The sequence below is a fragment of the Notolepis coatsorum genome (genome assembly GCF_963971535.1).
Source record: "Notolepis coatsorum genome assembly, chromosome: 11".
Classification (NCBI taxonomy): Eukaryota; Metazoa; Chordata; class Actinopteri; order Aulopiformes; family Paralepididae; genus Notolepis; species Notolepis coatsorum.
The window spans coordinates 128,776,598-128,920,776 of record NC_140175.1 but is presented as its reverse complement, the minus strand read 5'-3'; the positions used below and the strand labels follow the sequence as shown (position 1 = coordinate 128,920,776).

General features: G+C 44.3%; 1 protein-coding gene and 1 long non-coding RNA gene across 2 annotated transcripts; one reads left to right on the top strand and one right to left on the bottom strand.

Moving 5' to 3' along the window:
* Positions 1-33,950: 33,950 nt before the first annotated feature.
* LOC311236689 lies at positions 33,951-107,997 on the bottom strand. Its single transcript, XR_014620235.1, has 3 exons — positions 107,886-107,997; positions 76,633-76,743; positions 33,951-34,376 (listed from the first exon to the last, which is right to left on the bottom strand). It is a non-coding gene; the product is annotated as an uncharacterized lncRNA (long non-coding RNA).
* A 27,782-nt stretch (positions 107,998-135,779) lies between these two features.
* On the top strand, positions 135,780-138,922 carry LOC311237267 (mitochondrial import inner membrane translocase subunit Tim10 B-like; the record flags this gene model as incomplete). The annotated part of the gene is made up of 4 exons (XM_084325073.1): positions 135,780-136,030; positions 136,440-136,535; positions 138,119-138,269; positions 138,738-138,922. The coding sequence occupies exons 1-4, from the start codon at positions 136,004-136,006 to the stop codon at positions 138,920-138,922; spliced, it is 459 nt and encodes a 152-aa protein (XP_084181199.1). The 5' UTR covers positions 135,780-136,003.
* Positions 138,923-144,179: the final 5,257 nt, after the last annotated feature.

The window sequence follows — 144,179 nt, the reverse complement described above, 5'->3', positions numbered from 1 at the left end:
ACATAATTCTAACGTTAGCGGGGTAACGTTAGCCAGAGCCATATAGCCAGTAGTACTATGACCCGGACGGGCATAAGGCATAAGTTGCCTGAAGTGACGTCACGGCCCTGCTAGCATCTGATAAGCTATTTCATTTGCTCCATGCATGTTATTAGTGCGTGGACCTTTTTAACCCTTTCTGAGTGGCATTTCCGGCGTCAAAAGAAAAATAATGAAATTAGATACCAATGATGTAAACTACCCATAATTGAAGAGTAGGGTTTAACCTGCAAGTTGGCCTTTAACAAATAATGTTAGTGATAGAAGGGAACTCATTTTGTGCAAAAATGGAAAGCTTTCCAAATGTTCATGAGGTAGAATTGTTACAATAGCCGATCATTTTCCCAAAGATAAATCCCTATACGGGTGGACCTCGCAGGTGGTCCAAAGTGACGTCAGACTACACCTCCGTATTTAGGAGCTAATTGTTTGCATTATTAAAAACGATGGTTCGAACATCCGTTTGAAAAACCCTGGCGAATGTTCGAATCCCAAAAACAGGCTTGGGGACAGCTCTAACTGGAGCTGAGCTGAATGTGTTAAAATAGACATAAAAATGTGAAGGATTGGACTTTGCGAGCTAACTGTAATACAATGTTATTTTTTACAATAATTTACACAACATCTTAAGAAATTACTAATGTGTATGGAAACTGACAAAAAAGGTAATGGTAAAGGTAACGCTTAAAATGTATTATTGCAGCGGCAAAAGGCACAGTGGACATTTTTGGGTGCACCTAAATTATGAGCTGGTGCACCTAAATGAAAAAGTTAGGCGCACTGGTGCAACCAATGTAAAAAGTTAGTCTGGAGCCCTGATTATTCAACAAATGCTTTGTGTGTTTACAGTGTGAAGTCTCTGTGACGGAACACTACTGGACCAAGGCTTTCTACTCAAAACATCTGGATCAAAACCTTCTTCTTGTGTAAACAGACAGCAGAATGGACACCACAACATCTGTAAGTACAATTATGTTTACTTTGTTTTTCTCTTATTGCTCCTCCTTGCAGCAGCGGCACTCGAAAGGAGCCTTGAAGTTGTACAATCCCACCTTAATTGTAAAAAATGCCAAATGTTTTACATTTATAGTACTTTACCATCTCCATGGTCAACTGCAGCGATGTAATTTTCTTCACAATAAAAGATTACATTTCTCCAGATACATTTACATTTAGTCATTTAGCTGACGCTTTTATCCAAAGCGACTTACAAGTTCTGTACGACAAGTCATCAGGAAGGGCACAACTCTATCAGCTGAGCAACAATGTTCATCAAAGTGTTGCGTGTTACAGTGTAGGTTAGTTTATTAGGACAAGTGCATGACAGTATGGTTAGTTAGGGTTAGATATTTTTATTTTATTTTTATTTTTATTTCAATTTACTTTTATTTCAGATAATGGTTGAAGAAGTGCGTCTTTAGTCGACGGCGCAAAAAGATTGGACGGGTTTCGGCTGTCCTAACTGGGGTGGGTAGTTCATTCCACCATTGTGGGGCAAGGACTGAGAATAGGCAACTTCTCTTTGATGACCCTCCCGGAGCTCGGATAGGAGTAGGTCTGAGGCGGCCAGAAGATGCAGAGTGTAGGGGTCTTGAGGGTGTGTAGTTAGAGACCATTGACCGGAGGTAGGCGGGAGCGGTTCCCTTTGCCGCACGGTATGCTAGGTCGAGGGCCTTAAAGCGGATACGTGCAGCAATGGGGAGCCAGTGCAGGTCCCTAAGAAGTGGGGTGACATGGGCCGACTTCGGTAGGTTTGAGATCAGGCGGGCCGCTGCGTTCTGAATGAGTTGAAGAGGCTTGGTGGCAGTGGTCGGGATGCCAGTGGCAGTGAGCAGTGCGTTGCAGTAGTCGAGGCGGGAGATGACTGTTGATTGGATGAGGAGTTGGGTGGCTTCTTTTGTCAGGAAGGGGCGTTGCTCAGGAGGAATCTGCAGGTTCTGGTTGTCGCTGCGATGTGAGCAGAGAAGTTCAACTGGTCGTCGAGGACAACACCAAGGTTCTTGGCGGTCGGGGACGCGGTCACAGCTGCATTCTCGACTGTGATGGAAAGGTCGGTCAGGGGGGAGGATTTGGCCGGCAGGTGGAGCAATTCTGTTTCGCTTAGGTTCAGTTTGAGGTGGTTGGTCGTCATCCAGGCGGAGATGTCGGACAGACAGGCCGAGATCCGCTCAGAGACGTGGATATCTGAGGGAGGGAAGGAGAGGAAGAGTTGAGTATCATCGGCATAACAATGATACGAGGTACCCGACGCTACCTCTGATAGCTTTATGTAGCTGTAAAGACATTCATTGTCCATAGACCACAGCAACACTTCTGTATTCTGAAATCATGGGAGAGAGGAGAAAATGAATGAATGTGGATGAGAGCCTTGACGTAAGTGGTTGTAGCTATGGCTGTGGGGGTGCTGGAGACATGATCCAATAGACTTTTATACACCGGAGTCTCCTGGGCCCAGGAGTTCAAAACTTTTAATCACTATCTGAATGGATCAGATTTGTATTTTGGGTAGTTGAAAACCAAAAAACAGGATGAGGATCACTTTGATATCAGATCAGATCAGAAAATCAAATCCAAGATCAAGATCCAAGATCTGGATCAAATCTTCAAAATGGGTAGTTCAAACCGACAACACAGGAGTGGGATCAGTTTGATCCCAAAAAAGATGGATCTTGATCCCACCAGAGGGGTGGATTTCCAGTAGATTACCAGAGCAAAATGTACTATACAATCTATAAAAAAACATGTTTCAATATAAATAAGATGGCAAAGTTTGTTAACCTCTTAACTGGCGCCCCCAAAAGTGGCAATTTTTTTTTACTTGAACTTGAGGACTGCATACTACTTTTGCAAACTAAAATACTATACTTTAAAAAGAGACCAGGCTCATCCATGTGCTATAAGTATAAAGATGACAAGATACAAGAGATACAAGAGTTTTATTTGTCACGGCATACAGGTATACAGTGAAATGCAGGGGGTCTTGCCTGCAACGATGTGCATAATACAATAGTAATATATAATAAGAATCCAACCAATAGAACAACATTGTGCAATAAACAAGTAAACAAAGTAGGGCAGATCGGTATCTGTATATGATTTATTTACAGAGCATGGTAGGACATGCTAGGTCCTGTGATAGTGCAATACACTGTTAGCTACGGATGAGGCACTGGGTCTTTATGTACACTGCTATACAATGCTATATTATACATTCTTAAGCTCTACTATACTACTCTTGACCTTTCCTTCTGTAAAGTGACCATAAGTGTGAGTGTGTGCAGCATGAGATAGATAGATAGATAGATAGATAGATAGATAGATAGATAGATAGATAGATAGATAGATAGATAGATAGATACTTTATTAATCCCCTTGGGGAAATTCAGGGTATCTCGCAGCTCACACAGTATACAGAGTGTGTGTGCTCATGTTAAAGTGGCTGCTAATGTGTGAGCGTGTACAGTGTGTGTGTTGTGTGTGTGCTCATGTGTGCTTGTGCGTGGAGAGTTTAGTGTTCAAGGCTCTGATGGCCTGGGGGAAGAAGCTGAGCCGAAGTCTCTCTGTCCTAGTTACTGGTGTTCGCAGGCGGTTGCCTGACCGCAGCAGCATGAACAGGCTGTTGTTGGGGTGGTGAGGGTCTTTCATTATCCTGCAGGCTCTGGATTTGCACCTCTTGTTGTATAGGACCTGCAGGGTTGGTACTAGGGCTGACCTTCGAAGCTTTTTTTGGCAATCGAAGCTTCGGGGCCGAGCTTCGATTTTAATTCGAAGCTTGGAGAGGATTTTTTTTTTATTTTTTTTATTTTTTTTTGTATCTTATGTCGTGGGACTTGTACAGCACTTTGGTAAACGTTGTTGTTTTTAAATGCGCTCTATAAATAAAGTGGATTGGATTAATTAATTAAGTAGCCCCTTTCGTGACTGACGCAGCCAACAAGGTTTCACTCGGCTGTGTGATTTAATTCAAGGTGGATCGCTGTTGTCGTTTGAACAACTTCAGATTTCATGGGAACTACCAATCCCCCAAATCAAGAATGTTTAAGATGAATGAAATAAGATTTTGATTATTTGAAATATGGCCTGTGTAACTGAGGGGTACAATTCCCTGACTGTATTACTAGATATGATACTTACTACCACTACCTTTGTACTTAATATTCGGCCACCCAGTACACGGCATAAATATATTATGATGAACACTGTCACGTAGATGAAACGGATCCAACACAAATGTACGAATTAGAAATAGGTATTTATTTCTACACAGCGATGGTGTGTAGAGCAAGCACTTAATCAAATCAATCACATTTATGAATGGAATTAGTATGCACTTTTATGGCAAGAGTATTCGTCGGTATATCAATAGAGAATGTCCAATCTCTGAAGGCGCAGGCGGTACATATACGACCTGGAATAGTTTAAGGAATAACAGCAATGATACTTTAATGATTATATACTGGATACACTAGAGGGGGTTAATCCGGTCGCTTGTAAGCCGACAGGAGTAGGAAGGGGGGGGGGGTAGAATCCGGCTGCCTCATCCGGCCAAGGGTATCCCAGGTGAACCCACTGTAGTGCCGTTCAATGCGCCGGCGATCCTTGGACCACAGATGAAAGCAGGTGGACTCTTTGTGGGCCGGCGTCATCCGGTCCACGGAGGAGAGACGTGAAGCGACCTCGTCTTGCAGAGCGTCTCCTCACCTTGCGTCCTCTCCAGGGGGGGGGGTTCCAACACACGGCAGTGTCGGGGGTCTTTATCCATGGAATAATCAATGTATACAAAGCATAATCCGTGCCTGGGAAGGCGGGCTGTCGTCGGTAGAATAATCCGGTATACAGGTCCACTCGCTCGTCGGCTCTGGGGCTCCTCGGGTGCAGCTTCACGTGGGGTCAACCACCCTGGGTAAGCAGCCAGTTCTCTGCCCGAAACGATGGGGTGCTGACTACGGTAGTATTCTCACCGCACGAAGCACTATATATTAACAGACTATTATTAGCTTAATAGACTACGTCCAACTCGACGATATAGTGCCAAATATGACTATTCAAATATTAATATACACGATGTCTCAATACCGATGGTAGGCGAACTTGGCCTTACTCCCACACGTGGCGTCGCGGGGAGGCTTTACGTCTGTGACTCTATTGGAGGGTAAGAAACTGGACTGAAAAGAAAGTCCTACTTTAGTAGCGCAGTATATATACGCACTATGAACAAATAGTCCCATTAGTGGTGCGGTAGCCAGATTCCTACGCGGAACTAGGACTTGTTCGTACATGTGGAGCGGTACGTTTGAACTGGGTCTGAGGGGTATGGCAGCCTGGCACCAAGGTCTCGACCAATAGTAGAATGGAGACTATTATGGGATGTTCAGTAGGCTAGAATGGATATTCAATGCATATTGTACAAGGAATATACAAGGGATATCAGGGAATATTAGAGAATATGCAAATACAATTAAATATATATATATAAATAAATATATATATTCGGTTTAATCTGGCCCTTCACAACAGCCACCCCCTGATTGGTCCCAGACCTAATCAGTTAAACAGAGACAGATTAATCGCGTTGTCTATTTACACATAAGGGTTTGCTGTAGGGGTCAGTCAACTTCACAAAGTCATAGGGTTGTAGGGTCATGGTCATCATCGATTGTGTCTGGGAGTCGAGGCAGTTCTATGAGCCTCGCCACGGGACGGGTGTAAGTGCGACCCTGGACGAGCACTTCAGCTGCTCGGACCTTGCCGTCGGCACCGGTGATCACTTTGCTTACGCGGCCGGCCGGCCACATAGCTCTGGGCAGTGATTGATCAATAATCATGACGACTGTTCCTTCTGTCAAATTGTCTCTCTCCTTTACCCACTTCTGGCGGGTCTGTAGAGACGGTAGGTAGTGCAGTAGGAAACTGTTCCAAAACTTGTCGGCTAATACTTGGCTGTACCTCCACATTCGTCGGCCGTTCGCTTCTTCAGGCCGGTACATTGTCTGGGGTAATGCAGGATCTAGCCGCCCCATCAGGAGTGTGTTGGGGGTAACTGGGTCGATATCCGCCACATCACTGGAGACATATCCGAGGGGCTTCGAGTTAAGTACTCCCTCAATCTCCGTGAGGACTGTCATTAGGACTTCTTCCGCCACAGTCTGGGCCCCAAGTACTGCGTACAGGGCTGTCTTTATGGAGCGCACTTCTCGTTCCCAAGTGCCACCGAAGTGGGGTGCGTTTGGGGGGTTGAATTGGAAATCAACCTGTGCTGGAGCGAGGTGGGTCTTAAGTTCTGGGCCCATAGCTTGGAAGCTCTCTCTCAGCTCTCTTTCGCCGCCTTTGAAGTTTGTCCCATGATCGGACAATAGGGTAGACGGTCTTCCTTTTCGTGATGTGAATCTACGGAAGGCCATAAGGAATGAGTCTGTGCTCATGGTCGGGAGAAGCTCGATGTGTATCGCTCTGGTGGTCATGCATTTGAATACAATACCCCACCGCTTCTCGGTTCCTCTTCCTTTCTTTATGTGCAGCGGGCCAAAGCAGTCCATACCCGTTGAGTGGAATGGCTTGTCACCGATTCGGAGGCGACATGGAGGAAGGTCAGCCATCCTTGGTATGCTGGGCTGCGCGCGCCACTTGCGGCAGTCTAGACATGTTCGCTGGAAGCGTCGTACCGCCTCTCTTCCTTGTAGGATCCAGTAACGACGTCTGATTTCCGCGAAGTCTCTTTCTGCTCCTGCGTGATGTACATCCTCATCGTATTTCTTTATAATCAGCTCTGTGACCTTGTGTCGGCTGTTCAATACGATCGGGTATTTAATGTCATCCGGTAGATTGGGGGCTCTGCGTAGGCGACCACCCACTCTGATGAGGGTATGAGCGTCGCTCTCGGGGGCCAGATGAATTAATCTGCTGTCGGATGGGACGGGCTTTCCTCCCTGTAGACAGGCCAATTCATCGGGGAACGAGTCTCTCTGGGCTCGCTGCAGTAGAAGCAATTCTGCTTCCTCGTAGTTAGCTGCTGACATATCAGCGGGGGACTTGCACTCCGGGTGGTACCGCAGGAATGTTCTTTGTTGTGCACTCTCTATGGACGTGCAATCGTCTATGTTAGGGTCGGTGGAGGCTACGGTGCTCAATCCACAGAACACAGACTTCTTATTTTCCACCTCCTCTGGACTTGCTTCCCTCGGGATAGGCATGGGCCACTGTCCTTCCGGGAGTCTTAGGAATGCGGGGCCGTCACTGTAGACATTGCGACGGGTGAGGTCATCCAGGGGCATCCCCCGGGTGATGACGTCAGCTGGGTTCTGTTTTGTATCAACGTAGCGCCACTCTGTTTCTCCGGTTAACTCTTCGGTTAAGTCTTGAATCTCGGTGACTCTGACTCCCACGAAGACTTTGTACTTGCATGAGTCCGATTTGATCCAGGCGAGTACCGTCGTGGAATCGGACCACAGGATTGTTCTAGACACCGGTATGGTGAGCTCACGTTGGATGAGCGTGGCTAGGTGCGCTCCGGCTAGGGCTGCGCAGAGCTCTAGACGTGGGATAGATTGTTGCTTGCGTGGGGCTATTCTCGAGCGGGCGAGGACAAATGCTGTGTAGATCTCTCCCCCCTGGTCTTGGGCCCGCAAGTAGGCTACTGATCCGTATGCGACCTCTGAGGCGTCACTGAAGACGTGTAAGTCCATTTTACATGTCTCTGGCCTCACCGTGGGTGGGAAGTAGCTTCGGCGCATATTAACGCCTGGGAGTGAGTGGAGCTCCATCTCCCACTCTCTCCAGGTGGATGCAAGGTGTGCGGGAATGGGGTCGTCCCAGCCCTGGTCCTTGTCCCACAATGCTCGTACAATCATTTTTGCCCTGGTGGTGTACAGTAGAATACATCCTAGCGGGTCATATTGTCGGGCGAGTGTTGTGTACACACTCCGTCTGGTGGTCGGCGCCGCCGCCGGCCTTCCCTGCTCCGTAGTCAGGGGCTTGTGTCTGTAGTGAAGCGAATCTGTTTTGAATCGCCACACCAATCCCAGGGTCATCTCCTGGGCTTCTCCCGGGATTGTAGCTATCCAGGTCTCGCTGCTGGCTGCCTTGTCCTCGGAGGAGAGGCTGCGCAGTACTTGCGGATCGCTGCTGGCCCACTGCCTGAGATCAAAGCCGCCTTTGATCAATGAGGCGCGGAGTTTAATCAGGAGAGCCTCGGCTTCTTCTTGGGTTGAAAGGCTTTGTAGACAGTTGTCTACGTAGAAGCTGTTCTTTACGCTGTGTCGGACCTCTTCGTCCGCTGCTGGGTCCTCTGCTACATGTTTCTGTAGTGCAAATGTAGCACAGCAGGGGCTGCACATCGTTCCGAAGGGGAGGACTTCCCATTGGTAGATGGCTGGGTGCTCATCTCCTGGCTTCTCTCTCCATAGGAACCGTAACAGGGGCTTGTCCGCCTCTACTAATCTCACCTGCAGGAACATTCCTTTAATGTCCCCGCTGATGGCCACCTTTTCCTGGCGGAAGCGGAGTAGAACGCCGAGTAGGGAGGGGCCGAGTGTGGGACCGGGCAGTAACTATTTATTCAGATTTTGGGATCCGATCTGGTAGCTGCAGTTAAATAATATGCGGTCTTTACCGTTGTGATGGACCTTGTGGTGGGGCACGTACCACGATTCAGTGGTCTGGTCAGCCTCTTTAATGTCCATCTTTGTGACGTGTCCCGCTGTGATGAGCTTCTCAATCTCAGCGCGGTATACACTCTCTTGGGCGGGGTTCTTGGCTAAGCGCCGCTCCGTGTTCAGCAGGTACCGTTCTGTGGCGTCTGTCTTGGCGTGGAAAGTAGGCATTCCTTCTCGCCGCAGGAGTGGCGTGGCGTATCTCAACACGCCGTTGACCGGGACTCTCTTGGTCCCTGTCTCGAGGAGGTGAATGGCGTAAATGTCATCTTTAGAGCGAATGTCTTTCTTTCCGTTCTTAAAGGGCATTTGTTCCAGGGTCCATAGCCGCTCTACGTGTTGCAGGAGTGCGGTTTCTCCCTCTGTGACTCGGGAGTGGAGACATCTAGTGGCTGTACTTCGGTTGAGAGATTTGGCGAGCGGGCCTTGGAGAGTCCATCCCAAACGGGTCTCGACTGCTGCAGGACAGCCTCGGGGTCCGGTATGAACCCGGTCTGTCGGGACAATGAGGTCTGCATGGTCGGAGCCTATCAACAGGGTCGGCATAGCATTGTCTATGAGCGGGATCGGTAACTTGCGCAGATGTACATATTTCTCCATCAGCTTGGCGACGGGGTATGTGTACCGCGACAGTCCTATTTCTTGGCTGGTGAAAGCGTCTGTAATCTGGTACCGTCGCTCAGGCTGGCCGCTTGCTGCGATAGAGAATGAGACATTCTCGCCCTTTATCGTCTTCAAATCTCGTCTTATTGTCCGAATTGTCATTTGGGTTTCGCTTCCCCGCAGCCCTAGCTGGGCCGCAGCGGAGGCGAGCAGCAGGGTCTTCTCTGACCCGTCATCGAGGACGGCGTAAGTGTCCAGGACTTTATTCTGGTAGCTTAGTGTCACACGCACTACTTTTAGGAGTACTCGGGCTCCACTGCTGCTGGCGGGATCGATGTACATGACGCTCGCTTTGCGGCTGGATGGTGCGGGTGAAGGGCGCCGTCTGTTACTGTCGTGAAGTATGTCCAGATGGGCTCCATCGCACTTGGTGCACCTTTTCTTTAAGCGGCATTCGGCTGCCATGTGTGGGCGCGCACAGCGAAAGCAGCGCTTGTTGGACTTTATCCATTGACTTGCTTCCTCCGCGTTCAGCTTGGGGAAGGAGTCACATTGCGCTAGCCAGTGTTCTTTCTCACAGTAGGGGCACACTATCTTCCACTTCTCCGTTCTGGAGGGGGTACTGTGGCTCCTGCTGCTCGGTACTGACTCCGATTGGTGCATCACGGTCACCGATCTTCTTCCATCATTTAGTCGTCTGGTTCCTTCTCTGGAGCCAGGGGTGCTCCGTCCGAATGTATCTAGCCGTAGGCTGCTGACTTCTCTCGCCAGGAAGTCTGCTAGATCGAGGAGGTTCGGTTCGGGGCCATTCGGGTCTCTGTGGTCCCTCTGCCGCCTAAAGCGCTCCTGACGAGCGGGCGGCAGCTTCTCCAGAATCCTTTCCACATTTGAGTTGGCGTAAAGTTCATGCCTCCCCTTCTCTCTTTGCGCTCCCAACATCCCTACCAGGGACTGCACTCTGATGGACAGGTCGTCCAGTGCTCGATTGTCTATTGCTGGGGGTAAGCGGTCGATGTGTCGGATCTCCTGGATCACGTAATCCCATATGCGCCCATACCTCTGGTCCAATGCTACCAGCGCTGCTGTGTATGGGGTGGTGGAAGTCGCGTAGGCGAGCGCTATATTATGTGCGCGGGGCACCTTTAAGTGCTTCAGTAGGATGGCGTATTTGTGGCGTTCATCCAATACATCCACCAACATGGTCTCCAGACACATGCGGAGTTCTGTATACTGGGCCCGGTTCTCTTGGGTGAAGTCGGGTACCATAGGCGTGCCAATGTATGACGCTGACTGTGGATACATCGGCGAGCGTTGGGGGAGAGGCCTCCTAGGCGAGTCTCCTCCCGCTCCTTGGTATGGGCTGGTACCGGCAGTGTACCATGGCCCGCTTGTCCAGGTGCTGTTCCTCGGTGCGGGTCGTGCGTCGTGCTCACCCGTGTATAGAGTCGGGGGTCTGTAGCGCAGCTCCGCGGGAGTATAGCCTGGGCTGTACCGGACCTCCTGGTCCGGTAGAGTACTGTGCTGTCGTCGGGCGTGGTTCTCCTCCTCTTCCTCTTCGTCTTCAGTTAGGTCATCCAGTGCTTGTAGTCTCTGGTTTAGCCTCTCCACAGGATATGCTGCTCCTTCCCGGTTGCTAGGTCTCGCTTGGACCGGTGGGGGGAGGTGGTCTGTGGGGGGTATAGACCTCGTCTGTTGGTCAAGTTCAGGGTTGTTTACTCGGCTAGGGGATGCCGCCCTGGAGGTGTGTCTAGACGAGTTCCTGGAGCCTCTGGCGGAGGGAGAGGGTGTTGTCCGTCTGATCAGCTGTTCTATTAGTTGCGACTGCTGTCTGTCGCGCGCTGCGTCCCGTTGAGCACCGGCTCGTTCTCGGGCCACATTCTCTTCCATCTGAATGCGTCTTATTTCTAGACGTATCTGCTCGTGTTCGCTTCGCTGCTGGATCTGCAGTCGGTCGCGTTCAGCAGCGGCGTTCAGGCTGATGAGGAAGGCCTGCTGTAGGGTCCTCTCTGCCTCGCTGGGAGAAGGCGGTTGTATAGGGGAGCCTTCCCTCTGGGTACTCCTTGCGGAGCCTTGGAGCTCTATCTCCACGGTGCTCTCCCCGTCTTCTTCCGTGCCGAGTTCTCTCTCGGTAGCGTTGTATTCCTCCCGGGACTCATCGGGGACTACTTCTTCAGTACTGGCGGGGTGTGAAGTCATGTCTGGTTCCCACTGGTCCCCACCGTGAACTTGGTCAGTTACATTAGAGCCCGTAGGGGCCTCTATGGTCGGGGTAGTCTGGGCGTTGGGGTTAGACATACTTTTACTTTCTAGTTTTACCGCGTTTACTGTTAGTAGAAGACTAGGTTGTTGACTGACAGCGTAAGCCTCTAAGTACTGAGGGAGCCGTCGTTCGCGCTGCGGGCGTTGGTTAGGAGGATCGTTTCGTGGAGTGTTCATCATAGGCCATTTCAATATTAATAACACTATATTAATATTACACTAATTACCATCCGGCTCGAAGGACCAATTGTAACTGAGGGGTACAATTCCCTGACTGTATTATTAGATATGATACTTACTACCACTACCTTTGTACTTAATATTCGGCCACCCAGTACACGGCATAAATATATTATGATGAACACTGTCACGTAGATGAAACGGATCCAACACAAATGTACGAATTAGAAATAGGTCTTTATTTCTACACAGCGATGGTGTGTAGAGCAAGCACTTAATCAAATCAATCACATTTATGAATGGAATTAGTATGCACTTTTATGGCAAGAGTATTCGTCGGTATATCAATAGAGAATGTCCAATCTCTGAAGGCGCAGGCGGTACATATACGACCTGGAATAGTTTAAGGAATAACAGCAATGATACTTTAATGATTATATACTGGATACACTAGAGGGGGTTAATCCGGTCGCTTGTAAGCCGACAGGAGTAGGAAGGGGGGGGGGTAGAATCCGGCTGCCTCATCCGGCCAAGGGTATCCCAGGTGAACCCACTGTAGTGCCGTTCAATGCGCCGGCGATCCTTGGACCACAGATGAAAGCAGGTGGACTCTTTGTGGGCCGGCGTCATCCGGTCCACGGAGGAGAGACGTGAAGCGACCTCATCTTGCAGAGCGTCTCCTCACCTTGCGTCCTCTCCAGGGGGGGGGGGGTTCCAACACACGGCAGTGTCGGGGGTCTTTATCCATGGAATAATCAATGTATACAAAGCATAATCCGTGCCTGGGAAGGCGGGCTGTCGTCGGTAGAATAATCCGGTATACAGGTCCACTCGCTCGTCGGCTCTGGGGCTCCTCGGGTGCAGCTTCACGTGGGGTCAACCACCCTGGGTAAGCAGCCAGTTCTCTGCCCGAAACGATGGGGTGCTGACTACGGTAGTATTCTCACCGCACGAAGCGCTATATATTAACAGACTATTATTAGCTTAATAGACTACGTCCAACTCGACGATATAGTGCCAAATATGACTATTCAAATATTAATATACACGATGTCTCAATACCGATGGTAGGCGAACTTGGCCTTACTCCCACACGTGGCGTCGCGGGGAGGCTTTACGTCTGTGACTCTATTGGAGGGTAAGAAACTGGACTGAAAAGAAAGTCCTACTTTAGTAGCGCAGTATATATACGCACTATGAACAAATAGTCCCATTAGTGGTGCGGTAGCCAGATTCCTACGCGGAACTAGGACTTGTTCGTACATGTGGAGCGGTACGTTTGAACTGGGTCTGAGGGGTATGGCAGCCTGGCACCAAGGTCTCGACCAATAGTAGAATGGAGACTATTATGGGATGTTCAGTAGGCTAGAATGGATATTCAATGCATATTGTACAAGGAATATACAAGGGATATCAGTGAATATTAGAGAATATACAAATACAATTAAATATATATAAATAAATATATATATTCGGTTTAATCTGGCCCTTCACAACAGCCTGTGTAGACTAAACTATGCACAGAATTATGTCAGTCTATAACAGGGGTGTCAAACTCATTTTCACAGAGGGCCACATCAGCATTATGGTTGCCCTCAAAGGGCCAAAGACCGTATAAATGTTAATGTGATGTAAAATAAATGTAGCTACTCATTTACATATTGTTAAACATGTTGTTTCTGTATTTATTACTTATTCAAGTTATACATATTGCATATGCATTTGCATAGATGTAAAAATATATGTTAGCTTATGTTATTTTAACAAATAATTTTAGTTTATCAGAACCCCATATTACTCCATTAATCAATGATCAAACCATTCAAGTAAATAACAAAGAAGAAGATCATCAAATACAAGCTATGACATTACGTTTGTTCAAAACCTTTTTGTCAGTCAAGAGGGGCAGAACTAACAACTGAGCTGCAAAGAACACGTGGGACAGATGTAGCAGATGTTACAAAAACAAATGGCTGCACAGTGCACACAACCTTGCAGAGGCCATACATCCAACTAATGGAAGATAGTTTAATTAACTTTAATTAACAGATTGCAGAATGGGTACAGTACAGCTCAATACACACAATTGTTAAGGGGATGCAGACCAGAGAAAGACTTTCGACCTGTTTACATCAGGGTCCACCATTTTCAATTCGTAATGAAATTGCTATTATGTGTCTGCATGAACACGCAACTGTAACTGTACTCAAAAATAACAATAAGGGTTGTCTCAGTTCACAACTATATTGGTCAAGTTTTGGGTGGGACTTGTTTGCGTCCCTACAGCTTCTTATTCAATTGAGCTAGATGCTCGGTTATGTCACACAGCCATTTTGCATCTGACAGTTCAGACAATATTTCTTCAACCCTTTGTTACCTATTCCGCCTGGATCTTTTTTGTATTTTGGGCTGTAAAATTGTCAAAGAATGTCTGAGGAGTACCGGTAAGTGCTTTTGGCTTTTTTTTCATTAATACCTCAGATGTTCAACATACATGTATGTGTAAGAATGTGTAATAACTAAGGCTGTCAAAGTTAAAGCTTTATTAACGCATTAACCCACAATTATTTTAATGCCGCTATTTTTTTAACCCAAGATTAATGTTTAAAAAAAAAAAAAAAAAATGTTTTACCAGAGCTCTTGGGGGGCCACATCAAATGACGTGGCGGGCCATGAGTTTGACACCTATGGTCTACAAGGTCCGGAATATACATGGTCCGGCAATGTAGACCTTGTAGACTCCACTACAGACCAATTATCAGTGAATGTTCATGCATTTTTAAGAAGGGCTACTTCCACAAAAAAACAAAGAACTCACCAAAACATCTCAGTAGCACCTTATCTAAATGTTCTATTCCATATATGGAGATTCATATTTATTGCATATTGCATGCATTTCTACATTTTATTGCCTATTTTGTTTATTCATCCCAGTATCTTTTTTTCTTATGTGTGGAATTCTACAAGGCATGTAGGTGTGTATGTGTTTGAGTATGATATCCTTCAAACAGGCAATAGTGATGATATAATATGGGTAGTGCTGAGCTGGGTTACTTTCCTCCAGTGTATTTGTCCCCCGGCCCCACCCAATGGCCCCATGCACACACGCACACACACACACACACACACACACACACACACACACACACACACACACACACACACACACACACACACACACACACACACACACACAATCGAAGTAAAAAGAAAATGATTTTTTTAATATAAACTTCGATTTTTTTTTATGCTCGAAGCTTATGCCATCGAACGAAGCTTCGAAGTATTTAAGACAGCCCTAGTTGGTAGTGCAATACCCGTGGTACGCTCGGCTGAGCGCACCACTCTCTGTGGGGCCTTCTTGTCCTGTGCCGTGCTGTTGCCATACCAGGCAGTGATGTTTCCAGTCAAGATGCTCTCTACAGCTCCGGAGTAGAAGGACTGGAGTATCTTCCCAGATACTCTGAACTTCCTTAACTGTCTCAGGTGGTAGATGCTAGAGCCATATGAAATCCGCGTTCACGGAATCGCGGACGGAATCGCGGAATTGACCAATAAAAATGGAATCAACTGCAAAACGTGGAATATTGCAGAATTTGGCTTAATCTGGACTGAAATTCCGTTTTTGGGTGGAACGCTTGGTGCACACGCGACCGGGGAGGCGGACGCTAGAGCGGGTTACACACAACACAGGCAGTCTCCCAAGCGTCTCGCTGCTTCGGTGTTTACATCGTCAAGAAGCTAATAAATTCCCCAATAAGCCCTCAATTCAGAGCAGAGCAGTATCCTAATGACTTTTATGCCTCCGGTGATAAGGTGTTTTGCTAATTCTGTCAACGTTCCGTGGACTGGAGCCACAAAAACACTTGCGACACATGATCGCTTCTTGCTAAATCTAGTGCACCCATCCATTTGTTTAATGCAAACGAGTCATTATACACTGCCCTTTATAATCGAAATAAACTTAAATAGCTATGAAACGTTTTACAGTACATAGGACTATAGATGGAAATGATAGCTTCTTGCTAAATCTGGTGCAATCCATTTGTTTAATGCAAACGATTGTCATTATACACTGTCCTTTATAAACGAAATAAACTAAACTAAAGGTGCCTAAATTATGCATTACTATATTTCATCACAATAAAATAGATATAGCTAGGCTACTGACATTGTGATAATGTCAGTAGTAGCTAGCTGTATCTATTGTTTACACTTGAAATGTGTATTTTTATTTTGTTTGATTGATTGATTGATTGATTGAAAACTTTATTAACAGATTGCAGAATGGGTACAATACAGTACAGCTCAATACACACAATTGTTAAGGGGATGCAGACCAGAGAAAGACTTTCGTCTTGTTTACATCAGGGTCCCCCATTTTCAATTCATATTGTCACAATATTATTTGAAAAGTATTGTGTAAAATGTAACTGTATTTCTGAGTTGCAGCACTTAAAAACATTAAATGGACTGTTATGTCATATTCAATTGTAGACATTTATTCATTCCCACTTATTAGACACTATTTCTGATGGTAAAATGAGCATAAAAAGCAAAATACAGAATTCTGAAATATTAAAACGGAAAAAACGGAATTTGGGAAAAAATAAAATGGAATTTGGAAAATAATAAAACGGATTTCATATGGCTCTAGTAGAGGCGCTGCTTCGCCTTTTTTACGACTGAGTATGTGTGTTGTCCATGTCAGATCCTCTGAGATGTGGACCCCCAGGTACTTGAAGCTGCTCACCCTGTCCACGGTAGCCCTGTTTATCCTCAGTGGTGTGTGTGTCCCCTGCTGTCTCCTCCTATAATCCACGATCAAAAAATACTTCAATAGAAGCTTCGAATGTTAAAAAATGCCATTCGGTACAGCCCTACATGAAATCATTATTTCTAGGGATGCCCCGATCGATCGGCCAGCGATCGGTATCGGCCGATATTCAGTATAAATATGAGATCGGTGAATTCCGATAATGCTTTATTTTCGCCGATCGTGAAAACCGATCGATGACACGCACGAAAAACATGATCCAATTCTCAGCGGAGTTCTCACTCGCTTTCCTCTCACAGCCACACAGCTGCTGCTGCACGTCTTGCCACTCCTCCTCCCCCTCACAGACCCGTCATGTCAACATACCCTTATGGCAAGAGTCGAGTGCATGAGCAGCTCAGAGCTCCTCTTTCAACATAACAAGCATTAAACTAAATGGCCCAGTCTGAGTCGACTATTCACTTTAGTTTAATACATGAGGCGTTGTCTAATGTTATCTAGCTACTGATAGCTCCTGATATCAACGTCTGATATCATCAGTTTGGCATTCGTTTTCGCAGGTGCTGGCTAGCATTGGCTAACTAGCTATCGCTCCGTGAGCTAACGTTAGCTACCTAGCTAACGTTACTGTTTAAACAAAATGACCCAGTCAACTATTCACTTTAGTTTAATACATGAGGCGTTGTCTGTTATCTAGCTACTGATAGCTCCTGATATCAACGTCTGATATCATCAGTTTGGCATTCGTTTTCGCAGGTGCTGGCTAGCGTTGGCTAACTAGCTATCGCTCCGTGAGCTAACGTTAGCTACCTAGCTAACGTTACTGTTTAAACATTATGACCCAGTCAACTATTCACTTTAGTTTAATACATGAGGCGTTGTCTAACGTTATCTAGCCAGCTAGCAGTAGCTACAGATAGCTCCTGATATCAATGTCTTATAACATCTGACATCATTAGTTTTTGCAGCTGTTGGCTAATTAGCTATCATGCTCCATAGCTGTAACTGAACACTGAGAACATCTTATAAGTTTCAGTTCATAGGAAAATACTTTGACTATAATGGTCAGAAGTAAATTAACTTGGATACTGTTATGCTTAACACCCAGTACTATTCACTTTACTTAATTTCTAAGATTAGATAATTTAGACCGGACTTTGAGTGCCTGTGTTAGACCTACAGTATAATACTGCCAGCTGCTATAAGAACCAAAAACGATCGGTATCGGCAGTGTATCGGCCGATATGACTTATAGACGATCGGTGATCGGTATCTGTGGCAAAAAATTTGATCGGGGCATCCCTAATTATTTCTGTCGAGTTTAAAGGCTATTTTTGCTACTGAATGAAAGCTGAAGAAACCAGAAGGTTAATTGTGGTTCGGAATATTCTTTATTGTCAGAACATGACAAACTAGGCCTACTTGCCAAACCACAAATCTGAGGTAGAACTTGAACACGAACTGTATAACACTTTTATAACTGGCATTAACAATGAAAATAAATAAATAAAATCTCAAGTCTGATAAGCAAACAAAATAAATGGACAAGAGAAAAAGAAATCTCAATTTGGTCAAGCAAAGCCATTACTTTAAGTTGCGGGCAAGAAAGACAAGTCTGTCCACTCTGGTTTTGCCCACAATACAAATTTATTTAATTTAAAAATATATATTTTTATTATTGACCACGTTTCATATTTATATCGAGGGAAAATATATCGCGATAACTATCGTTATCGTTTTATCGCCCAGACCTAGACTGGGAAGTTTGTTCAGAGAGAGAGAGAGAGAGAGAGGTTACCATAGGTATTCACGGTAACTTATATGTATTCCGGTAATTAATTAAATTTAGGCAATCATATTATCAGGGGTAGGCTAGCATATAGAATGTATTTTGTCATTGCACGTCATATACAACTAAATTACAAAGGAGCTCAACACATGACCGTAGTATAACACGACACTGTAACACGTAACAGGACTGATAAAGTGCATGATGAGTGGTGGCATATTGATCACAGTTCATAGTGCATATGAGGTCGACATAAATAGACATATAATCACATTCCAGATGAAGTGAAGTACATGGTGTATATGAGGGGGACAGTTCAATGATCAGTCATTCAGCAGTCTGACTTCTGTCTTATGATGTACGTCATAGAGAAGTAGACTAACGTAGAAACAACTTTTCAAAGCATATTATATTATAAAGCAAAACACATACACAAATCAAATCAAATTTATTTATAAGGCCCAACAACACACGTTAATGTCCCCATGGGCCGTACAGGTCTTCTTTAAACAAGTCAAGAAGAAAACAACAATAAGTCAAGAACAGAACAAGGACACCATAAGGTCCAACAAATTTAAAATAAATGCAAATAAATGAAAGAATGCAAGCACTCCCAGACATACCCCACGCGAAGGTAAGGAAAAACTCACTAAAACCTAACAATAGGTAAAAATGCTCCACAGGCAGTGTGGAGGAGAGAAACCTTAGAAGGGCCATTCAAGTACAAACGTTGCATTCTCATCCTATTGGATTCTTATTATTGCATTCTTGACTTGACTTGAATTGTATTGTTGTGTGTAGAGAGCATTCCGTAGAGAGCATTCCGTATACACGCAAAAAGAGCAGAGACACACGCACAAACACACCATAGGTCACTTTGAAAAAGACACTTTAAGAAAATAACTTGTTGTGATTGTTGCATAGTGCAATATTGATGGCATTCCCCCAGGCCATCAGAGTCTTGAACACTGAACGCTCCACACACAAGCACACACGCACACACACTACTAGTATAGCATAGGGACATAGAAGAATTGTATTGTTGTGTACCGGTACATGTACATTATATTTTTATTACTATTGTTTTATTGCACAATCGTAGCGGGCATGGCCAACCGCATTTCACTGTATGCCCTGGTATGTATGCGATGAATAAACCTCTTGAATTGATTTGATATCTCTTGTCTGCTGATTTGTCATGCAATGATAATATTTCTATTACATACTATTATCATATAGTACTACAATACAAAATGTTTGATTTTGTATCTGATCTGTCATGACAGCATGGCTGTCATAGCACCTAATTATGTTAATACTATTCAGGGGAGAGGTGTGGCTGGGAGGTATGTTCATTAGATGGTGAAATCCTCTTTCAGTGCCTTCAGTGTTTTCTTAGGCAGTGAGCCTCGCTGGTATGCGTGCCATTAATGTTTCATTACTTGACAAATACAAACTAAACTAATTGGTGTACTTCTCTCTTCTCCAGGTACAATCGCTGCATTGCTCCCCAACAACAAGCAGAGATATGAACGAGTCAAGGCCTCACTGCTGTGACCAGTGTGGAAAGAGCTTCATCAAAAGGGCAGCTTTTCTAAAACACCAGCGCATTCATACAGGAGAGAAGCCCTACCACTGTGACCAGTGTGGAATGCGATTCAGTAGCTCTGGAGACTTAAAGATTCACCAGCGCCACTGCTGTGACCAGTGTGGAAAGAGCTTCAAGACCTCTGGAGGATCAAAGATTCACCAGCGCATTCACACAGGAGAGAAGCCCTACCACTGTGACCAGTGTGAGAAGAGCTTCAGTCATTCTCACCACTCACAGACACACCAGCGCATTCATACAGGAGAGAAGCCTTACCACTGTGAGCAGTGTGGGAAGAGCGTCAAGACCTCTGGAGAATTAAAGAGGCACCAGCGCATTCATACAGGAGAGAAGCTTTACCACTGTGACCAGTGTGAGAAGAGCTTCAGTCAGGCTGGAGATTTAAAGATTCACCAGCGCATTCATACAGGAGAGAAGCCTTACCACTGTGACCAGTGTGGGAAGAGCGTCAAGACCTCTGGAGAATTAAAGACACACCAGCGCATTCATACTGGAGAGAAGCCTTACCACTGTGAGCAGTGTGAGAAGAGCTTCAGCACCTCTGGAGGAGTAAAGATTCACCAGCGCTTTCATACAGGAGAGAAGCCTTACCACTGTGACCAGTGTGGCTCACGTTTCAGTACCTCTGGAAAATTAAAGCAACACCAGCGCATTCATACAGGAGAGAAGCCTTACCACTGTGACCAGTGTGAGAAGAGCTTCAGTCAGGCTGGACACTTGAAGTTACACCAGCACATTCATACAGGAGAGAAGCCCTACCACTGTGACCAGTGTGAGAAGAGCTTCAAGTCCTCTGGAGAATTAAAGACACACCAGCGCATTCATACTGGAGAGAAGCCTTACCACTGTGAGCAGTGTGAGAAGAGCTTCAGCACCTCTGGAAACTTAAAGAGTCACCAGCGCATTCATACAGGAGAGAAGCCTTACCACTGTGACCAGTGTGAGAAGAGCTTCAGTCAGTCTGGAGAATTAAAGATTCACCAGCACATTCATACAGGAGAGAAGCCTTACCACTGTGACCAGTGTGAGAAGAGCTTCAGTCAGTCTGGAGAATTAAAGATTCACCAGCGCATTCATACAGGAGAGAAGCCTTACCACTGTGACCAGTGTGAGAAGAGCTTCAGTCATTCTCACAACTTAAAGACACACCAGCGCATTCATACAGGAGAGAAGCCCTACCACTGTGACCAGTGTGAGAAGAACTTCAGTCAGTCTAGAACCTTGAAGTTACACCAGCGCAGTCATACAGGAGAGAAGCCTTACCACTGTGACCAGTGTGAGAAGAGCTTCAGTCAGTCTGGAGAATTAAAGATTCACCAGCACATTCATACAGGAGAGAAGCCTTACCACTGTGACCAGTGTGAGAAGAGCTTCAGTCAGTCTGGAGAATTAAAGATTCACCAGCGCATTCATACAGGAGAGAAGCCTTACCACTGTGACCAGTGTGAGAAGAGCTTCAGTCATTCTCACAACTTAAAGACACACCAGCGCATTCATACAGGAGGGAAGCCCTACCACTGTGACCAGTGTGAGAAGAACTTCAGTCAGTCTAGAACCTTGAAGTTACACCAGCGCATTCACACAGGAGAGAAGCCTTACCACTGTGACCAGTGTGAGAAGAGCTTCAGTCAGTCTAGAACCTTAAAGATTCACCAGCGCATTCATACACGAGAGAAGCCCTACCACTGTGACCAGTGTGAGAAGAGCTTCAGTCAGACTGGAAACTTGATGTTACACCAGCGAATTCATACAGGAGAGAAGCCTTAACCTCTTGCCCGATGGGTCCAGTACCGGTCCCAAGAGGACATCTCGTCATAAATCAATCAAACATTTTAACACTTTGAGTGCCACGCCGGGTTTTCCTTTTTACCCCCTTGATGCCACGGTCCACTTCAATGTTAACGTTAATATCGCCTAATCTATGTTTTAAATTATGGCTATGTGTCTAATCTGCCCGTCGCTTATCAAAGACTGCTTTTACAGTCAGTGCTGTCAAGGCAGATTGGTTTTTTATCACTTCATTTCCGTTTCAGAGCATTTAGAAAAGCACCCGTTTTGAGATAAAAAACAGTTCATTCTGGATTCTATGATAATCGTCTTTTACTGGAATATTCCAGAACGTTGTTATTTGTCGGCCTATTTATGAATCGTTTTCAAATAAACGCTAGATGATCAATATTATACGTGCACGCAAGCACATTCGGGCCGCGCACGGATAATCGCAGTGTTCATTTCCTCTTCGACTTTTACATTGAAACCGAAAGAGCCCATTTCACAAAACAGCCTATATCTTCATCAAAATTAGTCTGATTATCCTAACACTGATAACATAGATGGTATCCAACTGGTATATTCCAATTCCTGATCACGATTCGAAAAAATCGATAAGTGTATTGATCCAACGTGTGTACAGTGCAGTACATGAATCCGCGGGGCTCAGAGCCCCCTGAATGAACCCTGGTACTCCGGCTGCATCAGTGGACTGGAAAATGTGGAGTACCGGATTTTTTTCCCCATCCATTTTCTTTTTTTTTGAACTTTCTTTTATTTTGTGTCATAATGAACATCACATTGCAATAATCATACAGTATAATATACTTGATTCACATATTCAATGACATTTGTTACTCAGGCTCTTCCCTCTTATTCAAATTGTTTTCAAAGTATTCAGCATAATCAAAATAAGCTGTATAATCCGAGTACGCCTCTTAAACAACCCAGTGGGGAGGTATTTTTACAATTTTTTTTTGATTTTTTGTAGGATAAGAAACGAAAAAATAAGTAGAAAAATAAATTTAGCAAAAGAAAAAAAAAAGAAAAAAGAACAACAAAAAGAGAGAGAGGGCGTCAGACTCATGCTAGTGTATCTCCAGGTACAAGGTTACATGTGACCATCTCTGCATAAACATATCTTTTTTCAGTTGCAATTGTGCAGTCATTTCTTCCATTGTATACATCTGTCTCAGTCTCTTGGTCCATTGTTTGATTGACGGTGGTTGTTTTTGTAGCCATGCCATAGTTATCATTTTCCTTGCTATTAACAGTATCACTCTCAAGATGTATAACGTATCTCCATAGTATGTGCCTTTCGGTATACATCCCAAGATATAGTACGATGGATTCAGAGGTAAGTCAAGATCTAGAATGGTTTTAATCTCATTTTTGATATTCACCCAAAATGTCTGCACCCTTGGACAGTCCCAGAAAATATGTGTATGATCTCCGATCAATCCACATCCTCTCCAACATAGTGGTGAGGACCCACCAGCAAATCCGGAGAGAACTTGAGGAGTCCTAAAGTACCTGACCTTGACCTTCCAGTCAAACTCCTTCCACATTGGACTATTTGTGATTTTATGATTGCTTGAATGGCTGTCCTCCCATTCTTCATTTTCTATGATCACATTAGCTTCCAACTCCCATTTTTCTTTAATATAGGTGGTGTCTCCTGGATCGTCTAGTTGTAACATGTTGTAAATATTGGATATCTGCTTTCTTTCCATCAAGTTTTTTTCTATTGTGTTAATAAAGTACCGCTCCACATTTGTTGGTGGTCTCTTAATTGCTTCCCACTCACTGTGAGTCATTACATAGTGTCTTATTTGAAAGTATCTAAACATGTCTTTCGAAGGTAGATCAAAACATTGCTGTAGCTGTGCAAACGATTTAAAACAGTCTCCTTCCATTAATTGATTGATAGTAACCAGGCCCAAATCCGCCCATTTTTTAAAACCCCCATCCTCCATAGCTGGTCGGTATTCTGTATTGTCTGCTATTGGCATGGCCCTAGATATTGATCGTGGACCTCCCCCCTTTTTCCTTACACTTTCCCATACCTTTAATGTATTTGTAATCCATTTGTTACCAATCTTAATTTTTTTCCAGTATGCTTTCCCCAGGAATATTATGGATCTGAGAGGGGTCTTTGGAATTGAGTTTTGCTCAATCTGTACCCATCCTGAATCTAGGTCCTTTTGTATCCAATGCACAAGTATGCGTAATTGAGCTGCCCAGTAGTAGTTTCTTAGGTTTGGTAGACCAAGACCACCCTTGTTCTTTGGCAAACATAGTGTTTTAAGCCTTACTCTAGGTTTTTTCCTCTGCCAGATAAATTTGGATAGGAGTTTATCTAACATTTTAAAGGTAGTGGCAGGTATTGGTATAGGTAGAGACTGGAAGAGAAAAATAAGTCTAGGTAGCACATTCATTCGAATTGATTCTATTCTTCCCACTAGGGAGAGAGGTAAAATGTCCCATCTGGCCATGTCTGATTTGATTTGTACAATCAACTTTTCGTAGTTTGCTTGATATAACTGATTGCTGCTGGGAGTCAAAATGATTCCTAAATACCTGAATCCGTCTCTAGCCCAATGGAAGGGTGCTATACTATTCAGATGTGTTGGCCATGTTCCCACTATCATCATGGCTTCTGATTTGGTCTCATTTATCTTATAACCCGACAGTTCGCCGTAATTTCTTAAATCCATCATTATGTTTGGAATTGATTCTAACGGGTTTTTGATATAAAGTAAAATGTCATCAGCAAATAGCGAGATCTTGTGTGTAATGCCTTTTTGGTCATCTATTCCCTGTATCTGAGGGTTTGATCTAATCATCTCCGCTAGTGGCTCTATGCCAATCGCGAATAGTAACGGAGACAAAACGTCTCCTTGGCGTGTCCCTCTCTGTATCTCAAAGAAGTGAGAGCAGTGACCATTCACCCTTACTCTAGACTTAGGATTTTTATATAAACATTTTATCCAATCTATAAATGTGTTATTGAATCCCATACCTTTCAATGTTAGTTCAAGGTACAGCCAATCAACTCTATCAAATGCCTTCTCGGCATCTAAGCCGAGAAGCATTGATGGTTCTTTTCGAGATCCAGCCACTGTTTGCAGATTTAAAGTTCTTCTGATGTTGTTAGCACCCTGTCGACCAGTGATAAAGCCAGTCTGGTCTGGGTGTATCAGTTTTATTATATGTTTCTGTATTCTTTTTTTAAGTATAGATGTCAATATCTTGAAATCGTTGCAAAGGAGACTTATGGGCCTATAGGAACTACATCTTGTGGGGTCTTTACCTTCTTTATGTATTACCGAGACAATAGCTTCTGACCAGCTTCCTGGTGGGTCTCTCTCAGATAGGGCATAGTTATAAACTACACTTAATACTGGTGTTAATTGTTCAGTGAAATGTTTATAAAATTCATTTGAAAACCCATCTGTACCTGGTGATTTATTGTTCTTAAGCATCTGAATAGTTTCCCCTATCTCCTCCGTAATAGGGGAGGTTAGCTCATCCGCCTCATCTGGGGATAGTTTAGAAAGTTTAAGGTTATCTAAGAAGTTGTTGATTTTTTTTTTTTCTTTCTTGTTTTCCAATTGCTGTGCTTTGTAGAGGTCGGTATAGTAATCTGCAAATGCATTAGCAATTTCTTGCGTTTGCATTACTTCCATGTGTGTGCTGGGGTGTTTAATCTTTGGAACTATCCGACTTGACTGTATTTTGTGGAGCTGGAATGACAGTAGCTTGCTTGCCCTATTTCCCATCTCATAGTAATTCCTACCAGCAAATCTAAGGGCTCCTTCCGCTTTGTATGTCAACAGGTCATCTAGTTTTTGTTTGCAGGTTAGTAGAGCTTTTAAATCTTCCTCATCTCTGTTCAGTTTATGTTTCCTTTCTAGTATTTTTAACTCATTTTCTAGGTTCTGTTGTTTTTCATTTCGCTGTTTCTTTAGTGCACTTGAAATTGAGATAATTTTACCTCTCATTACAGCCTTTGCCGCGTCCCATAAAATTGATGGTGAGACATCCCCCTTATTGTTGAGATCAAAATAACTCTTCAGTTCTTCACTTATCCTCTCCCGTGTGTGAGAGTCAGACAGCATGGATACATTGAGCCTCCAATATTTAAAGATTTTATTGGTACTGAGGTTAAGTTGAAGAGTTAGAGGTCCATGATCTGAGATGGTCGCTGGTTCAATGATACATGATTCAACTTTGTCAATATCTTGCTTGGAAATACAGAAGTAATCTATCCGAGAGTAGCTACCATGGACCCCAGACCTAAAGGTAAAGTCTTTCTGCCTAGGATGGTGGAAACGCCCCCATCCATTTTCATTGAGTCCATTCCAAAATCCCTTATGTCATCTGGGAGACGATAGGGGGCGCTTTTTTCCACATATGATCGCCGGCGCCGCTCGGGTATACTCTGGTAGGCTCGCGTGATGCGATATGATTTCAGATCGCTAAAAAAAAAAATCCGGGAAATCTCGTGAGTGGCAGTGAAAGTGTTAAGATACACTGGAAGCCAATTAGCACAACATTTTCAGTAATGGTTAAAGATTATGAAAACAGAACGGCACAGTGAGTGTTGTGTCAAGGCAAGAATGACTTGGAACCCACATGTCAAAAATAACTTTGTTGATATCCAGGGGGATAGAGAGCAAAGGGATTTAGTCATAATGTTCTCAACAACAACAACAACAACAGTTCTAACATTTTGGGTAATTCTATGTTAACATACATTCTGTTAATAAAAGATTAAAAAAGTAAAGTGTGGCACAGTAATTGATCAACGTTTCACACATACCATACTTGTATTGATAAATGAGGCTCTCAGATTTGATGTCTCTCTTATCAATAAATTATCATTAAATAAAATCCAGACCCATGTTTATTTTGTTGTAAGTATGTTGTTGTTTATTTAAACCCATGATCATTACAGTATTAAATATAGTATACCATAAATAGATGGTATATTGCACTATATTTACCTTGATCTCGATCCTATATATTAGTTATATTTGGGGTTTTAATGTGACATGTATAATATAGAATGAATAAATGTTTAATGTGCAGATGTTTCTGTCTTCAGGTGTGAAATAAAGCTTATTATTATTATTATTATTATTATTATTAGTAGTAGTAGTAGTAGTAGTAGTAGTAGTAGTAGTATAATGCTGAGTCTGTGGCCCCGGGATGCTTGAGGAGGTTCCAGGGGGTCCACAAAAAATGGGGAATATTTTAACTTCACTATTTCATTCACTAGAAGTTAGTCTAATAATAATAATAATAACTTTATTTATATAGCACTTTTCATACAAGATGCAGCCCAAAGTGCTTCACATTACATGATAAAAGAAAGATAAAACAATGAATAATAACAGATTTAAAAAGAAGAAAAAAAGAACATGGAGTAAACCACACAGTCAAAATCACAAGTAAAGATAATGGATAAAATCGAGTATATAAAGAAAATTAATAAAAAGAGTTGCTAATTAAAAGCAATATTAAAAAGGTATGTTTTCAACTGTCGTTTAAAAATGTCCACTGAGCCAGCCTCTCTAATATCTTTTGGGATTGTGTTCTACAGCTGTGGTGCATAGAATTTAAAAGCAGATGCCCCAATTTTCCTTTGGGGCACCCCAGGAACAATTAAAAGACCAGCTGTGGAGGACCTTAGGGCTCGTGAGGGGACATAAAAGGACAGGAGATCGGAAATGTACGAAGGTGCTAAATTGTTAAGAGCTTTAAAAACAAGTAGAAGGACTTTAAAATCAATTCTAAAAGATACAGGGAGCCAATGCAATGCTGCTAAAACTGGAGTAATATGCTCTCTCTTCCTTGTTTTCGTTAGAAGTCTAGCAGCAGAGTTCTGAATTAGCTGTAGCTTGTCTATTGGTTTTTTTGGAAGACCAGAAAAAAGAGCATTGCAATAGTCCAGTCTGCTTGAAATAAAAGCATGAATCAATGAGAGAATATATTGTATAAGAGTGACTAAAGCTAAGAAAGGGATTAAAAGGAGATGTATTTCTATGGTTGGGGTTAACTTGTGGAACAATGATGATATACATTTAAGAATAAGTCATTTGCTTTTGGTTTTCAAGAAAATGGTTTGTGTAGGTTTTTTTGAGGGTTACAAATGTGAATAATCCTTATTTTGTTGTATTTAGTTAATTTCATAAGAATATAGGACAGGCATATCTAAGCATTATGCTTCAGCCTGTACCTTTTTAGTCACTGCCCAAATCAGACTGTTGACATTCTGGAATGATTGTGCATACTATTATTGTTTTGTGTGTGATGGCCGAATAAAAAAATCGACTACTACTATTCTGATAGATTTCAATCTCCCCACTTACAGTGTGTTGTTTAGATGCTATATTACTCTCTAGATTTACCTTGATTCATGAGTAACGGTAAAAGATTATGAAAAAAGAAGGGCACTTTGATTGTTGTATTAAGAGAGAAGACGAAAGATGTGTTTACATGTGTTTTTGAATTGAAGATAGATTGGAGACTCCATACATGGGTCATTGTGATCATCATTTAGGATGTGTCTACTTTCATTTTGAAATCATACTTTATTTACATGTCTGGTGAATAGGATACATTGTCAATCAAACCGCTCCTACCCAATTTCCATCAACAAATGCTGCTCACTTGGTCCCTCATTTATAAACATGATTTCTCGCCTCACAAATGTTTTATTGGGAATAATATAAACATATATTGGTTTAGTTTAGTTTATTTGACAATTATTAAAATACATTACATGTTACAACAAGTCATGCATCCTAAAATTATCAAGGATAGGACAAAAAAGTCATACATAAACATGTATTACACATTATCGTCAGCCTACAGTATATTGCTAAAAATATAATTAAAAAGTTAAATACAACATTATTAATAAAATATGTACAAAATGTACAGACACACTAAAACTACACTACATTAAAAACTAGAACCTTCCTTAGTTACTCTGGGACATTTTCTAGGAGCCATTTCCTAACGTTCACCTTGAAAACTATACAGGTTCAAGATCTGTTTGGTGGTCAAAGGCAACTCATCCCACTCCTGTGCTCCTTTGTGAGCAAATGAGCTCTGTCCCATCTGTGTTCTACACCTTGGAGGATGAGCAGTGTCCCATCTTTGTTCTACACCTTGGAGGATGAGCTCTGTCCCATCTTTGTTCTCCACCTTGGAGGATGAGCTCTGTCCCATCTTTGTTCTACACCTTGGAGGATGAGCTCTGTCCCATCTGTGTTCTACACCTTGGAGGATGAGCACTGTCCCATCTTTGTTCTACACCTTGGAGGATGAGCACTGTCCCATCTTTGTTCTACACCTTGGAGGATGAGCACTGTCCCATCTTTGTTCTACACCTTGGAGGATGAGCACTGTCCCATCTTTGTTCTCCACCTTGGAGGATGAGCTCTGTCCCATCTTTGTTCTACACCTTGGAGGATGAGCTCTGTCCCATCTGTGTTCTACACCTTGGAGGATGAGCTCTGTCCCATCTGTGTTCTACACCTTGGAGGATGAGCACTGTCCCATCTTTGTTCTCCACCTTGGAGGATGAGCACTGTCCCATCTTTGTTCTACACCTTGGAGGATGAGCACTGTCCCATCTTTGTTCTACACCTTGGAGGATGAGCTCTGTCCCATCTTTGTTCTACACCTTGGAGGATGAGCTCTGTCCCATCTTTGTTCTACACCTTGGAGTGTTGTGAAGGGCCAGATTAAACTGAATATATGTATCGTTTGATATACCTTGTATATTATTTATATATATACACGGAATATCCCTTTACCTGCGTACAGACCAGAGTAATATTCACTCTCCTATTGGACAGCGCCCCAGGCGCCAACGCGCAAGCCCCCAACGGCAAGTTCAAAGACAACTCCGGGCATGTCAGAACATGCCCAGAGTCTGCGTAGTAATACGAGACAAGGACTGAGGTTGGGACTAGATATTCACTTAAGTATAAATACGGCGCAGGTGTAAACAGCAGTAACTAGTTCAAACCCTTCACCACGAGTCAACGTGCAGTGAAGTGAGCAACCTTGCATCTAAATAGAGCATTGAGAACCGCGTGCGAATAGAATGTTAAAGTGTCAGAGTTTAATGAAGTAACGTTGAGTTCGACTTAATCTAATGTGAAGTAATAGTCGATCATTTATTGTATATTGTGCGGCCACAGTTCTTCCGTGTGTAGCATTACCCATCGGTTCGTCGTGTCTTTAGCTAGTGCACTTATCCAGGCTGTGTGGCCTAAATACGCGCCCACACCCGAGGAGTCCTAGGCGAGAACCGTTGGACATGTACACAGGAGAATTGGCACCGGCGATTGCAGAACCATTTCTGGTTGGATTATATTGCTTTGGGACCGTGACCACCGGAGAAGAGCACCGTTGATTTCCACTGTCGTTTGGGATTTAACCTCGTGAGGATCACCACTCGGGCCTGCCTCGTGGAAGGGGCTGGCTAGCTGTCGTCAATGCTGTCGAGCATCTTGGATTACAACTATTGCTTTGTCTGCGGATCAAGGGAGTACAAGCACCGACTCCTGTATCTGGAGCCTCTTTATTCCTCATTGACTCAGACGGAGTACCCGAACATTCCTCTACTTCCCCCGGCGTTACACCCGGAGGGAACCCATTGTCTCCAGTTGGTACCGGTGTTGCCCTATATAATTGCTACTATACAACAGGTGGCGTCAGCTTAGACCCATCATAGTATTCCTACTATTCTTAGTGACTTATGCTCTTGACTGACTTTACGTATATTCTTCGCCATACAAGCGCGACCCCTAATTCTCAATCTGTAACCTAACGTTGCCTAATAATAATAAATTACCCTCCAATAAGTATTTCTGTGTCAATGCCGTGTTCTTGTGAGTGTTCACCATCAATATTTGATGTACTGTTTGGCCAGTAATTAAAGTACATAACTAGCAGTGGTTTAATATATCACAATCTTTAATACAGTCAGGGTTTTGTAACCCCTCAGTTACATGGAGGATGCAGGTTTGCTATGCTAGATCTCGTTCTGTGGCTGTGTGATTCACCAACACTAGGAAAATAGTTGCAAAAATATTTGGGGGCCCTGTTATTTATTATTTTGTGTAGCATATTGAGCCTAAGCTGGGCTACTCTGGCCTCAACTGGTATCCAGTTGAGCTCCTGAAGATAGAATAGAATAGAAAACTTTATTGCCATTTCAACCATGGTTGATTGGGATTTGTCTTGGTGCCACATACAGTACAGACATTATAAAAACATACAATAAAAAAGACAAGAATACATGCAATACAATCCCCACAATAAAAGTTTTACACAAACAATTAAAAAGAAAAAATGCAACAGTACCTAAAATAAATTGCCCAGTGTTCCAGTTTAAAGTGCATATTGCCGCAAAGTGCATGTCGGCTGGTGCTAGCCCTTGTTGTGCAAAGTGCCTGAACATTTGTACTTGAGTTCAGGTGACGGACAGCCTCGGGATATGTACTGTTTTTAAAACGGGATGTCCTGCACCTGAGACTTTGGAGTCTTCTGCCAGAGGGAAGGGGGTTAAAGAGGTCGTAAGCAGATGTCTCCTCCCAACATGATCACGAGGTCCTAGGCCCATCACAACCCTGATTAGCTTATTCTGTGACACCTGTAGTTTCTTCTTTAATGAAGCTCACAGTCCCTCAAACCAGGCTACACTAGCATAATCAAAATGACACTGCACCAGGCTGTTGGCTTGACCTTTCTAGCAAAAAACCTGGTGCAGGCATTTACCTTACCCAGCACCTGTAAGGTCATTCCCCCCCCGAGACTGTCATTCAGCATACAGCCCAGGTATTTCACTGCTGTTCTTGCTGCTATAACCTCTGACCCTAATTCTACCTTGAGTTCAGGAGCCTTTTTTAATCTGGGCTTAGATCCGAACAAAATAGACTCTGTTTTGCCTAAGTGAAGTGAGAGCCTATTGTCAGACAGCCAATTCTTACCTTAGAGAGTTCCTCTCCTAGCATTCTTTGGAGTGTACTCAGATCCTTATGGGAGATGAGCAAAGCTGAATCATCTGCAAATAAGAATAAATTACAAGAACATGCATCTCTCATATCATTTATGTACAATAAAAATAGCAATGGTCCTAAAACACTTCCTTGCGGCACCCCAGAAACTATTGGCTTGCCTTGATAGAACACTCACTGTGCCGTTCTGTTTTCATAATCTTTAACCATTACTGAAAATGTGGTGCTAATTGGCTTCCAATGTATCTTAAAATGTGTCTTAACATAAACCCATAAAAGTCACCACATTTCACTAACATGGAAAAATAAATGCACCTCAGCAGTGGTGACTTTCATCAGTTTATGTGGAGTTTATTTATGTATGGAAAAATATGTTGTTGATGTGTTGTTGTTTTGGTTTACTGTATGTGTGTGTTGTTTGTTCCCTTGCATTCGCCCCTCCTCTTAATTCTCCCCAACGTTGTACTAATCAGAGACAATGCCCTTCGGCTGGGCGATGAGGTCACCCCCCCTTGATTGGTGCACACGTCTGGTCAGCCCTGAGTAAAACACGGACTGGGAGGTCATGCAGGAGAGAGCCTGAGACATGAGAACACGATGGACGAGTGCAAACCCAGAAAGGAGCTCTTCTTCTTCTTTTCCTGTCCATATACAAAGCTATTCAGCGTATATAACGTCCAGCCAGTGCTTGGTACATGGCTGTCCCTTGGTGTTGTAGAGTGCTAGGTCCTTTGCTGTGCAGGGTCCACCTAACAGAGGACATGGAAGGAGGTGCTCCATGGTCTGGGGTTCTGTGCCACAGTCTCATGTGGTTGGGCCACTAAGATAGCCCCATCTGCTTGGGGCTTCCCTGGAACGGCCAACACCTGGAAAGGAGCTAAGCAGCTATGACCCACGTGGCGTGTGGCCGGGACTACACACAATATCGGACCTTAACAGGAAACCCAACAGCACAGCTAACATTGCTGCCTCCCTACCGGATGAGCTGAACAGCTTTTACGGCCGTTTTGAACGGTACCACCAACCTTCCAGGGGAAGCCCCCACCACTCATTAACCCCTCCCACAAGTCTGTACGATGAACGGTTCATGAGATATGAAAGGGACAGGGCTTATTGCAATGGACAATAATTCATTCATAAATATTTGTAATGCATGTATATCAATGACAATAGGTTCACTATGGCATGTCTATTTAACAGGTGCCAGAGAGCTGATGACCAGCGAACCTGTATAATATCACCCTCTTGTGGTGAAAAGCTGTAACTTCATACTGAATATGCATTTCAATGATGGAAATGAATTAATTAAATTATTTTTCTACCTAGGTTACGTCTCTAAACTCTTACTGACATAAAGAAATCACTTCCTGTTCCTTATATTACGGGGAGAGGGGGATGGGCTAATAGGTTAAACCCACAACATTAAGAGATTTCTCACAAATTAATAATATAGCCATACCATCGGTAATATGAACACAAACTAAATCTTTATATCAAATTAGATTAGTGTAAATATTTCAATTCAATAATGTAAATGAATATAAATTTATATAAAAACTTCATGAACAGAAAATCACTATTCTGGCTGCTACATTTCCAAGTCTAATTGTTACCGTGGAACAATTATCAATGAATGATAATATTGCAGCCACATTCTACAACAGTGATACATACAACATAATATATACAGTAATAACATTATGGAAGTCCATTTCTGTTTTTAAATGAAAGTCCAGGTCCAATGTGATGTGTCCGTCTTTCAACATTGAACACTGAAGTCTTCCTAGGGATCAGAGCTTCAAGCACGTGACCCACCAGTTCTGTGGTGAAACAGGCTGAGGTTTTGTCAGATGCTCTCTGGCGCCACCAGTTATTGAAGGAATACACTGTTGCTGTCACACCTCAGTCTTCTGACTGCTACCTTGAACTACTTATGAGCGAAGCCCACTAGGGCACGACATATCTGCAGTAGAGATGTCCGCTGTCACTCCAATACAATGGAGCTAAATGGCACCGGGTTTGTGCCAAAATAATACAAACTCAACATTAATGTCGATAGAGCTTTTTATTTCATTTAGCAACTATTTTCTGTCGAGTATTCTACTTTTACCTTAAGTAAAATATCATGTCCCAATGGCTACAGAGCATTTGAAATTATAACACTCATAATGAAAGAGTCAAAACAAGCATATGAGATATATTTTATTGACTAAATCAAAAAAGGAGGTACAGAATCTTTGTGTTTGATATGAATGAAGATAAACAGAAATCAATCACAAAACAAAAATAAGTCCTAAGGATTCCTATTGTGTATACTACTTAGTATAAGTACATGGGGTTCCTGTTGAGTATACTGCTTAGTATGGGAACGGTGGTGTAGTGGTTAACACTGTCGCCTCACAGCTAGACGGTCTTGGGTTCGATTCCCGCTTGGGGACCAGGTCGCCAGGTACCCAGGTGGGGTATCTCCCGGGCCTTTCTGTGTGGAGTTTGCATGTTCTCCCCGTACTCGCAAGGGTTTCCCCTCCAGATAAGATAAACCCAAAGGAAAAACATGCAGAACAGATCGCTAACACTTCCCTGACGAAGATGGACAGGAGCACTTGGATTGGTCCCCGGGCGCGGCCCACACCACAGCCCATGTCTGCTCCCGGCTGCCCTTGGGGGGGAAGGACGACGGGATGGGAAAAGTGCAGAGAGACATTTCATTTCAGTGCATGTGTGTGTGAGTGTTCCTGTGTCGCCCATCTCGCATGCGTGTGTGTTCTTCTTCTAAAAAAGTACATGGGGTTTCTATTTAATATACTGCAAACTGTGTTTGGGGACCGGTTCTCTTTATTCTTTTAAAGTCTAGTCTCAGCTTAAACGGAACTAAATGGTTTCTTTCCTGTATGAGTTCTAGTGTGTTTCTTCATATTTCCCTTCGTAATGAACCCTTTCCCACAAACTGAACAGCTAAATGATTTCTCTCCAGTATGTGTTCTCATGTGTGTCTTCAGATGTCCTTGGTGATTGAACCCTTTCCCACAAACTGAACAGCTAAATGGTTTCACTCCGGCATGATTTTCTATGTCATCATCACCAACTGTCATCATCACCGTCATCAGTCTCAGTTCCAGAACAGTCATCATCACTGTCATCAGTCTCAGCTCCAGAACTGTCATCATCACTGTCATCAGTCTCAGTTAGAGAACAGTCTGAAGAGAGAGGCTGGCTATCTCTAGTTGGTTCTAAATCACCAGCTGGATCTAAGTTACTGGTTAGTTCTGCTACTCCACAGTCCTCTCCTTCAGGTTATGTTTTCATGTGTTCAGTTGAGTTGTGTTTTTAGTTCTTTCTTTACCTCTTGCAGATGGGTCTGATTGATATTGTTGTTGTTTTTCTTGCCCAGCAGCATCTATGCTGTGTGTTTGAATATTTTGCGGATGTGTTTTTCAACAACCTCGGTGTGGGGGGGATGGGGTGGGAAGGAGGGAGGGGAAGGGGAAATGAGAGGGAAAAAAAGAAAAAAGATGGAAAATGTACTATATTGGCAATTGTAAATGTTCAACGTTTTTTTTCCTGCAATAAAGAAATTAAAAAAAATACTGTGTCTGTTACTAGGCTTGAGTAAATTGTAATGAACCAAATGAGAATATCAATTACATTTTTATTATCTTTGACTGTGAATAGCACCATGCTCAAATTGACCAGACCTGAAAAATCTAAGCAAATTAATAAATGGAAGATGATTAAACAGAAGGTTTTGTAGATACAGTACTGAATTCTGCCATCCGGACACATGCAATTTGAAATATGATTATAGAATATAGAATATCAGGCATACAATGGTTATGCGATTAAAATGTGATTCATTAGATTAATTAATTACAAATCCTGTAATTAATTAGATACATTTTTTAATCGCCTGACAGCACTAATCTATATATGTAGAGACCTCTCATCATTGTAAATACATCACATATAAATATAGCACTGCCTTCATGGCACAATCTTGATGTAACTAAGACATTCTCTGAAAATAAAAAAAATTATTTCATGCATGGATTACTAGATTTCAACAACAATACAATACGTTCTCTTGGGCCTTTCCTGGTTGTTAACCAGGGTGAAAATAGTGGAGCTAAAGCCTGGTCTGGTTCAACAAAGAAATAAATGATGAAATAACAACAGACTGGCTGCTGGTGGTGCAGGGTTGATTGAGTAGGACACCATGACTCAACAAGGCCTTCTGATAGCAGGTGGTCCGGTTAAATGTGTGCTTCTCAGTGTTTTAGCCTGTATGAAACTTATTATTATAATTATTATTATTATTATTATTAAGTGGTCATCATTTGTGAAATAGTTCAGCTTTTGCTCAATAATGCTTTGGAACAGGAGATTTCTGAAATATCAAGTCAAGATGATATACATTACATTTACATTTAGTCATTTAGCTGACGCTTTTATCCAAAGCGACTTACAAGTTCTGTACGACAAGCCATCAGGAAGGGCACAACTCTATCAGCTGAGCAACAATGTTCATCAAAGTGTTGAGTGCTACAGTGTAGGTTAGTTTATTAGGACAAGTGCATGACAGTACGGTTAGTTAGGGTTATATTTTCTTTTTTTTTTTTTTTTTTTTTTTAATTCAGATAATGGTTGAAGAAGTGCGTCTTTAGTCGACGGCGAAAGATTGGACGTGATTCGGCTGTCCTAACTGGGGTGGGTAGTTCATTCCACCATTGTGGGGCAAGGACTGAGAATAGGCGACTTCTCTTTGATGACCCTCCCGGAGCTTGGATAGGAGTAGGTCTGAGGCGGCCAGAAGATGCAGAGCGTAGGGGTCTTGAGGGTGTGTAGTTAGAGACCATTGACCGGAGGTAGGCGGGAGCGGTTCCCTTTGCCGCACGGTATGCTAGGTCGAGGGCCTTGAAGCGGATTCGTGCAGCAATGGGGAGCCAGTGCAGGTCCCTAAGAAGTGGGGTGACATGGGCCGACTTCGGTAGGTTTGAGATCAGGCGGGCCGCTGCGTTCTGAATGAGTTGAAGAGGCTTAGTGGCAGTGGCCGGGAGGCCAGCGAGCAGTGCATTGCAGTAGTCGAGGCGGGAGATGACTGTTGATTGGACGAGGAGTTGGGTGGCTTCTTTTGTCAGGAAGGGGCGTATCCTTCTGACGTTGCTCAGGAGGAATCGGCAGGTTCTGGTCGTCGCTGCGATGTGAGCAGAGAAGTTCAACTGGTCGTCGAGGACAACACCAAGGTTCTTGGCGGTCGGGGACGCAGTCACAGCTGCATTCTCGACTGTGATTGAAAGGTCGGTTAGGGGGGAGGATTTGGCCGGCAGGTGGAGCAATTCTGTTTTGCTTAGGTTCAGTTTGAGGTGATTGGACGTCATCCAGGCTGAGATGTCGGACAGACAGGCCGAGATCCGCACAGAGACGTGGATATCTGAGGGAGGGAAGGAGAGGAAGAGTTGAGTATCGTCGGCATAACAATGGTAGGAGAAGCCATGAGACGTGATATGTTGACCAGTTTGCTCTGATGTCTGACTGAGGATGAGAAACACTGTTTGCTCGTCATGCAAAACAGTTTATGAGTAATACAGACGTTTTGGATTGATTGTAAACTATTTATATACAGTTTCACGCTGTAAAAACCAGTTATTTGCACTGTTGGTCGCTTATTTCACTCTATATTGAATACCATTGATCCTAATAAATTTAATTTCAAACCTTTATTTTAACTAGAAAAAAGTTAAGATTGCCTTCATTCGCAGCAATGTCAGGTATAACAATAAATATGTTAAATAAATATATAAATGATGATCTTCATACACAGGAGGAGATATCGTCTCTTTCTGCGTCCTGCCCTGCTCTATCTAGGAGCCACCCCTCTAAACCACATGCAGTATTTCCTACTGAGGGCGCTTTCACATATAGTTTTGGTGGACTCAGTGCGGACTCGGTGCGGTTCGGGGGGTGAAGTTGCAACATTGTTGCATTCTTCATTTGGTTCGTCTGCATTCACACTGCAATTTGTCAAGCGCACTAAACTTTCTGAACAATGTCACGCGGTCGAAAAGGGACACAATAGTAGAAATGTGTGTGTGTGACTGCGAGCCCTGTCTGACTCCAGATCAGCGGAGGCTCACAATTTTCAGTTGGTGGTAGGGTGACCAGGTGTCCCGCTTTTGGTTGTACTGTCCCACCATTTGACCGAATGTCCCGCGTCCCGAATATTGAGAGGATGTCGAAGCAAAAAAAAAAAACATGGGTCTAAAAGCCCCTCCCTACAGTAAACGTAGCAACCCGCCTCTTGTCCACACACATTGCTCTGCTCGTGACGCTACCTCATATCGCAGATCTGATTGGTTAGGTAGTAATTTAGTGCTCTGCTCGTGAGAGTCGTGACTCACTTCCTATATTTGGTCCGATGAAGCGAACCGAGACCTACGTTTTCAGGCGGACCAGAGTTTGCGTGTTTGGTCCGCACCAGTGTTCGACTGAGCATTCACACCACCCCCAAAAAAGCGGACTATCCGAGAAAACGAACTCTGGTCCGATAGTCCGGACCAAACAGCTCTGGTGTGAAAGCACCCCGAGTCCTGTTGCAAAGCTTACAGATGTCAAAGAATAGTTGGGAGCGACGCAATCTTTCAAAACTTAAAAATGCATTGCTGCACATATTTGATTCAATAGATACAAATAATAAAATACTTGATAATTACCACCAGCCAGAAAATGGCATTTTCTTGACTCCGAGGGAAAGGGGCAGGTGCTCAAGCACTCCTTGGGCCTTATGTGTGTCTGGTTAGAGGCAGCCATGTTGGAAGAGAGACAACTAGTGTTGGAAGAGAGGACTAGAGAGCAAGGCCTCTATTCAAACCATGAGACTGGTGTTTGAAGATGAGCGTCAGTTCTTCTGATGTAATTGGGCCCTAACATTCTTAGATGTAATTTATTTAGAGATCTCCAGAGCTCGAGTAATTGGAGTCAAGGAATCTAACATTAGCTTGTGGGCGTCGGCAGCTGAGAGAGTTAAGCCAATGATCTAGCAACAGAGCGAGATGGTTGGTCCTGGGGTGGGTTTAGGGGAAATTGTGTCTTTTAGCATTATTTTTATACATTTGATATGTTTTTGTATTTTCTATAATTATATATATAAATAATTATTTTTCCTGTTCTCTTGCTTGTGACCCCAAATATTAGTTATTGTCTGTGGATCTGTTCATTATTATTGTATATTTAAATGTATTTTACTCCATCAATTATTCTTTACATGTCAAGTCAAGAGTTTTATTTGTCACGGCATACAAGCATAGTGAAATGCGGGAGGTCATGGCCGCAGCGATGTGCAATAACAAGTACATTATTTATTATTCTGTTCTGGTATGTCTTGTTGTATGTTATGTGATTATTTTTTATTATTATAGGTTATTCTGATGCAGATCACATTCGTTTTAAAATTGTACTGAAAATGTGCCTAAAAATACATACCTAATTAAATGGAGGATTGCTCCACTTCTACAAGGTCCATTCGCATGTTCTTGGTATCTAGGGACATCTATGGATCTCAGGGAATGTATTCCCAGAAATATTGCGTCTGTTACCAGGCTTGAGTAAATTTTAACGAACCAAAGGAGAATATACATTTTCTTTTTCTTTTATTTCATATTCGACAGTGAATAACACCATGCTAACATTGACCAGATGTGAAATATTGCCACTGAGCTCATTCAGCACCTTCTTAAGATCAGGTGTAAATCTAAGCAAATGAATAAAGGACAGATGATTTACAGGGTTCTTTGTAGATGCAGTACTGAATTTTGCCACCCGGACACATGCCATTTTAAGTATGAATATAGAATATCAGGCCTATAAATTACCTTATTATGGCCAAGTCACACATTTACGGATCGGGAGAAATCTACTCTTTCCAATGGCAGAGTTCAATCTGGATTTAGTACCACCAGGCGCCCCTGACAGGGCAGCAAAAACTGTGAATGAAATCTACTGTAAGTAGTTACTTTTTTATAATGTAAATATCTCCGCCATTTTTCATCAGATTGCAACACAACAGATTTGCTAGACATTCACAGAAAGGTAAAGCAATGGCGGCTGGGTGGCGCAGCGGTCTAAGCGCTCGTCACCAAAGTGTGCGACACCGGTATCGAATCCGGCTGTCAGCGATGCCTCCGACTTGGGCCGGCCGTCATACTAACTCAATTGGCAGAGTCAGCGGGAAGGGAGTCGATGAGTGGTAATCTGGTCGTTGTAAACAGCGACTCCTACAGGTCGGTCAGGGCGCCTGCAAAGCAAGGACAGGAGATGTCGAGGGTAGTGTGAGCCTCCCACACGTTACACCTCGCCAATGAGAGTCCGCGCTGGCAGGTGAAAAGAAGTGGCTGGCTGACTCCGCATGTATCGGAGGGGACATGCGATATTCTTCAACCCTCCCTACGACCGACCAGTGGGGGGCACATGCGGGCAACGATCAAGACAGGGGAGGGGGGAATTGGCACGACTAAATTGGGACGGGAGAAAAACAGAAAAAGGAGAAGTGGATAAAAAAAAAAGGTAAAGCAATTAACTACGTTATATTTTATGGCAATAACATTCAGGTTTGTTGGACCCGTGAGATATGATCCCGAAATAACATAAACAAAGAAAAATAAGTCAGATGATTGACAGGGGCTGGTGTGAGCTGGGAAGTGTAGTTTTATTAAATTCAAAAGACTACACTCAAGTTAGGTTGCCCCATGTCCTCGCGTCTATATACGCCGGTTTACATCTCAATACGAAGAGATTTCTATACTCATGTATTCATATAACACTTAAAGGGGAACTATCTTATAAATGGCCTTTTTCAGTGTTTAGCATTGTTTCCTAGCTATGTGGACTTATGTTAATATGATCTATGTCTCTAATTCTCATATTGGCGCATTCTTCCAATTCTCCTCTCACAATATTCACCCTCACTGAACTGAGTCATCTGAAAATGTGCTGATTTGTGATGTCAGAGAGACACCGCTGCATGATAATGTTCAGGCGGCGCAGTGGTTTAGGTGCCCAGGCTCAAAACGGCTTAAGATCTTGAGGTAGAAAAATGCTGTTTTGGAGGACTTCATTAGAAATACAAAACAATGAATTAAAAAAAATAAAAAATTACAGAGGTGTTCCATAAACTCACAGGAATTGTGTAAAATAATTGGTAAACAAAAGTACCAACCCCCACCCATTCCAAATACTGAATCGAGAACCTCATCCTTCACTCTGTCATCTTTCTCTCCCATTACAGAAGCCGAGACCCTGACACTTTGATCTCTGTTCAGACAGGGTTAGGGTCTTTACTCTTGGCTACATTTGAAAAAGAAACGCAACATTAACCCTTTGATCGCCATGGTTGAATTCATAATTTACCATCCCTCGCCAGCTCTATTTGTCTATGGAGAAGTTCCCCTTCTTTGCAGGGCTATAACTTTTTAAATTGTATTGCTAAATTGACATTATTATGGCCCATTCAATGTCCTATATCTATTGTTCAGTGTGTAGCAACGTTATACTTTTTCATTCACATATTCATACTAAAATACGGTCTAAAGTATAAGTATGTTTTTATCGTTTTCTGCAGCTTTCTCCAGAACTTGATTTATAGCCCCAAATGCATTATATTGATGATGAAATACAGTTTGATAGCGATCGGTGCCAGATAAAAAATTTCAACTGCACGTAGTTCTAGAAGTTACTACATATGATCTGATGTTGACCAGATGGGCGGGGGGTCGTTTATAATTCCTTGGGCAACGTTATATCATTCATCTAGTGTGGGTGATATGATCATCAGAGCAGTTAGTATCGAACACATTGAAAAATAACGCTGGGACTCACCGTGGCTTCCTCACGCCGTTGGGGGATGAGTGTGGAACAGAATTTTTTCTATTATGGGATGTCGAAATACCCGATCCATTTCCAGGTTGTATAATAGTATATACGTCCAAATCATGTTGTTTATTGAGTTAGGGTGAGCGATTGATTATCCAGTGTGTCAAGATGGAGTCCCGGGAGCGAGTGGTCGGACCGAATTTGGATGAGCACCAGTTTCCGTTTCCGGTTTGCTGTTTGGGCGATCTGCCGATCGGCCACCAGATGGCGCTCTTGAACCTTTAGAGAGTTGAGTGGAGCTCAGCAGTATATCTCAGGTCCCCAGGGGAGAAATATGATTTCGATCACAGATTTTTGAAATATTGATATCAAAGACGTGTTACGGCGTCTTCGGCAGAATGAGCATGGCGGGGAATGACGAGTTACGGCGTTCCCGGCGATTAAAGGGTCAATTAATACGCTCTGTATTCATCCATTTATAGCGTGATATCAATTTTGTACCGGTAGCGGACTGCTCAGGCTTAAGGGGTTAAGTACGTTGAGTTTTTTTTAGCAGATTTCTACACAATTCTAGGGTTTGAAACCTGGAATATATTGGTGCTTCTTTTTAAGTCTTGAGATTGTCTGAAGCTCTTCACATGCTGGTCAGAGATAAGGCTTCTCTCCTGTATGAATTCACCGGTGTAAGTTTCTCTCCTGTATGAATGTGCTGGTGTGTCTTTGAATTAAATGATCAAATTAAATGTTTCCCCCAGTCTTGAGCCTGAGCCCTATTTTCTGAAAATCCGCCTAAAATACATACCTAAGTAAATGGAAGATTGCTCCACTTCTACAATGCCATTTGCATGTTCATGGTATCTAGGGACATATATGGATCTCATGGAATGTATTCCCAGTGTCAGAAATATTGTGTCTATTACTAGGCTTGCTTAAATTGTGATGAAACAAAGGAGAATATAAATTATTAATTTTCTTTGCATCTTTGACAGTGAATAACACCATGCTAAAAATGACCAGACATGAAAAACTGAGTTCGTTCAGTACCTTCTTGAGATCACGTGTACAAAAAATCTAAGGAAATTAATAAAGGGAAGATTATTAAACAGAAGGTTTTGTTACGATCGGGGGTGACGATGAAGGTGAGGAGAACACAGTTTGCAGACAAGGATGAGAGAGCCGAGACAGAGACGAAGGGTGATACTTAATGAAGGGAACTTTACTGAATCATAACCAAAATACAAAACAAACGAAAGGCACTGGCACTAACATAACAATGAAGTGAAAACAAGAAAACGACAGGTGTAGACAGGCATGAACTCACTTGACAAAACACCAGGGAACACGGGCACGACGCGGAGACAATGACGCCACAATAACCCAACCAACCAACAAGCAATAAATACTGAAACTAATTAATAATCAACAGCTGGGGAGAGACAGGCACTTAGAACAAAACAATAATCAAAACAGGAAGAAGAACTAGGCAAAACAAAACACAGGATAATACCAACACAAAGAACAACCTAAACAGATAACAAGTAACAAATAAACTAATTGCAACAACAGCATATCTTTAATGCAATCAGAGAGGATCTTTACTGACTGCATTATCTGCAGGTGAGCGCTAGATGGCGCCATGATACTACTATCGATTCCTTGTGTGGGGTAGTAACACTTATTGTTTCTACTGTCCCAGACTTGGGCTGGTCTGGGAGTAAAACAGTTTTGTAGATACAGTACTGAATTCTGCCATTCGGACAAATGCAATTTGAAATATTATTATAGAATATAGAATATGAGGCCTATAAATTACCTTATTATAGCCAACTCGCACATCTATGGATCGGGCCAAATCTCCTCTTTCAAATGGCAGAGTTCAATTTGGATTTAGTATCACTAGGCCTGCATCGAGAATGAAGAATGAAATCTACTGTATGTACAGTTCGATTCTTAGAATCGATATGGCTCCACCATTTTGGATCGGATTTCAACACAGATGGTTGCTAAATGTTCACAGAAGGTACTAGACACACTAACTGCGCTCTATGCCAATAACATTCCGTTTTGTGATATAGAGTATCCTGGGGCGGCTTTGGCTCAGGGGTAGAGCGGGTCGTCCAATGATCGAAGGGTTGGTGGTTCGAATCCCGCTCAAGCCCATGTCCATCCCATTGCCGTTGTGTCCTTGGGCAAGACACTTAACCTACTTGCCTCGTATGAATGTGTATGCATGTGAATGAATGTTGGTGGTGGTCGGAGGGGCCGTAGGCGATGATTATTCGCCACGCTTCCGTGAGTAGCTTACCACCACCGGTATGACGGTGTATGAACGAATAATGGACTCTGTGAAGCGTTCTGGGTGTCATGAAGAGCGCTATATAAATCCAAGCCATTATTATTATTGTTGTGAAGGGCCAGATTAAACCGAATATATATATTTATTTATATATATATATTTAATTGTATTTGTATATTCTCTAATATTCCCTGATATCCCTTGTATATTCCTTGTACAATATGCATTGAATATCCATTCTAGCCTACTGAACATCCCATAATAGTCTCCATTCTACTATTGGTCGAGACCTTGGTGCCAGGCTGCCATACCCCTCAGACCCAGTTCAAACGTACCGCTCGACATGTACGAACAAGTCCTAGTTCCGCGTAGGAATTTGGCTACCGCACCACTAATGGGACTATTTGTTCATAGTGCGTATATATACTGCGCTACTAAAGTAGGACTTTCCTTTCAGTCCAGTTTCTTACCCTCCAATAGAGTCACAGACGTAAAGCCTCCCCGCGATGCCACGTGTGGGAGTAAGGCCAAGTTCGGCCTACCATCGGTATTGAGACATCGTGTATATTAATATTTGAATAGTCATATTTGGCACTATATCGTCGAGTTGGACGTAGTCTATTAAGCTAATAATAATCTGTTAATATATAGTGCTTCGTGCGGTGAGAATACTACCGTAGTCAGTACCCCATCGTTTCGGGCAGAGAACTGGCTGCTTACCCAGGGTGGTTGACCCTATGTGAAGCTGCACCCGAGGAGCCCCAGAGCCGACGAGCGAGTGGACCTGTATACCGGATTATTCTACCGACGACAGCCCGCCTTCCCAGGCACGGATTATGCTTTGGATACTTTGATTATTCTATGGATAAAGACCCCCGACACTACCGTGTGTTGGAACCCCCCCCCCTGGAGAGGACGCCAAAGGTGAGGAGACGCTCTGCAAGACGAGGTCTCTCCACATCTCTCCCCCGTGGACCGGAGAGAGCCGGCCCACAAAGAGTCCACCTGCTTTCATCTGTGGTCCAAGGATCGCCGGCGCATTGAACGGCACTAGAGTGGGTTCACCTGGGATACCCTTGGCCGGACGAGGCAGCTGGATTCTACCCCCCCCCCCCTCCTACTCCTGTCGGCTTACAAGCGACCGGATTAACCCCCTCTAGTGTATCCAGCCTATAATCATTAAAGTATCATTGCTGTTATTCCTTAACTATTCCAGGTCGTATATTTACCACCTGCGCCTTCAGAGATTGGACATTATCTATTGATATACCGACGAATACTCCTTGCCATAAAAGTGCATACTATTTCAATTCATAAATGTAATTAAGTGATTAAGTGTTTATTCTACACACCATCGCTGTGTAGGAAATAAAGACCTGCTTCTAATTCGTACATTTGTGTTGGATCCGTTTCATCTACGTGAGAGTGTTCATGATAATATATTTATGCCGTGTACTGGGTGGCCGAATATTAAGTACAAAGGTAGTGGTAGTAAGTATCATATCTAGTAATACAGTCAGGGAATTGTACCCCTCAGTTACAATTGGTCCTTCGAGCCGGATGGTAATTAGTGTAATATTAATATAGTGTTATTAATATTGAAATGGCCTATGATGAACACTCCACGAAACGATCCTCCTAACCAACGCCCGCAGCGCGAACGACGGCTCCCTCAGTACTTAGAGGCTTACGCTGTCAGTCAACAACCTAGTCTTCTACTAACAGTAAACGCGGTAAAACTAGAAAGTAAAAGTATGTCTAACCCCAACGCCCAGACTACCCCGACCATAGAGGCCCCTACGGGCTCTAATGTAACTGACCAAGTTCACGGTGGGGACAAGTGGGAACCAGACATGACTTCACACCCCGCCAGTACTGAAGAAGTATTCCCCGATGAGTCCCGGGAGGAATACAACGCTACAGAGAGAGAACTCGGCACGGAAGAAGACGGGGAGAGCACCGTGGAGATAGAGCTCCAAGGCTCCGCAAGGAGTACCCCGAGGGAAGGCTCCCCTATACAACCGCCTTCTCCCAGCGAGGCAGAGAGGACCCTACAGCAGGCATTCCTCGTCAGCCTGAAAGCCTCTACTGAACGCGATAGACTCCAGGGTGAACGCGATCGATTGCAGCTACAGCAACGGAGCGAAGAAGAGCACATACGCCTGGAAATAAGACGCATTCAGATGGAAGAGAATGTGGCCCGAGACCGAGCAGACAGCCAGCGAGCAGCTGCTGGTGCTCTACGGGACGCAGAGCGCGACAGACAGCAAGCGCAACTAATAGAACAGCTGATCAGACGGACAACACCCTCTCCCTCCGCCAGAGGCTCCAGGAACTCGTCTAGACACACCTCCAGGGCGGCATCCCCTAGCCGAGTAAACAACCCTGAACTTGACCAACAGACGAGGTCTATACCCCCCACAGACCACCTCCCCCCACCGGTCCAAGCGAGACCTAGCAACCGGGAAGGAGCAGCATATCCTGTGGAGAGGCTAAACCAGAGACTACAAGCACTGGATGACCTAACTGAAGACGAAGAGGAAGAGGAGGAGAACCGCGCCCGAAGACAGCACAGTACTCTACCGGACCAGGAGGTCCGGTACAGCCCAGGCTATACTCCCGCGGAGCTGCGCTACAGACCCCCGACTCTATACACGGGTGAGCACGACGCACGACCCGCACCGAGGAACAGCACCTGGACAAGCGGGCCATGGTACACTGCCGGTACCAGCCCATACCAAGGAGCGGGAGGAGACTCGCCTAGGAGGCCTCCCCCCCAACGCTCGCCGATGTATCCACAGTCAGCGTCATACATTGGCACGCCTATGGTACCCGACTTCACCCAAGAGAACCGGGCCCAGTATACAGAACTCCGCATGTGTCTGGAGACCATGTTGGTGGATGTATTGGATGAACGCCACAAATACGCCATCCTACTGCAGCACTTAAAGGTGCCCCGCGCACATAATATAGCGCTCGCCTACGCGACTTCCACCACCCCATACACAGCAGCGCTGGTAGCATTGGACCAGAGGTATGGGCGCATATGGGATTACGTGATCCAGGAGATCCGACACATCGACCGCTTACCCCCAGCAATAGACAATCGAGCACTGGACGACCTGTCCATCAGAGTGCAGTCCCTGGTAGGGATGTTGGGAGCGCAAAGAGAGAAGGGGAAGTATGAACTTTACGCCAACTCAAATATGGAAAGGATCCTGGAGAAGCTGCCGCCCGCTCGTCAGGAGCGCTTTAGGCGGCAGAGGGACCACAGAGACCCGAATGGCCCCGAACCGAACCTCCTCGATCTAGCAGACTTCCTGGCGAGAGAAGTTAGCAGCCTACGGCTAGATACATTCGGACGGAGCACCCCTGGCTCCAGAGAAGGAACCAGACGACTAAATGATGGAAGAAGATCGGTGACTGTGATGCACCAATCGGAGTCAGTACCGAGCAGCAGGAGCCACAGTACCCCCTCCAGAACGGAGAAGTGGAAGATAGTGTGCCCCTACTGTGAGAAAGAACACTGGCTAGCGCAATGTGACTCCTTCCCCAAGCTGAACGCAGAGGAAGCAGGTCAATGGATAAAGTCCAACAAGCGCTGTTTTCGCTGTGCGCGCTCACACATGGCAGCCGAATGCCGCTTAAAGAAAAGGTGCACCAAGTGCGATGGAGCCCATCTGGACATACTTCACGACAGTAACAGACGGCGCCCTTCACCTGCACCATCCAGCCGCAAAGCGAGCGTCATGTACATCGATCCCGCCAGCAGCAGTGGAGCCCGAGTACTCCTAAAAGTAGTGCGTGTGACACTAAGCTACCAGAATAAAGTCCTGGACACTTACGCCGTCCTCGATGACGGGTCAGAGAAGACCCTGCTGCTCGCCTCCGCTGCGGCCCAGCTAGGGCTGCGGGGAAGCGAAACCCAAATGACAATTCGGACAATAAGACGAGATTTGAAGACGATAAAGGGCGAGAATGTCTCATTCTCTATCGCAGCAAGCGGCCAGCCTGAGCGACGGTACCAGATTGCAGACGCTTTCACCAGCCAAGAAATAGGACTGTCGCGGTACACATACCCCGTCGCCAAGCTGATGGAGAAATATGCACATCTGCGCAAGTTACCGATCCCGCTCATAGACAATGCTATGCCGACCCTGTTGATAGGCTCCGACCATGCAGACCTCATTGTCCCGATAGACCGGGTTCATACCGGACCCCGAGGCTGTCCTGCAGCAGTCGAGACCCGTTTGGGATGGACTCTCCAAGGCCCGCTCGCCAAATCTCTCAACCGAAGTACAGCCACTAGATGTCTCCACTCCCGAGTCACAGAGGGAGAAACCGCACTCCTGCAACACGTAGAGCGGCTATGGAGCTTGGAACAAATGCCCTTTAAGAATGGAAAGAAAGACATTCGCTCTAAAGATGACATTTACGCCATTCACCTCCTCGAGACAGGGACCAAGAGAGTCCCGGTCAACGGCGTGTTGAGATACGCCACGCCACTCCTGCGGCGAGAAGGAATGCCTACTTTCCACGCCAAGACAGACGCCATAGAACGGTACCTGCTGAACACGGAGCGGCGCTTAGCCAAGAACCCCGCCCAAGAGAGTGTATACCGCGCTGAGATTGAGAAGCTCATCACAGCGGGACACGTCACAAAGATGGACATTAAAGAGGCTGACCAGACCACTGAATCGTGGTACGTGCCCCACCACAAGGTCCATCACAACGGTAAAGACCGCATAGTATTTAACTGCAGCTACCAGATCGGATCCCAAAATCTGAATAAAGAGTTACTGCCCGGTCCCACACTCGGCCCCTCCCTACTCGGCGTTCTACTCCGCTTCCGCCAGGAAAAGGTGGCCATCAGCGGGGACATTAAAGGAATGTTCCTGCAGGTGAGATTAGTAGAGGCGGACAAGCCCCTGTTACGGTTCCTATGGAGAGAGAAGCCAGGAGATGAGCACCCAGCCATCTACCAATGGGAAGTCCTCCCCTTCGGAACGACGTGCAGCCCCTGCTGTGCGACATTTGCACTACAGAAACATGTAGCAGAGGACCCAGCAGCGGACGAAGAGGTCCGACACAGCGTAAAGAACAGCTTCTACGTAGACAACTGTCTACAAAGCCTTTCAACCCAGGAAGAAGCCGAGGCTCTCCTGATTAAACTCCGCGCCTCATTGATCAAAGGCGGCTTTGATCTCAGGCAGTGGGCCAGCAGCGATCCGCAAGTACTGCGCAGCCTCTCCTCCGAGGACAAGGCAGCCAGCAGCGAGACCTGGATGGCTACAATCCCGGGAGAAGCCCAGGAGATGACCCTGGGATTGGTGTGGCGATTCAAAACAGATTCGCTTCACTACAGACACAAGCCCCTGACTACGGAGCAGGGAAGGCCGGCGGCGGCGCCGACCACCAGACGGAGTGTGTACACAACACTCGCCCGACAATATGACCCGCTAGGATGTATTCTACCGTACACCACCAGGGCAAAAATGATTGTACGAGCATTGTGGAACAAGGACCAGGGCTGGGACGACCCCATTCCCGCACACCTTGCATCCACCTGGAGAGAGTGGGAGATGGAGCTCCACTCACTCCCAGGCGTTAATATGCGCCGAAGCTACTTCCCACCCACGGTGAGGCCAGAGACATGTAAAATGGACTTACACGTCTTCAGTGACGCCTCAGAGGTCGCATACGGATCAGTAGCCTACTTGCGGGCCCAAGACCAGGGGGGAGAGATCTACACAGCATTTGTCCTCGCCCGCTCGAGAATAGCCCCACGCAAGCAACAATCTATCCCACGTCTAGAGCTCTGCGCAGCCCTAGCCGGAGCGCACCTAGCCACGCTCATCCAACGTGAGCTCACCATACCGGTGTCTAGAACAATCCTGTGGTCAGATTCCACGACGGTACTCGCCTGGATCAAATCGGACTCATGCAAGTACAAAGTCTTCGTGGGAGTCAGAGTCACCGAGATTCAAGACTTAACCGAAGAGTTAACCGGAGAAACAGAGTGGCGCTACGTTGATACAAAACAGAACCCAGCTGACGTCATCACCCGGGGGATCCCCCTGGATGACCTCACCCGTCGCAATGTCTACAGTGACGGCCCCGCATTCCTAAGACTCCCGGAAGGACAGTGGCCCATGCCTATCCCGAGGGAAGCAAGTCCAGAGGAGGTGGAAATTAAGAAGTCTGTGTTCTGTGGATTGAGCACCGTAGCCTCCACCGACCCTAACATAAACGATTGCACGTCCATAGAGAGTGCACAACAAAGAACATTCCTGCGGTACCACCCGGAGTGCAAGTCCCCCGCTGATATGTCAGCGGCTAACTACGAGGAAGCAGAATTGCTTCTACTGCAGCGAGCCCAGAGAGACTCGTTCCCCGATGAATTGGCCTGTCTACAGGGAGGAAAGCCCGTCCCATCCGACAGCAGATTAATTCACCTGGCCCCCGAGAGCGACGCTCATACCCTCATCAGAGTGGGTGGTCGCCTACGCAGAGCCCCCAATCTACCGGATGACATTAAATACCCGATCGTATTGAACAGCCGACACAAGGTCACAGAGCTGATTATAAAGAAATACGATGAGGATGTACATCACGCAGGAGCAGAAAGAGTCTTCGCGGAAATCAGACGTCGTTACTGGATCCTACAAGGAAGAGAGGCGGTACGACCAGGGTTTCCGTTAGAAAAAATTGTTGCCGGTCTCAGGGTCCGGTAGATTTTTATCTACCGGTCAAATGAGAGAAATTCCGGTCAGAGTTTATTGAGCTTAAAAACAACAGGCTATATAAAGAATGACATCCTCAAGGCATGTAGATTTATAATATTTTAACTTAAAGCTAGGCTACTTTTGCGTATACAGTCATTATATTCCAAATAAAATAAGTCCAGAGACTCCGTGCTGCTGCCGACTTTAAATCAAATAGACCTGTGTCTGTGGGCAGTCGGCCCGACATTAATAAACAGCAGTCTGTTATAATCACATTTATGAGCTAACGAATTCCGTTATATTGGACATTTGTATTAATTATATCAAGCGAAGAACTGAGAAATTTGGCAGAGAGACGGCAACATTATCGTGGGTTTGCGTGATGTATATCTCCACCTAGTCCCAACGACTTGGTGCTGGTCATAATGTCCGGTGAAAACAACTCCCTCCAAGCACAACTTGACCACCCGAACCGTACCAAAACAGGCCAAAATTAAATAGCCCATGCGACGAACGATTCATTACATTCGTTTCATCGTTGCTCCACCAAGCAGCCGGTCCAACAATATCAGCGCGAGCGCCGCAGTTAGTTTGCAAGAAGCATCCAGCTGCAGACCCGCAGAGCAGCTTTCCAGGTCTGGGGACCGCACTGTGCCAGCAAAGCTGGTGGGTTCTGTGGGTCTGCAGCTGCATGCCTTCCGCAAATCCAGCAGCAAGCTCTCGCTGAGCGAAGCAACGACAACAAACGCAATGATTGTTTCGTTCATCGCATAGGCCACCCAACTCCAGCCCATCCAAATACAATTCAAATAATCAAACTGTGCCCAGAGGGAACTATTTTCACCGGACACTATGACCGGAGAGATTAAATTTGTCGGACTTCAACAGATTTTGCCAGTCAAATACCGGTAATTACCGGCTAACGGAAACGCTGGGTACGACGCTTCCAACGAACATGTCTAGACTGCCGCAAGTGGCGCGCGCAGCCCAGCATACCAAGGATGGCTGACCTTCCTCCATGTCGCCTCCGAATCGGTGACAAGCCATTCCACTCAACGGGTATGGACTGCTTTGGCCCGCTGCACATAAAGAAAGGAAGAGGAACCGAGAAGCGGTGGGGTATTGTATTCAAATGCATGACCACCAGAGCGATACACATCGAGCTTCTCCCGACCATGAGCACAGACTCATTCCTTATGGCCTTCCGTAGATTCATATCACGGAAAGGAAGACCGTCTACCCTATTGTCCGATCATGGGACAAACTTTAAAGGCGGCGAAAGAGAGCTGAGAGAGAGCTTCCAAGCTATGGGCCCAGAACTTAAGACCCACCTCGCTCCAGCACAGGTTGATTTCCAATTCAACCCCCCAAACGCACCCCACTTCGGTGGCACTTGGGAACGAGAAGTGCGCTCCATAAAGACAGCCCTGTACGCAGTACTTGGGGCCCAGACTGTGGCGGAAGAAGTCCTAATGACAGTCCTCACGGAGATTGAGGGAGTACTTAACTCGAAGCCCCTCGGATATGTCTCCAGTGATGTGGCGGATATCGACCCAGTTACCCCCAACACACTCCTGATGGGGCGGCTAGATCCCACATTACCCCAGACAATGTACCGGCCTGAAGAAGCGAACGGCCGACGAATGTGGAGGTACAGCCAAGTATTAGCCGACAAGTTTTGGAACAGTTTCCTACTGCACTACCTACCGTCTCTACAGACCCGCCAGAAGTGGGTAAAGGAGAGAGACAATTTGACAGAAGGAACAGTCGTCATGATTATTGATCAATCACTGCCCAGAGCTATGTGGCCGGCCGGCCGCGTAAGCAAAGTGATCACCGGTGCCGACGGCAAGGTCCGAGCAGCTGAAGTGCTCGTCCAGGGTCGCACTTACACCCGTCCCGTGGCAAGGCTCATAGAACTGCCTCGACTCCCAGACACAATCGATGATGACCATGACCCTACAACCCTATGACTTTGTGAAGTTGACTGACCCCTACAGCAAACCCTTATGTGTAAATAGACAACGCGATTAATCTGTCTCCGTTTAACTGATTAGGTCTGGGACCTATTCAGGGGGTGGCTGTTGTGAAGGGCCAGATTAAACCGAATATATATATTTATTTATATATATATATTTAATTGTATTTGTATATTCTCTAATATTCCCTGATATCCCTTGTATATTCCTTGTACAATATGCATTGAATATCCATTCTAGCCTACTGAACATCCCATAATAGTCTCCATTCTACTATTGGTCGAGACCTTGGTGCCAGGCTGCCATACCCCTCAGACCCAGTTCAAACGTACCGCTCGACATGTACGAACAAGTCCTAGTTCCGCGTAGGAATTTGGCTACCGCACCACTAATGGGACTATTTGTTCATAGTGCGTATATATACTGCGCTACTAAAGTAGGACTTTCCTTTCAGTCCAGTTTCTTACCCTCCAATAGAGTCACAGACGTAAAGCCTCCCCGCGATGCCACGTGTGGGAGTAAGGCCAAGTTCGGCCTACCATCGGTATTGAGACATCGTGTATATTAATATTTGAATAGTCATATTTGGCACTATATCGTCGAGTTGGACGTAGTCTATTAAGCTAATAATAGTCTGTTAATATATAGTGCTTCGTGCGGTGAGAATACTACCGTAGTCAGTACCCCATCGTTTCGGGCAGAGAACTGGCTGCTTACCCAGGGTGGTTGACCCTATGTGAAGCTGCACCCGAGGAGCCCCAGAGCCGACGAGCGAGTGGACCTGTATACCGGATTATTCTACCGACGACAGCCCGCCTTCCCAGGCACGGATTATGCTTTGGATACTTTGATTATTCTATGGATAAAGACCCCCGACACTACCGTGTGTTGGAACCCCCCCCCCTGGAGAGGACGCCAAAGGTGAGGAGACGCTCTGCAAGACGAGGTCTCTCCACATCTCTCCCCCGTGGACCGGAGAGAGCCGGCCCACAAAGAGTCCACCTGCTTTCATCTGTGGTCCAAGGATCGCCGGCGCATTGAACGGCACTAGAGTGGGTTCACCTGGGATACCCTTGGCCGGACGAGGCAGCTGGATTCTACCCCCCCCCCCCTCCTACTCCTGTCGGCTTACAAGCGACCGGATTAACCCCCTCTAGTGTATCCAGCCTATAATCATTAAAGTATCATTGCTGTTATTCCTTAACTATTCCAGGTCGTATATTTACCACCTGCGCCTTCAGAGATTGGACATTATCTATTGATATACCGACGAATACTCCTTGCCATAAAAGTGCATACTATTTCAATTCATAAATGTAATTAAGTGATTAAGTGTTTATTCTACACACCATCGCTGTGTAGGAAATAAAGACCTGCTTCTAATTCGTACATTTGTGTTGGATCCGTTTCATCTACGTGAGAGTGTTCATGATAATATATTTATGCCGTGTACTGGGTGGCCGAATATTAAGTACAAAGGTAGTGGTAGTAAGTATCATATCTAGTAATACAGTCAGGGAATTGTACCCCTCAGTTACAATTATTATCCTGAGAAATAAGAGAAATAATTTTTTTGCTTGCAGGAAGCTAGAATTCACTGGGTAGGGGTGGGACGATACATCGATCTATTATCAATAATCAAATAGGATTGATGCAACGTAAAAAGATCAATTCATATTGCGATACTCTTATTTTGAAAATCCCATGGAGTGAAAATATTAACAAATTTCAATGACTAAAATCTCACTAATAACACTTTAACCTATTGGTAAACAAGCATACTTCTGAAAATATACATTATGACTATGAAGGATGTTTACTCTTGGATACATTTGAAAAAAAACCACAACATTATGTCATACAGTCTAGACAGATTGATTTATGATGAGATGTCCTCTTGGGACCGGTACCGGACCCATCGGGCAAGAGGTTAAGGCTTCTCTCCAGTATGAATGCGCTGGTGTGTCTTTAAATATCCAGAGCATCTGAAGCTCTTCTCGCACTGGTCACAGTGGTAAGGCTTCTCTCCTGTGTGAATGAGCTGGTGATTCTTTAAGTTTCGAGAGGTGCTGAAGCTCTTCTCACACTGGTCACAGTGGTAAGGCTTCTCTCCTGTATGAATGCGCTGGTGACTCTTTAATTCTCCAGAGGTCTTGACACTCTTCCCACACTGCTCACAGTGGTAAGGCTTCTCTCCTGTATGAATGCGCTGGTGATTCTTTAAATCTCCAGCCTGACTGAAACTCTTCTCACACTGGTCACAGTGGTAAGGCTTCTCTCCTGTATGAATGCGCTGGTGTGACATCAAGTTTCCAGAGGTGCTGAAGCTCTTCTCACACTGGTCACAATGGTAAGGCTTCTCTCCTGTATGAATGCGCTGGTGTAACTTCAAGTGTGGAGCCTGACTGAAGCTCTTCTCACACTGGTCACAGTGGTAGGGCTTCTCTCCTGTATGAATGCGCTGGTGTGAAATCAAGTTTCCAGAGGTGCTGAAGCTCTTCTCACACTGGTCACAGTGGTAAGGCTTCTCTCCTGTATGAATGCGCTGGTGACTCTTTAAGTCTCCAGAGGATCTGAAGCTCTTCTCACACTGGTCACAGTGGTAAGGCTTCTTTCCTGTATGAATGCGCTGGTGTCTCTTTAAGTCTCGAGAGGATCTGAAGCTCTTCTCACACTGGTCACAGTGGTAAGGCTTCTCTCCTGTATGAATGCGCTGGTGACTCTTTAATTCTCCAGAGGTCTTGACACTCTTCCCACACTGCTCACAGTGGTAAGGCTTCTCTCCTGTATGAATGCGCTGGTGATTCTTTAAATCTCGAGAGGTGCTGAAGCTCTTCTCACACTGGTCACAGTGGTAAGGCTTCTCTCCTGTATGAATGCGCTGGTGATTCTTTAAATCTCCAGCCTGACTGAAGCTCTTCTCACACTGGTCACAGTGGTAAGGCTTCTCTCCTGTATGAATGCGCTGGTGATTCTTTAAGTTATCATATCTACTGAAGCTCTTCTCACACTGGTCACAGTGGTAAGGCTTCTCTCCTGTATGAATGCGCTGGTGTAACTTCAAGTGTGGAGCCTGACTGAAGCTCTTCTCACACTGGTCACAGTGGTAGGGCTTCTCTCCTGTATGAATGCGCTGGTGATTCTTTAAGTTTCCAGAGGTGCTGAAGCTCTTCTCACACTGGTCACAGTGGTAAGGCTTCTCTCCTGTATGAATGCGCTGGTGATTCTTTAATTCTCCAGAGGTTCTGAAGCTCTTCTCACACTGGTCACAGTGGTAAGGCTTCTCTCCTGTGTGAATGCGCTGGTGTATTAGAAAAGCTGCCTTTTTGATGAAGCTCTTTCCACACTGGTCACAGCAGTGGCGCTGGTGACTCTTTAAGGTTCCAGAGCTACTGAATCGCGTTCCACACTGGTCACAGTGGTAGGGCTTCTCTCCTGTATGAATGCGCTGGTGTGGCCTTGACTCGTTCATATCTCTGCTTGTTGTTAGGGAGCAATGCAGCGATTGTACCTGGAGAAGAGAGAAGTACACTGTTGAGTACCGGTCGTAAACCGAGGTCAGATTGATTATCCCATAACTCATTGGTCCGAATCCCAGCTTCAAGCAGCGTCCTGCGAAGTTTGGGACGTCTAGGACTCAATTGTGTCTATAAACTTCAGGGCTTAAACTCAGCCGACCTCGGCTCACACACAGACACCCCCCCGTCCCCTCCAGTCATACAGTTGATGGATTGGAGTTGCGGGGTGTATTTACTTTATTCTATTTTAATCTATTCGGTTGGCCGTAGAGTTTACTTTTATTTATTTTGCTTTAATCTACTAGGTTGGCCGTATTACCACTGTATGGCTTTACTTGATAATCCCATTATACAGAATGCACCTTTAGTCCTTAATGCATAATCATATGTCTCCTTTTACTTTATTTGATAATGCCACACTTCTAAAGTTTTTATCATTAATCAAAAATTGCATGGGGTGAAGTTACAATGCAAAACACATTTCATGCTTACCCGGTCGTCTGGTCCGAAGAAAGGATACAAATCATATGTATAAAGAGGTAATTTTAATTAGAAAAAGCTAGTTACAAGAAGATACTGAAGTGGAAAAGTGTCCATTTCAGTTAAAATATGCACAGAACAAAACATCTCATCTCTGCACGGCTTGTGCCCCGTGTCTGGCAGCAGGATCTCCATTCAGTTTAAAATAAGCAGAAAACAGAACATCTCATCTCTGCATGGTTCGTGCCCCGTGTCTGGCAGCAGGATCTCCATTCAGTTTAAAATAAGCAGAAAACAGAACATCTCATCTCTGCATGGTTCGTGCCCCGTGTCTGGCAGCAGGATCTCCATTCAGTTTAAAATAAGCAGAAAACAGAACATCTCATCTCTGCATGGTTCGTGCCCCGTGTCTGGCAGCAGGATCTCCATTTCTCTAAAAAGTCTGATCTGGCACGGCTTGTGCCTCTTCCTATCTCTCCAGCTCAGTGTAAAAATCTCTGCCTTTCTCTCGCCAGTTGGCCCTTATAAAGCCCCCAGATCTCTTCTGCTTATTGGTCCAAATACAGCGCTGTCACCGTGATGTCATTTCACCAGCCAGTCAATGCACGGCTCGTGGGGACTGGCTCTCCTCCCATTTTTGTCATTACCTCTACTGGGAAAACCCCATTTACCTCAGAACATGAATGCCTCTTTGTTGGAGAAGTAACAGATTACTTTCTTCTGGGAAAAACCCCATTACGTCATTTAAACATGTATGCCTGTCTGCTCTGCTTCCTCACTGCAAGGGTTAACTCTGCACGTACATGGGCCTCTCTCGTTCTGACAGTAAGAGAAGAAGACGAGGCAGACTGCCGTAATATACAGTACATAGCCTAACACATACATATACAGATATATACAGATATACATACATATACATGTACAATACAGTACTCATATACTTTAAACACTGATTGATCACACATCATATATGTATTTTGTAGTTTAAGGCCAGTTCTCTCTTCTGCTCTCATCTCTGTGCTCGTCTCGCTCGGAGCTGTCTCTCAAGGTCACATTCTTAAGGGGCCCCTTTCATTTCTGACTTACTCTAACAGAGACTGCATTCTGTAACATAACATTAACTTTTAACTGTAGTTATAGTTTTAAAAGGTGTATGAAGAATATACAGCTTATATAAGATACAAGTGTATACAAGTTATACAAGTGTGCACCCGTCATAGAGAGCTGTCTCCTCTGCCACGGATCTTCACATATAGACACATACAGTAACATATGCCTAGATCTAAAACAGATATATACCATAAACATATGCTTAAACCTTTTACATCCCACAATTGACAGAGAGAACAGGATGTCATTATTAACTAGTGTCACTCCGTCATATCTCTGTGTGTGTGTGCGTGTGTGTGTGTCTCTCTCTCACACTATGTCTCTTTCTTTGTGTGTGTGTGCGTGTGTGTGTGTCTCTCTCTCACACTATGTCTCTTTCTTTGCTGAGGCCCACATTCCCCAGGTTGCCTCCCGTTTCACAGACACCCTGCAGATATTAAAGGCTCATTTCCATTTTTTATAAGTAGAGCCAGCATAAAGCTATCCTCCAGAGTTCAGTTTAAAGATTATACTGGTCACATAGGAACGACTCAGGATGTCATTGTCCAAGAGTGTCACTTGTTCTGTGACACTTTACACCCCCTCTGTCATCCTGGTCGGTCATTTTCCATTGTCTTAATAGCGTCTGTACTGGGGGACGAGATGGCGATTGTGGGGTCACGTGGCTGTGACTCTCCACACCCCCTCTGCCATCTTGGTACCTTGTTACCCTGGTAGCCGGCGGGAAGACTTGCATCTGTTGTTCCCTGGCTGGACGGCTCGACAGGATAGGGGTCACGTTGTTGCTTGGTATCCGGCGGGAAGACTTGCATCTGTTGTTCCCGGCCGATGCACCCAGGTTGTTGTCGTCTTCGTCATCTTGGTCATCTTGGTCATCTTGGTCACCTTGGTCATCTTGGTCACCTTGGTCATCTTGGTCATCTTGGTCACCTTGGTCATCTTGGTCACCTTGGTCATCTTGGGGTCGTCCCCTCTGACCTCTTGGATCTCTCCCATAGTTTGAGGTAGGTTGATTTGTCGCTTCTCGGGCGACCCCCACGGATCCCCGAGAATTGTAGCAGCAGTCCTCTATTGAGGTGTGGTTGGCCTGGTCTTGTGACCCTGTCCGTAGGCCTCGCAGGACATCACAGATACAGTCCACAGAGGACTCATTTCTTTTCTCTCCTTCAGGTCCATTCAGGGCTCTCGTCGCCCTGTAGCCTGGGTCCAGGCCGATGTCTCTCTGTCCGGTCTAGGAGGTCTAGGAGGTCTGGGAGGTCTGGGAGGTCTGGGAGGTCTGGGAGGTCTGGGAGGTCTAGATGAGGACCTTGAGGATGCTCTGGAGCTTGACCTAGCCCGGTCTTCCTCCATTTCCGATTTCTGACCTGAGTCAGTATATTCCTTCTTGCCATTCGCTGCGTCGTCCGCTGACTCCGGGGGACAGCCCCCCCCCCCCCCGTCTAAGAATGTGGCACTGGTTCAGGTTTTGTCCCTTTACCAGCGCACCTTTACCAGCGCACATTGTTCACAGGCCTTTCGGACTGTTATCGCTCTTTGTTTGGCTTTAGGTATGAGAATGTTGTTAGTTCTCAGGTATACCAACATCCTCTTACTTCCGGCATGTCCAAGGTTATCATATACCTGTCTGATCATGTGAGTAGCCTCGTCCTTTTAGCAATGGCTATTTCAGCCTGCTCGCAATGGCTATTTCAGCCTGCTATTCGCAATGGCCATTTCAGCCTGCTATTCGCAATGGCTATTTCAGCCTGCTATTCGCAATGGCTATTTCAGCCTGCTATTCGCAATGGCTATTACAGCCTGCTATTCGCAAAGTAGAGTTTTTTCTACTTAAGTTCTGACTTTAAGTAAGCATTTAGTTACTTTAGTCTTGAGTAAACCTTTTTACCGTATTTCACAAAAATATACTTTAATTGTGATTGTTTCTTTAAGTAGAACCTTCTACGTTTTTGACTGTAAGAAAACATTACGTAACTTTTTAGTCATGAGTAACCGCTACTTCAAGTCGTTACTTATCAACCCTCTCTTGTTCCTGATAGATTTTTTACCAATATACTTTTGGCTGTCTGCTGCGCTCTGCAGACCATCTACGTCACCAGTGTTCCAGATCTCGAACATTAGGAAGAGTCTTGGTTGGAGAGGTTCTGCCGATAAGACCAATCTTGAGTAAGGTTGACTCAAATCTGTAACTAATTCTACTCCAGAGACACCTGACAGCAGTTATTTCAGTTAATATTCTTTCGGCTGTTGATACCTATTTGATTAGTATACAGCCCAACTCACTTGAACTCATGTTCTAAGCCCCGGAACCTCCAATCCGTTTTGACAGACCTATAAACCAGTGACTTGGCCGCCTAAGCACCACAGCGTCCTGTATGCTGAGGCTTCCAAGTCACCACAAATCTGATAGGCCCGTCGGATACAGAGACCCTGATGCTCGCTCTGTCCCCCCGCGTCAAGGTGCTAAGCTTGATGAGAGTTTGCAGAGTCTCAATTTGTTACCCATAGGCGCTGGTGAGTGTACATCTCATGCAGCTGATATGGTTGGTAGGGTGCTAACCTACCAAATGGTTGCTGTCAGGAAATCCCTTCTGAATGAAATAGATTACAAATTCACTTTACTTTACTCTGGGTTTAGAGCAAGGATGGACATCTTTACATATTATACTTAAAATATATACAAAATGCATGTAGTATTCTATGTCATGTTTCTTCCTAAATGACAATAACACTACATATTCTTCCTCTTGACAGATGAGCGGTATGTCAAGTGCAGTTTGCACTTGCTTGAGTGTCACGTGTCAGGGCCCCAGAAGGTAATTTCTCCCTTTGTTGCCCTCATCTCTGCTTGCTGCTCTGGGGTTAGTTTCTCCCCCATGTTTCTCCCGTCAAGTGCAGGTTGCACTTGCTTGAGTGTCATGTGTCAGGGCCCCAGAAGGTAATTTCTCCCTTTGTTGCCCCTATCTCTGCTTGCTGCTCGGGGGTTAGTGCGGCCTACTCGTCTGGAGGTAGGTATAGGTAATTCTTCTTCCGGGATTTGAATTCCTCCCTTGTTGCCTTCCTTTCTGCTTGCTGTTCTGGGGTTAATGCGGCCCACTCGTCTGGAGGTAGGTATATGTAATTCTTCTTCCGGGATTTGAATTCCTCCCTTGTTGCCTTCCTTTCTGCTTGCTGTTCTGGGGTTAATGCGGCCCACTCGTCTGGAGGTAGGTATATGTAATTCTTCTTCCGGGATTTGAATTCCTCCCTTGTTGCCTTCCTTTCTGCTTGCTGTTCTGGGGTTAATGCGGCCCACTCGTCTGGAGGTAGGTATATGTAATTCTTCTTCCTTGTTCTCTCCTTGGTTGTTTTCGGGGGAGGCTCCTGGGAGGCCCCCCTTTTGTCAGATAGCATTATGACTTGGTCATACAGCCTACACTCGATACGTAGCTGGTCTTGTGACCATGCTGCGCATCGGGCTGCCAGTAGGTTACCCCCTGGGACTCCTCCGAATAGCTTTTCAAGCAGAAAGCATGATCCCTGCATGGGTGTTCCATTCATGACTGATTCGGCTGCAACACTGAGAGACATGCTCCCGTCTCGCACCTGTGGGATCAGTCTTTCCACCATGTTATCCCCTGGATCTTGACCGGGGGTGCTTACTCCTCTTTCCATCCGTTGCGCCATTGAGGCCCTTTCGGGGATCTCCAGTCTTTTGAGATGTCTCAAGATGCGAACTAGCTTCTCTTGTGCTAGCTTTGGTTGTGCCAGCTCCTCCTGAGCTAGCATTGGTCGCTAGCTCTGGCTACTTCGCCTGCTGTTAGCTCCTGGCTTTGTTAGCCTGTGGTGAGCTAGTTGGCTCTCGTCTGGCTAGGGCCAGCTCATGGGTGTTAGTACTGGTTTGTTAGCCGATGGTGAGCTAGTTAGCTTCCGTCTGGCTACGGCCAGCTCATGGGTGTTAGCACTGGCTTGTTAGCCGATGTCGTGCTAGTTAGCTTCCGTCTGGCCAGCTCATGGGTCTTCCGTCTGGCTAGGGCCAGCTCATGGGTCTTCCGTCTGGCTAGGGCCAGCTCATGGGTGTTAGCACTGGCTTGTTAGCCGATGTAGTGCTAGTTAGCTTCCGTCTGGCTACGGTCTTTTTGACTGTGCTTCACATCCAGTCTCTCCTTACAAACAGGGTCTCTGGGCTAGGGAACCCTCGCTTTTCTGTGAACTGTCGTTTTGACTTCGCTTCACATCCAGCTCCCCCTCCTTACAAACAGTGTCTTTGGGCTAGGGAGCCCTCGCCTTTCTGTGAACGGTCGTTTTGACTTCGCTTCACATCCAGCTCCCCCTCCTTACAAACAGTGTCTTTGGGCTAGGGAGCCCTCGCCTTTCTGTGAACGGTCGTTTTGACTTCGCTTCACATCCAGCTCCCCTCCTTACAAACAGTGTCTTTGGGCTAGGAAGCCCTCGCCTTTCTGTGAACGGTCGTTTTGACTTCGCTTCACATCCAGCTCCCCCTCCTTACAAACAGTGTCTTTGGGCTAGGGAGCCCTCGCCTTTCTGTGAACGGTCGTTTTGACTTCGCTTCACATCCAGCTCCCCCTCCTTACAAACAGTGTCTTTGGGCTAGGGAGCCCTCGCCTTTCTGTGAACGGTCGTTTTGACTTCGCTTCACATCCAGCTCCCCTCCTTACAAACAGTGTCTTTGGGCTAGGGAGCCCTCGCCTTTCTGTGAACGGTCGTTTTGACTTCGCTTCACATCCAGCTCCCCCTCCTTACAAACAGTGTCTTTGGGCTAGGGAGCCCTCGCCTTGGGTAGGGCCAGTTCGCTTCCTGTGGGCAAAGCACGAAATTATGCTGCACTTGTAACTCCCCCCAGAGCTCTATAAACATTATGTTACCCTTTAGTTGTGAGTAAACGTTGCTTTAATCACCAAGATAGAGCTTTCTATTCATTTGTGATATCCCCGAGTAGAGCCTTCCACTCGAGTCGCCAGTAGAGCTTTCTACTTTAATTTTAGCCAAATCTGTGATTTAATTTTACTCCAGAGGCTTTTGACAGTAGTCCTGTCTTCTTCGGCCGTTTAGCACCTATTTTGGTTAGTATAAATGCCCATCGCCAGGGACGCCATGTTGAGTACCGGTCGTAAACCGAGGTCAGATTGATTATCCCATAACTCATTGGTCCGAATCCCAGCTTCAAGCAGCGTCCTGCGAAGTTTGGGACGTCTAGGACTCAATTGTGTCTATAAACTTCAGGGCTTAAACTCAGCCGACCTCGGCTCACACACAGACACCCCCCCGTCCCCTCCAGTCATACAGTTGATGGATTGGAGTTGCGGGGTGTATTTACTTTATTCTATTTTAATCTATTCGGTTGGCCGTAGAGTTTACTTTTATTTATTTTGCTTTAATCTACTAGGTTGGCCGTATTACCACTGTATGGCTTTACTTGATAATCCCATTATACAGAATGCACCTTTAGTCCTTAATGCATAATCATATGTCTCCTTTTACTTTATTTGATAATGCCACACTTCTAAAGTTTTTATCATTAATCAAAAATTGCATGGGGTGAAGTTACAATGCAAAACACATTTCATGCTTACCCGGTCGTCTGGTCCGAAGAAAGGATACAAATCATATGTATAAAGAGGTAATTTTAATTAGAAAAAGCTAGTTACAAGAAGATACTGAAGTGGAAAAGTGTCCATTTCAGTTAAAATATGCACAGAACAAAACATCTCATCTCTGCACGGCTTGTGCCCCGTGTCTGGCAGCAGGATCTCCATTCAGTTTAAAATAAGCAGAAAACAGAACATCTCATCTCTGCATGGTTCGTGCCCCGTGTCTGGCAGCAGGATCTCCATTCAGTTTAAAATAAGCAGAAAACAGAACATCTCATCTCTGCATGGTTCGTGCCCCGTGTCTGGCAGCAGGATCTCCATTCAGTTTAAAATAAGCAGAAAACAGAACATCTCATCTCTGCATGGTTCGTGCCCCGTGTCTGGCAGCAGGATCTCCATTTCTCTAAAAAGTCTGATCTGGCACGGCTTGTGCCTCTTCCTATCTCTCCAGCTCAGTGTAAAAATCTCTGCCTTTCTCTCGCCAGTTGGCCCTTATAAAGCCCCCAGATCTCTTCTGCTTATTGGTCCAAATACAGCGCTGTCACCGTGATGTCATTTCACCAGCCAGTCAATGCACGGCTCGTGGGGACTGGCTCTCCTCCCATTTTTGTCATTACCTCTACTGGGAAAACCCCATTTACCTCAGAACATGAATGCCTCTTTGTTGGAGAAGTAACAGATTACTTTCTTCTGGGAAAAACCCCATTACGTCATTTAAACATGTATGCCTGTCTGCTCTGCTTCCTCACTGCAAGGGTTAACTCTGCACGTACATGGGCCTCTCTCGTTCTGACAGTAAGAGAAGAAGACGAGGCAGACTGCCGTAATATACAGTACATAGCCTAACACATACATATACAGATATATACAGATATACATACATATACATGTACAATACAGTACTCATATACTTTAAACACTGATTGATCACACATCATATATGTATTTTGTAGTTTAAGGCCAGTTCTCTCTTCTGCTCTCATCTCTGTGCTCGTCTCGCTCGGAGCTGTCTCTCAAGGTCACATTCTTAAGGGGCCCCTTTCATTTCTGACTTACTCTAACAGAGACTGCATTCTGTAACATAACATTAACTTTTAACTGTAGTTATAGTTTTAAAAGGTGTATGAAGAATATACAGCTTATATAAGATACAAGTGTATACAAGTTATACAAGTGTGCACCCGTCATAGAGAGCTGTCTCCTCTGCCACGGATCTTCACATATAGACACATACAGTAACATATGCCTAGATCTAAAACAGATATATACCATAAACATATGCTTAAACCTTTTACATCCCACAATTGACAGAGAGAACAGGATGTCATTATTAACTAGTGTCACTCCGTCATATCTCTGTGTGTGTGTGCGTGTGTGTGTGTCTCTCTCTCACACTATGTCTCTTTCTTTGTGTGTGTGTGCGTGTGTGTGTGTCTCTCTCTCACACTATGTCTCTTTCTTTGCTGAGGCCCACATTCCCCAGGTTGCCTCCCGTTTCACAGACACCCTGCAGATATTAAAGGCTCATTTCCATTTTTTATAAGTAGAGCCAGCATAAAGCTATCCTCCAGAGTTCAGTTTAAAGATTATACTGGTCACATAGGAACGACTCAGGATGTCATTGTCCAAGAGTGTCACTTGTAATTAGTTTAGTTTGTATTTCTCACAGACCACCAGTACAGATAATTCTTAAGATTACGATGATCCTCGAACACATGTTTTGGTGCACCACTTTCTGCCCTGCCAGATTCCAAGCTGTTTTTGGCTGGGCTCCGCCCATACTCGCAATGCGCTTCGAGTGACAGAGAGATCGCTCCGAGAGCGTGTGTGAGCGGCTCGAGTGAAGATCGTTACTGGTCAGTCAGAATGTTCAGATCCACTTCAGCCGGGAGTGTGCGGGAAGATATGATATACATTTTAGACCATACCGTCCAGCCCTAAATTAAAACAAGTCATTCGAATAATAGAAGCCTACTTTGCTGGAATGATTCATTTCAAACGTATACAGTGTGTGTGTATTCTCTTGTGTGTGCGCTCGCGCGCTGACTCGCTACTACTCGTCTTCACAGCCTAGAATATGACACGCCCACTGATGATGTCACGGTTTGTGAGGAAAAAGCAACTATTTTCCGGTGCCAGCTGAGCACCGATTTGTCACGTTCTGAACCAATTAATCCCGGTCTGAACGCGCCGGCCGGTGCGAGATTACGTTCGGGAACCGGCTCCAGCACGGAGCATGGGCGGTGTAACAGGGATATGTGTGACACACATCAGATGCACAATGATTAGGTTTGGTGTGCACTTCATAGGGCCTAACAAAATTAATAGTTGGTTTCAGGTTGGTTGTCAGTTTGGCCATGGGTAGGTAGGGAATTTATTTTATTTTATTTTTTTATTTTATTCTTTCCCACGGCGACTATGGATAGGGAATTACTTTATTTAATTAAAATGTTCACAACAACATGGATGCATGTACTCTGCCAGCATGTTTAATATCCATAATACTAAATGTTTGACTAAGATTTCTATGAAACTTTATTCTAAAAAAAAATAAAAAATAAATAAAAACGGATTTTTTTTTTTTGTATATAATTTTTTTTTTAAACTCAGAAAATATATTGGGTCGCACCTAAATCGGCAGGGTCGGTCGGCAACCTGAAACCAACTATTAATTTTGTTAGGCCTAGGCATCTGAAAACACTTACAAATTACACTATTATATATATTCTGTTTGGCAAAAACTTAATTAAATTCCATAAACAATCTTAACAAAAATATTAAATATGACCCATATTCACTTCTATAACAAATGTAAAAATAAAACACATTATGATCAGACAGTATCATTCTTAACATTCAAATAAGGCTTCAGTAAGATAAGAACAACATGTAACTCTCGTCTTATAATAACAATCACACTAGCCAGACTCAACTTATATCGCTGAACTGATGTGGATCAGCTATAAGGCTATTAGGCCTACAGCCTTTCATTACACAGGCATTGCTGGCCAACCCGACCACTGGCACAAAGCATCTTCAACTCATTCAGAATGCAGCGGCCCGCCTGATCTCAAACCTACCGAAGTCAGCCCACATCACCCCACTTCTCAGGGACCTGCACTGGCTCCCCATTGCCGCACGAATCCGCTTCAAGGCCCTCGACCTGGCATATCATGCGGCGAAGGGAACCGCTCCCGCCTACCTCCCGTCAATGGTCTCTAACTACACACCCTCAAGACCCTTACGCTCTGCATCTTCTGGCCGCCTCAGACCTACTCCTATCCGAGCTCCGGGAGAGTCATCAAAGAGAAGCCGCCTATTCTCGGACCTTGCCCCACAAAGGTGGAACGAAATTCCCAGTCTAGGTCCGGGCGATAAAACGATAATTATCGCGATATATTTTCCCTAGATATAAATATGAAAGGTGGTCAATAATAAAAATATATATATTTAAATAAAATTAATTTGTATTGTGGCCTGCAACAGGGCATCATTAAAACCAGAGTGGACAGACTTGTCTTTCTTGCCCACAACTTAAAGTGGAGATGAAGCAGTGCGATAAATACATATTCATAGCATCACATTAGTATTTAGATAAGCCACAGAAAAAAATCACGTTATAAAAATAAGCAGTTTCTAAGAAAAAACGATTTGTTATGTGCATTTTTGAAGCATTTATCATTATGGGCGCGGCCATTTTGTTGCTGACGTCATGGGGCTTGTTTGGTGTATACACTGCTGGTTAGCTGCCTATAGTGAATGGGTCAGTCAGTAAATAAAATGTTGCCTACAAAACAACGGGACCCCGGTTGTATTGCTCCTAGCTGTTCAAACTAATTTTACCATGTGAGAGAGAGGAAAGTTGGTTAATTTCCACAAACTACCAGTGAAAAAAACAGTGTTGTTGGCACGTTGGCTCAGGCTGGCTGCACTCAGGCGGCGCGACCAGCCTGTAGTGTTGGACAGGGAAGGAGGATCTGCAGCGAACACTTCATTGCCTCGGATTATGTTGTTTGGGTGGGATGTTTGTCCAGAAGACCACTAATCAGCTGAAGCCGGACGCGGTTCCCTCAGTCTTCAACAGACACACCGGCCCAGGCAGTTCAGCGTCGCGTCATAAATTTTTTTTTAAACTAAATCCTCTATTTGAATAAAGTGATTAATCTGATATAACTCATCAGTTTCATCAACATAAATAATCCAAAAGGGCACGGTTGGTATGAAAGTGATGGTGACGGGACTTCCGGTCTGACCGCGGAAGAACATGGCTGCTTAACTCGCGAGCTCCCCGACAGCAAAATGATGTAGCCCCGAGAAACATTTAGTAAAAACACCAGGGTATATATTTAATAGGGATGACAGAAGGGGCTATCACGAGACGTAGGGCGACCACGATTACAACTGGAAAGGACGACGGAATGGCAGAGAATGACGAAGTAACGGGAGGAAAAGATGGCGACGATGACTGTGAACAAGAAGCCACGCTGTTGAACATATACAACGAGCTCAAAGACTTCAGAAAAGACAATGAGCGTCAATTTCGGGAGATAAGAAATGACATGAACAAAATGAACGACAGGCTCGATGAAACTGAGGGGAGAATCGGAGAAAATGAAAATGTGCTTGGTGCGGTGACGGTTTTAATAAAAAAGCTAATGCAGAGGCAGGCCGACGTGGAGGCTAAGCTACTCGACCAGGAGGGCAGGACGAGGAGAGAGAACCTGCGGGTGTATGGTATCCCGGAGAAAAAAAAGGGGAAAGACATGCATGGATTTCTAGACGGCTTGTTTAAAGACGCCCTCGGTCTGCCTCATGACATGGACCTTCGTATCGAAAGAGCACACCGGGCACTGGCCCCGAGGCCTAACAACCCACAGCTGAAGCCACGGTCAATCGTGGTTAAGTTTGGGAGTTACAAAATGAAGGAAGAGATAATACGCCGAACTTGGCAGAAGAAGAACGTCTCATGTGGCAACGATCGCTTCTATGTCGACCATGACTTCCCCACTGAAATACTGAAGAAGCGAGGAGAATATGCCGAGGCCAAGAGAATAATGAAGGAGAAGAATCTCAAGTTCCAGACACCGTATCCAGCGAAGATGAGGGTATTCTACGAGGATGGCACCCGCCTGTACCAGAGCGCGGCGGAGGCGACGGCGGATATGGCAAAGCGTGGATTCAAGATCACCGTGGTGAACCCGACTACCGACCCGGACCGAGAGGAGATAATGCGGCTGTCTACCTGGCAGACGATGGGAAGAAAACGGGGACCGGGGGACGACATGCAGACGACGGGGACTGAACGCCCCACACAGCAGGGCAATGGTCATCACGGATACCGGGAGAAACTACAGGGATTCAGACGGGGACAGTCGGAGGCGGACAATTGAGATAAAGTTCATGAAGCGCATGAATACAGATAAGTCACGGGGGCATCGTCATAGAGTAAATAACATCAAAAAATGTCAATATGTATATAGAGGAAAAGACAAAAAGGAAAAAAAAAAATAATAAAAAAAAAAAAGTGAGTGGAAAAGAGAAAGAAAAATAATAAAATGTGAAATGAAAATAGAGGGCGATGGATAGAAGAATATAATAAAAGTATGGGAGGGGAAATATCCCGGATGGATACAGGAAAAATATAACGAAATGAACCACAGGCCATCGTGGCTATGTCATAGAAGTTACAATGTACCAAGATATATCTGAAAGATATACAAATGTTAATGGCTGGAAACGTTACCGTTTTGTCAAGTTCAGTTGAATTGATCGCACTGTATATAGATTACAGTGTGAGCCATACGTTACGTCAGGGTTTACAAGATAATAGGGGCACAGTTTTGGGCAATCTGCCTCGTGCCGTATGCACTCCTCTGTTAGTCGAGGGGGACCAAGGTGCATGGGTGAGTATCGATTTCACCCTCGGTACGACTGTTCTATCTGGGGTCATATCGAACGTAGCTTGGGTAAATGTGGGGGGGGGAAGTGTATTTATGTTTTTATATGTTCTTTTTTATTTCATTGTATGCTATACTATTGTATATATATCTTCACAGTCTCAGGCACTAGACTACGTCATGGATTGCACAGGGGAGATGCATTACGAGAAATATGGGGCTGATTAAAATAATATCGTGGAATATAGACGGATGTCATCATCCCATTAAGAGAAAGAAGATATTGACTTTCTTGAAACAAAAAAAGGCAGATATTGCACTAATTCAGGAGTCACACCTGGATGAGGAGGAGTCGGCCAAGCTTAAAAGGGATTGGGTGGGACAAATATACTATAGCACGTTCTCTTCCAGGAAGAGGGGGGTGGCAATATTGGTGAGAAAAAACTTAGACCTAAAGGTACACAATAGTTTCTCACATGATGAGGGAAGATGGGTTATACTGGATGCTGATTTAGAGGGACAGAGGACTACTTTAGCTAATATATATGCGCCCAGCGGGTCGTCCTCAGACTTTTTCCATGAGGTATGTGAGGTGATCAGGAAAATAGGGAATAGCAACGTAATCATAGGGGGGGACTTCAACTTGGTTGGAAACACCTTGATAGACAGATCATACCAACCCAAAACCGCTGACAACACAGGGAGACTGGCGGTTGGTGTTCTGATAGAGGAGTTGGGTCTAGTGGATGTTTGGAAGGTTATGAACCCACAAGAAAGAGACTACACGTTTTACTCTCACCCACATTCCTCATACTCTAGAATAGATTATTTCCTGATCTCTAGCGCACTGGTAGAACAGGTTGCAAGTACTGGGATAGGGAACATTGTAATATCTGACCATGCTCCGGTTGATTTAGTGATCACATCCATGGAAGAAGGGCAATGATCTCGGAGATGGCGATTCAATAACCTGATGTTAAATGATGAAGGATCGTGTACGTACATTAGAACTATATTTAAGGAATTTTGGGAACTTAATGAAGGGTCAATAGATGATAGTGGCATAATGTGGGACACATGTAAAGCTTACATGAGAGGACGACTCATACAATACGGTGCGATACTAAAAAGGGCGGAGAAACAAAAAATGACAGCGTTAGATGAGGAAATTAAAATACTTTCGAAACAGCACAGCCAAAGACCAGACCCAGAAACGTGGAGGAACCTAAGCAAATCCAAATACGAATTGAACAACATATATCAAAAGAAGGCTGAATATGCATTATTTAGGACCAACCAAAGATATTATGAACAAGGGGAGAGAGCGGGTAAAATATTAGCGAATCGGGTTAAACAAATGCATAATCAGAATATTATATCCTCGATTCGTAATAAAGATGACAAGATTATTACGGACAAAAAGGAAATTAATAATGTCTTCAGGTGCTTCTACCAGGACTTATATACCCCACAGAAGGCGGTGGATCAGCTAAAAATGGACGCGTTCTTCGACAAAATCAAATTACCGTCATTATCGAAACAACAGGTAAAATCAATGAAGGGGGGGGTCTCGATAGAAGAAATACACGCGGCAATCAACAGCCTTAAATTGGGTAAAGCACCAGGAGACGACGGGTTTACTCCCGATTTCTACAAACAATTCAGTGATATAATCGCTCCGAGATTATTAAAAGTATATGAGGACTCACTGATAAAGGGGGGATTGCCCACTAGCTTGAGATCTGCCACTATTACATTACTACAGAAAAAGGGCAAAGACCCTCAATGCTGTGGAAGCTATAGACCTATATCCCTGAGCAATTTGGAAGAAAAAGTATTGGCAAAGATACTTGCAAATAGAATAGAAGATGTGCTACCAACTTTGGTGCATTCAGATCAAGTGGGCTTTGTGAAGGGGAGAAACTCAGCTGATAATATCCGCAGACTCCTACACATAATGTGGAAGGTAAGGAATGATATAGAACCTACAGTAGCCTTCTCATTGGATGCCGAAAAGGCCTTTGATAAGGTGGAATTTGCATTCTTATTTCACACGCTAGAGCGCTTCGGGTTCGGTCCATCGTTTACTGGGTGGGTAAAACTGTTATACACAAATCCGATGGCATCAGTATTGACCAACGGGATCGTATCCTCGCCCTTTAACCTAGGGCGGGGGACGAGGCAAGGTTCTCCGCTTTCTCCCCAAATGTTTGCGCTTTTCCTCGAACCACTTGCTATCGCACTGAGGACTAATCAGGACATCAAAGGGATAATAGCGGGGCAGGTAGAACATAAATTATTTTTATATGCGGACGATATCTTATTGGTATCCAGCAATCCCCGAACAGCAGTTGGGATCATTGGAAATGTTATCGAGTCCTTCTCCGAAATATCTGGGTACACAATCAACTGGAGCAAGTCAGAAGCAATGCCTCTCTCTAAATGTTGTCCCCCTGATATCAGAAGGGGGTGGCAATACAGATGGATGCCGTCAGGGTTGATATACCTAGGAATAAAGCTGATCCCAGGTCTGAAAGAGTTGATGCAAGCCAATATTGCCCCTATAATCGAACACATTAGTGCTCTGACCCAGAATTGGGCCAAAATGAATATGTCCCTCCTGGGAAAGATAAACCTAGTGAAAATGATACTAGCTCCCAAATTAAATTATATCCTATATATGTTGCCGCTGACTCTCCTGACCCAGTTACTCAGACAGTATGACAAAGTCATTAATGTATATCTGTGGGGGGGCAAAAGGCCGCTATTTGGACGGGCCAAAATGTATGCAGCAAAGGAAAATGGCGGTTTATCCCTGCCTAAACTAGACTGGTATCACTATGCATTCTCGCTCTCCCAGCTCTCCAAACTGAATCACTCGTCTGAGGAGGCACCTGCTTGGGTCAAGATGGAGGAGGAAATGATATATCCCTCATCTCTGGAATCCTTCCTGACACAATCAGACAGGCCTATACCTCTTAAAAACCCTTTGATGGCATTTATCAGGGAAACTTGGAATCAATCGCACAAAATGACTGGTGATAGCCCATACTTAACTACGAGAGCCTCTATATGGTATAATAAGAAACTAAAGATTGGGAAGAAATCAGTCATATGGGACGATTGGGTTAAAAGGGGGATACATGTACTAGGTGATATAGCCGGGGAGGATGGGGTTTTGCCTTTTGAGGATATTAAGGAGGATTTTGATATAGATAATAAAAACTTTTATAAATTCCTACAGATTAGACATTGTATATCGTCATCAATAGGAGGACCAAAGTGCGGCCCAATTACTGCAATTCAAGAAATATTCTATAAAGGATGGCGCAGGAAAGGCGGTGCGTCAATATTTTATGATGTTATAAGAGAATACAATGCACCCAAATTGGCGGGTTTGAGATTGAGCTGGGAGAACGATGTACATGAGGAGATTACTGAGGAAATGTGGGAGAAACTGGTATCCAAATGGAGTAAATTCTCTAGGGAGGCGCAATCACAACTTATTTTTTACAAAGTACTGAACAGAAGCTATTGGACGCCTAGTAAACTGGCCAGACTGAAATTAAGGGACAGTGACATCTGCTGGAGATGTGAGAAGGAGACAGGCACTTTACTGCACATGTTGTACGAATGTGAGAAGGTCCGGAAAATGTGGGATCAAATTGTGATATTCCTAAGTAAGGTCCTGAATGTGAAGATAAATAACGCCCCAATGGCATGTGTTTTGGGTATAGTACCGAAAGGGATTAAACTGCCTAAATACCGGGGAATGTGGTATAGAATGGCCATGATATCAGGATGTAGAATTGCATTACGACATTGGAAATCACCTGTTGATATTACTTTTAAAGAATGGATGGAACTAATGTTTCGGACAGCATCATATGAAAGGGTGACATTATAGAGTCGCAGGGAGAGAGGATATTTTCGCTGAGATATGGGACAGTTTTCTACACCTGACTGAACGATCTGAGGACAAATGAGTAAGATGGGATTACAATATTATCAAGGATGAATATGAAAAAGGGGATTTGATCTGATGGTACTTGTGCTCTATAATATATTATGTATATATGTACATATATTTTATGTCCGGATGGTGTGTCTATGGAACGGTCACTGTCTCTATCACACCCACATGTGCGCAGATATAGCCACATACAAGTATCTAGGATACACATATTCATATGTGTACATAATAGGTTTACACGCACTCATATACACAAGGATAAGGTATGCACGTCAGGGGCACACATACATGCACATACTCATATATAGGAAATAGACATACATACACCTACATATACACATAGTTGAGATATAGGCTTTCACTGACACATAGGGGGATACACAAGTATATAGGAGACACACACAGGCGTAGCTGAAACGTAAAAAAATAAAAAAAAAAGAGAAAAGAAAAGATGCAGCACATACCTGCTCGCAGGTAGATCGGTCTACATGTAACGTATGACGTATATATGTATATATATATCAGGGATGTATATGCACAATGTATAGTATGTTTTTTTTTTTTGTAAGTGCTTCTTTAATTTCCATGTCAGTTATTAGTGTATTTGTATGAGTCTCTTGCATGTTTTGTATGTTGTCACAAAAAATGAAAAAGGCGAATCTTGGATGTTGCATATTATGCTGTGAAAAGGTACTCTGTAAATAATGTAAAGATTTGTGCAAAAATATCAAAAAAAAAAAAAAAAAGTGATGGTGACGTCTTATAGTATAATATTAGTGTAGCCTAATCTTTAACTGCAACTGTGAAGAAAAACCCCATTGGTTTAAACAGATTGAATACACATTAAAAAAAAAGAGAATAAAAAGAATAACAACATTTTTTTTATTACAAATAAAAAATTCGAATGTTGCTTTAGAATTCGAATGTCAACATTATGATCGAAGCTTCGAAGCATTCGGTACAGCCCTAATTTCATGTATATCGAGATAATTATGGATAGAGTGATTTTATCGTGATAACATTTTGGCCATATCGCCCAGCCCTACTTCCCACCAATTAGGACAGCCGAAACCCGTCCAATCTTTCGCCGTCGACTAAATACACACTTCTTTAAATCAATATCTGAAATGATTATTTTTTTTTATATATAAATCTAACCTCAACTAACCTTACTGTCATGCACTCCTAATATACTAACCTACACTGTAGCACTCAACAATTTGATGAACATTGTTACTCAGCTGATAGAGTTGTACCCTTCCTGCTGACTTGTTGTACAAAACTTGTAAGTTGCTTTGGATAAAAGCGTCAGCTAAATAACACTCATTTCTGAACAGACTTTTATGAAATTTGGACATGTACTACACAAGAATTCAGGCTATGGACCCAGGGAGTTTTTTCAGCCATACCAATTTTTTTGGAAATAGTAGACTACTAACTACTACAGAAAAACGTGAGTAACACGTTTTTCTACAACTCAAGTACAGACCTATGTTACTCCATTTCATTAGCACTAAAAGTGAAAGTGTCTTTATTGTATCAGAAACTTCAGAATGTCATCTTTAAAAAGAGACCAGGCTCATGCATGTGCTATAAGTATAAAGTATGGTATTTTGGTTTGCAAAAGTAGTATGCAGTCCTCAAGTTCAAGTAAAAACTTTTGGGGGCGCCAGTTAAGAGGTTAACAAACTTTGCCATCTTATTTATATTGAAACATGTTTTTTTATAGATTGTATAGTACATTTTGCTCTGGTAATATACTGGAAATCCACCCCTCTGGTGGGATCAAGATCCATCTTTTTTGGAATCAAACTGATCCCACTCCTGTGTTGTCGGTTTGAACTACCCGTTTTGAAGATTTGATCCAGATTAAAGCTTGGATTTGATTTTCTGATCTGATCCGATATCAAAGTGATCCTCATCCTGTTTTTTGGTTTTCAACTACCCAAAATACAAATCTGATCCATTCAGATAGTGATTAAAAGTTTTGAACTCCTGGGCCCAGGAGACTCGGGCATATAAAAGTCTATTGGATCATGTCTCCAGCACCCCCACAGCCATAGCTACAACCACTTACGTCAAGGCTCTCATCCACATTCATTCATTTTCTCCCCCCACGCTCTCTCCCATGATTTCAGAATAACGGAAGTGTTGCTGTGGTCTATGGACAATGAATGTCTTTACAGCTACATACAGCTATCAGAGGTAGCGTCGGGTACCTCGTATCATTGTTATGCCGATGATACTCAAATCTTCCTCTCCTTCCCTCCCTCAGATATCCACTTCTGAGCGGATCTCGGCCTGTCTGTCTGACATCTCCGCCTGGATGACGACCAACCACCTCAAACTGAACCTAAGCTAAACAGAATTGCTCCACCTGCCAGCCAAATCCTCCCCCCTGACCGACCTTTCCATCACAGTCGAGAATGCAGCTGTGACCGCATCCCCGACTGCCAAGAACCTTGGTGTTGTCCTCGACGACCAGTTGAACTTCTCTGCTCACATCGCAGCGACAACCAGAACCTGCAGATTCCTCCTGAGCAACGTCAGAAGGATCCGCCCCTTCCTGACAAAATAAGCCACCCAACTCCTCGTCCAATCAACAGTCATCTCCCGCCTCGACTACTGCAACGCACTGCTCGCCGGCCTCCAGACCACTGCCACCAAGCCTCTTCAACTCATTCAGAACGCAGCGGCCCGCCTGATCTCAAACCTACCGAAGTCGGCCCATGTCACCCCACTTCTTAGGGACCTGCACTGGCTCCCCATTGCTGCACGTATCCGCTTCAAGGCCCTCGACCTAGCATACCGTGCGGCAAAGGGAGCCGCTCCCGCCTACCTCCGGTCAATGGTCTCTAACTACACACCCTCAAGACCCCTACGTTCTGCATCTTCTGGCCGCCTCAGACCTACTCCTATCCGAGCTCCGGGAGGGTCATCAAAGAGAAGTTGCCTATTCTCAGTCCTTGCCCCACAATGGTGGAATGAACTACCCACCCCAGTTAGGACAGCCGAAACCCGTCGACTAAAGACGCACTTCTTCAACAATTATCTGAAATAATAAAAGAAATTTGAAATAAAAGAAATAAAATAAAAATATCTAACCCTAACTAACCATACTGTCATGCACTTGTCCTAATAAACGAACCTACACTGTAACACGCAACACTTTGATGAACATTGTTACTCAGCTGATAGAGTTGTGCCCTTCCTGATGACTTGTCGTACAGAACTTGTAAGTCGCTTTGGATAAAAGCGTCAGCTAAATGACTAAATGTAAATCTATCTGGAGAAATGTAATCTTTTATTGTGAAGAAAATTACGTCGCTGCAGTCGACCATGGAGATGGTAAAGTACTATAAATGTAAAACGTGGCATTTTTTTTTTACAATTAAGGTGGGATTGTACAACTTCAAGGCTCCTTTCGAGTGCCGCTGCTGCAAGGAGGAGCAATAAGAGGAAAACAAAGTAAACATAATTGTACTTACAGATGTTGTGGTGTCCAGTCTGCTGTCCGTTTCCACAAGAAGAAGGTTTTGATCCAGATGTTTTGAGTAGAAAGCCTTGGTCCAGTAGAGTTCCGTCACAGAGACTTCACACTGTAAACACACAAAGCATTTGTTGAATAATCAGGGCTCCAGACTAACTTTTTCATTTAGGTGCACCAGCTCATAATTTAGGTGCACCCAAAAATTTCCACTGCGCCTTTTGCCGCTGCAATAATACATTTTAAGCGTTACCTTTACCTTTTTTGTCAGTTTCCATACACATTAGTAATTTCTTAAGATGTTATGTAAATTATTGTAAAAAATAACATTGTATTACAGTTAGCTCGCAAAGTCCAATCCTTCACATTTTTATGTCTATTTTAACACATTCAGCTCAGCTCCAGTTAGAGCTGTCCCCAAGATTTGAACATTCGCCAGGGTTTTTCAAACGGATGTTCGAACCATCGTTTTTAATCATGCAAACAATTTGCTCCTAAATAGGGAGGTGTAGTCTGATGTCACTTTGGACCGCCTGCGAGGTCAACCCATATAGGGATTTATCTTTGGGAAAATGGATTATCGGCTATTGTAACAATTCTACCTCATGAACATTTGGAACGCTTTCCATTTTTGCACAAAATGAGTTCCCTTCTATCACTAACATTATTTGTTAAGCATTTTTAGTTGAAATAAAATTCAGCGATTTTTCTTTTTTTTTACAATTAATTGTGAATATTTTCATGTTGAGCTATAGATTGTGGATGAATACGCACAGAAAGGTACACCATGCCAATGTTGATGCTTTATTTGTTTTAAACGAGACGTTAATCAAGTCAAATCCTAGGTAAGCATATATTGTGCGTGTGAACGTTGACAAGAAAAAAAAAGTAAAAAAAAAAGGTAAAAAATAAAAAATATATAATTTTTTTTTTTTTTTTTTTTGTTTCTCACTTGATTCGATACTCGGTAGTACCGACGTGTTTCGGTTCGGTACCTCAAAAGTACCGAATTCGGTACCCATCCCTACCCTATACTAATGGTCTTTCGGGTATTTTATTTTGAAAAATGGCCACTTCCGTCCGTGCCTCAACCGAGCGTACTGTCGAGTCTTGACTAGCAAAGTTTAGGCACATAGCGGTGCTGCGGTTGAGTAGTAGACGTACGGACTTACTGGTAACGGGAGGCTTGAATAACGTTTGAATGATAATCCATTTTGTGAATACATTTGTTGAAACAGCTTTGTTGGCCGATGGCTCCTGCTATCTTAACGTTAGCTAAAGCTAAAGGGCTACACTCTAACGTTACATAGCTTAATTAACGTGTATGTATAACATACCTGTGTAACGTTAAGCAGCTTGTGTTCCGCTGGGAAAGCATCACTGCATACTTTGTTTAATCCAAACGTCCATTTGGAAACGTTGCATTATGAAATGAGACGCTGTGCTTTTTTTATCGTTTCAATTCGGAAAGTTGATGCTCACATGGCTTTTTTGTTTATCCCGTTATTCAGCGAATAATAATGGCAGGGTGATGATCAGAGCCAATCAGAGGCAGATCGGGGCTGGTCTTTGCATAATGCACGTGTTATAGATTTTGAACGCACATGGCCACGGGGAAAAAGGCACTAAACACACACACACACACAGACCTGCTGGGAGCACCAGTGCGACAAGGGAAAACATCCAGTCGCACTGCACTGAGTTTTGGTCGCAAAATGCGACCAAAACAGTCGCACCCTGGAGCGCTGATAATCCAGGACTTTATGTAGTGTATCGAGGCTTGTGTTGATGACGTTGAACCTCACGCGCCGGTCGTACCACGTGACTCATTCAGGACATTTGGCGCATGATTCGAGATAATGGGGCAACGAAACGCAATAGTCTCCTATGACCTCACATTGTGTCGACTTAGGCATTTATTGCGTGTTTGTTTGCTATCTGTTCCAGCTTCTTTTTTTGTGATGGAACCAGCTAGAGAGGAGATTTTCCCTGCCTGGGAACATTTTGATCCGATTTCTCATAATAAGGTATGCACATAGTAATAACTAACTGAGCTGATCTCTAAGTATTCACATAGTAATAACCAACTGAGCTGATCCGTCTCCTAAGTATTCACATAGTAATAACTAACTGAGCTGATCTGTCTCCTAAGTATTCACATAGTAATATTAATAAAAGTGACAACACAGCGTATCCCTTGTCCTAATTTATGTTACTTTAAAAGGTGATGCGTCTGTTGTGTTCAAAAGAACTAGGATACGACAATAACACCTCACCGATGCTGAGGCATTGTTGAATGCCCACGCTAGGTCTTAGGTCAGATCGATAACTTCATAACTCATTGGTCTGCTCATCTTGACATCAAACAGCGTCCTGCGAGGTGGTTGACATGCAGAACCAAATGAGTCTACAAAATGTTGTTGTTACCACTGACCGACAAGAGATAGCGAATGCACCGTTCCGACCCCCGTCAGTCATCGACCTTAGGTCGAGTGATTGAAGTTGCGGAATCTTTTATTTTATTTGCACTGGGAAGGACTCTCTTTATTCAGATGAGGTCCATTTCCCTTATCCGTTACACGTATTATCACTATATGGCTTTACTTGATAATCCCATTATAGCTAGGGATAAAGCCACTTACACATATTATCACTGTATGGCTTTACTTGATAATCCCATGATACAGTACACGTATTATCACTATATGGCTTTACTTGATATATATTTCTCTCTTTAGGCCTGAGCTAGGGATAAAGCCACTTATTCTATTTTGCCTTAATGCATAATCATATGTCTCCTTCTACCGCGTGGTTGACATATTTCTCTTTAGGCCTCCGTATGGATAAAGCCCCACTTCTAAAGTTTTTACATCATTAATACTCCGTCTGGCTAAAGCATTACTCAGGAGGTTTTTTACATCATAAATCAGGCACATTACAGGCACATTATTATTATTATTATTATTATTACTGGTAAAGTTACAATGCAAAAATACATCTCCATGCTTACCCGTCTTTTTAATCAAAACGCAAAGGGTGAAGTTACAAGGCAAAACACATTTCATGCTTACCCGGCCATCCGGCCGTCTGGTCAGAAGAAAGGATACAAAGGATATTTATAAAGAGGTATTTTTAATTAGAAAAAGCTAGTTACAAGAAGAGACTGAAGTGGAAAATTTCCAATTCAGTTTAAAATAAGCAGAAAACAGAACATCTCATCATGCACGGCTTGTGCCCAGTGTCAAGCACCATTCTTCTCATCTCTCAAAAAAGTCTCGCCCTTGAAAGGGCAACCGTCCCTTTTATATCCATATTGTACCATTTTTCCGATTGGTCTAAACACAGTGAAGTCACAGGGATGTCATTTTTTGTTTAGCAAACCAGAGTACAATACGTAATTCGTATGAGCTCCTCCTTCTTGGTACTAACGTTACTTCTCGTTACCTAGTGGTTTTAAGTAACAGAAAGTCCCTTATTCCTTCAGAACAGACAACTGCTTTGTCTGTGGGGATCACGTGACATGGTACCGGGCACGAAGCCATCCCTAGGATTTCTTATCAAGCTTCCTAAAAGATCTCCTCCAGAAAACAGTTTTTACCCATCATTCTTTTAGTATTATTCTCTAATGACAGTTAATTATAAGCATGCCATTTATGAAAACTTTTACTGTACACATTAAACATTTAATTGTTATATAGTTTTTTAAGATTTCCCTCTATAGATTCAGGACTCCCTGATTTTCAACCCGCAACCTTTAATCCCCTTCCCGTCTGAAAGGGTTAACATTTTACAGCTCTTTCTCCTCTGTCTCTGTCTCTCTCCTCTCCTGAGGCCCACATTCCGCAGGTTCACTCCCTTTTCACAGTTTTTCACAGACAACAGGCCCCTTCTATGGAGACATTTAAAGGCTCAGTTCCATTTTTTATAAGTAGAGCCATCATAGAGCTATCTTTCCAGAGTTTAGTTTAAAGATTTATACTGGTCATATAGGAACGACTCAGGATGTCATTGTCCAAAAGTGTCACTTGTTCTGTGGCACTTCACACCCACTCTGTCATCCTGGGAGATCATTGTCCATCATCAATTGAATAATGAAGCATATAATTACATGTGAAAAATAGGTATATAGGGCTATATTGTTACATAAACAAAAAAATTTAGAAATAGAAATCACTGTTCTTTTTTAGAGAACTGGGCTTTTGCTTTTTTTGATTATATTTTTACCAACATTTTTATGTCATTGGTAAGGTGTTGTTGGATATTTTGATGACTTTCTTGCTTTCTTTGGCCTCTCGTAGTCCGCCCAGCCTCTGGTAGATGGTGGTGAGGTACTTGTACTGGGGGACGAGATGGCGATTGTGGGGTCACGTGGCTGTGACTCTCCACACCCCCTCTGCCATCTCGGTACCTTGTTACCCTGGTAGCCGGCGGGAAGACTTGCATCTGTTGTTCCCTGGCTGGACGGCTCGACAGGATAGGGGTCACGTTGTTGCTTGGTATCCGGCGGGAAGACTTGCATCTGTTGTTCCCGGCCGATGCACCCAGGCTGTTGTCGTCTTGGTCATCTTGGTCATCTTGGTCACCTTGGTCATCTTGGTCATCTTGGGGTCGCCCCCTCTGACCTCTTGGATCTCTCCCATAGTTTGAGGTAGGTTGATTTGTCACTTCTCGGGCGACCCCCACAGGTCCCCGAGAATTGTAGCAGCAGTCCTCTATTGAAGTGTGGTTGGCCTGGTCTTGTGACCCTGTCCGTAGGCCTCGCAGGACATCACAGATACAGTCCACAGAGGACTCATTTCTTTTCTCTCTTTCAGGTCCATTCAGGGCTCTCGTCGCCCTGTAACCTGGGTCCAGGCCGATGTCTCTCTGTCCGGTCTGGGAGGTCTGGGAGGTCTAGATGAGGACCTTGAGGATGCTCTGGAGCTTGACCTATCGTGTGACCCTGTCCGTAGGCCTCGCAGGACATCACAGATACAGTCCACAGAGGACTAATTTCTTTTCTCTCTTTCAGGTCCATTCTGGACAAACATCCCACCCCAACAACATAATCCGAGGCAATGAAGTGTTCTCTGCAGATCCTCCTTCCCTGTCCAACAGGCTGGTTGCGCCGCCTGAGTGCAGCCAGCCCGAGCCAACATGTCAACAACACTGTTTTTTTCACTGGTAGTTTGTGGAAATTAACCAACTTTCCTCTCTCTCACATGGTAAAATTTGTTTGAACAGCCAGGAGCAATACAAACAGAACCACCGCGGTCCCGTTGTTTTGTAGGCAACATTTTATTTGCTGACTGACCCATTCAATATAGGCAGCTAACCAGAGTGTATACACCCAACCCACGGTATGACGTCAGCAACAAAATGGCCGCGCCCATAATGCTAAATGCTTCAGAAATGTACACAACAAATCGTTTTTTCTTAGAAACTGCTTATTTTTATAACGTGACTTCTTCTGTGGCTTATCTAAATACTAATGTGATGCTATGAATATGTATTTATCGCACTGCTTCATTTCCACTTTAAGCGTGATTCTTTCTTTAAGTAGAACCTTCTACGTTTTTGACTGTAAGAAAACATTACGTAACTTTTTAGTCATGAGTAAACGCTACTTCAAGTCGTTACTTATCAACCCTCTCTTGTTCCTGATAGATTTTTTACCAATTTACTTTTGGCTGTCTGCTGCGCTCTGCAGACCATCTACGTCACCAGTGTGCCAGATCTCGAACATTAGGAAGAGTCTTGGTTGGAGAGGTTCTGCCGATAAGACCAATCTTGAGTAAGGTTGACTCAAATCTGTAACTAATTCTACTCCAGAGACACCTGACAGCAGTTATTTCAGTTAATATTCTTTCGGCTGTTGATACCTATTTAATTAGTATACAGCCCAACTCACTTGAACTCATGTTCTAAGCCCCGGAACCTCCAATCCGTTTTGACAGACCTATAAACCAGGGACTTGGCCGCCTAAGCACCACAGCGTCCTGTATGCTGAAGCTTCCAAGTCTCCACAAATCTGATAGGCCCGTCGGATACAGAGACCCTGATGCTCGCTCTGTCCCCCCGCGTCAAGGTGCTAAGCTTGATGAGAGTTTGCAGAGTCTCAATTTGTTACCCATAGGCGCTGGTGAGTGTACATCTCATGCAGCTGATATGGTTGGTAGGGTGCTAACCTACCAAATGGTTGCTGTCAGGAAATCCCTTCTGAATGAAATAGATTGCAAATTCACTTTACTTTACTCTGGGTTTAGAGCAAGGACGGACATCTTTACATATTATACTTAGAATATATACAAAATGCATGTAGTATTCTATGTCATGTTTCTTCCTAAATGACAATAACACTTTATATTATTCCTCTTGACAGATGAGCTGTATGTCAAGTGCAGTTTGCACTTGCTTGAGTCACTTGTGTCAGGGCCCCAGAAGGTAATTTCTCCCTTTGTTGCCCTCATCTCTGCTTGCTGCTCTGGGGTTAGTTTCTCCCCCATGTTTTCCCCTGGATCTTGACCGGGGGTCCTTGCTTCTCTTTCCATCATTTGGGCCTTTGAAGCCCCTTTGGTGAGCTAGCGTTTCCTTGTGCTAGCTTCTCTTGAGCTATTACTCAATATGTTGAGTAATCAGAACTGTGTTCAGTTTCAGAGGTATTTAGCTCCCCATCCTGTTCAGGCTCAGACTCAGTTTCACCTGAAGGTGTCATCTGTGGCCTCGGGTTCTGATCCTTCATCTGAATGTCACCATCCTCCTCTTCTGGGCCATAGAAAATGGAACAGTGCTCATAATTGATGTTTTTGGCCTTTAGGTACTCGTCTAGAGAGTTGAACGCCTCTATGTCAGTGGAGGGAGATACTCGTTTTGAGGTGGAGCCTTGCGCCTCATAAAGAGGAAAAATGACTACATCGTCTTCTTGGTTCTGTCCATTTCCAATATCCTGTGGCAGAACAGGGTCTCCATTTATGGGTTCAAATGTCAGGTCCGACATAACCACACACATAACCATCCAGTCGTCATCACTCTCCTCATTTTGTGGTGATTCCTCCACCGTCAGTTCCCTGTGGTCTAGATCTATGGATTGTTCACGTTGAGAATCTTCATGATTCAACCATTGCTCTTTAATTGACGCTTCCGTCTTGACCGCATTCTCAGCCTGCATAAGCAGTGTCTCAGGAGGCAGAGCGGTCGTCTGGAAATCAGAGGGTTTCTGGTCCGATTCCAGCTTGTCCCATGTAGTGTGTCGAAATGTCCCTGAGCAAGACACATAACCTTTAACTGTTCCAGTTTTGCAGGTTGGCACCCTGCATGGCTGTCTCCGCTGTCTGTGGGGTTTAAGCTCTGCCTTAGTCTTGAAGGTCTTCCCACACTGGTCACAGCAGTAAGGTTTCTCTCCTGTGTGTACCACGTGGTGTAGTTTAAGGTGACGCTTCGTCTTGAAGCTCTTTCCACACTGGTCACAGCAGTAAGGTTTCTCGTGTGTGTGCACCAAGTGGTGACCTTTAAGGTGACGCTTCGTCTTGAAGCTCTTTCCACACTGGTCACAGCAGTAAGGTTTCTCTCCTGTGTGTACCACGTGGTGTAGTTTAAGGTGACGCTCCGTCTTGAAGCTCTTTCCACACTGGTCACAGCAGTAAGGTTTCTCTTGTGTGTGCACCAAGTGGTGACCTTTACGCTCTTTCTTTGTCTTGAAGGTCTTCCCACACTGGTCACAGCAGTAAGGTTTCTCTCCTGTGTGTACCAAGTGGTGACTTTTAAGCTCTCTCTTCGTCTTGAAGGTCTTCCCACACTGGTCACAGCAGTAAGGTCTCTCTTCTGTGTGTACCACGTGGTGTCGTTCAAGATCTGCCTCTCTCTTGAAGCTAATGTCACACTGGTTACAGCAGTAAGGTCTCTCTCCTGTGTGTACCATGTGGTGACTTTTAAGATCCCCCTTCGTTTTGAAGGTCTTTTCACACTGGTCACAGCAGTAAGGTTTCCCTTCCGTGTGTATTAGGTGGTGATGTTTAAGGTGAGTCTTCGTCTTGAAGCTCCTTTCACACTGGCCACAGCTGTAGGGTCTCTCTCGTGTGTGTACCACGTGGTGTAGTTTAAGGTAACGCTTCGTCTTGAAGCTCTTTCCACACTGGTCACAGCAGTAAGGTTTCTCTCCTGTGCCAATTACTGCTTGCTGTACAGCCGGCAGCTCTGGATATTGTGATTTGCTTGGTTCTGTGAATTCCTCACTTCCCGCAAACGTTTCAGGGGACTCTGGGTGTTCCTCCCGTTCTCCTAGGTAGTCTAGACCCAGGTCGGGTATGGACACTCCCAATCCCTCCTCCGAGGGTAATTCCTCCTCTATGATGTGGGAATGATTGTGAGACATCGTGTTAGCACTGGTTTGTTAGCCGATGGTGAGCTAGTTAGCTTGCAGTTCTGTGAACGGTCTTTTTGACTGCGCTTCACATCCAGTCTCCCCTCCTTGCATACAGTATCTTTGGGCTAGGAGCCATCCAGTTCGCCTTTCTGTGAACGGTCGTTTTGACTTCGCTTCACATTAGGCCTGCCACGATAACAAATTTTGCTGGGCGATTAATTGCCCCCGAAAATATCGCGATAAGCGATATTATTGCGACCGGTTAGAGAATTTTTTTTTGAGAAATTTATTTCCCAAAACTTTTATTTTGAAGCCCACCGCTCCGTCTTTTCCGGTGTTTTAGACTTTTATTTTGAAGCCCACCGACCGGACCGGAAGTATTGTTGTTATTATCCTAGCTTGCTGATGCTGCTGGTGGACTGGGGCCAGCTAACGTTAACTTGCTGATGCTACTACTACTTCGACATGCTGCTAATGGGCTGGGGCCAGCTAACGTTAGCTTGCTGATGCTGCTGGTAGATCGACATGCTGCTAGTGGACTGGGGCCAGCTAACGTTAGCTTGCTGATGCTACTAGTAGATCGACATGAGCTAATGATAAAACAAATGTTGAGATTGTTGGTGAACAACTAACTTTAAGTTAGTTTTAACGTTAGCTACTAACGTTAAAACGCTAACGTTACACTACAAATAACGCTACTTGGTTAAAAGGAGCAACACTATTGAGAAATGTAGTTAAGCTATGTGGTGTTGCCCCACGGAGCTCCTGTGCTGTGCTCTCTGCTCTGTAGTAAAGCCAGCGGCCCGCCTCCCAACACGGACAGTGACTGACAAGGGGCACTGGTTCCGCCTCATTAAAACAAACGCGCAAATAGCAATTAATCGCGCCCGTCAAAATCATTGCATTAATTTTAATTATCGCGGCAATTAATCGATTTATTGCTTATCGCGGCAGGCCTACTTCACATCTAGTCTCCCCTCCTTACAAACAGTGTCTTTGGGCTAGGGAGCCATCGCCTTTCTGTGAACGGTCGTTTTGACTTCGCTTCACATCCAGTCTCCCTTCCTTACAAACAGTGTCTTTGGGCTAGGGAGCCATCGCCTTTCTGTGAACGGTCGTTTTGACTTCGCTTCACATCCAGTCTCCCCTCCTTGCATACAGTATCTTTGGGCTAGGGAGCCATCGCCTTTCTGTGAACGGTCGTTTTGACTTCGCTTCACATCCAGTCTCCCCTCCTTACAAACAGTGTCTTTGGGCTAAGGAGCCATCGCCTTTCTGTGAACGGTCGTTTTGACTTCGCTTCACATCCAGTCTCCCCTCCTTGCATACAGTATCTTTGGGCTAGGAGCCATCGCCTTTCTGTGAACGGTCGTTTTGACTTCGCTTCACATCCAGTCTCCCCTCCTTACAAACAGTGTCTTTGGGCTAGGGAGCCATCGCCTTTCTGTGAACGGTCGTTTTGACTTCGCTTCACATCCAGTCTCCCCTCCTTACAAACAGTGTCTTTGGGCTAGGGAGCCATCGCCTTTCTGTGAACGGTCGTTTTGACTTCGCTTCACATCCAGTCTCCCCTCCTTACAAACAGTGTCTTTGGGCTAGGGAGCCATCGCTTTTCTGTGAACGGTCGTTTTGACTTCGCTTCACATCCAGTCTCCCCTCTTTACAAACAGTGTCTTTGGGCTAGGGAGCCATCGCCTTTCTGTGAACGGTCGTTTTGACTTCGCTTCACATCTAGTCTCCCCTCCTTACAAACAGTGTCTTTGGGCTAGGGAGCCATCGCCTTTCTGTGAACGGTCGTTTTGACTTCGCTTCACATCCAGTCTCCCCTCCTTACAAACAGTGTCTTTGGGCTAGGGAGCCATCGCCTTTCTGTGAACGGTCGTTTTGACTTCGCTTCACATCCAGTCTCCCCTCCTTACAAACAGTGTCTTTGGGCTAGGGAGCCATCGCCTTTCTGTGAACGGTCGTTTTGACTTCGCTTCACATCCAGTCTCCCCTCCTTGCATACAGTATCTTTGGGCTAGGAGCCATCGCCTTTCTGTGAACGGTCGTTTTGACTTCGCTTCACATCCAGTCTCCCCTCCTTGCATACAGTATCTTTGGGCTAGGAGCCATCGCCTTTCTGTGAACGGTCGTTTTGACTTCGCTTTACATCCAGTCTCATTGGTCTGCTCATCTTGACATCAAACAGCGTCCTGCGAGGTGGTTGACATGCAGAACCAAATGAGTCTACAAAATGTTGTTGTTACCACTGACCGACAAGAGATAGCGAATGCACCGTTCCGACCCCCGTCAGTCATCGACCTTAGGTCGAGTGATTGAAGTTGCGGAATCTTTTATTTTATTTGCACTGGGAAGGACTCTCTTTATTCAGATGAGGTCCATTTCCCTTATCAGTTACACGTATTATCACTATATGGCTTTACTTGATAATCCCATTATAGCTAGGGATAAAGCTATAACATCTCATCATGCACGGCTTGTGCCCAGTGTCAAGCACCATTCTTCTCATCTCTCAAAAAAGTCTCGCCCTTGAAAGGGCAACCGTCCCTTTTATATCCATATTGTACCATTTTTCCGATTGGTCTAAACACAGTGAAGTCACAGGGATGTCATTTTTTGTTTAGCAAACCAGAGTACAATACGTAATTCGTATGAGCTCCTCCTTCTTGGTACTAACGTTACTTCTCGTTACCTAGTGGTTTTAAGTAACAGAAAGTCCCTTATTCCTTCAGAACAGACAACTGCTTTGTCTGTGGGGATCACGTGACATGGTACCGGGCACGAAGCCATCCCTAGGATTTCTTATCAAGCTTCCTAAAAGATCTCCTCCAGAAAACAGTTTTTACCCATCATTCTTTTAGTATTATTCTCTAATGACAGTTAATTATAAGCATGCCATTTATGAAAACTTTTACTGTACACATTAAACATTTAATTGTTATATAGTTTTTTAAGATTTCCCTCTATAGATTCAGGACTCCCTGATTTTCAACCCGCAACCTTTAATCCCCTTCCCGTCTGAAAGGGTTAACATTTTACAGCTCTTTCTCCTCTGTCTCTGTCTCTCTCCTCTCCTGAGGCCCACATTCCGCAGGTTCACTCCCTTTTCACAGTTTTTCACAGACAACAGGCCCCTTCTATGGAGACATTTAAAGGCTCAGTTCCATTTTTTATAAGTAGAGCCATCATAGAGCTATCTTTCCAGAGTTTAGTTTAAAGATTTATACTGGTCATATAGGAACGACTCAGGATGTCATTGTCCAAAAGTGTCACTTGTTCTGTGGCACTTCACAGGCATTATAGAGCAGTGGTTCTCAACTGATGGGTCGCGTGGCCATTTTGAGTGGGTCGCGGATGTGTGCGTGGAGAAGAAATTGAGGGGGAAAGGGTTTTATTTCGCAGTCTACAGAATTTCTGATACGATACATTTATTTATATTGCGCCCCCTCAACCAATAGTTACATCGGCCCAGGGCGCATCCCGGGAAAGAAAGAGAAACAAAAAAGACAGAAAAAATACATGCAGGCCAACCAAGCCGATAGAGAACGGACAGACATAATACACCAGTCATTAGAATACAAAACTAGCTCATGGATTGTTTATGGCGAAAAGGTGGGTTTTGAGCATGGCCTTAAAGGTCCGTAGAGTGCTTGCAGATTTTGCTGCACTTTTATTTTGAAGCGCATATGTTTCCCATGACGCAGTGCACGTGCAGTAGCAGTTTGCCGTCAGCGTTGTCATGACAGTAACACTAATGTCATCACATCAGTTACCGCCCATTGATTCAAGCATTTGTAAACATGGCGAAACGCAAATACGACACAGACTAGGGGTGGAACGATACGCATTCGAACCGTGTACCGTACGGTTCAAATGATGTGCAAAAAAAAACACGTCCATTTGGCGGAGCCGGGAGAGGTGAGCACTGGCTGCAGCAGCAGCAGCAGCGCTGGAGGTGCTAGTCAGTTTGTGTAAAAATGGCAAGCACTGAAGCACAATATAAATCAATCTTCATTACGACTTTAAAAACAGCCATTCACATTACATAGGCCTACACACATCTTGCCATAGCGTTAGCAGTTTGTACAACACAACGCTAGTTGAACGATGGTAGCCCGCCAGCTGTCAATGCAATGTTATCGTAGCTACTAGCTAGCAGAGGAGAAATGAGAGTCTGAGAGGTGGGGTGTTTAAAGACAATGATAAGCGTTTATTCAACATCCAAGAAGGCTAACATACAACTGTGTTTTACTAACTCCAACCGGGACTATTGCCGCTTTTCCACTGCATGTTGATGTTATAAACTCCTCCTAACATGACCGGAGCTGATAACGTTGCTGAAGGTCCGTGACACTAAAATGTCTGTGGGGACCCGCCAACCCATAGATAGTTCCACCACAGTTGCACTCAATATTTAAATAATGTTAGTCTAAATAAATGTAGACAGATAATGTACGTATTTAATGTATGCTGCAATTTATATTGATGGCCTTCTAATTTGTTTATTTATTTATTTTAAATAACAGTGACACTTTTCCCTTTGATAAGAAATCCAGCCATATTCCTTTCATTGTATTTCAAATACTGCACTTTAATTTAAAGCAGAAAACTAATATTTCCATTAAGAACTGACAATCGGGGAATTTAAACATTGTTGACATTGTTTTTTTGTGTTAAGTCTAGTGCTGGCTGAGCATAGTTTGTTTGCACCAAGTTAATACTTTGACAAATGTAGCCTATATTTTTCAGTCAGTTCGGTATTTGTGTGCCAAACATTATTTAAGGCTGTAAACCTTTTTTTTTTATTTAAATTTTTTTTTATAAATGAGAAGCATGTTTAGATTTTTGAGTGTTAAATTTTTTTTAAATAAAAAACAACGTATATCGAACCGAACTGAAAACCGTGACCCCAAAACCATGATACGAACCGAACCGTCCATTTTGTGAACCGTTCCACCCCTAACACAGACTACATTAAATATGGGTTTTCTTTAGGGATGGGTACCTTTCACATTTGAACAGATACCGGTACCTGTGAATCGATACCGGTACCCAACGGTACCTTTTTTCGGTACTTTAGTCTCAAGAAATGTAATTTACCTAACTCAGTCGTAAAAAAAAAATCCAAACTTCAAATAACTACAATTTCGACAGTTTTCGGCTTGTCATTGCTCCGACTGCTTTGTTGTTGAATCAAGTCAAATCCTAGGTAAGCATATATTGTGCGTGTGAACGTTGACATGAAAAGAAAAAAGTAAAAAAAAGTATAAAAAAAAGTATAAAAAAAAAAAAAAAAATCCATGATTCGATACTCGGTAGTACCGACGTGTTTCGGTTCGGTACCTCAAAAGTACCGAATTCGGTACCCATCCCTAGTCACACTCCTTAGTGGAAGCAGTCAGTAGCGCTTTTACGTCCATGCTCTAGTGGATGAGCCCCGAGTCGTGTTGCAAATATCTTTCATTGTTATTTTGATTTAAATTTTTGAATTTGTTCATCCTTTTTTATTTTCCTTGTTTTTTTGGCAGTTTGAATGTTCTTTAAACACAGTTTAAAATGTATCCATAACTATATTGGAGACCGTTTGAAATGAACGGGAGAGAGGGGAAGATAGGAGTGAGGATGAAGTCTCCACCGGAAGGAGCGTATCCTGAGAGATACAAAGGCTGTTACTGTTCCCTTAGGGACCAAGGGATGTACCCCGGGTGAGTATGTTTGTGTATGGTTGTGTGGGTGCATGGGTGTGCGACAACCCCCCCCCCCCCCCCTACTCCCTTTTTTCTTTATCCCCCTCTACCTTTCTCCCTTCTTCCAGTGTTTCATCTTTTCAACTCAGGTATATATACACTTAACAGAACATGGCAGTGATGGGCAGGAACATCCGCTTCGTCTCATGGAATGTCAAAGGGATGAATAACTATCAAGGCGAACAAGGGACTTAACCACCTACGACATCTCAAGGGTGACCTTTGTTTTTTACAAGAGACACACATCGGCACCTCAGATATCCCCTGCATTAAGAGAGCATGGATGAGACACATTTTTCATTCTAAATTCTCTGCAAAAGCCAGGGGAGCTGCAATTATTATACATAGGGATGTACCCTTCGAGCCTTCCACTATTCTAACTGACCCTGACGGAAGATATGTTATAGTGTCGGGCAGACTGCAGAACATTCCTGTGGTTTTGGCCTCAATATATGGACCAAATTGGGACAATGATAAATTTGTATCCAACTTATTTTCCTCGATACCTAACCTTAATGACCATCACATAATTATCAGAGGGGACTTTAACCAGGTCCAAAACATAGAACTTGACAGGTCTTCGGATAGACGTACTACCATCTCCAAAGCAGCTAATCTTAAAATTTCACATGGAACAGCTTGGCCTTATAGATCCTTAGAGAACAAAATGTCCTACCGATAAATAGATTTCTTTTTATTGGATGAAAAACTACTACATAATGTAATCTCTACTAAGTACCATAGTATAGTCATTTCCGATCATGCCCTGACGTCCGTTGAAATTAACTTCCCGAAGGGTAGAACACCCTCAAAATGTTGGAGATTCAACTCCCACTTACTATCTGAACCTGAATTTAAGGATTTCATTCAGACACAAATAAAAATCTTCTTTGAGATAAACGACATGCCTGAAATTAGCAGCGACATACTCTGGGAGGCCTTTAAGGCATATCTCCGCGGACAGGCTATCTCCTTTACCTCTCATTTTGGGAAGCAGGAACAATCCAAATTAACAGGTATATCAGATGAGATTAAACAACTAGATATCCAGTATTCGTCCAACCCCACCCCTGCTCTATATAAAAGACGACTCCAGCGTCAATCACAATATGATTTGCTCTCAACTAGTAAGATCGAGAGACTACTCCTGCACACCAAGCAACGTTTTTTCGAGCAGGGTGACAAGGCAGGAAAATTGCTTGCGTACCAAGCACGAGTGGCGAGTGCCTCCAGACTGATTCCCAGGATAAAATCCCAATTAGGTGTCACTACAACAGACCCTACGGAAATTTCTGAAATTTTCTCCGACTATTATTCTAAACTTTACACGTCGGAGTCGTCCCAGCAGGACTGGGATCGCCCGAACCCCCTCAAGTCTCTCAAGTACCCTCAAGCGAATAAAGCGGAAGCTGAAGAGTTAGGTACGCCTATAACCATCTCCGAAGTGACTGAGGCAATCAAATCTTTACAAAGTGGTAAATCGGACTTCCGGTTTGACCGCGGAAGAACATGGCAGCCTAACTCACGCGCTCCGACAGCGAAATGATATAGCCCCGGAAAACATTTATTGACAACACCAGGGTATATATTTAATAGGGGTGAAAGAAGGGGCTATCACAAGACGTAGGGCGAACACGATTACAACTGAAAAAGACGACGGAATGGCAGAGAATGGCAATACAACGGGAGAAAAAGATGGCGACGATGACTCTGAGCGAGAGGCCACGCTGATGAACATCTACAAGGAGCTCAAAGAGTTCAGAAGAGATAATGAGCGTCAATTTCGGGAAATAAAAAATTAGATGAACAAAATGAACAACAGACTATTTTGAGGGGAGAATCGGAGAAAATGAAAATGTGCTTGACGGTTTTAATCAAGAAGCTAATGCAGAGGCAGGCCGACATGGAAGCTAAACTGCTCGACCAGGAGGGCAGAACGAGGAGGGAGAACCTACGGGTCTACGGTATCCCAGAGGAGAAAGAGGGAAAAGACATGCACGGATTTCTAGACAGCCTGTTTAAGGACGCACTGGCCTGCCTCATGACATGGACCTTCGTATCGAACGAGCACACCGGGCATTAGCCCCAAGGCCTAACAACCCGCAGCTGAAGCCACGGTCAATCGTGGTTAAGTTTGGGAGCTACAAAATGAAGGAAGAGATAATACGCCGGACGTGGCAGAAGAAAAACGTCTCATGTGACAATGAACGCTTCTATGTCGACCATGATTTCCCCACTGAAATACTGAAGAAGCGAGGAGAATATGCCGAAGCCAAGAGAATAATGAAGGAGAAGAATCTCAAGTTCCAGACACCGTATCCTGCGAAAATGAGGGTATTTTACGAATACCAGAATGCAGCGGAGGCGACGGTGGATATGGCAAGACGTGGATACCAGATCACCGTGGTGAACCCTCCTGCCGACCCAGATCGAGAGGAGATACTGCAGCTGTCTACCTGGCAGACAGTGGGAAGACAACGGGGACCAGGAGGCGACATACAGGCGACGGAGAATGGAGGTCCCGCACAGCAGGGCAATGAACATCACGGGTACCGGGAGAAACTCCAGGGATTCAGACGGGGACAGTCGGAGGCGGACAATTAAGATAACGGTCAAGAAAAACGTGGATACAGATAAGTCTCAGGGGCATCGTCGTTGAGTAACGAACATCGCAAATTGCCAATATATATTTAAAAAAAAACTTGAAGTGAAAATAGAGGGCACTAAATGGAAAAATGCTAAAAGCGTGGGAAGGGAAATATCCTGGATAGATAAAAAAAAAAAAGGATGGCGAAATGAACCACAGTCCAATATAGCTATGACATAGAAATTACAATGTACCAATATATATATCTAGGGGATATACAAATGTTAATTGTTGGAAAAGGAAAAATGTCACCATCTTGATAAGTTCAGTTGAGTTGATCACACTGTATATAGACTACAGTGTGAGCCGTACGTTACATTAGGGTATACAAAATAGTAGGGGCACAGTTTTGGGCAACCTGCCTTGTGCCAAATGCACTCCTCTGTTAGACGAGGGGGACCAAAGTGCACGGGTGAGTATCGATCTCACCCTCGGTACAATTGTTCTATCTGGGGTCCTATCAAACGTAGCTTGGGTAAATGTGGGGGGGGGAATGTATTTATGTTTTTATATGTTCTTTTATTTTATCATATACTATATTGGTGAATATATATCATCACAGTCTCAGGTCCTAGATATGGAAATATGGGATATAGCGCCCCAGACATAGAAGCATTACATGCTGGATTGCACAGGGGAGATGCATTACAAGGGATATGGGGCTGATTAAAATAGTATTGTGGAATATAGACGGATGTCATCATCCCATTAAGAGAAAAAAAGTACTGACGTTCTTGAAACCAAAAAATACGGATATTGCACTAATTCAAGTATCACACCTGAATGAGGAAGAGTCGGCCAAGCTTAAGAGGGACTGGGTGGGACAAATCTTCTATAGTACGTTCTCTTCTAGGAAGAGGGGGGTGGCAATATTAGTGAGAAAAAACATAGACGTTAAGGTGCACAACAGTTTCTCGCATGATGAGGGGAGATGGGTTATATTGGATGCAGATTTGGAGGGACAGAGAACTACATTAGCTAATATATATGCACCCAACGTGTCGTCCTCAGACTTTTTTCATGAAGTATGTGAGGTGATTAGGAAGATAGGGAATAGCAACGTAATCATAGGGGGGGACTTCAACCTGGTTGGAGACACCTTGCTGGACAAATCATCTCAACCCAGGTCCGCTGACAACGCAGGGAGACTGGCGGTCGGTGTACTGATAGATGAATTGGGCCTCATCACGATACGATACGATATCGATTCTTTGGACAACGATACGATATTATCCGATATCACACAGTCTGCCACGATACGATTTGATTCAGGTGCCTGCGATCGATATGAGACGATATTATATGCCCATTTAACACAATCAGTAACATTTAAATCAACAAAAAAAGGCAATGGAAATATCATTTGACATTTTTATTTTTGAGCTCTTCCAGACATTTAAATGAAAAACAATATTGTTTTTAATACAAATAGACCTGTTCACTGTTTTTGGTTCATTTCTTTTTTTTTCGATATTAATATCCTATTCACTGTCAGAGCTGTATTAAGGTGCAGTACCGGCCAGATCCTGTTAGTGGGGCTATCCCGAGAATGCACCCTCCTTCCCAATCCCCACTTCTCTCTGCCTATGGCTCTGGGTTAGCTTGTTAGCTTACGCTAACGTAACGTTATCTTCGATCTTTAACGCGACGTGGGCATAATGGAGTGGCGAGGATTGCAAAGCAGGTTAGATGCATTGGACCCGTTGCAGGGACAGCAGGGACATGTTTTGGGTCACAGAATAGGCACACTAGTCTTGCTCTAGTGACGCTCTAGACGCTACTGCTGTGTGCTGTTGATGTTAAACGGAGTTTCACAACACTGGGCGTGGGGCGATGACGTCGCCGGAGTATCGCAATATGAATCGATCTTTTTACGTTGCATCGATCCTATTTGATTATTGATAATAGATCGATATATCGATCTGGATCGATGTATTGTCCCACCCCTAATTGGGCCTAGTGGATATCTGGAGGGTTCTGAACCCACAGGAAAGAGAATACATGTTTTACTCTCACCCACATGCCTCATACTCTAGAATAGACTATTTCCTGATCTCTAGCACGCTGGTAGAACAAATAGCAGATAGTAGAATAGGGAACATTGTAATATCTGATCATGCTCCAGTTGAGTTGGTAATCACATCCATAGAGGAGGGGCAGCGGTCCCTGAGATGGCGATTCAATAACGTAATGTTGAATGATGAAGTGCAGGGCTCTACGCTAATCTTTTTCCCAAGGAGCACATGTGCTCCTAAATGAACAAATTTAGGAGCACACAAAGAAATTTAGGAGCACCCAAAAATATTTAGGAGCACAATGAAAATATTTTAAGTAACAGATTTTTTTTCTTTTTTTCAAAAATAAATGTATATTTGTACTGTGCGTGCATGTGTGTAAATTAGCTCTTGCTACAACCCTGCATGTTTACATTTTGTATTTTGTACTTGATGTTCATTAACATGTGCTGTCCCTATCAAATAAACTATCAAATCAAACTACTGCTACAAAAGGTTCAGCCCCTTTTATGCATACAATGCTTATGTTTTGGCTGTGTTGCTCTTCTAGAAAAATAATCCTTTCAGGGTTGCCTATTGAAATACTGTACACCTCCAGTACAGAAACATTGTTTGAGTTTGCGTGTCAGGTAGACCATTGATTGACAGTCGAGTCTGCCAATTACATCACACCGCTTGCACTCCGGCGCTGCAGCTGGACCCATTGCCCACCTCTGCTGTTGATAACGCTAGCCAAGTTATTATACACACAGATACACAGTGGACCAGTGACTTTGGTGTAGGGGTGTAACAATGCATCGATCCTAAGGGGGGAATTCAACTGCATCGATTTGAAAATGTTAGAATAGATTATCGCAATTTTAATGTGTACACGTTATGTTATCGTCATGTCCGTTACAGCCAACACACCGACATACGCTACTGCATCAACGTTATGATTAACAAAGCAAGGCATTCGTTTTGTTGCATTAACGTTATATTACTATTGCTATCGATAAATCTAGGTGTTCTAAAATCTATTGCTATTGGTAAGAGAGAGACTATAATAAGTTAGTGTCTCGGAAAACGAGAGCCCTGATCGCAATGGCGGAGTTTCAGGAAGTAAACAAGCAAAATGAGAGCTTCCGATTGGTCATTTGCTTTATTTCCCATGAAACCAGTCACTTCACTCTACTGTGATTGGACCGTTGGCTTGAGTGCAATGTGGGACTTGTAGTTTTTTAACGATTCTCAGTGGAAAAATAAAAAGTACGACTTAGGCTGTCATCAGCAGTTTGCACACCGTGCGCGTAATTGGTTTATGAGGTTCGCACACAATTATTTTTAGGGGCATATGCGAGCAATATGGTCGCACTGTAGAGCCCTGAAGTGTCATGTGCATACATTAGAACTATATTTAAGGAATTCTGGGAACTTAATGAAGGGTCAATAGATGATAGTGGCATAATGTGGGACACATGTAAAGCATACATGAGAGGACGACTCATACAATACAGTGCAATACTAAAAAGGGCAGAGAAACAGAAAATGACAGCATTGGACAAAGAAATTAAAGCACTCAGAAACGTGGAGAAATCTGAACAAATCCAAATATGAATTGAACAACATACCAAAAAAAGGCTGAATATGCTTTATTTAGGACCAACCAAAGATATTATGAACAAGGGGAGAGAGCGGGTAAAATACTGGCGAATCGGGTTAAACAAATGCAAAATCAAAATATTATATCCTCAATTTATAATAAGGATGACGAAATAATTACAGGAAATTAACAATGTTTTCAGGTGCTTTTACCAGGATTTATATACCCCACAGGCGGCGGTGGATCAGGTAAAAATGGACGCGTTCTTCAACAAGATTGAATCACCATCGTTATCGAAACAACAAATTAAGTCAATAGAGGGGGAGGTCTCGATAGAGGAAATACACGCGGCAATCAATAGCCTTAAATTAGGTAAAGCGCCAGGAGACGATGGGTTTACTCCCGATTTCTACAAACAATTCAGTGATATAATTTCTCCAAGACTATTGAAAGTATATCAAGATTCACTGTTAAAAGGGAGCTTGCCCACTATCTTGAGATCGGCCACTATTACGTTACTACAGAAGAAGGGCAAAGACCCTCAATACTGTGGGAACTATAGGCCTATATCCCTGAGCAACTTGGAAGAAAAAGTATTAGCAAAAATACTAGCAAATAGAATAGAAGATGTACTACCAAGTTTGGTACACTCAGACCAAGTGGGTTTCGTGAAGGGGAGAAACTCAGCTGATAATATTCGCAGACTCCTACACATAATGTGGAAGGTTAGGAATGATGTAGAGCCTACAGTGGCCTTCTCATTGGACGCCGAAAAGGCCTTTGATAAGGTGGAGTTTGCATTTTTATTTTACACGCTAGAGCGCTTCGGATTCGGACCATCGTTTGTTGGGTGGTAGGGATGGGAATCGAAAACCGGTTCCCATTGGGAACCGGTTCCTAATTGGCCGATGCCTGGAACCGTGTGGCTCCTGTGACTTTCGATTCCCTTATCGCTGCCTACAGTTGCACAATAACGTTACGTTAGCATGTAGCCATGGCAGACTCTATTTGATTCCTTAAGGGCTCGAAATTGCCTGGGTTTTGGTAATATGCTCCCAAAATGCTCCCGCTGTTTGGCTACTTCTATGTGCAGTGAAAACTACTTGAATGCTTTAGAACCCAGCCATTGATTTAGATCAGGGTGAGCTAAAATTAGCCGCGGAGCTAACGTGAGCTAACGTGAGCTAACGCTATTTAATCAAGCTCACAAAGAGAGATAAACAGCTGACAGCGGATAGTACAGGTACAAATACAATAAAACAGCAGGTGGGGGCTGTTGTGTAAACCTTGTACTCTTTAGTTCACATATAATGAGAGACGTGGGTGCTTGTTTACATGTCTGTAAGCCAGGAAGTACAGTGGTGCAACATACAAATGTGTCCGTGTAGCAACACAAGCCAATACATAAAGGACAGGGGCCCGGGGAGGGAGCTCTCTCTCTCTCTCTCTGTGTGTGTGTGTGTGTGTGTGTGTGTGAGAGAGAGTGTGAGTGAGAGACACAAGTCAGAGGAATAACAACCTGTTATTCAATAGATTAAATTAGTTTAAGAATAAAAAAATAAATACATTTTAAGAGAATCTCAAATACATTATTTTATTTAAGTGTAGGCTATAGTTAATGTTTAATTTTTTACAGTTTTTGTATTTTTCTGACATGGGGGCTCAACAATAAATGACAATCAGAAATGTCAAGTTGCATGTTGTTATTCTAACCAGCTTAGACCCCGACGCTCTGCATCTTCTGGCCGCCTCAGACCTACTCCTATCCGAGCTCCGGGAGGGTCATCAAAGAGAAGTCGCCTATTCTCAGTCCTTGCCCCACAATGGTGGAATGAACTACCCACCCCAGTTAGGACAGCCGAATCACGTCCAATCTTTCGCCGTCGACTAAAGACGCACTTCTTCAACCATTATCTGAATAAAAAAAAATATATCTAACCCTAACTAACCGTACTGTCATGCACTTGTCCTAATAAACTAACCTACACTGTAGCACTCAACACTTTGATGAACATTGTTGCTCAGCTGATAGAGTTGTGCCCTTCCTGATGGCTTGTCGTACAGAACTTGTAAGTCGCTTTGGATAAAAGCGTCAGCTAAATGACTAAATGTAGTTCTGTTGCATTTCCAATTTATTTATTTAAATTATAAATTGATCAGGTATCGATAAGGGAATCGATAAAGAATCGAATCGATAAGCAGAATCGATAATGGAATCGTATCGATAAAATCCTATCAATTCCCATCCCTATTGGGTGGGTAAAGCTGTTGTACACAAATCCGATGGCCTCGGTCTTGACTAACGGGATCGTATCCTCGCCCTTTAACCTAGGACGGGGGACGAGGCAAGGTTCTCCGCTTTCTCCCCAAATGTTCGCGCTTTTCCTCGAACCACTTGCTATCGCACTAAGGACTAATCAAGACATCAAAGGGGTAATAGTGGGACAGGTGGAACATAAACTATTTTTATATGCGGATGATATCTTATTGGTATCCAGCAATCCCCAAACAGCAGCTGGGGTCATTGGAACTGTTATCGAGTCCTTCTCAGAAATATCTGGATACACAATCAACTGGAGCAAGTCAGAAGCAATGCCTCTCTCTAAGAGCTGTCCCTCTGCTATTAGGAGGGGATGGCAGTTCAGGTGGATGCCGTCAGGGTTGATATATTTGGGAATAAAACTGATCCCAGGTCTGAAAGAGATAGTACAAGCCAATATTGCCCCTATAATCGAACACGTTAGTGCTCTGACCCAGAATTGGGCCAAGATGAATATGTCCCTCCTTGGGAAGGTAAACTTAGTAAAAATGATATTGGCTCCCAAATTAAATTATATCCTATATATGCTGCCGCTGACCCTCCCGACTCAGTTACTCAAACAGTATGACAAGATAATTAATGTATATTTGTGGGGGGGCAAAAGGCCGCTATTTGGTCGGGCCAAAATGTATGCAGCAAAGGAAGATGGCGGCTTATCCCTGCCTAAGCTAGACTGGTATCACTACGCGTTCTCACTCTCCCAGCTCTCCAAATTGAATCACTCGACTGAGGAGGCACCTGCTTGGGTCAAGATGGAGGAGGAAATGGTATATCCCTCATCTCTGGAATCCTTCCTGACACAATCAGACAGACCTATACCTTATAAGAACCCTCTAATGGCGTTTGCCAGGGAAACTTGGAATCAGTCGCACAGGCTGACTAGTGATTCCCACAATTCCCTGGCCGTCCTCCAGACTCGAGGATTGACCCCCTCCTATCGCTCAGCACTGGGCGAAAAGGACTCGGCTCAATTATATATGATAAAATATTTTGGATAGACCCAACTTGCTTAGACTCCCTAAAAGCCAAATGGGACAAAGATCTGGGAATTACCATTACAGATGAACAATGGGATCATATATTAGACCTGGTACACACCTCCTCTATATGTGCAAGACACAGCTTGCTGCAGTGTAGGATCCTGCATAGGGTTCATTACACCAATGCGAGGTTAGCAAGGATATACCCGGATAGAACGGATGCATGTAATAGATGTAAACAATCTCCAGCCGATTATATGCACATGTTTTGGACGTGCCCCAAACTCACGGAGTTTTGGACTGCAATATTTGATACACTGAGCAAGGTCCTGGGTGTGACGATAGACCCAGATCCACTCACTGCCTTTTTCGGAATCCCGAATACCCCTACAATCACATCTAGGGCTGCAAAACGAGTTGTGGCGTTCACTACCCTCCTCGCTAGGAGACTCATTCTCTTTAAATGGATACACCCTTCCCCACCCACTCACAACAGATGGATACATGAGATACTACATTGTATTAGGCTTGAACGAATCAGATTCTCCCTAAAGGGCTCCCTTGGAACATTCCATGCGACCCGGCAACCATTTCTGCAACATATCGATACCCTGACTATCAATGAAGAGACTTAGGCTGCGGTTAGACTGACTGATGTTTTCGTTTCGTTTTGAAGATGAGTTTCGCTTTTCCAGGTCGCAACGTAGTGGCAGCCGAATTAGACATTCGTTTTGCAACCTGAGCACAGTGATGTAGTACAGTGCCAAAGCAGTAGGTGGCGAACATGAAGGCAATTTTCAACCAATCAGAACTTGAATGAGGACACTCCACATCCTGTTCAAAATCTCAAAAGCCGCCATCTTTAAATGCCTCCGCAAGCCATTTTAGCCAATGAAGCATTATTTTTCAGCAAGAAATAAAGTGCAATAAACAAACTGATAAATTCACTGTGTTCTGCCTCATTTGTTGATGATTTGTTGATGAAACAAAACTAACATCAACACAAGTGACCACCAAGAGCGGATAGTTTAGTCTCAAAAAAGATTGTCGATGTTGTTAGCTACATGCTAACGTGAATGGAATATGCCATTATAACAGTATAGCATTGTGGCTAGCAGCTAACGTTAACTCACGTCAGTTAGCCAGCACCAAACTGATGATATCGGGAGCTATCAGTAGCTAGATAACATTAGAGACAACACCTCATGTATTAAACAAAAGTGAATAGATGACTGGGCCATTTTGTTTAATGCTTGTTATGTTGAAAGAGGGGCTCTGAGCTAACAGGGTCTGGTAGCTAGGTAGGTAGCTAACGTTAGCCAGCTGCTCATGCAATCGTTAATGCTAGCAGAATGAATGGATGTAAACTTTATTTAACAGATTGCAGAATGGGTACAATACAATACGGCTCAATACAAACAATTGTTAAGGGAATGCACTGTTGTAGCTTGGACTGGGGTCCTTATAACAATAACTTGACAACACATGGTAGCTGCAGCTATAGCTCTGTTGTCACCGGACGTTGGTGAGGGCACGCAGATGTGGGTATCTACTGCGCATGGGCGTTGAGCAAACAACGGCTCTGCGCAGATTCCACGACACGTTGTCGGCGAGTTTTGGCAAGTATCCAAAACGGAAACACAATTTCAGCGTTTTCAGTAGGGCCAAAACGTTTCCTGCCAAAACGACATTTCTAGCAAACGTATTCAAAACAAAAACAAAAACAGTCTGTGTAACCATGGCCTTAGAAAGGATAGAGCTTTACACCTCTAACTGCACTTTCATATCTTTTATTATTATTTTATTCCTATTGTTTACTGTCCCCCCCCCCTCCCTGTCCTGGTACGTATGGGTGTGAATGAGACCCCGGGGGAGTGGGTGGGTAATTGGGGGAGGGAGGGAGGAACGGGGGACACAACTGCAGAAGATCGAACTATTCAAGAATTATCATGACACTATAATTAGGGGTGGGAGAAAAGCGTGAAATGATATCATTGTTGACTTTCTTCCACAGCCACATCTGTGTTAGAGGGTCTTTTTTGTTTTTATGTTTTCTTTATCTCCTTTTAGCTAAATATTTGTGCATACTGCAGATGTGTTTGATGTCAACCTACGGGGTGGGATGGGGTGGGTATGGGGGGGGGGGTGGAGGGAGGGAAGGGGGGAAGAAAAAGGAAAAAGAAAAAAAGAAAATTGGAAAATGTACAATGGTTACAACTTAAATGTTTAAATAATTATTTTCCTGTAAAGAAGAATGATTGCAGAATAATGTTAATTATAGCAGACGATCGACATTCCCAAGTATTAGTAGGAAGGATACTATAGGAGGGGGCAGATACTAAATGTATATTGATGTCGTTGCTGTTTTTCTTTCCCAGAAACATCTATACCAAATAATCATTCCGTCTACCTATTTACCGGTATGCATATTGAAGATGTGCTTATTGGTTACCTCCAGGGGGCAGGACGGGGAGGGAATGTGAGAAGGGAATGACGGGAGGGAAAAGAAAAGGGGAGAAAATGGAAAATGTATAATATGTGCAACTGTACTGTTTAACTCGTTGCTTTTCCTGAAATAAAACAAAGTTTACAAAAAAAGAAGTGAATTCACCTCTTGGTACAGAGGTCTGTGATGTCGCCCGCGGTGCGGACGCCCGCGGGGCTCGACTCCCACTCATGGCATGTTCAGAGCAGCATTTCCGTTAGCCGGTAATTACCGGTATTTGACTGGCAAAATCTGTTGAAGTCCGACATATTTAATCTCTCCGGTCTTAATGTCTGGTGAAAATAATTCCCTGAGTCTAAGCACAATTTGATTATTTGAATTGTATTAAAATAGGCTAAAATTAGGCGGTTAGGTGGCCGAGCGGAGATTGCGTCCGTCACCAACCCCGGAGCTGTGAGCTGGATTCGCCTGTTCGAATCCAGCTCACAGCTCCGGGGTTGTCACCAGCTTGGCTGGCCGTCTGCACTAATACAATTGGCTGTATTAGAGGGTGGGAGAAGCTGGCGGGGTGGGTCCGGGTCGTTGTAAACAGCGACTCCTACAGTTCGGTCGGGGCGCCTGCTAAGCGCGGATAGGACTTGAGGGGGATAGTGTGGTCCTCCCACACGCTACGCCCTCTCGATGAGAATCCGCGCTGCCAGGTGAAAAGAAGCGGTGATTGGCTGGACGTGTGTCGGAGGAAGCACGTGGTAGCCTCCACTCTCCCAGATGATCTGACTGTGGGGGGTAAGTGCGCAGCGACCAGGAAGGGACTGGGAATTGGCATACGACTAACATTGGGATGGGAGAAAATCGGAGGAAAATGGAGGGGGAAAAAGACTAAAAAAAAAAAAAAAAAAAAAAAAGGCTAAAATTAAATAGCCTATGCGATGAACGAAACAATCATTACATTTGTTTCATCGTTGCTTCTAATAATGACAACGACGTTGTCAGCGAGAGCTTAGTGCTGGGTGTGCGAACTTTTGTGAAGCTGCAGAGCCGGAGCAGCAGCAGCACAATGCAGTACTCCAGCAGTACTCCAATTCAGCCATTTTCAATTCAATGTTGGGTGGGGGGCGCTGCTGTGCGGTCCCCAGAAAAGAGCCAATAACAGCTGAATCTGCTGCTCTGCATCGACATACTCTCGCAAATAAGTCATTGGGAGGTGGAGAGAGAGAGAGTCGTCACGCAAACCCACGATAATGTTGCCGTCTCTCTGTCAAATTTCTCAGTTCTTCGCTTGATATAATTAATACAAATGTCCAATATAACGGAATTCGTTAGCTCATAAAAATGTGATTATAACAGACTGTTGTTTATTAATGTCGGGCGACTGCCCACAGACACCTATTTGATTTAAAGTCGGCAGCAGCACGAGTCTCGGGACTTATTTTATTTGGAATATAATGACTTTATACGCAAAAGTAGCCTAGTTTTAAGTAAAAATATTATAAATCTACATGCCTTGATGATGTCATTCTTTTGTTTTGTTGTCATTCTTTTGCCTATCAATTGTTTTTAAGCTCAATAAACTCTGACCGGAATTTCTCTCATTTGACCGGTAGATTGAAATCTACCGGACACTGAGGCCGGCAACAATTTTTTCTAACGGAAACCCTGGTTCAGAGTAGTACCGGCTACACGTGCATCCAAGCTGACTGCTGTTTAAGAAACGTCTTTTATTTTTTTACACAAACGTTTCTGTGCGCGACAGATTTCAGATGTGCGCGGGAGCATTTGGACATGTGCGCGCACACAGGCGCACCTTAGAGGGAACATTGGTTGGGTGGGGGATTTTTTATTTATTTTTTTGGCATTTACCAGGGCCCGTTTCTAATTGCAGCCACCCGTAGGTGCTCTTTGAGAGCGGTTTTGAAGGAGGGTAGGGATTCACATTATTTTACAGCTGTGGGTAGGGCGTTCCACATTATTGTGGTGGCCTAGTTGCGAAACGTGTCTAGTCCCTTGTTTGAGCCGAATCTGGGTTGGACGTGATTTGTGGAACTCCCTCTGGTGTTGTGGTCATGAACTTCACTGACCTTGTTACTCAGCTGATAGAGTTGTACCCTTCCTGCTGTCTTGTAGTACAAAACTTGTAAGTCGCTTTGGATAAAAGCGTCAGCTAAATGACTAAATGTAAAAATGTACATGGGTATCTTTGTGGTGTAGTGTATCTTGTAGACCAGGCCGATTGCAAGTTGCTGTACTCTGTCGTCTACTATAAGCTATCCTATATTGTCAAAATGGGCAGGGGTGAGGTGGGTTTTTAGGAGTAAGGCCAAGCAGTAGCCTGACCAGTTTGTTTTGTGATGTTTGGAGCCTTGTTTTTAGGGCCTTTGAGGTGCTTTGGTACTATGAGTACGTGCAAGCATAGTCGTAGAAACCTTGAATGAGTGCTCCTGTTAGTCTTCAAGGTATTCTTATTTACCAGAGAGGAGATCCTGTACAAAAATCATGTTCGTTGGTTGCCATTTTGTCACAGGAAAGATTTGCCTCTAGGATGGAATCCAGGTAGGTAATTTCATCTTTCCTTGTGACAATATTGCCACCCACTGTATAGGGATGCCCCCCGGACCCCGGTTCTAAACGGGAACCGGTACTAAATTAGAAAAAACTGAGTATTGATAAGCTCCGACGTTATCGGTACTGCTATATATACTCTAGAAATTATTATTATTATGATTGTTTTTCGAGGAATTTAAACGTTGCAAACTATCTCTCCTCTCTCTGTCTCTGCACGAGAAGCGAGGCGCAGCGAGCCATTATTACACACACTCGTCGCGAGCCGCTCACACTCACACATACACATACGGGTACTTAAGGGAGGTGCCTGTCCGTGGCTCCGTGCTGCTGTAGATCTGCATGCGCTCGTCATGGCGGAGAGAGCGAAGCGCTCGAAAGTATAGGTATACTTTACGAGAGTCGATGCCGACAACGCATATTGCCACAAGTGCAACAAAACATTTGGCAGTAAGGGTGTCAATACGAGCAATTTATCAAAACATCTGTTGGCAAAACATAATATTAGTGTGCAGAAATGCACCGTTTTTGACTGCTTTGCTCGCAGTGTTCCATCTGCATCCACATCCACTGCAGGTAAGCCAAGATACGGAGTTAGCTAAGCTAATAACGAATTATTACAAATAGGCTAATAAATAAAATATAATTGCTTAGCTAATTGTTTAGCTACAAATATATTTGAAAGATGACAACTTTTTATAGATCGTCAGGCTGAGGCTGCAGCCACCATGTCCCAGCCCACCCCTCCTCCCTCTACCACCACCGGTCTCAGCCAAGCCCAAAGTTCCTTCACCCTAGCAGCTAGAGGAAGGATGACAGAGGATAGGGTGAAATAGTGTCACAGCCTCTACTAATAAAATAGAGTATTGAACCGTTTTTAACAGCTGGGTATTGGGTGGGACATTCTGATTCAAGTACTTTCTAAATAAAATAGAAAGTCCCAAAATAGTTAATTTATCTGACTGCTTGTATTAATTGATCAAAAAGTAGCCATGTGCAGTAATATCTAATATAGTTATATAAAATAATAATAAAGCAATGTCAATTATGTTCTTAATTATTTTTTAAATTTCGTTTACTAATTTTAAATTGTTTTTTTTACTAATAAACTAACCTACACTGTAACACGCAACACTTTGATGAACATTGTTACTCAGCTGATAGAGTTGTGCCCTTCCTGATGACTACAGAACTTGTAAGTCGCTTTGGATAAAAGTGTAAAAAAAAATGTTATCTTAGTTTTGAGTCTTCAGTGCTTTGTTAACTTAATGTTACAATGGGAATGAGGTGATGATGTCAGACCTCAGAACTAAAACTTTACTTCAATAAACTGCCAACCTGTGTGACCATGTGACTTTATCCACACACACACAGTCTGCCACAATATAGAGACTATTAATTATATATCCTGGGGATCACCACGATTGATTGCGTAGTAGGGGGTACTTTAGGTTGGCTTGAAATGCTTTGGGGGTACAGTACTCAAAAAAGGTTGGGAACCACTGGTGTAGTGCATCTTGTAGACCAGGCTGATTGCAAGTTGCTGTACTCTGTCGTCTACTCTAAGCCATCCTAGATTGTCAAAATGGGCAGGGGTAAGGTGGGTTTTTAGGAGTAAGGCCAAGCAGTAGCCTGACCAGTTTGTTTTGTGATGTTTGGAACCTTGTTTTTAGGGCCTTTGAGGTGCTTTGGTACCATGAGGACGTGCAAGCATAGTCGTAGAAACCTTGAATGAGTGCTCCTGTTAGTCTTCAAGGTATTCTTCTTTACCAGAGAGGAGATCCTGTACAAAAATCATGTTCGTTGGTTGCCATTTTGTCACAGGAAAGATTTGCCTCTAGGATGGAACCCAGCTAGGTAATTACTCTTTCCTTGTGACAATATTGTCACCCACTGTATAGGGATGCCCCCCGGACCCCGGTTCTAAATGGGAACCGGTACAAAAAAAAAAAAAAAAAAAAAAGAACCGGTACAAAAAAAAAAAAAAAGAGTATTGATAAGCTCCGACGTTATCGGTACTGCTATAGATACTCAGAAATTATTATTATTATGAGGGTTTTTCGAGAAATTAAAAACGTTGCGAACTATCTCTCCCCTCTCTGTCTCTGCACGAGAAGCAGCGAGCCATTATTACACACACTCGTCGCGAGCCACTCACACTCACGGGTACTTAAGGGAGTTGCCTGTCCGTGGCTCCGTGCTGCTGAAGCGCGCTGCACACAGACAGATCTGCATGCGCTCGTCATGGCGGAGAGAGCGAAGCGCTTTTTTACTAAGAAACGAACCTACACTGTAACACGCAACACTTTGATGAACATTGTTACTCAGCTGATAGAGTTGTGCCCTTCCTGATGACTTGTCGTACAGAACTAGTAAGTCGCTTTGGATAAAAGCGTCAGCTAAATGTAAATGTATCTGGAGAAATGTAATCTTTTATTGTGAAAAGAATTACGTCGCTGCAGTTGACCATGGAGATGGTAAAGTACTATAAATGTAAAACATTTGGCATTTTTACAATTAAGGTGGGATTGTACAACTTCAAGGCTCCTTTAGAGTGCCGCTGCTGCAAGGAGGAGCAATAAGAGGAAAACAAAGTAAACATAATTGTACTTACAGATGTTGGTGTCCAGTCTGCTGTCTGTTTCCACAAGAAGAAGGCTTTGATCCAGATGTTTTGAGTAGAAAGCCTTGGTCCAGTAGAGTTCCGTCACAGAGACTTCACACTGTAAACACACAAAGCATTTGTTGAATAATCAGGGCTCCAGACTAACTTTTTACATTGGTTGCACCCAGGGAACAAACTTAACTTTTTGACTTACCAGCCATTTGGCTGTTAGCTTTTTTATTTAAATTTTATTGCGCTTTTGTTTTTAAATTGTCTGTTTATACTATGTTTTTAATTAACTATGTTCTATTTTTATCTTATTTTTATTCTGTATTTTATTTTATTTGTTTTACTAATAACTATTTTATTTCTATTTTTTTAACTGTTTTAACCATGTAGTGTAGCACTTTGGGATCCCAGTGAACAAAAAGTGCATTACAAATCCAATCTATTATTATTATTATTATGTGTGGCTGCCGCCCTGGCGGACATCTGTGCTCTACTGAGTGCACCTTTCTAGTCTAGAGAGAGCGCTCACCGCTCACCTTGAATCGAGCGCTCCCCAGATCGCTCGGCAGATTTTTTTTTTTTTTTGGAGCATGGTGTAAATTAGCTCAAACTACAACAGTCTACACCCCCCCCTGGGCCCCTTAACAATTGTTCGTATTGAGCCGCATTGTAATTGCACCCATTCTGCAATGTTAAATAACGTTGTTTATCCATTCACTAGCTCTATTAACACTTTGATCGCCATGGGTTAAATTCATAATTTACCATCCCTCGCCAGCTCTATTTGTCTATGGAGAAGTTCCCCTTCTTTGCAGGGCTATAACTTTTTAAATTCTATTGCTAAATTGCCATTATTATGGCCCATTCAATGTCCTATATGTATTGTTCAGGGTGTAGCAACGTTAAACTTTTTCATTCACATATTCATACTAAAATATGGTCTAAAGTATAAGTATGTTTTTATCGTTTTCTGCAGCTTTCTCCAGAACTTGATTTATAGCTCCAAATGCATTATATTGATGATGAAATACAGTTTGATAGCAATCGGCGCGAGATAAAAAAAATTCAACTGGACGTGGTTCTAGAAATTTCTACGTATCATCTGATGATGACTGGATGGGCGGGGGATCGTTTATAATTCCGTGGGCAGCGTTAGATGATTCATCCAGAGTGGGTCATATGTTCATCATAGCAGTTTATATGGAACACGTTAGAATATAACGCTGAATCTTACCGTGGCTTCCTCGCGCCGCTGGTAGATGAGCGTGGAACAGAATTTTTTTCTATTATGGGATGGAGAAATGCCCGATCCATTTCCAGGTTGTATAATAGTATATACGTCCAAATCATGTAGTTTTTTCGAGTTATTTGCACCGATCGATCTTCACTGTGTCAAGACGGAGTCTCTCTAACGATAGCGAGTGCCCGGACCACATATGGATGAGCACTTCCGGTTCAAAGGGTCATTTCCGGTTGGCGATCTGCCACCAGATGGCGCTCTTGAACCGCTAGAGAGTTGAGTGGAGCTTTGCAGTGTGTCTCAGGGCTCCGGAGGGGAAATATGATTTCGATTACAGATTTTTGAAATATTGACATCAAAGACGAGTTACGGCGTCTTCGGCAGAATTAGCATGGCTAGGAATGACGTCTTAACTCGGCATCGGCGATCATAGTGTTAAGCGATGATAGCTAGCCTAGCCACAATGCTATGGTCGCTGCCATTAACGTTAGCATGTAAGCTAACGACAACAACAATGGCGTCAAAACTTTTTGACAAAGCCTGAACAGGATATCACAGGTTCACCCTTCTCATTGGTTGAAAATGGCCTTCATGTTTGTACATCGCCATCTGTTGCTTTGGCATTGTACTACATGTATAGTATATTACATCAGTGTTAAACCACTGTGAGCGGATTGGAGGAGAAGCGGTAGATGCAGTGTATTTTGTTAGCCGCCAGGTGGCGGGCAGACCTTAAATTCTAATCGCCAAAGAATAAATCTACAAGCCAGTGGCGCTGGGCGTGTAACTATTTTGTACCCTGGTTGCACCAGTGCGTCTAACTTTTTCATTTAGGTGCACCAGCTCATAATTTAGGTGCACCCAAAAATATCCACTGCGCCTTTTGCCGCTGCAATAATACATTTTAAGCGTTACCTTTACCATTACCTTTGTCAGTTTCCATACACATTAGTAATTTCTTAAGATGTTATGTAAATTATTGTAAAAAATAACATTGTATTACAGTTAGCTCGCAAAGTCCAATCCTTCACATTTTTATGTCTATTTTAACACATTCAGCTCAGCTCCAGTTAGAGCTGTCCCCAAGCCTGTTTTTGGGATTCGAACATTCGCCAGGGTTTTTCTAACGGATGTTCGAACCATCGTTTTTAATCATGCAAACAATTTGCTCCTAAATAGGGAGGTGTAGTCTGATGTCACTTTGGACCGCCTGCGAGGTCCACCCGTATAGGGATTTATCTTTGGGAAAATGGATTATCGGCTATTGTAACAATTCTACCTCATGAACATTTGGAACGCTTTCCATTTTTGCACAAAATGAGTTCCCCTCTATCACTAACTGTATTTGTTAAGCATTTTTGGTTGAAATAAAATTCAGTGATTTTTTATTTTTTACAATTAATTGCGAATATTTTCATGTTGAGCTATAGATTGTGGATGAATACGCACAGAAAGGTACACCATGCCAATGTTGATGCTTTATTTGTTTTAAACAAGACGATTTAGAAATGGGCAATGGGCAAATACATTGTGTTTTCAAGATGGTGGGCCGGCCGGAAACAGCAATCATGTAACCACTACACCTCCCTATACCAATAGTCTTTCGGGTATTTTATTTTGAAAAAATTGCCACTTCCGTCCGTGCCTCAACCCAGCGTACTGTCGAGTCTTGACTAGCAAAGTTTAGGCACATAACGCACATTGCTGCGGTTGAGTAGTAGATGTACGGACTTACTGGTAACGGGAGGCTTGAATAACGTTTGAATGATAATCCATTTTGTGAATCCATTTGTTGAAACAGCTTTGTTGACCGATGGCTCCTGCTATCTTAACGTTAGCTAAAGCTAAAGGGCTACACTCTAACATTACATAGCTTAATTAACGTGTATGTATAACATACCTGTGTAACGTTAAGCAGCTTGTGTTCCGCTGGGAAAGCATCACTGCATACACTTTGTTTAATCCAAACGTCCATTCGGAAACGTTGTATTATGAAATGAGACTGTGCTTTTTTAATCGTTTCAATTCGGAAAGTTGATGCTCACATGGCTTTTTTGTTTATCCTGTCATTCAGCGAATAATAATGGCAGGGTGATGATCATGACTGCCACCTACTGTACAATCCATTCAACCCCATAACACACAAAACAACAAACCCATCCCTAACATCACCACCCTATCCAAACCTAATCTATGAGTCCCTCCTTGCCTCCTGTGGGCTGACCCTGGCCTCCTTGAACACTCACCACCCCCTTCTCCAACTCTACTTGATCTCTCACCCTATTTAACTCCCTTATAACGTCCTCCACTGTCAACCCCTTCATACCCAAGTGTCCCACTGCTGCTTGAACTATCAACTGGGTCCTAACTGTCCTACTACTAACCATCGCTGTTGTATTCACTACTCCTGCCACAAAGCCCACTAAATCCAACTTCTCCCCCCACACCTCCTTTTCTCCTCCTGAACTTCCTCTACTGTCCGATGCCCTCTTCTAAAACCCTGATCCCCATCTTGCTTTCCCTGATCCTCCTGCACCATCCTCACTGCCAACTCCCCTTCTCTAAACCCCTGACCCTTGCCTTGCTGTCCCTGTCCTACCTTCCTAGCTGCCTCTGCATAAGAAATCCTACCTTCCCTTCTCACCTGCTGGACCATTACCTCTCGTTTCACCGCCTCACAACCCCAATACCCTACACCAGGGGTAGGCAACCCTAGGCGGGGGCATTTTCATAGGCACAGGGGGCAGCATAAAAAATAAAAATAAAAAAATATATATATATATATATTTTTTTTTTAATATTATAGTAAAATATTTTGCACTGTTGTCGCATTTATCTTGTTGAAATCCTCCCACAGGTTCTTTTTACTACCACATATTTAATTGAGACCCTTTATTTGTTTATTATTTCAATTTAGCTGGAAATACATTGCTATATCATTCAGTAACATTTGCAGAGCCTTATAACAAAAACATTATTACGGTCACCATTGTGACCAGTGGGATTAATCAACACATTTTATTATTTATTTATCTATTTCATTGAACATTGCACATGTTAAAAGCCATTTTGAGTATTACCAAGTCAACTTGTGTTCTTAAAACAATGACAATAAACATAGTTTTATTAGGTTGAAATAATGTGGTTGTGTACTTATTTTTCTGTTAACTTATTATGGATTGAAAACTGAAAACCTTCATGCACAGTAACTGAACTCAATATTTTTAAGTTCTGGTAACTTATTATTATAATTTTTTTTACAGTGTAGTCTTGCGATCAATCAAAACTTATTTACACGATATACCTCACATTCACCCTCCATTCACATCCTGGTGTTCTCCTGGTGTTCTCCATTAGGCCTGTAGGTGGAGCTATGACAGCACACGTACAGTACACACACCGATGGTGTGTGATGTGTAGAGCTGCCGCGATAACCGCATTACCGCGGTATCGCTGTTGCATCACGCTCACCGCAGAGTTAGGCTGAATACCGCGTCACCGCTGTTTTTTATCATAATAATAAAGTTGGCTTGCGGCTCTGCAGATATACCCTACTCGGTTCCAAGCGACCCTATTGGGTAGAAGTGGTACCAGAAAAGTCATGTGAAACATTGCAGACCACTGACTGGTCAGAAGAGAGACGCGTCACACTTTGTAGCCTCTGAACAAAAACAGAACGCCGGCGCCGCCATCTTTACTGCCTCGCTAAGGATGCATTTCATTCAGGATTTGTTTGCGACAGAACCAAGTGCAATAAACAAAAAAGAATGGATTCACTGTGTATTCTGCCTTATTTATTGATGAAACAAAACCGACATCAACCCAATTTACCACCGAGCGGAGAGTTTAGTGTCACAACAAGATCGCTGATGTGTTAAGTTTGTTGTTGTTATCCTAATACTACCGTCAGCCGATATACACGAGAGGTAACGTTAAACCCGGGTTTGCTTGGTAGAATACACAATGAGAGGTAACGCAGAATAGACGCAACGAGAGTCTGGTTAATGTTGTTATTGATTGATTGATTGAAACTGTGTTAAACTCTGGCTTGCTGCAAGCCCTCGGACATCTATGCCCACGGAGCTTTCAGTGTACACAAGCGAGCGGCACCGCCTGCATCCCCACACGGAGACAAACGGAGTAGTACCTGGCTGCAGTGGAAAAGGAACGAAGTACCAGCTGCCTAAAGCGGGTCGAGTCGAGTAGGTACTATGCAGTGGAAAAGCGCCATTAGACTAGAGGCAGGCTATAAGAGTAGACTACTAAAAAAAAAAAAAAAAAATGCATTCAAACTTTTTTTTTGTGCGGTAATAACCGCGGCGGTAGAAAATATTTTGCAAATTCGTGCGGTAAGGAAAATATCAATACCGCGGCAGCTCTAGTGATGTGTCCAAAAATGAATGGGCAAATGTGAGTGAAATGGTCGCACTGAATGCAGCTGTTTGTCTGCATTGCATTCCCCCCCCCCCCAACTCAGATTTAGGGTTGATACAACCATCATAATAATATTGTTAATAATAACAATAATGATGTAATAATGTAAAAATTATCATTAAAAAGACCTGATTATGAGAAGAAAAAAATTACGATGCATGGAATATTGTTGAGGCACACTAGTTACAACTATATTTCAAACAGGCACTCCATGTCAAAAAGGTTGCTGACCCCTGCCCTACACTATGCTTCCCACCACAACTACAACACTTTGGCTCCACTCCCTGTTCACACTCCCCATACTTATGCTCCCCACTACACCTACCACATCTCTGTCCCTTCCTACACAACTTAGCTATATGTCCAAACTCCTGGCACCTGTAACACCTCAACGGATTCGGCACAAACTCCCTAACCCTATATGCCAAATACCCTAAAAATACCACTTTCGGACTAACCTCACCCTCAAACTGAATGACTATCGTCCCCGTCTCCTCCTTCTCTGCCCCCCTCTTCATCCTTTCTACACTCTTTAACTTTCCCATTACGATCGTCACTCCTCAAATCTCCTAACAGCTGATCCATACTAACCTTAATTGGAATTCCACTAATCACCCCCTTGCAACCCCCATCCCTTTTCTCCCCTACTATCGCTACTCTACAGATAACCACTTTGCCAATGCTCTTCATTTCCCTTGCCCTCTCTACACTTACACACCCTATAAACAAGTTCCCATCCCCCCAACACCTAACTGCGCTTTAATGAGTTTCGACAGCTGGCTCGGCTCTATATCCCCAACTCCGTTTTCTCCCTCAAATCGCACCACTACATTCAACCCTACAAAACCCTTTCCTCTACCCTCATCCTCTGACTCACTCGAGCTATCTCCCCCCTCTTTCTTCCTCCCCTTCCCCTCACTCTTCTTCTCCACCTTTGTCCACCCTTCTCCCCCACTCTCCTCCCCACTACACTCCATACCGTCACCACCCGACCCCTTGCCCTCGCTATTCTCACCCCCATCACTGTCGTTCCTCTCCTCCTCGATATATCTCTTCATGAGCAATTCCCACTCCTCGCAAATCCATTTGTGTATCAAGTCCTCACTGAACTTGTTCAAATCTTCATCCACCCAAAACCCCGGATAATCTTCCATGGGCCGGGGCCAACCACGAAAACTACACGTCTCAAAAACTGACCTGTGCGCCTCCCACCACTGATCACTCCCCTTCGAGCCATCAATCAAAATTCTAAATGACTCTGCCTCCACTAAAGACTTTCTTCTTCTTCTTAGGCATCTTGCTACGAGTCTCCATCAACGACCAAACTCAATTTTCCTCTCCAAACAAATCTCAATTGATTTCGCAGCAACAACAACAACTGTGGCCGCGCCGCCAGCTTTCTCCGTCACTCCAACACACACATCACATATACCATTTAACTTGTATATACATACAGACTCATACAACATGCAAGGGTGCCTTAAGCTAAGTGACTAGGTCAAGTATAGTCCCTAGCAAGCTAGCTAGTAATAGCCAACAGCTAGTAGCAAGCTAGCTACTAATAGCCAACAGCTAGTAGCAAGCCATACAGGAGCTAGCAAACAGGGGGTCTCGTTAGCATTAGCCTACTTTCTCCGAGACTAAACTAACACAAAGGTGGGTTAGTGATCTTGGATCCGAACAGAATGTACACAGGATGAGTGGAATATTTTACGGAACATGTAGCAACAAGTAGATAACGTTTAAAACACGAATTACAACTTTTTTAAGCGTTTATCTGGCGGAGAGTAACAACGCAGCTCACCTGGCTCGTAGGGGTCCGGATCCGGAAGTGCAGTAGCCGCGCGCATAGATATCTATGGCCGCGCGCGCGTGATTTTTTCCGTAGCCGCATTTCTCGGAGACGCTCTCTGATTGGCACTGACTGACGCTCTCTGATTGGCCACTGACGCGTTTGCCCAATCGCGTGACGAGCTGTGTCTTTGTCCATTTCCACGTCAAACAGCCTGCAAACTACCTGGCGTTCTATCGCCATGCTCTAAGACAAAGTCTCTAACCTTAACCAACTTCGAAAGAGTGCGTGTAGAAACAGGCGTCGGCCAATCAGAGAGCGTCTGCGAGAAATGCGGCTACGGAAAGAAATCACGCGCCGCGCGCAAACGCACGTACTGACGTCACGGCGGGAGTGTTCAGACCAATAGGGGATATCTGCAGAGCCGCAAGTCCAACGTCTGGGCGGGGCTTCGGGGCTTGTACTCGGTTTGAAGCGGTCTTCGGGGCTTGTACTCGGTTTTACTGTGCGGGGCGTCGGGGCTTGTACCTAGTTTTGCACTACTGCGCATGCGGATGAGGGGGGGGGGGGCTCTCTCGCTCTCTCTCGCTCTCTCTATCTCTCCCTACGTGTTACTAGTGCAACAGACACGTGTTAGCCTAGTATTGATTGATTGGACATTTTATTAACAGATTGCAGAATGGGTACAATACAGTACAGCTCAATACACACAATTGTTAAGGGGATGCAGACCAGAGAAAGACTTTCGAAATACTTTCGTCTTGTTTACATCAGGGTCCCCCATTTTCAATGCATCATAACATATATGACATACACGACATACAGATAGACAGTACTGTTACATCTAGACATTTATGACATACTTCTACAAATATACAGCACTGTTTGTGATACAAAAATAGTCTAAAAAGAGAGTACCGTATATAAATTTGAGGTGGAAGAAACTGTACATTGGAAGAGGTTGGGTAGGTGGGGAAAACTGTACATTGGAGGTGGTTGGGTGGGGGGGACTGTGCATTGGAGGGGGTTGGGTTTGGACATTTAAGTTTGTGACATAAAATGGTAAAAAAATATATATATATATTATTCAAGGAGTTGTGGAGCCACTATCTCATATATTCAATTTGTCGTTCAAAATGGGAGCATTCTCTCAAAAAATGAAAATTGCAAAGGTTATACCATTATTTAAAGCTGGAGACAAGCATTTGTTACATACACGACATACAGATAGACAGTACTATTACATCTAGACATGTATGACCTCACTGCCCCCCCCCCCCCCCTGGTGCCCCCACAGTTGAAAAACGCACACTTAAGTGCCCTTTTGAGTAAAAGAAATTAGAGGATGTGCCCTATTGGTGCCCCCACAGTTGAAAAACGCGCGCTTAAGTGCCCTTTTGAGTAAAAGAAATGAGAGGATGTGCCCTATTGGTGCCCCCACGGTTTAAAAACGTGCGCTAAAGTGCCCTTTTGAGTGAAAGAAATTAGAGGATGTGCCCTATTGGTGCCCCACGGTTGGAAAACGCGTGCTTAAGTGCCCTTTTGAGTGAAATAAATGAGAGGATGTGACCTATTGGTGCCCCCACGGTTTAAAAACGCACGCTAAAGTGCCCTTTTGAGTGAAAGAAATTAGAGGATGTGCCCTATTGGTGCCCCCACGGTTGAAAAACACACGCTTAAGTGGCCTTTTGAGTGAAAGAAATGAGAGGATGTGCCCTATTGGTGCCCCCATGGTTGAAAAATGTGCGCTAAAGTGCCTTTTTGAGTGGCGAAAACATTAGAAGGTGTGCCCTATTGGTGCTCTTCCGATGGTCTAAACTTGACCATGTGCCCCACGGTTAAATAATATCACGCAAAAGTGCCCTTTTGAGTGAAAGAAATTAGAGGACGTGCCCTATTGGTGCCCCTCTAATGGTTAAACGTGACCATGTGCCCCCACAGTTGAAAACATTGCGCTAAAATGCCCTTTTTGAGTGTTGAAAATGAGAGGACGTGCCCATTGGTGTCCTTCCAATGGTCTAAACTTGACCATGTGCCCCAACGGTTAAATAATGTCACGCAAAAGTGCCCTTTTGAGTGGAGAAAATTAGAGGACATGCCCTATTGGTGCCCCTCTAATGGTTAACCGTGAACATTTATGGTAAATATGGGGTATGCTTGGGGATAACTATATATAAAACGTTATACACTGTTATCTTCATTTTAAGGGTAAATTAACAATTGGAGAAAAGGCTCAGAGAAAATTAAGGAGCATAAACAAACAGAAGCACATATGGTAAGCATGGTAAGATGGAGCAACTTCAAACAGAGACCACTGGAAGAGGCTTTCAGGAGGGCAGACGTAGAAGGCCAAGCCAAAAGAGAACATGAACGACAAAGAACCAGGGAGCTAATGACAAGACTGGTAGACATCACATTGTATCTTGCACGGCAAGATTGGGCGTTCCGGGGTCATGATGAAAGTGGTACATCTTTGAACAAAGGGAATTTCCTTGAACTTGTACAGCTACTTGCAAAATATGACTCCACCATCAAAATGCACCTTGATAAAATCAATCACATCCAGTCTCAACAGAAAAAACCACAGACATCACTGTTGTCCTACAAGACACAGAATGACATAATCAGTGCCCTTGCCACCTATGTCAGAAGAGTAATTCTCAAAGAAATGGAAGATTCCAAAATATTCTCCATTCTCTTGGATGAGACAACTGATGTTTCTCATGTCGAACAAGTGTCCTTTGTTGTTCGCTTTGTCCATCAGATGGAAATCAAGGAGAGATTTTTACAAGATTGTGATGTGAGTGGAACAACAGTAAAATAATTGGAGAATGTTGTGATGACATTCCTTGAGGAGAATGGATTAAAAGTGGAAGACATCAGGGGCCAAGGCTATGATGGAGCCGCTAATATGAGTGGAAGCTACAACGGTCTGCAGTCGCGTATTCAGAGCCACGATGAGAAAGCTTTTAACTTACACCCCTATTTCCCATTGTTTACTTTGTAAAACCACACACACATGGAGGATGATCTACAGAGTTGATTTATAAAAAACTTTAAATCCTGCTTTCGTGGAAACATGTGCCAAACCTTGTCATACCATTGCCATTGTCCTTTTCCTTCTTTTAAAGTGTCCTTTTCTTGTGTGTTTAAAGTGACCTGTGGTGCGTTTTTTTGTGTGTTTTCCCTCTTTTTAACTTCTCTGTACGTCAAGTAATTTCCTTTCTAGAGTTTTAATTAGTTTCCATTTTTTACCTCTGTGCCATCTGACCGCTTTATTTTATTGTTTATTCTATCCAGCAGTGCAGTGATGTTTCCTATTTATTAGAAGTGCTGTGTGTGTGCTCTATAGAGGTGCAGTGCTGATTTTGTCTGCAATATTCTTTTTAATTACTAGTAATGGTGGTCTAGATTGGTCCAGTTGGGTATGATCCCTTTTTAGTGTTTTTATTTAATAAAGTGTCAAATCTTGGGAATACAAAAACCTCTGTTGTACGCCTGTTCTTTTATTAGAAACCCTGTGTGGTCTGGGAACTCAGAACATAAATGTGTAACAATGAATGAGGGTCTCTCCCCTTAACAATCGTACTGTATTGTACCCATTCTGCAATCTGTTAAATACAGTTTTCATTCATTCATTCAACAGAGAGTGGCGCAGTTTCTATAGTCAACCATTAAGGTTACATTTGGCATGCGCACTATGAAGCCCCGCCTAACAAAACAAGGTACAAGCCCCGACGCTCCGCCCACGCACAGTAAAACCAAGTACAAGCCTCGAAGCCCTGCCCAGACGTTGGGCTTGCGGCTCTGCAGATATACCCTACTCGTTCAGACACCAAACCCCAGGAGGAGGGTGCAGAGCCTTCTAAAAGATTATATTATTATAATAATCATTATAAGGCTCTGGTAGGGTGTATCTGCAGTGCCGGAGAACCCCACCCACCGCTGGTTCCAACCGGTTCCAACCGGTTCCCACCGTTTTGGGCTAGTGCGCATGCGGATGGACATGCAGTTTACAGCTCTTATAGGGTTCCTCAAATTTGTTCTGAGCTAGGGAAGTCAGCCTTTTCCTTTGATGCCTCTAACTCATGGAATGTCCTTCAACTCACGCTGAAATTGGAGGTTCTCCCTTCCCTTGGAATGTTTAAATGATTTCAGACTATTGTGTGACTATACCTGTAACAGGCCACGTGAGCGGATCGGCGCGGCCGAGAAATCCGCTCTTCGCTCTTTAAAGCTTGGTCCGCTCCGCTAATCACTCATGTTGACCCCGCCCCCAAGTCGCTCTCCGCTCGCTCCCCGCTCACCTTGAATCGAGCGCTCCCCGCTCCCCGCGCCAGATCGCTCGGCAGTTTTTTTTCTTCTTTTTTTGGAGCATGGTGTAAATGAGCTCAAACTACAACAGTCTACACCCCCTGGGCCCCTTAACAATTGTTTGTATTGAGCCGCATTGTAATTGTAGCCATTCTGCAATGTTAAATAACGTTGTTTATCCATTCACTATCTCTATTAAGCGATGATAGGCTAGCCGAGCCACAATGCTATGGTCGCTGCCATTAACGTTAGCATGTAAGCTAACGTCAACAACAATGGCGTCGATACTTTTTGTAACTGGAGTGAGTGTGGGCGTCTCTACAGTGACAAAGCCTGAACGAACAGCCTATCACAGGTTCACCCTTCTCATTGGTTGAAAATGGCCTTCATGTTTGTACATCGCCATCTGTTGCTTTGGCATTGTACTGCATGTATATATTACATCAGTGTTAAACCACTGTGAGCGGCCTGGAGTGGATTGGAGCGGAGGAGAACTCTCGCTCCGGACGTCGCGCCGACTCATTTTAAAACCCACTCCTCGCTCACGTCAAAACCGGCCGCTCCGCGCCCCGCGCCGCTCACGCTCCGATCCGCTCACATGCACTGACCTGTAACTGTTTTAGTTGATATTTTTTAATTATTTTGAAACGTTTTTAAATTCTTTTTTTAATCTGGTGTTTACATTTCTGTGAATATTGTTTTTATTATGTACTGTACAATCGTCGTTTCTGTAAATGAGGGAAACCTCAGATGCTTACGATTTTAAATAAAGGTTGAAATGAAAATAAATATTAAATGTGTCTGAGCGTCGTCCTCTGCTTCCTGAGGCACAGGCACGTCCTCCACAGAGGTCTACGGACGTGAGCGCTCAGCACTCCATCAAATACATTGTGTCTATAAAACACAGACCATTACAATCCTTAGTTGTTGTTGTTTCTTTTGTGATGGGCACGTTGCCACCTTTTGTCCTCTGAACCAATTTCTTGATTTATTTTTTTCTTTATTGACATAATAACTTTGTTGGTACGTAAGTATCTCTTAGAGTTTACTGTTTGTTAGTTTTTATTTTTTATTTTTTTTCACATGTTCATTTCAATCAAACAATCCAATAACATCCATTAAACTCCTTTGTTAAACTGTTTTGATATTACAGACACTGAAACGCTTTTGTCCCCACAGGTGTATCACGGAATCGCAGACAAAGGTATGGAATTAATTAACAGTTGATCTCGCATGACGTTCAGGTTTACATGTTGATCCATTATTCAGCCATATATGTCTGAAAACAAATATGTATTTTAATAACACATGACTTTTCAGAACCTGTTCTCCCAACAGGTCCGCAGATGAAGAACTGCATGATGATGATGATGATGATGATGATGATGATGATGATGATGATGATGATGATGATGATGATGATGATGATCATCATCATCATGATCACAGGCAGCTGGACAATCCTATATATGGCAACATGTGTAAGGACAAAGCAGGTAATCCCTGGTATCCATTCTACAAACCACTTCATATGTGCTGTGGGCCCTCAGTATTCTAGAGACCATGTACTGTATGAGAAATAGAGAATGTCAACAAATACAGCACAATTCAGTTTTAATCCAATATTGTACACAATTGGTAAAACAATTAATTAATCAATCCACGGCAGGACAACACTCCAGCCGGAGGGGTCCCGGGTCGTCACGCAGCGGAGGGCGGACCCCAGGTCCTGGTTTGCCCGCTCCGACTGGCCGCTGGTCTGCGGGTGGTATCCGGAGGAGAGACTGACCCTGGCCCCCAGGGCCCGACAGAAGGCCTTCCAGACTTGCGGGCCCCTGTCAGAGACGATGTCCACCGGGATCCCGTGGAGGCGGAAGACGTGGAGCACCATCAGGTCCGCGGTTTCTGAAGCAGAGGGGAGTTTGGGGAGAGCAACAAAGTGCACGGCCTTCGAGAAACGGTCAACGATAGTGAGAATGACTGTGTTACCGTGTGAGGGGGGCAGACCGGTGACGAAGTCCAGGGCGACGTGCGACCAGAGCCGACCGGGAACAGGGAGCGGACGGAGGAGCGGGTGGTCGGTGGGAAGCCTTCCCACGAGCACAGATGGTGCATGCAAGGACGAAGGCGCGGGTGTCCTCCCTCATGGAGACCCACCAGAAGTGCCGCCTCAGCAGGGACAGGGTACGGTCGATCCCAGGATGACAGGCGAACCGGGAGGCGTGGACCCACTGGAGCACCTGGGAGCGGACAAGGTCGGGGACAAAAAGCCGGTTAGGTGGACCGTTACCTGGATCAGGCTGGACGCGCTGGGCCTCCCGGACGACGGACTGGATCTCCCAGGTGGCGGCGGCCACCAAGCAGGAGGAGGGAAGGATAGTGTCAGGGTGTGCGGGACCCTCTTCGGGGACAAACTGCCGGGAGAGGGTGTCTGGCTTGGTATTCTTGGAGCCTGGCCTATAGGTCAGGGTGAAATTGAACCTGGCGAAGAACAGTGCCCAGCGGGCCTGGCGGGAGTTCAGGCGCTTGGCCGTCTGGACGTAGGCGAGGTTCTTATGGTCTGTCCAGACCAGGAAGGGGATCTCTGAGCCCTCCAGCCAGTGCCTCCATTCCTCCAGGGCCAGCTTGACTGCCAGGAGCTCCAGGTTTCCAATATTGTAGTTGACCTCCGCTGGGGTCAGGAGGTGAGAGAAGAAGGCGCAGGGATGCAGTCTCTGGTCGAGAGCGGAGCATTGGGAGAGAACCGCCCCTACTCCGGTACTAGAGGTGTCTACCTCCACCACGAACTGGCGGGACGCGTCCGGCTGGACGAGGATGGGCGTGTAGGTGAAGCACCGGCGCAGCTCGGCGAAGGCCGAGTCCACCTTGTCAGACCAGATGAAGGGCACGGAGGGCGAGGTGAGTTGGGTAAGAGGTGCAGCGACCCGGCTGTAGTCCCTGATGAAACGCCGGTAGAAGTTAGCAAACCCCAGGAAGCGTTGGAGCTGCTTGACGTTGGTGGGACGGGGCCAGTCGGACACCGCCTTGATCTTCTCAAGATCTGCCCGGATCCGGCCGCTCTCTATGATGTAGCCGAGGAACCCGATGGAGGAGACGTGGAACTCACACTTCTCCTCCTTGACGAACAGCTTGTTCTCCAGTAGGCGTTGGAGGACCCGGCGGACATGCTGGACGTGCTCCTCCATAGAGCGGGAAAAAATCAGAATGTCATCCAAATAAACAAAGACAGAGCGGTTAAGGACATCACGGAGAACGTCATTGACAAGGGCCTGGAAGACAGCAGGGGCGTTGGTCAGCCCAAAAGGCATTACCTTGTACTCGAAGTGACCGAGCGGGGTCTTAAAGGCCGTCTTCCACTCGTCCCCCTACCGGACACGGACAAGGTGATAGGCATTTCTGAGGTCCAGCTCGGTGAAAATGGTGGCACCTTGCAGGGGTTCAAAAGCAGAGTTAATCAATGGCAGGGGGTACTTGTTTTTAACCGTGATGTTGTTGAGACCCCGGTAATCAATACAGGGGCGAAGGGAGCCATCCTTCTTGGAAACAAAAAAGAACCCCGCGCCGACAGGAGAGGAGGAGGGGGTAATAATGCCTGAGGCCAGGGACTCGTGGATGTATTTCTCCATGGACTCCCTCTCTGGGCGTGAGAGGTTAAACAGGCAACTAGCGGGGAGCGTAGCTCCCGGGAGCAGATCAATAGCACAGTCGTACTGGCGATGAGGTGGCAGGGAGAGAGCCTGTTGTTTACTAAAAACAGCCTCTAAATCATGATAAATTGGAGGAACAGCTGAAAGGTCAATAGGTTCGTTGGGAACGGGAGAACCAGCGACCCCCAGTGGCGACCGAGCTGACTGTAGACAAGAGGCGTGGCAGTGAGCACTCCAGCTCGTGACTGAGCCTGTTGGCCAGTTTATTACAGGGTTGTGTAACTTTAGCCAAGGCATGCCAAGAACGATGGGATTATGGGGGGAATTAGTGACGTGGAAACGGATGTCCTCGCTATGATTCCCAGAGAGTTGGAGGCGGAGAGGCTTGGTGTGGCGGGTTATTCGCGGGAGCAACCTCCCGTTTAGACATTGAGCATCGCTGGGAATTGGCAAGGCGTCAGCGTCAATGAGGTTTTCGTCTGCGCCTGAATCGACCAGCGCGGACAGAGGGAGCGATTGACCATTGTGACAAAGCGTGGCGCTGAATTGCATATTTGGACCGGAGCTGGGAGCATCATTAAAGCTCGTACATGCGCCCAGCGTCACTGTCGAGCCCCGTCGTTTGGGCGAATCGAGCATGAATCGATGGAGTGGCCGAGTTGCTCGCAGTACAAACTTGCCCCCGTCCTGAGTCTGTGACGGCGTTCGCTGAGAGGGAGGCGAGATCGGTCGAGTTCCATAGGCTCCGACTCTTCGGCTCTGCGGCTCTGCAGCGGCACACTATTGACGCCACGCTCCGAGTCTTCGGCTCTGCGGAACTGCAGCGGTACCCTATTGACGGCACGCTCCGAGTCTTCGGCTCTGCGGAACTGCAGCGGTACCCTATTGACGGCGCGCTCCGAGTCTTCGGCTCTGCGGAACTGCAGCGGGACCCTATTGACGGAGCTAGCCTTTTCACGGCGGCGTTCGCGAAGGCGCGTGTCCAATTCTCTGGCTAAATTAATTAGCTCATCAAGGGAGGACGGCTTCTCCTTAGACGCCAATTCATCCTTTAGGACGTCGCTGAGGCCTTGGCGAAAAGCCCCTCGTAATGGCGTGTCATTCCACTCGGAACCTGCTGCTAGGATACAGAATTCAATTGCATATTCGCTCACGCTGCGATTACCCTGGCGGACTGTAAACAAGGCGGCAGTGCTGTCCGAACCCCCGGGGGGATGATCGAAGGCCTTTCGCATGTCGCCGACATAAGCAGAGTATGAATCGCAGAGGGGGGAACGACTAAAGTGGAGGGCGGTTGCCCATTCTAGCGCGGGACACGTGAGCAGACCTGACAGGTAGGAGACTTTGGACCTATCACTCTGGTAGGTGTGTGGCTGTTGCCCGAATACTAATGAACATTGGAAAAGAAAGGCTTGACACTTAGAGACGTCTCCGTCATAATGTTCTGGTGCGGGTGCATGGGGCTCCCTGTGCTGGGAAGCAACGGGTGGGGTTACAACAGGTGGGGCGTCTAGCTGGGCAGCGACGTATGCATCAAGACGCTCACATTGTCTGTCTTGTTCCTGGGAGCGAACCGCGAGAGCGCTGAGTCGAGCAATGGTGTCGTCTAGTCTTTGTGAGTGTTGATTTACCAGAATGGCGTGTCCAGTGACGGCAGCCTGGATGCTGTTGCACCATTCCCCGACCTCCGGTGGTGCTGAGTCCGACATGGGAGTGTTCTGTGAGGAGGGGATTTTGGCGGAGCCCAATAGCAAACACAGGAGGAGAGAGAATGGAGCGGTTTAGGGTTGTTTAATGTAGTTTCCCAAGCAGACATAGTTTTGACAGATGGAATGTGCGACAGACAGGTATGGAAAATGTTCTTGGGGGTTAGTTCAGGTGCACTCCTTGTGCAGTCCGGGAGAAGGTAGACACAGGCGGTGTCGAGGGTGAGAGAAGGGGCACTCCTTTGTGCAGTATCAGCCAGCACGGGAAGGTGCTGGAACAAGAGGTCCTGGGCACACGGAGAACAAGGGTTAGAACAGGAAATAGTAATGAGTACAGCAAGGCTTAGGTTCAGTCTTCTTACTTGGAAGGTAGTTTAACACTTGTGGGATATTGTGGATATCCTGAAGAATGTTCTCAGTCAACCGAGGCCCAGTTAATAACAAGGTGTATTAACCAGACAGATAGAAATGTACACATAGTATTTAGAGAGAATGGCTGAGGCTCTCGCCCTAGGTGATCAGCTGGAATGACCCAGGTAGAGATCCAGAATGCTGTCGGGAGAAGCCCTATATAGTGAAAAGGGGGAGGAGGGGGTCCCATTTGATAGGTCAAATGGGTGGGGGGGGGGGAATACAGGATAGGGGACAAAGGGGAGGGGAGGGGGGTGTCTCTACATGAGAGTTGGGGAATCAATATATTATTTCACACACTCCCACGAGGGAGTTCTACTGCAGGTTCTATACAACAAGAGGTGCAAATCCAGAGCCTGCAGGATAATGAAAGACCCTCATGACCCCAATAACAGCATGTTCCAGCTGCTGAGGTCAGGCCTGCAAACCCCAGCTACTAGGACAGAGCGGCTTAGGCTCAGCTTCTTCCCCCAGGCCATCAGAGCCCTGAACAATGAACATTGAGTGCTCAGAACATTGAACTATCCACACACAAGCACACATGAACACACACACGACACGCACGCTGTGCACGCTCACACACGAGCAGCCACTTAACACTTTAACATGAGCGGGCACACACTCATGTCGCACACACGCACACTTATGGCCAAAAGGAAAGGGCACTTTAAATTAGAATAACAGGAACAGTGTATTGCACTACCAAAGCTAACTAGCATGTCCCATATGCTCTGTAAATAACTATGTACAGATACCGAGATGTCACTCCATGTTACCTGTTACCTGTTCACTGCACAATGTTTTTTTTTTTTTTTTTTTTTTATTCTATTATATGTTGTACCACTGTATTGCACATCGTTGCGGGCGAGACCACCCGCATTTCATTGTATACCTGTATGCCGTGACAATTAAAACTCTTGACTTGACTTGACTTGAGGAGGAGACAGGATCCGGTAGCTGAAGTACCTTCTGGCTGATGGGTGATGAGTGACAGCTGTGTTGAGTGGAGAGCTGGCGGCGTGCGAGGGTGTGGGAGTGGATGAGGAGGAGTGAAGAAGGTGTGTGGAGGATGTGAAGGGATGATGAGGAGGAATGAGGAAGGCCCCTGCTGTGATTACAACAATAGGCTACTGACCAGAAGGGAATTGGCATAACGACTAGGAATTGGGGGATGGGAAAAGATATAATAATAATAATAATAATAATAATCTTCATTTATATAGCACCTTTCATACACAGAATGCAGCTCAACGTGCTTAACAGAGACACGTCTTCTTTGTGGCTCCCTAGAACTGCTGACACTCACTGGGCTTAATAGATGAAATGATGGATCATGTTTAAAGCCATATAATTTTAACTGTTTACTATTTAAAAAAATTTTTTTTACCCATGTTTAACATTCATAGCCTATTCTCAAGATATATGTAACAAATTACACATATTTTTGAATTTTAACCACTTAAATTAGTGTTTGATTGATACCACGTCAGTTTTTATTGAAAAAACCCTGTGAAACCGCCATATTCACCATATATCTATACATTTTTGACACTACTTTACAGCGTGTCAAAACGGGACAAAATACCTGTGAATAAGAATCTGCCATTATAAAAAAGAAAGGTAGACTATTTCGGTCAGAAATAGCGGTCAGAAATAGCCGAGAGTCTAACGTTAGAAAGGACCGGTTATAACTCATATTTCTAGCGGGGGTACAGTAGACTTATTTGCCGCTATATTTCTCAACACAGAGCCCCTCCCATGGTAGAGCGAGCCCTCTCTCGTCTCACTAGTGAGCAGCCGGGAGCAGAGGGGCGTGACCAATCACAGTGATCTAGCTGGCTGGTGATACAACTCACACAAGTGGGCTCGCTCTGTGAGGAAAGTATATTCGACGTGCATACAAATATTAATTTCTACATTGTATACATAATATCCCAGCGTTTCAACCAGCTGCACATTATACTCACATTATGTGCTCATTAGAAAAAAGAATTTACGCATATTGGTCTGGGCATGGCGAAACGCACGTTTATGAACATACCTGAAGAAAAAAGACATAGATTTCTTTATAATTAATTTTATTTTACATAATATTACAAACAGAATCGCTGTGGTGTTTGCACACAGACTTTGTGCACATATGACAGTGCCTCTCCATTCGGGTTTTTTTCCATGGCAGAGATAGCACGGCCGCTTAGCCGGTGGTGGTGGTCTCGCCGCTGCTGCTGCTGGTGCTGCTTGTTGCCGGGCGTTGTGCCTGGCATCTTGGACAATGCCGGCAGCGCTTAGCCCGCGGGGCAACCTCTCTCTGATCAGGCGCACCTGCGGTAAACAACGGGCCACCTCCCCGAACAATTGCTTTCATCAGTCGCACCTGCGTAAACAACCACTGCCTCCCGCGAATATTGTTTTGGCCCACTTTGCAGTACATGTTTGAAGCTTCTGTGCATGACCTGTATCTCACACACACGACCCCCCCCCCCCCCAATATTGTTTTGGCCCACTTCGGGGGAACGTGTTTGAAAGGGACCCTGCATGTCCCCATGCTGCTCTTTCATCTCACACACACACACACACACACACACCGGAGCAGTAGGTGGCTGCAGCACTGTGCAGCAGCCACATTCCCCATTATATCCCCGCCTCTTGCATGGTTAGTAGCCGGTGGTCTGCAGTGTTATTGCGCCACCTTGTGTTCGAAATCGGCATCATGGGTCGAAAGCTTGATCACTGACTGTGTTGTAGAACATTGCATTTTATAATTATATCTAGAATTGAACGAATGAGAGCAGATTAAAAAATGCCTTTTAACATGGGAGCGGTGCAGATGAAAACTGATCCCAGGTCCCCCGTAGGTACTAAACACTATAACCTTTGTTTGAGAGTGTTTCAAATTATAAGCCTTTGACATAATGAACATATATGTAAAATAAAGATATTTTCCCAATTTCATGAAATAATAATAAACACAGACACCGCTGTGCTCACACACACACACAAAACATTTCAAAAAAGTAGTTTTCATGACCAGGAAGGCACAAGGGTAACAAGTCAAGATATATGAATAAATAAAACAAAACAAAGACCAGCCAATGCATTAATTGCTATATTATTTTTCTTATACAGATGCTGACGAGGTCTGCTCTGAGATGATGACCAAGCAGCGTATGAATAATTGCAGAAAGGTACCACAGGCTGCAGTAGGGATGATGGACAGACATGTAGGCCAATCATGCTCTTATATTCAGAGGTCATAATTCATTTGTCAACATAATAAATAAATTAATGTACAATATGGGCTTTGTCCATAAGAAGTTGGAAAAAGGGGTTCATCCTTTATGGCAGGGGTCTCAAACTCAATTTACCTGGGGGCCGCTGGAGGTAGAGTCTGGGTGAGGCTGGGCCGCATCAAATATTCCACAAAAAAAGGGTTTCAAGTATTCAAAAAAAAGTACAACTGATCCAATCTTCTCAATCTTATCTTCAGTCTTCTCAGTGGTGTCAGTGGACTCATCCACAGCTATGGAAATGCACTGTGCCAGTATTTCAGTTATTCTGGTTGCTGTGCGATCTGAGGGGGATTTGCTTTTGTTTGCCTTCAAACATGGTCTCCATCACTTCAGTCATACATTATTTTCAAATAGCTACCGTTTCTTGGCATATAGTCACATAATTGGTTTGGTGCTGGGACCAGGGGAGTAGCTGGGGGGGGGGTTAGGATGATTCCAAGGGCCCAGCAAATGCCCCACATTTTTTTTATAGATTGGGGGCCCCACATTTTTTAATAGATTGGGGGCCCACAAATTGATTCTTTCATGGGGCCCAGAATCTCCAGCTACGCCCCTGGCTGGGACTCAGCATGAACGGATTATTTTCCCGTCCATTCACCTTTGAATTGCAGTCGACTTTTCTTTTACTGACCATCTTTTAAAATGCCATATTTTTCTGCTGCCTGCCTGCTGGCGAAAATAGGCTAATAGCTACATTTATCTCACATAGATAAAACTGGGAGCGAGTTTACTGTAGAATAGATGCGCTGTCAACTCTGCTCCGATTTTAACTGAAAGAGAGAGACGACATGCAGTCCGTGAAGACCCGCCCTACTCCCCTACTCTGCATCTGATTCGCAGACTGTGGGTGAGGGGGGAAAACGCTGACGGGACGCGTGTAGCTTTATGCCAAGCAAGCAGTGCAAAAACTTACCGTAGTGGCATGCAGTAATGCGCCTTTCATTTTCCGCCGCCCAGCGCCCAGGTCGCGCGGAAATAGGCTGTCTATTGCCATTCTCTTTGACAAACTCTAACCTTAACCAGCTCCTTAACAACGCCTAAACTTAACCGTTCTAACCTTAACCAACTCCGAAACCATGCCTAACCTTAACCATAGAAATTATATTGCCATTCTCTTTGACAAACTCTAACCTTAACCAGCTCCTTAACAGCGCCTAAACACGCCGCCGCCGGTGCACGCACGGTAGCATTTGTCTGAAAAGAAGGGCGCTTTACCGCACTAGCGTGCGGTGACGAATGCGGAAGCATTTTTGCACTGCTTGCTTGGCATTAACGTACAGGCTGACGGGACGCGTATGTGATTGGACCAGACTCGTACACAGACAGACGGTGGCAGTGCTGCGGGACATGCAGAGCACTGCTCGCAGAGGAGAGAGAGAGCGAGGATGCATTTGCTTCCACTTTACTTGATATCACTCCGGAATCACGTTTCAACCAAGTCACTAACATAACGTTGCTGTCATGAGCCTGCGCTATGGTAGCCTACAACTGATAAAATAAATAAAACTTCCAACTCTCGCGCAACGACTCGGCAAACAGTTGCGCGCGGGCCGCACTAACACTAAACGTTGACGTCCAGTAGGGGGCCGCAAAATATCATCCCGCGGGCTGCAATTGGCCCGCGGGCCGCGAGTTTGAGACCCCTGCTTTATGGGAACCGGCTCATGTATAGGCCTAGAAATATATTTTTTATTATGTTTCAATTTCACAATTTTCAATTACAGGCCAAACTGTACCAGGGCTGTGATCAAACAAGGATAAAGAACACATAAATACACACACACACACACACACACACACACACACACACACACACACACACACACACACACACACACACACACACACACACACACACACACACACACACACACACACACACACACACATAGGGCCGCCTGGGAGAAATGCGAGGCCCTGTGCGAGATTTAACGCGAGCCCCCCCCCCCCAAAAGATTAAAAAATAAAAATAAAAATAAAAATTATATATATATATATATATATATATATATATTTTTTTTTCCATACAGTCAACATATTCTTAAATAATAGCGCTGCCCGAGGCGGGGCATGATACAGTCAACATATAGCAAAAGAGAGAGCGAGAGAGAGCTCCCGTTCTACAGTCAATATACAGTGTACAGAGAGAGAGAGAGAGAGAGAGAGAGACACATTGGAAAGAAATTGAAATGCTATTTGGCCCTAAACAGAGAGTACACAGTGGCAGAATACCTGAGCACTGTGACTGAAGATCCTTGACTATACAGACTCAGCGAGCACAGCCTAGCCATCGAGAAAGGCCGCCATAGGCAGACTGTGTGTGTTAGAAAGAGAGAGAGAGAGAGAGAGCATGTGTGTTAGAGAGAGAGCATGTATGAGAGAGAGAGAGAGAGAGAGAGAGAGAGAGAGAGAGAGAGAGAGAGAGAGAGAGCATGTGTGTGTGTTAGAGAGAGAGCATGTATGAGAGATAAAAAAGGACAAAGATCAACACTTAAATCCAAAGAGAAGAGGGTCTATAGAGAAACCAAAGCAGCAAGGAGCCAATGGCCGACATCAGCTAAATAGGCTAGCCAGGTACTGTGACACACACAGCTTTGGCCAACGGCCCAACGCTACCCAAGCTACACAAACGACCAAGACATTCACACACAGCACATGTCGTATCTCCAAATGTTGTGAAGTAGCATATGTTTTGCCTGGAAAAAAACATCGTTATTAACAAAACATTCGGGAGGGGAAGGAAGGAAGAGTGGGGTAATGTCATGACATTTTCATTAATCTTACCTGCACCAAGGAACGCAGGGCGAAAGGCCGTAACACAGGTCTCCACGTTGACGAAAGGCCAGAGCCTTGTCATGGTGCAGGCCCGACTACATCTTCTGTCAAAGATGATGTCGTAGTCAGAGTGCCAGAACCCCCTGCTATTCTCACGGCTAATGTCAATGGTCGTAGCACAAGCTAACAGCTAACTCAAGGCTAACTGATAGCATCAAACGAACGTTCCCAGCCGAGCGCAGCTGGCAGTTAACGTCGAAGCTAAACAGCTAACTGGCTAACAGTTAGCTCAATCAGGCTATCGCTAACCATTAGCTAACGCAGAAGCAAGCTATGCGGCTACATACAGCCAGGTGCTGACACCAGGCACACACCGTTAGCTACTAGTAGTACTATTAGCTAGTCGACCAGTTTGACTCCAGAGAGAGAGAGAGAGAGATAGGTCCACGGCGGGAATATAATAATAGTTGACTCACCATAACGCAGTATCAATGCGGCGCCAATGGTAAAGTTGGAAGGAGACTTTCTTGGCCCACGGTGTAATTTCTTCTGATCCATGCTGCTTTTGAAAAGACATCCACTGGCTCCTCTGAATAGCGCTGAATTAGATCATCCCTCTACCTCGTGTTAGTCGTGTGTCTTCTTCTTCTTCTTCTTCTTCTTCTTCTTCTTCTTCTTCTTCTATTTTGTGTATTACGGCGGACGGGAGAAGGGCCCGGAAACACTATCCTAAAATCTGTAGAGCAGCAAAGCCGCAGAAACCGGAAAACTGCAGTCTGCAGAGCCGCAGAGGCAGGAACAAGTCAGACACATTCTACAAACGTGTCTAATGTGAAATATATAAGCATATAAGCAAAACTAGATTTTAGGTCTGTGATGAAAAAGGGCCTCGCGGGAAGGGGGGCCTCGCAAAAAAATAAATAAAAAAAAAATAAAAAAAAATATATAAATAAATATATATATATTTTTTTGCGAGGCCCCCCTTCCCGCGAGGCCCTGTGCGACCGCACTGCTCGCACACCCCCTGAGACGGCCCTGCGCACGCGCACACACACACACACACACACACACACACACACACACACACACACACACACACACACACACACACACACACACACACACACACACACACACACACACACACACACACACACACACACACACAAAAAGCATCTCTCTCTTTCTCCTTCCACCTTGTCTTGCTAAACCAATCATATCTACGGTTTCAAAATTAGAGTATAATGGATGGAAAATAATAATATATTGAATTTGCAATAATTCACCTGATGTGGCACTAATGGCAGGCTATAACACAATACTGACACAAGAGATACAGGACAACGCTCAGTTTGAGTGGAGTCTAAACCAGTTAAACTCCAGTGAAAGTTGGTGAAATAAAAGCTTATAGCTGACGGCTAAAATGACTCCTCCTTCAGCGGCCCAGGAAAACATGCAGTGCATTTGTATTTAAGAGCAACAAAATAAAAGATCAGAGAATGCTGTGTGTTTGGTTTGGAAGTGGAGAGTTTGTCAATAATAATAATAATAATAATAATAATAATAATAATAATAATAATAATAATAATAATAATAATAATAATAATAATAATAATAATAATAATAATAATAATAATAATAATAATAGCATTGATGAATTATAAATCAATCTGATTAATTTGCAGGACGGAGGTATATGATGATTGATTATTTTATTTTTGGGTGGGTTTGATGTCACCAAAGACACCTTTCATGAACACCTGATTGATTAATAGATTGATTTATAAAGGCGGTTAGGTGGCGTAGCGGAGATTGCGTTCGTCACCAACCCCGCCTGTTCGAATCCAGCTCACAGCTCCGGGGTTGTCACCAGCTTGGCTGGCCGTTCACACTAATACAATTGGCAGTATTAGAGGGTGGGAGAAGCTGGCGGGGTGGGTCCGGGTCGTTGTAAACAGCGACTCCTACAGTTCGGTCGGGGCGCCTGCTAAGCGCGGATGGGACCTGAGTGGGATAGTGTGATCCTTCCACACGCTACGCCCTCTCGGAGAATATCCGCGCTGCCAGGTGAAAAGAAGCGGTTGATTGGCTGGACGTGTGTCGGAGGAAGCACGTGATAGCCTCCACTCTCCCAGATGATCTGACTGTGGGGGGTAAGTGCGCAGCGACCAGGAAGGGGATTGGGAATTGGCATAACGACTAACATTGGGATGGGAGAAAATCGGAGGAAAAATGGAGGGGGAAAAAGATAAAAAGAAAAAAAAAAAAAATAGATTGATTTATAGTAGGCATTCACATGGCTGTTACTGTATATTATTATTATTATTATTATTATTATTATTATTATTATTATTATTATTATTATTATTATTATTATTATTATTATTATTATTATTATTATTATTATTATTATTATTATTATTATTATTATTATTATTATTATTATTATTATTATTATTATTATTATTATTATTATTATTATTATTATTGTTGTTGATAGCACCATGAATATATGATGGCCTCTATCATCACGTGAGTACTTCAAATTCTATTCTATAGGCAAATTCTAAGAGCATTCAGGCCAGCCTGACATAATGGTGAGCTGTCATAATGAAAAACTTGTGCTGTAATCAAAGACAATCAAAGACACCACAGCACGATGTTCTAAAAATAAACTTCCCTCATATTGAAATGCATGATCTACAAGCCACAGGATGTTACCGGTGACCCAGAATTGAAATAGAGCGCCATGTGAACGTGTTTAAAGCTCTGCTGTGTTTTCTGTATTGAAAATTACCTGGCATATCAATGCTTACTCCAAAACAGCTAACGCTACTTTCAAACCTTTATTTATTCTCGAAAAGACAATCGAGGTCACCCTCATTTTCAATGTCGTCGAGACTTTACAGACATTTCAATGCACACATGTCTACAATATAACAATAATAAATATTATTAACTATCTATATGGTACTTTTCACACATGGGCCGCAGTCCAGAGTGCCCCACAGCAATTAGTATAAAATGAACATAGGCATAAATTCAGCACACAATTGACAGAATAAAAAAAAACAATGCATAAATTGCAGACATATAAGAATAGGTATAAAAGACAATAAAAGTAGTGCAATGTAAACGTGCAGGCTTAAAAAATAGGCATAAAATAAGTTATCGCTACTGGAATCTCACCATCATCCACTAACTCACACTAATCCTCCCGACAGCCTCCACAGCCTGAGCTGAACTATGCATCGCTGGATCGGCCCAGAAACGCAAGAAGAAGAAGTGCAGCTACCCGCAGGGCCCCACCCAGGCCCGGAGCCAACCGCCGGATCGCCTCTCCCAGCCGCCGGCCAACCCCACGGCCCCCGTGGCGGCTTCCCTGGGGGTGGAGGTGGAGGTGGAGGCCTCCCTCCCTTCCAGAAGCAGGAGCCCCGTGGCTTCCTGTAACAGCATCTACCTCAACAGCCAGCAAATAGCCCTGGAGACGGAGGAGAGGGAGAGAGCATAGATATATATATAAACTATTCATATATATATATACGACATTCATTTATTTTGCATTTATTTTAAATTTGTTCGACCTTATGGTGTTCTTGTTTTGTTCTTGACTTATTGTGATGTTTCTTCTTGACTCGTTTAAAGAAGACGTGTCCGGCCCACATGGGGACATTAACGTGTGTTGTCGGGCCTTACAAATACATTTGATTTTATTTGATTTTATTTAGTGCTGTCAGGCGATACAAAAAATTCATCTAATTAATTACAGGATTGATCGCATTTTAATCGCATAACCATTTTAGGCGTGATATTCTATATTCTATAATCATATTTCAAATGGCATGTGTCCGGATGGCAGAATTCAGTACTGTATCTACAAAACCTTCTGTTTAATCATCTTCCCTTTATTCATTTGCTTTTTTTTTAATATATATATCCAAATATCCAAATGAGAAAAAATAATAGGCAGTCACATTACTGCTCAAGCTCCTCTCTCTTATATGTGTCCATAAGTGCTTGTTTATAGCTGGGGCTGCGGCACTGCAGTTTTACCCTACTCCTTTCTGGGGTCAAAGGGGACTAGGCTGCATTCTAGCATTTGGCCAGCAGGGGGGAGCTGCGCGCTGAGCTCGTCACCGAGTGGGGCGTGGTTAGGGCTTGTCACCGAGAGGGGCGTGGTTAGGGCTTGTCACCGAGAGGGGCGTGGCTAGGCAGCTTCAACATGGCGGCGCACTGGTGAAAGTCACGCCACTGTGTGATCTGCTGCTGTGTAATTATTATTAACTTCCCTGAATGAGTCGTTGTTGTTGTAGTTGTACACACTAGTATTGCGAATTACTAGTAGTAACTTGAGGGATACATTAATTCAATTGACATAGAATCCGGCGGTAAGGATATTGGAAACATTTGCCAGTTACTAGTTAGTTAGCAAGCGTGTTAGCTGCTGTTGAAGCTTAACGTTAGCAGCAAGTTAGCATATCAGCTAATCGACCAGTGACAAGATCCTCGATGGATGCCGACCAGCAAATTCGTAATGTAAGTTAAGTCATTACATTTTCCAATGTTGTTCAGTGATACAACCAAACCAGCTGGCAAATTGTCCAACAAGCAGCATGGCCATTGGTATTATTGATGCACTCACTGACTGTCCTGCACAACCAGTACTGTGTTTGTAGATCTGGTATGTCATAATCATAAATGTCTAGATGTAGCAGTACTGTCTATCTGTATGGTATGATGAATTGAAAATGGGGGACCCTGATGTAAACAAGACGAAAGTCTTTCTCTGGTCTGCATCCCCTTAACAATTGTGTATATTGAGCTGTACTGTATTGTACCCATTCTGCAATCTGTTAATACAATTTCCAATCAATCAATCAATCAATCAATTGGTATTATTGATGCACTATTGCACTCACTGACTGTCCTGTCTCGTTTCTTGAAGCTGCGGGATTTCCTGATGGTTTACAACCGCATGACAGAAATCTGCTTCCAGCGATGCTCGAGCAACTTCAACTACAGAAGCCTCACCATGGACGAGGTGACGATTCATGTCATTGACACCCTATCACTATATCAAGTGTGTTTGCAATAAACGGAGACACACGAATGTCGCTGAATGCTACAGACAGTTATATATCTGTCTGAATATATATATGCATATAATCCTCCTATATACCTACTTATACACCTGCATATAACCCATATAACTCTGTATGTTAGCATGTACAATAATGCTGTATATTCCGTGTATATATATATATATATATATATATATATATATATATATATATATATATATATATATACATATATATATATATATTTATTTATTCTTACTGTATATCCACATCTGTCGGTACATACCGGCATATACATATTTTACATATCTGTACAAGATACAAGATACTTTAATGCCACACAACGATGGTTGTTTGCGGTTGCGGTACAGTTTGTTAAGCACTGGGACATCAACATGAAACATCAGACATCAAACGCCCCCCTCCCAATCCCCACAATAAATACATAGATACATAAATACATAGAGGACAGTCACATGTAACAGTGTCAGTCAGTGACGGATGCTTGCCCGTCTGTGCAAAGGGGGGCGGGCCGGGGTGTTCAGTGTTCGGACTGCTGTGGGGAAAAAACTGTTTGTGAAGCGTGTGTGTCTGGTTAAAATGGACCTGTAGCGACCTGAGGGCATGCGCTGGAATAGGTGGTGTGCTGGGTGGGAGGGATCGTTGACTATTTTACCAGAGCGGGTGACTGTGCGTGTAGACAGTACACTATATCTGTACATATTCCTTACCTTCTCTTACTAGTTATGCTGCTGGTCAGTATGACTACAACCATACTGTCTTTATACCTGTATCACTGTACATATTAATATTACAACTATGTACATATATCTGATTAGCACGACTACACCCAGTAGTACTAATTTATCTATTTTACTAACCAGTAACCACCTGTACATTGTATATTACTATTGCACTTTACTGTTACATTTGCACTCTGGTTGGATGTGCAAATGTACTTATTTTCATTGTACAGTACTTGTACCGTATGATGACAATACATTTGAATAGAATCTGAATGTTCAAATGGTTAAATGTCAAACGTCGGGGGTGTAACGATGAGACCTCGCAACGATTAATTTCGATTATGATTATTCAGGCAACGATTCAATGCATCATGAAATCTCTTCATTTGACCACGATTCGATTAGATTCGATACATTTTAGATCAGTTAATTCCCCAAAAAATTTTGATTACACAAATGTGGCTGGGGGAACTGATTCACTCAGCATGAATAGACTATAGGTCAATTACATTTTGATTAATTTAGATTATAATCGATTCTAACATATTCAAATCGATGCAGTTGAATTGTCACATTAGAATCGATGCGTCGTTACACACCCCTCCTTTACTTTGTGATTGTTGACGACGTCCCTCTTCTCAGCCACACGAGATCCATCTACATGAATGCTATTCACTTAGGAAGAATCGTCTGTCTGACTAAAAATGTTGTCACGACTAACTCGCCGTTGCAGTTCGGGTTAGTTGCCGTCTCAAAATGAGAGTGACTACTAATAGCAGTCGTGTCTTTCCTTCCAAGAGCACTGTGTGGATAACTGTGCCGGTAAGCTAATCCGGTCCAACCACCGCTTGATGGGGAGCTATGTGCAACTGATGCCCTGTATGATGCAGCGCCGAATGGACGAGATGGAGAGCAAGGCGGGGGCAGCGGCGGCTGGGGCGGTAGAGGGTCCGTTACCCCTGCCGTCCCGGAGGGTTTACCAGCAGCCGAAGCCCCCGTCACCCCGTCGCCATCCTCAGACGTACCGGAATTCGTATCCCCAGCTGTCACCGACGTGGCACCAGTTCAGACTTACAATATATCTGGACAGACGGCCGACATTGATTTAGTGTCAACAACGTCTCCCGTGATGATGACGGCAGAGGGGCCTAGTTCGCTCTTTGAGCCGACGGCGCGGTTCGATTTAGAGGTGGGTCCTGCTTTGTCCCTGTCGGTCGCAGAGGAGAGAGTGACGCCTGCCACGGCCCTCGCACCCGCGTCGGGGACAACGGCGAAACCCTCGGCGCTGACTACTGCCATGAACAGACTAGCTTTCGCGGTGGCCCCGCCTTTAGAGTTGCTCCCCCCCCGGTCATACCTGAGCCGCCACGGCCGCTAGCCGGTCTCCGTATTGAGTCTGAAAACTCTGTGCCCCAGAGTCTGGCAACTCTGCCCAAGTTGACACCGGCAAGATCGGTTACTTTATCAGAGGAGCCAACTGTGTCAACGATAGCAGTCCCTACACTGTCCCAATCCGCAGAGAGGCTAGTGGAAGCCAAGGGAGCTCCCAAGGTTTAGCCAGAGTGTTCCCAGTAGTGGCACGAAGCTCTCATAGGCGGTAATCAAGCACTAGCATGTGAAAGTGAGTGGTATATTGTGGCTATTGGCACCATCTTGCCTCATCTGCTATTGTTTTTCTTGTCCCGTCTTCTTGCCCAGTCTGTTTATTTTTCATGTTTGTGCTTTTATTTCCGAGAGCCCTGCGATCCTCTTGCCAGGCCATCAGTGTAAATAATCATTTGTTCTTAATTGACCTGTCTGGTTCAATAAACGTAGAGTAAACAGTGTGCCCATAGATCAGCACACCGGTGCCAATAAACCACCATATAGAATTGGCCATGAGTATGTGATTGCTTCGATACGTTTTCTACATAATCCTTTCAAGACCAAAGCTTTTTATTTTGGGTCTCCCATCTACAACAGTTATTTCCTGTTACTACGTGCCGTAAGGTTCCACTGCGGTTATAAGCACTTACCGAATATCTCTTCTCCAATTACCATGCGTGTTTTGGACATTGCTAGCAGTGCCGAGTATAGCGACGTCATCTACTGTGACCTCACTGGGAAATGTTGCCTTTTTTATTTTCCCATTTTGAGTAAATAAGATGATCTGCTCAGATGAGGGCGTTGTGTGAACGAGGAGCCAATTAAGAGTGCATTGTCAGTCATAGATTCCACAGCGTCTTCAACCTTTGCTTGCTTCACGCTTGTCTCTGCTGAGAGTTCGCTTAGGTTGTATTGAGAAAATGACCTTCAACGGTGAGGATAAGAGGACGGATGTCTTTTTGTATTTTTATTTGGCAGTGTACAAATACCCATGTATTGGTTGATCAGGAAAACAAACATTAAAATACTCATTTAAGCAGGCATTTGTCTCGCTTTGGTTTTTATTTCCCCTCTCCTATGCTTTATGATTTTCTTTCTCTGTGTTGTTTGTTCCAAGTCTTAATCCTGCTGTCGGTATTTTACTGTTTTTTTGGTCCAAGATACCAAAAGGTGCCAGTTTGCTCAAACCATTTATGCCTCTGTTCAAACCTCTTGTAGACCTTCAACTGCATGTGATTGTCACTGCCGTTCTGTGGCTCTACTTCTTTTGTCTGGGTGCAGCTTTCTTAATAACAACATGACAGTTGTGGGGCCAGCCCAAAACTATTGATCAGTTTAAAGATAAGATATTCCTTTATTGGTCCCCTTTGGAAGATTCGGGCATCATAGCAGCATGGGGGAGGGGAGGTACAGGTATGTATGGGCAGGGTGATAGTAAAAGACATAAATATAGGCAAGCAAATTATAGTAAAGATAAGAATAAACAGTGTAAACAATATAATTACCTCTGAATATAAGCATATGAGCAAGTAAATAGTGTAATCAAAGGTGCAGATGAGGGTCTCTGCCAGTTATATTACATGTTAAAATAAATATGGGCAATAAAACATGAATATGAATATTATGCGTAAGTAAAGGTGCAGTATACTGTACACAAGGTACACTAACTGGCATGATATAAGTTGTACGTTGTAGTTCGTTAGGTGGTACGAGTCAGACACACTTAGTGACCAGACATCCCAGTACAGTAGTTTGAGTTTTCCACCACTGTCCATTGAAATGGACAGGTATGTAATTATTCCACGTCAGGCTTGGGTGTGAAGAAGTGGCTAGTCTAGTCCAACCAGTAGCGGCTCGTGGATGCTTCGCCACTAGGGGCGCTATACCAAACATTTTGCAAACATGTACAAGGCACGCATTGGCGAATATTATCACCATTGCCATCGATCAATATATGATCAGTCAGTCAAATGCAACCACGTTTCCAATAGCCCAACACAAACACGCACAGCTCTCTCTCTCGCTCTCTCTCTCTCTCTCTCTCAGATGATGTCAGATCCATTCAATAATAACCACATTTGTATATCTCGTCATTTTAAACAAGTTACCATTCATTGTCTGTAGAGCTGCCGCGGTATTGATGTTTTCCTTACCGCACACATTTGCGAAATATTTCCTACCGCTGCGGTTATTACCGCACACACACACACACACAAAAAAAAAGTTTGAATAAATTTTTTTTTGTAGTCTACTCTTTATAGCATATAGCCTGCCTCTAGTCTAAATGTCTATCTTTAGAGGATGACTTTGCAGCATGAATATTGTTTGGGATTCGGCAAGCACGCATTCGTTAAAAGTGAAACACAGATTCGAAGTATCCCCTCTGTGTCGCGACCCTTTCTTCTTATTATTATTATAACGTTACAACTTATGATTACAAAGGCATTCGTTTTGTGGCATTACGTTATATAGTTACACGTTCGTATTTACCGGACCATAGCAAGGCAAGCGTTACTCAATTCATATCTCAGTTCCTTTCTTTGCTCAGAGCGTGCAGAGTTGTACCCATTCTGCGGTCTGTTAATAAAGTTTTCAATCAGACAAGTGTATAGAACGAAGGGCTTTTATTATAACATTTCGTTGCAGTAAAATCATTATGCCTCGTTCCCTGAGGAGCGACGGTACGTCGGTAATCAACTCCGGTCTCCGGTGGGAGCTAACGTATATTAGCCGTGTTGTGACTGAGCTCTGATCAATGGCTGAGATTCAGGAAGTAAAAGCACTGCAAGACGATCCATCGTGTGACGCGTCTCTCTTCTGACCAATCAGTGGTCTGCAATGTTTCACATGACTTTTCTGGTACCCAATAGGGTCGCTTGGAACCTCGATAGAAGAGTAGGGTATATCTGCAGAGCCGCAAGCCCAACGAGAGAAGGGTGCTTTATTATTATAAAAAAAAAAACAGCGGTGACGCGGTATTCAGCCTACTCTTGCGGTGGGCGTGATGTAACAGCGATACCGCGGTAATGCGGTAATCGCGGCAGCTCTAATTGTCTGAGTGGTTATGCCCCACACGCGGCGAAATTAGAGAGAGAGAGAGAGAGCATTTTAGTAAAGTTACATTTTCAACAAGATTGCTGCTATTTAAACACTTCATGGAAACGGGGTAACGTTAACCTTATGTCGACTGTAGTATTGTATGACCTCGACATAACGTTTAAACGTTAACGTTACTCCGTTTCCATGCAGTAATTATAAAAGTGGCCAGCTAAGATAACGGAGCTAACAGCTAGCAGTAGCTAACGTTAGCTGAAAGCTGTAACGTTACAACGAATCAGCTGTTGATATTATGCGGCATCAGTAGACAACGTATCATGTATTAAACTAGAGTTAAGATCGCTAATCTACCTTGTTGTTGGCTTGTTGATAAAGTATATCCACTCCATGGCATTTTCCATCCAGCCTGTGTTGATGTCCATCCATTGTCCATGCACGTCCCTCCACACTGCATCCATATATAGCTTGTTGTTAGCCAACAAGTACTGTGTGAGTGAAGAGCTGTGTCTTTGTCCATTTCCGCCTCGAACAGCCTGCAAACTACCTGGTGTTCTATCGCCATGCTCTAAGACAAACTCTAACCTTAACCAACTTTGAAAGAGTGCCTAAGTACCGCGTGCCTAAGGTTACGGAAGAGTGCCTAAGGTTACGGAAAGTACCGCGTCGACCAATCAGAGAGCTTTTAGACGCTCGGCTGCTTGCTAGGTCGTTTCAAACCAGCGCCCGAGTTCCATCATAATACATCATATTCAACGCAAAGCGCGTGGCTGCGACGGATACAGCGATGAACCAGTGCACGGCGGGCACGCGCACTCCAGGCGCAATTGCGCCTAGCCCAGAGAGAAATACGGCGAGGAGAAATGCCTGCGGCTACGTAATGAAAAGGTCTATATCAGACAGAATCGTCACTTCCTGTTCAGGAAAACTATTATTAATCTTTGTAAAATTAAGTTATATTGTGCATTGGAAACACAAACATACTTAAAATGAGTAAATATTATTCATTTTAAACATGTTTATATTATTTATAGGGCTATAAAACAAAAAACTAAAAAGTTTTTTTTTCTTCTTCTCTCAATTAACAGGTGGGTCGGCGCCCTAGCGCCCCTAGTGGTAGAGCCGCCACTGAGTCCAACCATGCGTATTGTTACCTGCATTGCTTTTATTCTGTCTATTTTATGCTCATTTTATTATTGTACTTGTAATGTGAAGCCCTATGAGACATGTAACTGAAACTGGACTATGCAAATAAACTTGATTTAGGACTAAAATAATGATTCCGCAGCAAAAGTACCCGGCCATTGGTCATTTCCAAATTCGGGAGAAGTAGCACCACCTTTGTCCAGTAGGTGGCGGTATGGGCTCATTGTTTTGAGCCACACATTCCAGTGACGTTTTTACACCATTTTATTTTTATTTTTAATTATTTTTATTACACCAATACAACATGTGGATATATGTGAAGAGCGTTACAAACAATTATAAATATCATTGAGGAAAAATCTTACAAAGGTACAATCGGTTTGAGGGAAACAAGAGAAAGAAAAACAAGTTTCACAACATGTTTTGATGGCTTTGGGTTTTGTTTGAGTATTTAAGGCTGATCTGTAGTGAGAGCAGGGAGCAGGTGGAAGAGAAGCTGGAGAAGTGGAGGCATGCACTGGCGAGAAGAGGGGGATGAGGGTGAGCAGAAGCAAGACCGAGTATATGTGTGAATGGGAAGGAAGACGGAGGGGTGGTGATGATGCAAGGAGTAGAGGTACCAAAAGTGGACGAGTTTAAGTACTTGGGGTCAACTGTCCAAAGTAATGGGGACTGTGGTAGGGAGGTGAAGAAGAGAGTGCAGGCCGGGTGGTGCGGGTGGAGAAGGATGGCAGGGGTGATCTCTGATAGAAAGGTACCAGCAAGAGTAAAGGGAAAGGTCTACAGCACGGTAGTGAGACCAGCCATGCTGTATGGTCTAGAGACGGTGGCACTTACCAACAAGCAGGTGGCGGAGCTGGAGGTGGCAGAGATGAAGATGTTAAGGTTCTCTCTGGGAGTAACAAGGTTGGACAAAATCAAGACTGTCTACATCAGAGGAACGGCCCATGTTGAGCAGTTCGGGCAGAAAGCGAGAGAGGCAAGACTGGGATGGTTTGGACATGTGCGGAGGAGGAGGGAGGTGGGGTACATCGGGAGGAGGATGCTGGAGACGGAGCTGCCAGGAGAGAGGAGGAGGGGAAGGCCCAAGAGGAGGTTTATGGACACAGTGAAGGAGGACGACGCAGAGGACAGGAACAGATGGAAACGGATGATCCGCTGTGGCGACCCCTGACGGGAAAAGCCGAAAGAAAAAGAAGAAGAAGATATTCAGACTAATATGGGTATATAATATATATATATGCAGTAATATAAAGATACAAATGTCAATGTGCGGTATATACAGCACTGTTG